Consider the following 144,179-nt stretch of genomic DNA (forward strand, 5'->3'; position numbering starts at 1 on the left):
CTTTATTGTAGCAAGTTTCCATTAAGGCAAGACACACTTGGAATCAGATGGTCAATAATTGCAACAACTAAGAGAAGTTGAATGTCTTTACTCAGAAATTCCATCATTTATTTAAGAGGGGTAATAACTTTACTGAAATTGTCTTCTTACCCCTTCAGAATAGATTTGAACTCTTTTAGAAACAACTACAAAAGACTGACAGGAAGAGCTTTTATCATTTCACTGGTAGTATACTAATAGGGTAGGTTTCCTCAATTAACAAAATCTCTCATTTATCCATTCATTCATTCACTTATTATTCAACAAATATTTACTGAGCTACTAGCATGTTCTGGGCACTGTGCTAAGGACTAAGACACATTTTCTTCCTGCTTCAATGATCTGATGTATAGCTGGAGAGGGGAAATGTGGGTCAAGATAGAAACATATAATCAAAATCCAATGTGTAAAAACTGTTACAGAGTTATGTACAAGCAACATGTAACACAAAAGAGAAGCTGATTGTTATTGATTCAAGAAAGTAAGAAATTGAAGACTAGCTGAGAGGCTCATCTCCTCCTGATACTGCAGAATACCTTTGGGGAAGGCCCAGTATGTCTTTGGATTTCATTGATCTCCTGTGCACAGTGAAGGTATGAATTGGATAACAGGAACAATAGCCAAATTTATGTAGGACTTCCTAAGTGGCAGGCACTGTTATACATATTTTACTTGTAGTATCTGATCAGTTTTTTCAATCATTCTATGAGATAGGTACCGTTAATATGGCAATTTTATTTGTGATGAAGCTGAGTCCCAGAGAAGTTAAATAATTTTGGCAAAGTCACTCAGTTAATAAGTGGTATAGACAAGATAATACTACTGACATTTTTCTTCTATTAGTCCTAAGTGAACATGCTTGCAATGGAAATTTCCAAATTCATTTACAGATAAAGTAGCCAGAGAAAATTGACCAAGCTTAATATAAAATAAAAGAGTTTTCTTACAGAAAATGTATTGTTTATGTATTTTTAAAATGCTCCTTTAAACATGGTTGTATTTAGTTTCCATAGAATCCATGAACTTGTGGAGAACACCGTGTACTTTTTGAAGTCAGATGCTTAATTCTTTCAAACATCAGACATAGGAGTTAAAACAAGAGACAGGATGACTAAATTGAGAGTGGGTGACAAAGGCAGAGTGGATACTCCATGGTGAAAGTTTATGGCCTTAAAATATTTTTAAATGTTCTTCTTGAGTTATTGGGTATTATTGTTTCTAAAGCTCCAAGTTCACCACACTGAGTTGCTTTTAAATTTGTCCACCATCCTAACATTTTCTCTCCACTCCCAGTTTATCTCCTGGAAGCACCTACACTTAAAGTTACACAACTAAATTCAATACTGATGGGCAATATGTTTCAAAGTTGTTTCCTTCCCGTACTCTCTTGTCTACACTAGTGCTTACTTCCTATTTCTGAAAATTGGGTATCTCCCCCATGATACCTCATTCTACTATCAAAAATAAAAATAAGACTTTGCAAATCCTATTCAAATGTAATGGCACAATTTAATTTTCCTAACACTTCATTTTGAGGGGCAAGCTCTGTGAATGAGAAAGTATCCAAAGTTAGATGACAATCTTGACAGAACTGCGCTTAATAAATTTTAAAATCAAGTACATTTTGATATTTTTGGTATAAATGAATCTAGTTAAAATGTTGTTAGTAAATCATAAATGAAATATTTGTAACTATATTAATGAATGTCAACATTCTTAAGGAAACCTCTATAAATTTCTGAAGAAAGACACCCTCTCACTATGTAAGCTTCTAATTTGTAATGTAACTCAGATGAATGAAAAAAATTAACAAGGACCAAATATTTTAATGCCACCATCATCTTTGCTCTGCAGTAAATATGAAAGCCAGTTGCTTGATGATACTATTCTTTATCTGTCTACTATGAAAACAATAAGGACATGTGATTCTATTAATATACTCATGATTAAAATAAGAGAAAATCTTCAGAATACCAGTAAGCATACTTAAACTTTTTAATACTTGAATTTTAATGTGTACTCAGGACTTTGTGACTACTAGAATAATTATTTGGGTAATAAAATATATTTTAAATCTAACATGACTCCTTTCAATGGGATATTTTAAAGCAAATATTACTCTGTCAATATAAATAAAGACAGCATTACATAGTGGGTTTGGGTGGGGTTAATTGGCAACTCTGATACTTAACATTTCAAAGCCTATAACTAACTTAAATTTAATAATACCTTATATTTATAATGCACTTTTGTGCTTCATAATTTATCTTTTACTTGAATGGTCTTTTTGTTCCTTAAAAAAATCCATGTAAGAGCAGTAAGACATGAATCCTTACTTTCATTTTAAAAAGGAACCATGTAATGTTGGATATGTGATGCTCCATGCTCATTCTCACGGATAGGAAGTGGTACAGCCAGGAACTAGAAACTAGGCTTTCATATTCTAAAATTCCTCTTTGTTGCATTAGCGTCCACTCATTCCCCTAAAGGTAAGTGAAATAATTATTTATCAAATGAAGACCCTAAGAATATTTTTCTTGACTTGTTTTGTTATTAAAAGCTAGAATACTTTTTTTATTTTACTTTTCTCTCTGAGTCCTTTAGATCCATTCTTTATTTTATTTTATACTCTGAACTCTCCCCATGATAAAGCAAATTGCTTGAAGGTAAAATTTTTGAGTCTAGAAGAACATTTGGATGGTTTAATTCAGTCAGCTCAGTCTCTTAGAACCAAGTATGGATGTGTAAAAACATAGCATCTGAGTTCACTAGGACCCTGACAAATTGTGACAAATAGATTATCAGTGAAACTGGCAAGTTTTTAAACTTCTCTGGTTTGAAGTTAACTATAAAACGGGGATTATAATGATACTTACCTCAGGTAACTGTATGAGAATTAAATAAACCAATATCTATAAAGCTCTTATTAGTGGCACTTAGTAAGCACTATCATTGTCAGCCATTATTAACTATTATCAATAAATATGTTAAATTATAATGTGTTTTAACTGCTGCTTTATTTAGTACAAGGTTTTTTTGTAATCCCATACATTTCAATAAACTTTCATTTTTTTCTTTCAAGGGTCTTCACATTATCATTTTAAAGGCTGAGATTCCAAACAGCTAAGGTAATTCTAACTAAGATTAAATAACCACTAGGATTAGAGTTTAGAAAAGAGAATCAGTGCTACAAATTCTGAATGTTTTGAACTTACATATTTTCAGGCATTTTGACCCAGGAGCATCTTGGCAGTTTCAGAGTAAGCACACAGTGCTCTATTGCTTCAATAACTGGCACTTAGAGATAATAATTACATCAATCATGCTGTCAAGAAACACACAGTATTTAGACTTAATGAGAAAACAACCTATTAAGAAAGAAAATTCTGTTAATAATGTTAATCTTCTATATTAAGCCTCTGAGCATGTATTAACACAAATGGGTAATCACACTGGAGAAACTAAAACTTCTCCTCTATCCATGACTGTTCACTGCATGCCCATAGGAGAGATGCCATTCTTCAGGCAACTGACAATTTATTATTGGTTATCCATTTTTGAAATAATTCCTCTCTTTTAAAGGGTATTCAGTTGAGAAAGAAAATACATGGATCAATGACTAATTTTAAAGGGATGAAGGAAGGAAATAAAGAAGGGAGGGGGGGTGAATGAAGTTAGAACTCTTTTAGTTACAAGTAACAAGTAAAGAAAAGCTAATTTAAGAAAATTGAGGAATTTATTCTATGAATGTTCAAGTGTCTCACACAAGTGAATAATGTAAATGCATTTGGGTCTTGAAAACAATTAGGACAAATGTAGAAATACCATCAAGAATTATTTTCCATATCTTTTTGGGAAATAAGGCTGTCAACAATTCTTGCATTTTATATTAGAGAATCAGTCATCCCAAGAAGATTGATTTGATCCCCTTCTTTATCAAAGGCCACAATTCCCAAGGAAGGGACTCACTGTCCTTGTTCAATCAGATTGGAATCTCAGTCCCACTCATCCTTACTGGGGTGGGAAAGGAAAGGAGTGGGACACTATGATCAGCCTAGTTTTGGTGAGTTACCTGCTCCTGAACCAGTCAGCTATGGTCAAAGGCCTGGGTTACCACTAACTTGTTTGCTCTTATTCCAACTATGTGAAGGTGAAAGAGAAAAGTTGCTAGAAGAAGGGTACCAGACAGATAGCTTTATAGCATTACACTGAAATTCATTTGTTTATTAATATTCATGTAAGTAATATTTACTGAGCAACGTCTATGTGCCAGACAGTGTTCTAGATTCTTGGGATACAGCAATGAACAAAATAAACACATAGAACCTACAGAAATCTAGCATTACTATTATTAAAAAAAAGTTTTGAGAACTTTATGGTAACTACTCCCACTTACTTTCCCACCAGCAGAGAATTTAAAATACCCATTTATTTATTTATTTATTTATTTATTTTTATCTTTTTTTCCTTTATAACAAATTTAATCAGTTATACATATACATATGTTCCCATATCCCCTCCCTTTTGCGTCTCCCTCCCACCCTCCCTATCCCACCCCTCCAGGCGGTCACAAAGCACCGAGCTGATCTCCCTGTGCTATGTGGATGCTTCCCACTAGCTATCTACCTTACGTTTGGTAGTGTATATATGTCCATGCCACTCTTTCGCTTTGTCACAGCTTACCCTTCCCACTCCCCATATCCTCAAGTCCATTCTCTAGTAGGTCTGGGTCTTTATTCCTGTCTTACCCCTATGTTCTTCATGACATTTTTTTTCTTAAATTCCATATATATGTGTCAGCATGCAGTATTTGTCTTTCTCTTTCTGACTTACTTCACTCTGTATGACAGACTCTAGGTCCATCCACCTCATTACAAATAGATCAATTTCATTTCTTTTTATGGCTGAGTAATATTCCATTGTATATATGTGCCACATCTTCTTTATCCATTCATCCGATGATGGACACTTAGGTTGTTTCCATCTCTGGGCTATTGTAAACAGGGGTGCTATGAACATTTTGGTACATGACTCTTTTTGAATTACGGTTTTCTCAGGGTATATGCCCAGTAGTGGGATTGCTGGGTCATATGGTAGTTCTATTTGTAGTTTGTTAAGGAACCTCCATACTGTTCTCCATAGTGGCTGTACCAATTCACATTCCCACCAGCAGTGCAAGAGTGTTCCCTTTTTTCCACACCCTCTCCAGCATTTATTGTTTCTAGATTTTTTGATGATGGCCATTCTGACTGGTGTGAGATGATATCTCATTGTAGTTTTGATTTGCATTTCTCTAATGAGTAAAGATGCTGAGCATCCTTTCATGTGTTTGTTGGCAGTCTGTATATCTTCTGTGGAGAAATGTCTATTTAGGTCTTCTGCCCATTTTTGGATTGGGTTGTTTGGTTTTTTGTTATTGAGCTGCATGAGCTGCTTATAAATTTTGGAGATTAATCCTTTGTCAGTTGCTTCATTTGCAAATATTTTCTCCCATTCTCAGGGTTGTCTTTTGGTCTTGTTCATGGTTTCCTTTGCTGTGCAAAAGCTTTTAAGTTTCATTAGGTCCCATGTGTTTATTTTTGTCTTTATTTCCATTTCTCTAGGAAGTGGGTCAAAAAGGATCTTGCTGTGATTTATGTCATAGAGTGTTCTGCCTATGTTTTCCTCTACGAGTTTGATAGTGTCTGGCCTTACATTTAGGTCTTTAATCTATTTTGAGCTTATTTTTGTGTATGGTGTTAGGGAATCATCTAATCTCATAGCTTTACATGTCCCTGTCCAGTTTTCCCAGAACCACTTATTGAAGAGACTGTACTTTCTCCACTGTACATTCCTGCCTCCTTTATCAAAGATAAGGTGACCATATGTGCGTGGGTTTATCTCTGAGTTTTCTATCCTGTTCCATTGATCTATCTTTCTGTTTTTGTGCCAGGACCATACTGTCTTGATTACTGCAGCTTTGTAGTATAGTCTGAAGCCAGGGAGCCTGATTCCTCCAGCTCCATTTTTCGTTCCCAAGATTTCTTTGGCTATTCAGGGTCTTTTGTGTTTCCATCCAAATTGTGAAATCTTTTGTTCTAGTTCTGTGAAAAATGCCAGTGGTAGCTTGATAGGAATTGCATTGAATCTGTAGATTGCTTTGGGTAGTAGAGTCATTTTCACAATGTTGATTCTTCCAATCCAAGAACATGGTACATCTCGCCATCTATTTGTATCATCTTTAATTTCTTTCATCAGTGTCTTATAATTTTCTGCATACAGGTCTTTTGTCTCCTTAGGTAGGTTTATTCCTAGATATTTTATTCTTTTTGTTGCAATGGTAAATGGGAGTGTTTCCTTGAATTCACTTTCAGATTTTTCATCATTAGTATATAGGAATGCCAGAGATTTCTGTGCATTAATTTTGTATCCTGCTACTTTACCAAATTCATTGATTAGCTCTAGTAGTTTTCTGGTAGCATCTTTAGGATTCTCTATGTATAGTATCATATCATCTGCAAACAGTGACAGCTTTACTTCTAGTTTTCCGATTTGGATTCCTTTTATTTCCTTTTCTTCTCTGATTGCTGTGGCTGAAACTTCCAAAACTATGTTGAATAAGAGTGGTGAGAGTGGGCAACCTTGTCTTGTTCCTGATCTTAGTGGAAATGGTTTCAGTTTTTCACCATTGAGGACGATGCTGGCTGTGGGTTTGTCATATATGGCCTTTATTATGTTGAGGAAAGTTCCCTCTATGCCTCCTTTCTGCAGGGTTTTTATCATAAATAGGTGTTGAATTTTGTCGAAAGTTTTCTCCGCATCTATTGAGATGATCATATGGTTTTTCTCCTTCAATTTGTTAATATGGTGTATCAAGTTGATTGATTTGCATATATTGAAGAATCCTTGCATTCCTGGAATAAACCCCACTTGATCATGGTGTATGATCCTTTTAATGTGCTGTTGGATTCTGTTTGCTAGTATTTTGTTGAGGATTTTTGCATCTATGTTTATCAGTGATATTGGCCTGTAGTTTTCTTTCTTTGTGACATCCTTGTCTGGTTTTGGTGTCAAGGTGATGGTGGTCTCGTAGAATGAGTTTGGGAGTGTTCCTCCCTCTGCTATATTTTGGAAGAGTTTGAGAAGATAGGTGTTAGTTCTTCTCTAAATGTTTGATAGAATTCGGCTGTGAAGCCATCTGGTCCTGGGCTTTTGTTTGTTGGAAGATTTTTTATCACAGTTTCAATTTCAGTGCTTGTGATTGGTCTATTCATATTTTCTATTTCTTCCTGATTCAGTCTTGGCAGGTTGTGCATTTCTAAGAATTTGTCCATTTCTTCCAGGTTGTCCATTTTATTGGCATAGAGTTGCTTGTAGTAATCTCTCATGATCTTTGTATTTCTGCAGTGTCAGTTGTTACTTCTCCTTTTTCATTTCTAATTCTATTGATTTGAGCCTTCTCCCTTTTTTTCTTGATGAGTCTGGCTAATGGTTTATCAATTTTGTTTATCTTCTCAAAGAACCAGCTTTTAGTTTGGTTGATCTATGTTATCGTTTCCTTCATTTCTTCTCCATTTATTTCTGATCTGATTTTTATGATTTCTTTCCTTCTGCTAACTTTGGGATGTTTTTGTTCTTCTTTCTCTAATTGCTTTAGGTGCAAGGTTAGGTTGTTTATTCGAGATGTTTCCTGTTTCTTAAGGTAGGATTGTATTGCTATAAACTTCCCTCTTAGAACTGCTTTTGCTGCATCCCATAGGTTTTGTGTCGTCGTGTCTCCATTGTCATTTGTTTCTAGGTATTTTTTAATTTCCTCTTTGATTTCTTCAGTGATCACTTCGTTATTAAGTAGTGTATTGTTTAGCCTCCATGTGTTTGTATTTTTTACAGATCTTTTCCTGTAATTGGTATCTAGTCTCATAGCATTGTGGTCGGAAAAGATACTTGATACAATTTCAATTTTCTTAAATTTACCAAGGCTTGTTTTGTGACCCAAGATATGATCTATCCTGGAGAATGTTCCATGAGCACTTGAGAAAAATGTGTATTCTGTTGTTTTTGGATGGAATGTCCTATAAATATCAATTAAGTCCATCTTGTTTAATGTATCATTTAAAGCTTGTGTTTCCTTATTTATTTTCATTTTGCATGATCTGTCCATTGGTGAAACTGGGGTGTTAAAGTCCCCTACTATGATTGTGTTACTGTTGATTTCTCCTTTTATGGCTGTTAGTATTTTCCTTATGTATTGAGGTGCTCCTATGTTTGGTGCATAAGTATTTACAATTGTTATATCTTCTTCTTGGATCGATCCCTTGATCATTATGTAGTGTCGTTCTTTGTCTCTTCTAGTAGTCTTTATTCTAACGTCCATTTTGTCTGATATGAGAATTGCTACTCCAGGTTTCTTTTGGTTTCCATTTGCATGGAATATCTTTTTCCATCCCCTTACTTTCAGTCTGTATGTGTCTCTAGGTCTGAAGTGGGTCTCTTGTAGACAGAATATATATGGGTCTTGTTTTTGTACCCATTCAGCCAATCTGTGTCTTTTGGTGGGAGCATTTAGTCCATTTACATTTAAGGTAATTATTGATATGTATGTTCCTGTTCCCATTTTCTTAATTGTTTTGGGTTCGTTATTGTAGGTCTTTTCCTTCTGCTGTGTTTCTTGCTTAGAGAAGTTCCTTTAGCATTTGTTGTAAAGCTGGTTTGGTGGTGCTGAACTCTCTCAGCTTTTGCTTGTATGTAAAGGTTTTAATTTCTCCATCAAATCTGAATGAGATCCTTGCTGGGTAGAGTAATCTTGGTTGCAGGTTTTTCTCCTTCATCAATTTTATTATGTCCTGCCACTGCCTTCTGGCTTTTAGAGTTTCTGCTGAGAGATCAGCTGTAATCCTGGTGGGGATTCCCTTGTGTTTTATTTGTTGTTTTTCCCTTGCTGTTTTTAATATGATTTCTTTGTGTTTAATTTTTGACAGTTTGATTAATATGTGTCTTGGTGTATTTCTCTTTGGATTTATTCTGTATGGGACTCTCTGTGCCTCCTGGACTTGACTAACTATTTCCTTTCCCTTATTAGGGAAGTTTTCAACTATAATCGCTTCAAATATTTTCTCAGTCCCTTTCTTTTTCTCTTCTTCTTCTGGAACACCTATAATTCGAATGTTGGTGTGTTTAATGTTGTCCCAGAGGTCTCTGCCACTGTCCTCTGTTCTTTTCCTTCTTTTTTCTTTATTTTGCTCTGCAGCAGTTATTTCCACTATTTTATCTTCCCCCTCACTTATCCGTTCTTCTGCCTCAGTTATTCTCCTATTGATCCCATCTAGAGTATTTTTCATTTCATTTATTGTGTTTCTAATCGATGCTTGATTCATCTTTAGTTCTTCTAGGTCCTTGTTAACTGTTTCTTGCATTTTGTCTATTCTATTTCCAAGATTTTGGATCTTGGAAATAGAATCTTGGATAATCTTTACTATCATTATTCTGAATTCTTTTTCAGATAGACTGCCTAGTACCTCTTCATTTGTTAGGTCTGGTGGGTTTTGATCTTGCTCCTTCTCCTGCTGTGTGTTTTTCTGTCTTCTCATTTTGCTTATGTTACTGTGTTTGGGGTCTCCTTTTTGCAGGCTGCAGGTTCGTAGTTCCCGTTGTTTTTGGTGTCTGTCCCCAGTGGCTAAGGTTGGTTTAGTGGATTGTGTAGGCTTCCTGGTGGAGGGGACTAGTGCCTGTGTTCTGGTGGATGAGGCTGGATCTTGTCTTTCTGGTGGACAGGTCCACGTCTGGTGGTGTGTTTTGGGGTGTCTGCGGACTTTTTATGATTTTAGGCAGCCTCTCTGCTAATGGGTGCGGTTGTGTTCCTGTCTTGCTAGTTGTTTGGCATAGGGTGTCCAGCACTGTAGCTTGCTGGTCGTTGAGTGAAGCTGGGTGTTTGTGTTGAGATGGAGATCTCTGGAAGGTTTTCGCCGTTTGATATTATGTGGAGCTGGGAGTTCTCTTGTGGACCAGTGTCCTGAAGTTGGCTCTCCCACCTCAGAGGCACAGCACTGACTCCTGGCTCCTCAATTTGGGATGATTTGTTGTCTATTCATGTATTCCACAGATGCAGGGTACATCAAGTTGATTGTGGAGCTTTAATCCGCTGCTGCTGAGGCTGCTGGGAGAGGTTTCCCTTTCTCTTCTTTGTCCTCACAGCTCCCGGGTCTCAGCTTTGGATTTGGCCCCGCCTCTGCGTGTAGGTCGCCGGCGGGCGTCTGTTCTTCACTCAGACAGGACAGGGTTAATGGAGCAGCCGCTTCGGGTACTCTGGCTCACTCAGGCCGGCGCGAAGGGAGGGGCACGGAGTGCGGGGTGAGCCTGCAGCGGCAGAGGCCGGCGTGACGTTGCACCAGCCCGAAGCACGCCATGCGTTCTCCCAGGGAAGCCTTCCCTGGATCCCGGGACCCCGGCAATGACGGGCTGCACAGGCTCCCGGAAGGGCGGCGTGGACAGTGACCTGCGCTCGCACACAGGCCTCTTGGCGGCGGCGGCAGCAGCCCCAGCGTCCCACACCCGTCTCTGGGGTCCGCGCTTTTAGCCCGGCTCACGCCCGTCTCTGGAGCTCCTTTAAGCAGCGCTCTTAATCCCCTCTCCTCACGCACCAGGAAACCAAGAGGGAAGAAAAAGTCTCTTGCCTCTTCGGTGCTCCAGAGTTTTCCCGGACTGCCTCCCGGCTAGCTGTGGCGCATTAGCCCCCTTCAGGCTGAGTTCTCGCCTCCAGCCCCGGTCCTCTCCCTGCGCTCTGACTGAAGCCCGAGCCTCAGCTTCCAGCGCCGCCCGCCCCAGCAGGCGAGCAGACAAGCCTCTTGTGCTGGTGAGTGCTGGTCGGCACCGATCCTCTGTGCAGGAATCTCTCCGCTCTGCCCTACCCAGGTACGTGGGGAGTTTCTTGCCTTTTGCGAGGTCTGAGGTCTTCTGCCAGCGTTCAGTAGGTGTTCTGTAGGAGTTGTTTCACGTGTAGCTGTATTTCTGGTGTATCTGTGGTGAGGAAGGTGATCTCCGCGTCTTAGTCTTCCGCCATCTTCCCTGGAAGTCTATTTTTTTATTTTTTTAATTTGGATTAAAAATTACTTATACTAGCGGACTTCCCTGGAGGTCCAGTGATTAAGACTCCACACTTTCACTGCAGGGGGCGTGGATTCTATCCCTGATTGGGGAGCTAAGATCCCACATGACACACAACCACTAAATAAATAAATAAATTTAAAAAAAATGAATAAAGTAAAAAAAAATTAAAACCCTTCTTAAAAAATTAAAATAAAAATAAATTAAATTACTTATACCATTCAGTCTGAGCACAGTAATAGATTTGGTTTTGGATGACATACTGCTATTCTTGGTTGGTCAAAGGCTGAAGTATGCCATGTATTACCATATTTCAACTTTAGTCCTTTTTACAAATTTTCCCTTTATTTTTATTTTTTTTCCTCTATATATCTCTAGTTGTTTCTCAAAGGAGCAATCTATTTCTAATTTGGTAAAGAATAGCCTTAGAGCCTAATTTGGTAAGATGCTATGAAATTGTATAAGACTGGCCTTGCCTCCTGGGAGGCCTAGCATGCCAGGGACTCTGAGGAGTTCATGACTGTTTATTAGGGATTTTAGCTAAGGTTCTTGGAAGTGCAAAGTGAACTAAGGCACAGTCAATGGTTGGTAGAGTGGAATATCACTCATAGAGGGTGTACATATCATTTTAATTCCTGGGTGAAAAAAATCTAAAACCACTATCACTGGGTAAGAAGAGAATGGCAGTCTTGCCAGTCTGTGATGAGCATAACTAAATGCCAGGCACTGTGCTATGTCCTAGGACATAAAGGCATTAGTAACAGAGCGGGAACACTTTGAAAATAATGCTCAGTCAGTAAAAAGAAATGAGATGAGGTCCCAGTTCAGCCAGGAGAAACCAGAGGGGATAATCAACTGTCCAGAGATTTCATTTGATTTCTTACTTAGGGCAAATGGGCATCCAGTGCCTAAATTGTCACCTATAAAAAGACTGAAGACCTGTTGAAAGGAAGAATAAAGAATACCATTTGCTAACCCCCCTGTTATTAATGATTTAACATTAAGAGCAAAATTTTATTTGACAGAACTTTAAAAAAATGTACTAAGGGAGCTACTGCTAATCTTGTTAAATTAGTGATTTTTGAAGTGCCTGAGATTAACGTAAAATTGAAAGTAATTTCTAAATCAAATATATGACATGGTGAAAATACAAAACAATATTAAAGAGACAAATATTGCCACTGATCAGTTTGAAATAGCCTCTCCTTCGTATTGAATACTAATAAATATGTTTAAATGAATTATGTCATGTTTTGGTGGCTCAAGATGGAACTAGGACACTCATCAGGTTTTAAAAAGGAGGCAAAAAAAATACAACACTGGAGTACAGAATTTTAAAAAATATTAAATAGTAAATTAGTAAGAAAACTTTAAAGAAATGTTTTTTAATGAATGGCAATATTTCTATCTGTATATACAATGTACTTCAAACGATGTATTATTATGCTTAAGGAGAGAGAAATTAAAACTTATAAATTGCATACTACTTTGCATATGGAAAATACTCAATTAATTTATTTAAATGAATTGCACTGAATTGTACAAAGAGAATTTGTACACACTAGGGATTTTTTCTACACAAATATGCTTGAAAGTGAAAGCATTTTGCATGTTGGTCAGTACTTCTATATTCTGAATATAGTCAAAAGATGGATTGTCTACTCAAAATCATTAGCATCAGACTCATGAAGTATGTGTTTCTCTATATAGTATTTCTATGTTTTTCTATAAGCAAAACACTGTAAAGTAACCACAGCTCTCATTGCATTAGAGATGAGGTTGTCACAATCATTCTAGTTCATATCCAGTTGATATTAAAAATAGGGTTTTTCACAAGGTAAGCAACAGGGAAATTACATTTCCTAGATCCAGGTCCCCTGCACAATTTCCAAGTGATGTAGCATCAACATCAGGCAGGAAGTTTCATTTTATGACAGTGTGTTTACAAATATATTAAGGGTGGAATTCTTAGCACCTTGAATGGGATTTGAGATGCATTTCTTGCTTCTCATAACAGTGGACTCTTGTCTATAATTGTGTCTCTTGGCAATATGATAAAAATGAATCCAGTGTTTATTTCTGTTCCTCTGTGGTTTAAACTACCCATACCTCCCACACACAAAAACCTATTTAGGTGATATTTTAAGTGCCAAAAGGACACATTAATTAAATGTTAGAGAATGGATGCTCCAGAAATGATGTCATTCATACAAAAAGCCCCAATAAAAAGTCAATTTTGACTACTAAGAAGCACCGAATGAAATACAATATAAATCCCAGTGGCTCATCAATACCAACACATACCTCACAAACCATTCAACAATTCTCCCTCTCATAGTCTGAAATTAAAATCCGTGTGTTTTTCTCTAAGGTCTAGTCCCAGTTGTCCTATATTTTTGATGGGTAAACATTAGAGAAATATTACTTTATGTAACATACTATTCTTGTGTTTTATATAATTCTTTTTTTTTTTGTAAAGTATTTGCACTTGGCAATGTATAATATAGAGTAATTAGTTCAAGGACTACAGTTTTCTAAAAAGGTAAAAATTAAGGTCAAGGACATGGTTATCTGTTATAGGAAAATTTCCTGAAGTATTTTTTGATTAAAAAAAATAGAGGCAGGTTTAAGGACATTTGCTGAAGATTATGGTGATTCTGAAGTCTGTCTATAGCTCTAGTGTAGACAGTTTTCTTGTGCCAATGCATATTTTAGAGAGACTAATAATTATTTTCTTGTTTTTACTTCATCTTAGATTATCCATTACTATTTGTGCCTTTCTCCTTCAAATAGTCTTTTTTCTTTACATTGTGGTGGGTCTATATCAGTAATTAGAAAAAGAGAAAGTAAAATGTGTTTTTCTACCTTAAAAGTAACCTATAGTTTTTTCTTTCATCTCACTTAATTTTGCTAGTTTTGCTGAAAGAAATTTGAAACACTACCAGAGAAATGTGTCAGCCAAAGGCAGGACCTGTCCAATCCAGATTTACAACTTTGATTTGAAGCTCTGGCAGTTTATTTTGAGAAATTATCATGTGTTTGGGAGCAACTTGTAGAGCTGAGTGAGAGAGAGAAGAAAGTTAAATGATTTTGAAAGAGCTGCAAGACATCTGAAAAGAGTGAAGGTGGGAACTGATCCATAAACAGAGAGAAAAGACAAAAACTAAATAAGAAAAAGGAGAGTGACAAAAAGCTCCTGTGTCTTGAAAGATAGTGATTTGGGGAGTACTCTTTATTCTACTTGGTTTCCATAGCCCTGAATTAGGGCTTTTCTTACTCTGTAGCAGGGAGCAAAATAATTAACATTGCTTTTTTGTTGCTTTTGTTGTTACTTTTCTTTTGAACCAGAGAGACTTGGGTTTAGATCTTAGTACAGAGATCTTTGTACTCACTGTGTAATTTTGGGCAAGTGAGCAAATCTCCACAAGCCTCACATTTGTCTCATGTAAGTAGAAGCTAAGAGCTCTCACCTTGTAGTCACATTAGAAGGAAGAGAAGTAAGAGGCAGTTAATGCTGGGCATACCTAGAAGTCTAAAAGGGAACTATGTGGCTGGTACAGCTGCTATGGAGGATGGAGACCAGAGGGAAGCTTGAGACCAGCCTGAAGGTGTACTCCTCCAATGCTCAGTCTAATCAAAAAGAGCTGATCATTGGTGAGATCCTGGTCCTAGTTGAGGAAATAGACTGATAGAGGGCACTGATCTAGGGTCAAGGGTTATTTCCAATGGCATCACTAACCTATGTCCGGAGAGTCAGTGAGAGATCTTAGAGGCCTAAGAAACATGAGTGATAGCCTAGGGCACAGCCAGCCAAGGAGAAAGTCTAGCCTTAAAGCAGGTTGAATACATGTCACCATGGAATTCAATGGCTGATGGTGTACACAAACTGATGAGGGTCAACAAAAGCAGCACACTGCAAATTAGCAGTAAGCTTTTCCCTACTAGAAAACAAAAACAAAACAAAAACAAGCTTTTATAAAGAAATAAAGCATATCTAATATGGCCTGATAGGACTTCTATTATCTAGCTTCAGCCTACCTTAATAATTCTCATCTTGAGCCATTACCATCTTTCTCTCTGAGCTCCAATCACATAGGCTTTCTTTAAGTAAATTTAAGCATGGCTTCTACTTAAGCCTTCATGTTTATGCAGCACTTTTAAATACCTATATACCTTCAGACCTAAATTTAAGGCTACTCTTTTAGAGAATTCTTATCTGCCAAAACCCCAAGCCCTGCCGAAATAGTGTCTTCTAACCTTGTACTTCTTCTTATCAGTAATAGTAACTTAGTTAATGACTGTCTAATTAGTAATTTAAAGTTTCTTCACTTACCTTTTTTCTTTTTTTTTTTTAGGAGAGAGATGATCTTATACAGCCAGTGGCTTATATTATGAGTGCTTAGCATGGCAGCTTGCTTAAGATGAGAAATTAATAAGTAGTTGTTAAATGATTGAATGAATAATAATCAGATAGACAGACTTAAGAGCCTTAAGTATAAGACTAAGAACTTTAGCAGTTGAATTGTCTTGCCAAAACAAACAAACAAAAAAAGAACCTTAGAAGCAACAAGACAATCAGAAAACTCCATTACCTGGGTGGGACAGGAGAGAAAGGAAAAAATAGAGCCTAAATGGAAGATTAAACAGAACCTCTACACAAGTCTACCTAATGCTAGGAGTCATCATTCTATTAGGGAAATACTCTGAAGTTTAAAAATCCTGCACTAAAGTTAGGCCTGTAATAAATTAGATGAAGAGAACCTTACATAGTCTGTCCTTATGTTGTCCTGCTCCTTTTCAACTAATATACCTTGGTGATTTCTAAAATTGATTCAAATACACCTTAGTTATAATAAAAACAGGCATCTGAACTATGTACAGCCACCTCATTAGCCATACCTTTTTAAATAATGATGCTTAATATTAATGTCAGGTATTGAGTAATTTCATTTATTTTCTCACTTAATCCTATTAACCCTCTGAGGCAAGCATTATTTGAATTTTGCAGATGAGGACACTGAAGTTCAAAGAGGTTAAGTAATTTGTCCGAAGTTATACAGATGTGAAGGAGCAGAGCTGAAATTTGAACCCAGCTGTAGGTTTCTGTAAAGCTCATGCTTTTAACCTCATGCTATACTAGACATAGTATAACCGGTGTGGGACTGTGCTTGTTGCTTTATCAGTTTAGTCAAGATCTTATAAAATGGTACACTAATGGGAATTTTTTTGATGTGTCAGAAAGCCAGAATTTTACATATTCACTTCAAGAATTTATTCAACAGGTCAAGATTTTATCTATGCCACTTCCCTTTCTTTTATTTTCTTTTTTTAAGTAAATAAAATGTGAGAAAGTATACCAGAAGTTTGAACTAGCCAAAAGAGCCTGACAGAAAATAGACTGTGTATCAGTAGATTTGGAACCAAATTGAAGAATATCAAAAGATGTTAAGAGTTTACACTAAAGCTTGATACACCAGAGAGCAAATCTATGAAAAAAAAACAAAACAAAAACAGAAAAATCTAAGGCAAATCTATAACATGTTAGTTATATTTCAATTTATTTCATTTTTCTGTCTTCTTGTCTCTCTGAATTGTCTGGTTTTTTTCAAGTTAATTATATTTTATCTGCTTCTATTCTTTCTCTTTAATTTAATGCAAATCATTTTCAAGCTGATATCTTCCTGTGTCTACTTCTAGAATAATGGTTTGCCAGGTCAAGCTTCCATGTTTACAGACTTGGCCTCTCTCCAAGGCCCTGCCTATACATTGCTATAAATTTACATAGTCTGCCTCTTCCTGCCAAATTCTGAATCTAGATTATGCTAATAATAATTCTTGCTCAAGATTACATAACTTCCAAGGAGACTGCATTTATTTCTTGCTCATGATCAACTATCAAATAAATAGAACACTTAATACTGCAGTAAAGAGTTAGACAAAAGTCAAATGAGTAGATTTCTGGAATATTTAACTCTTTTGTACCCATCAATTAAAAAAATTCTTTTAGGGCAAAAGTTGACACAAAGTAAAATGCACAAATCTTAAGCAAACTTTAAGAAGAGTTTTGAAAAATGTATATACCCAAGTAACCCACACTCCTACCGAGATATATCCATCACCCTCAAAAAGTTCCTCCATGCTCCTTCTCCATCAATCTTCCCCAAACTGCAAAGGCAGAAACTTTGCTGATTTTCTTCGCTATAGTTTTCTCTTTATAGAATTTAAATAGATACAATCCCACAGTTAGTGCTTTTCTGGGTCTAGCTTGCTTCATCCAGCATAATATTGGTAAAATGCATTCATGTTGTTGCTTATGGCAAGAGTTCATTACATTTTATTGCTGAACAACATTCCATTACATGCTATCACACTTTGTTTTCCATCCTCCTGGTATTGGGATTTGGGTTGTTTCCAATTTGGGGTGATTAAGAAAAACCTTATATGAACATTTAACAATTTTACAAAAGATACCTTTTTCATGTATCTTGGGTAGGTGCTTAGGCGTGGAAATGTTGGGTCTCAGGGTACGTGTCCATACACCTTTATAAGAAACTACTAAGTGTTTTAGATTCTTAGTAGCAGTGTATGCATAAGTGTTTTGGTTGTTACACATCCTTGATAGCACTTTGTGTTGTCAGTCTTTTAATTTTATTTTAGTATTCAGTGGTATTTCAATGTAGTTTTAATTTGCATTTCCCTGGTGACAGATGTTGCTGAGGCTTTTCTGTGTGCTTATTAGCCAGTTGCATATCTTCCTATCAAAGTGTCTGTTCTGTCCTCTGTCCTTTTTTTTTTTCCCTCTAATTGTGTTTTCTTTTTATTATGGAAGGAGTTTTTATATATTCTAGATACAAGTCCTTTGTCAGATATGTGTTTTTTGAAACTATTTTCTCCCAGCCTGTCACTTATTTATTCATTGTCTTAGTACATTTTGATGAGGAGAAATTTTTAATTTTAAAAAAGCCTATTTTTTATGATTATTGATTTCTGTGTAGTGTCTACGAAATGTTTGCCTACTCCAAGACTGTAAAGATACTTCCTTTAAGCTATATTCTCAAAGCTTTTTAATTTTATCTTTTCCTACTTTTTTCCTAAATAAAATGCAATGAGTTCTATGGATACCTAATGGATACTATTTTCGTGTCAATTTTTATCAATGAACCACAGTAACCTTAAATTTTTTGCAAGTATTTGGTTCTATTTTTTTCTCCCATCTTCTTACTCTAGAGGAAAATATTTAGATAAATACTATGTAAGAGTTAGAATCTAGTCAGAGAGGAGAAATCACCTTTATTATTTCAGATGGAAATAATTTAATTCAGGGCCTCCCTGGTGGCGCAGTGGTTGAGAGTCCGCCTGCCAATGCAGGGGATACGGGTTCATGCCCCGGTCCAGGAGGATCCCATATGCCGCGGAGCGGCTGGGCCAGTGAGCCATGGCCGCTGAGCCTGTGCGTCCGGAGCCTGTGCTCCGCAACGAGAGAGGCCACAACAGTGAGAGGCCTGCGTACCACAAAAAAAAAAAAAAAAAAAAAGAAAGAAAGAAAGAAAGAAAGAATTTAATTCAGAATTGGTTATGAGGAAGTTGGAAGGGCTGGAGGAAAAAAAGTTTACCTGAAGATTAGTGATGTGGAAATGGGAGTTGGAGATTCAAAAGGGAAGAAGAAATTTCCCAGCACCTGAGATGTCTGTGGAACTCTTACCCTTAGAACCAAAGAACTAGGAACACCTTTCAAGGCCTCTGTTACTCATCTGCAGTCATTCCTCTTGTTCCTGATCTACTGCTGCTGCTGATGCCACTGAAAACAGAAAAAGATGAAGGATGTCATCCCTCCTTCCTCCTTTCTTCTGATATTCCATCAGAGCCTCTCACTGGCAGCACCTAAACAAAAACTAGTGTTAAGGGTGTCTGGGATATATTATCTGTGGATTTCCAACTATGAAAATACAGAACAGAGCACATAAAGACAGAATTTAACTAAAAGCACAGAAAAAATTTGACCTGGATATAAGGCATCAAGTCCTATCTCATTAAATAGCTTTTTGGTTTGCAGGAGTTTAAGTCCATAGTCGACACATTGATGCCAATGACCAAAGGACAATATATATTTGTTTGAGTCTTTCCCATGACCCTCCTAAGATTCTATGCAGTCTGTTTAGGTCATGAAAAAAACTAAAACCTCAGTAAAATACTATTTTTACCCTTATTCCTCCTCCTCCCACAAAATATAAATCAGGACATAAAGTGAGAACTATCTGCTGAGGAAGTCCTGTGCAAGCAGGTTCCCAAGGTCCACCCTCATCTATATTCACAGCTCCAGAGCTTCTCTGGGGGTTGAGGTCATTGGGTTGCTGACAGGAGCAGTCTCAAAGCCTGATGTGGTCAGAACATTTGTGGAAGACAAAAATTATATGATAAAAAGTCCTTTCCATATAATTGCACTATATAAGATGAACAACAAGAGTGAACCTATTAAAAACATCCTGGGGAGGAGAAGCATTCAAAAAATGGTGGCATGAGGAGCTCTACAAATTCTTCCCCAGAAAAACAACTATAACATATAAAAATTAAAAACAAACACACAAAATGGAGTCTCTGAAAATTGTCTTATGCAAATGGAGATTTATTTACTACAAAATATCTACTAAACCTTGGTAGGAATAGTGAGAGTCTATGGAAGTCAAGCCATGGCCAGCTTCCTTCTTTCATCCAGCTCAGCATGATGGAAGTCTTACTCAGGGCAGGTACAGACCAGAGAATGGGGTACTGTAAGAGGTCTGACTTATTTGGAACAAAGTGTGGGAAATTCAGCCTAAAGACACTGTCCAAACAATGATGTTTTTAGTTAAGAGGAACCCTCCTGAGATCTAAGCAAGCCTCAAAGACTGGTGTTAAATACTACTTCTAAAAAGAAGTCAGACATTAATTTGATCAGATTGTGGAATGATTTATGCTCTAGGGCATTGTTGTAGATGATAAGAGAACAATCAGCTAGGAGTTAGTGATGACTAACATCAGGGTGTGATACCAATATAGAGAGACCAGCCAGAAACTTACAAAGAGATAACGGAGGTCAGGAAAAGACTTAGTCAGAGGGCTCAGGTAAAACCATTGTTCTTCTTGGGGTGGAGGGAGGGAGTTAAGGTGACTGTGTATGTCCAAGTCTTCACTTTCTGAGGAGTAACATTACAGGCTATACACCACAGGAGAAAGAGATTTCAATCAAAAGAGCCCTAAAATACAAGAAGAAATAACTGACAGAATTGAAGGAAGAAACAGAGAATTCAAATACAATACTAGAAGTCTTTAATACCTCTCTTTCAATAATGAACAGAACAAGTAGGCTTAATAGACACCTCTAGAACATTATACACAATAACGGCAGAAAATACATTTGTCTCAAACACATGTGGAACATTCTCTAGGATCAACCATATACTAGGCCATAAAACAAGCTTCAGAAAATTAAAAAATATTGAAATCATATAAAATATATTCTCTGTAAAAATTAAATTAGGAAAAAATAACAGGAGGAAATTTAAGAAAATTACAAATATGTGAAGTTAAACAATACAACTTATAAATAACCAAAGGGTCAAAGAATAAACTACAAGAGATATTAGAAAATATTTTGAGATGAAAATGAAGAAACTACTAAAACAGTCATTAAAGTTACAATTTATAACTATAGAAGCCTTTAATAAAAAATAGAAAAGATCTCAAGTCAATAATCTAATCTTCCACCTTAAGAAATTATTAAAAAAAACAAAGTAAACCTGAAGTAAGCACTGTAAAGGAACTAATAAATGTCATATCAGGAATTAATGAAATATTTAGAATACAGAATACAAAAGAAAAAACTCAATGACTTGCTTTCTGTTGAAAAATCAACAAAATTGACAAAACTTTAGGAATAATGGCCAAGAAAAAAGAGAGAAATCTTGAAATACTGTAATCAAGAATGAAATATGGGAGGCGCCTTCAAGATGGTGGAGGAATAAGATGTAGAGATCACCTATCTATCTCCCCACAAATACATCAAAACTACATCTACATGTGGAACAACTCCTATAGAACACCTACTGAATGCTGGCAGAAGACCTCAGACTTCCAAAAAGGCAAGAAACTCCCCACATACCTGGGTAGGGCAAAAGAGAAAAGGAAAAACAGAGACAAAAAAATAGGGATGGGATCTGCACCTCTGGGAGGGAACTGTGAAGGAGGAAAAGTTTCCACATGCTAGGAAGTCCCTTCACTGGCGGAGACAGAGGGTGGGGGGGGTGGGAATCTGTGGAGCCATGGAGAAATGCGTAGCAACAAGGGTGCAGAGGGCAAAGTGGAGATATTCCTGCACAGAGGATCTGTACCAACCAGTAGTCACCAGCCTGAGAGGCTTGTCTGCTCACACACTGGGGTGGGTGGAGGCTGGGGGCTGAGGCTCCAGCTTCGGATGTCAGATCCCAGGGAGAAGACTGGGGTTGGCTGCGTGAACACAGCCTGAAGGGGGCTAGTGCACCACAGCTAGCAGGGAGGGAGTACATGAAAAAGTCTAGACCTGCCTAAGAGGCAAGAGACCATTGTTTCAGCGTGTGTGAAGAGAGAGGATACAGAGCACCATGTAAATGAGCTCCAGAGATGGGAGCAAGCCATGGCCAGGAGTGCCATACCCTAGAGACAGACATGAAATGCTAAGGCTGCTGTTGCAGCCACCAAGAAGCCTGTGTGCAAGCACAGGTCACTCTCCACACCTCCCCTACTGGAAGCCTGTGCAGCCTGCCACTGCCAGGATCCCGTGATCCAGGGACAATTTCCCCGGGACAACACATGGCATGCCTCAGGCTGGTGCAATGTCAGGCCAGCCTCTGCCATCACAGGCTCACCCCGCATTACATGCCCCTCCCTCCCACCGCTGTGAGTGAGCCAGAGCCCCCAAATCAGCTGCTCCTATAACCCCGTCCTGTGTGAGCGAAGAAAAGATACCCTCAGGCTACGTACACACAGAGACGAGACCAAATCCAAAGCTGAACCCCAGAAACTGTGCGAACAAAGAAGAGAAAGGGAAATTTTCCCCAGCAGCCTCAGGAGCAGTGGATTAAATCTCCACAATCAAATTAAGGTACCCTGCATCTCTGGTATACCTGAATAGAAAACAAATCATACCAAAATTGAAGCAGTGGATTTTGGTAGCAACAATATATATATATTTTTCCTTTTTCTCTTTTTGTGAGTGTGTATGTGTATGCTTTGTATGATTTTGTCTGTATAGTTTTGCTTTTATCATTTGTCCTAGGGTTCTGTCTGTCCAATTTTTTTTTTTCATTTAGTATAGATTTTAGGGCGTGTTATCATTGGTGGATTTGTTTTTTGGTTTGGTTGCTCTCTTCTTTCCTTCTTTCTTCATTTTAAATTACTTCTTAAATTTTTAATAATTATTTTTTATTTTAATAACTATTTCTTTCTTTCTTCCTTTCTTTCTTTCTTTCTTTCTTTCTTTCTTTCTTTCTTTCTTTCTTTCTTTCCTTTTTCTCCCTTTTCTTCTAAGCTGTGTTGCTGAAAGGGTCTTGGAGATCTGGCCGGGTGTTAGACCTGTGCCTCTAATGTGTGAGAGACGAGTTCAGGACATTAGTCCACCAGAGACCTCCTGGCTACACGTAACATCAAGCAGCAACAGCTCTTCCAGAAATCTACATCTCAATGCTAAACCCAGCTCCACTCAACCACCAGCAAGCTACAGTGATGGACACCCTATGCCAAAAAAATTAACAATATAGGAACACAGACCCACCCATCAGCAGAGGGGCTATCTAAAATCATAATAAGTTGACAGACACCACAAAACACACCAATGAATGTGGTCCTGCGCACCAGAAAGACAATATCCATGCTCAACCACCAGAAACAGGCACCAGTCCCTTCCATCAGGAAGCCTACACAACCAAATGAACCAACCTTACCAACTGGGAGCAAACACCAAAAACAATGGGAACTATGACATGCAGCCTGCAGAAAGGAGACCTCAAATACAGTAAGTTAAGCAAAATTAGAAGACAGAGAAATACATAGCAGATGAAGGAGCAAGGTAAAAACCCATCAGACCAAACAAATGAAGAGCAATTAGGCAGTCTAACTGAAAAAAAAATTCAGAATAATGATAGTAGAGATGGTCCAAAATCGTGGAAATAGAATGGATAAAATACAAGAAATGTTTAAGAAGGACCTAGAAAAACTAAAGAGCAAACAAACAATGATGAACAACACAATAAATGAAATTAAAAATTCTCTAGAAGGAAGCAATAGCAGAATAACTGAGGCAGAAGAATGGATAATTGACCTGGTAGATAAAATAGTGGAAAAAACTACCACAGAGCAGAATAAAGAAAAAAGAATGAAAAGAATACAGGACAGTCTCAGAGATGTCTGGGACAACATTAAATGCACAAACATTCGAATTATAGGGGTCTCAGAAGAAGAAGAGAAAAAAAATGAGACTGAGAAGATATTTGAAGAGATTATAATTGAAAACTTCCCTAATATGGGTAAGAAAATTGTCAATCAAGTCCAGGAAGCAAAGAGAGTCCATACAGGAAAAATCCAAGGAGAAACAGACCAAGAAACATTAATCAAACTATCAAAAATTAAATACAAAGAAAAAAATTAAAAGCAGTAAGGGAAGAGCAACAATTAATATACAAGGGAATCCACATGAGGTTAACAGCTGATCTTTCAGCAGAAACTCTGCAAGTCAGAAGGGAGTGGCAGGACATATTTAAAGTGATGAAAGGGAAAAACCTACAACCAAGATTACTCTAACCAGCAAGGATCTCATTCAGATTCAATGGTGAAATTAAAAAGTTTACAGATAAGCAAAAGCTAAGAGAATTCAGCACAACCAAACCAGCTATACAACAAATGGTAAAGGAACTTCCCTAGGCAGGAAACACAAGAGGAGGAAAAGACTTACAATAACAAATGCAAAAAAATTAAGAAAATCATAATAGGAAAATACATATCAATAACTACGTTAAATATAAATGGATTAAATACTCCAACCAAAAGGCGGAGACTGGCTGAATGGATACAAAACAAGGCCCAAATATATGCTGTCTACAAGAGCTGCACTTTAGACCTAGGGACACATACAGACTGAAAGTGAAGAGATGGAAATAGATATTCCATGCCAATGGAAATCAAAAGAAAGTTGGCATAGCAATTCTCATATCTGACAAAATAGACTTTAAAATAAAGACTATTATAAGAGACAAAGAAGGACACTACATAATGATCAAGGGATCAATCCAAGGAGAGGATATAACAAATGTAAATATTTATGCACCCAACATAGGAGCTCCTCAATACATAAGGGAAATACTAACAACCATAAAGGGGAAATTGACAGTAACACAATAATAGTAGGGGACTTTGACACCCCACTGTCACCAATGGACAGATCATCTAAATGAAAATAAATAAGAAAGAGAAGCTTTAATTGATATATTAAACAAGATGGACTTAATTGTTATTAATAGGACATTCCATCCAAAAACAGCAGATTACACTTTCTGCTCAAGTGCTCATGGAACATTCTCAAGGATAAATCATATCTTGGGTCACAAATCAAGCCTTGGTATATTTAAGAAAACTGAAATTGTATCAAGTGTCATTTCTAACCACAACACTGTGAAACTAGATATCAATTACAGGAAAAAAACTAAAAAAGCAAACACATGGAGGCTGAACAATACACTACTAAATAACCAAGAGATCACTGAAGAAATAAAAAAGGAAATCAAAAAATACATAGAAACAAATGACAATGAAAATACTATGACCCAAAACCTATGGGATACATCAAAAACAAAAGTTCCAAGAGGGAAGTTTATAGCAATATAGTCCTACTCAAGAAACAAGGAACATCTCAAATAAACAACCTAATGTTACACCTAAAGCAATCAGAGAATGAAGAACAAAAAAAAAATCCCCAAACGTAGCAGAAGGAAAGAAATCATAAAGATCAGATGAGAAATAAATGAAAAAGAAATGAAGGAAACTTACCAAAGATCAATAAAACTAAAAGATGGTTCTCTGAGAAGATAAATAAAATTAGTAAACCATTAGACTCATCAAGAAAAAAAAAGGGAGAAGACTCAAATGAATAGAACTAGAAATGAAAAAGGAGAAGTAACAAATAACACTGCATAAATACAAAGGATCATGAGAGATTACTACAAGCAACTCTATGCCAATAAAATGGACAACCTGGAAGAAAAGGACAAATTCTTAGAAAAGCACAACCTTCTGAGACTGAACCAGGAAGAAATAGAAAATATAAACAGACCAAGCACAGGCACTGAAATTGAAACTGTGATTTAAAATCTTCCAACAAACAAAAGCCCAGAACCAGATGGCTTCACATGTGAATTCTGTAAAACATTTAGAGAAGAGCTAACACCTATCCTTCTCCTACTCTTCCAAAATATAGCAGAGGGAGGAACACTCCCAAACTCATACTACAAGGCCACCATCACCCTGATACCAAAACCAGACAAAGATGTCACAAAGATAGAATACTACAGGTCAATAATACTGATGAACACACAGATGTAAAAATACTCAACAAAATACTAGCAAACAGAATCCAACAGCACATTAAAAGGATCATACACCATGATCAAGTGGGGTTTATCCCAGCAATGCAAGGATTCTTCACTATACACAAATCAATCAATGTGATAAACCATATTAACAAATTGAAGGAGAAAAAACATATGATCATCTCAATAGTTGCAGAAAAAGCTTTTGACAAAACTCAACACCCATTTATGATAAAAAAAAAACCTCCAAAAAGTAGGCAAAGAGGGAACTTGGAAGAATCGGTATTGTGAAAATGACCATACTACCCAAAGCAATCTACAGATTCAATGCAATCCCTATCAAACTACCAATGGCATTTTTTACAGAACTAGAACAAAAAATTTCATGATTTGTATGGAAACACAAAAGACCCCGAATAGCCAAAGCAATCTTGAGAAAATGAAATGGAGCTGCAGGAATCAGGCTCCCTGACTTCAGATTCTACTACAAAGCTACAGTAATCAAGACGTATGGAACTGGCACAAAAACAGACATATAGATCAATGGAAGAGGATAGAAAGCCCAGAGATAAACCCACGCACATATGGTCACCTTATGTTTGTCAAAGGATTCAAGAATATACAATGGAGAAAAGACAGCCTCTTCAATAAGTGGTGCTGGGAAAACTCAACAGGTACATGTAAAGAACGAAATTAGAACACTCCCTAACACCATACACAAAAATAAAATCAAAATGGATTAAAGACCTAAATGTAAGGCCAGACACTATAAAACTCTTAGAGGAAAACATAGGCAGAACACTCTATGACATACATCACAGCATGATCCTTTTTCACCCACCTCCTAGAGAAATGGAGATTAAAACAAAAATAAGCAAATGGGACCTAATGAAATGTAGAAGCTTTTGCACAGCAAAGGAAACCATAAACAAGATGAAAAGGCAACCCTCAGAATGTGAGAAAATATTTGCCAGTGAAGCAACTGACAAAGGACTAATCTCCAAAATATACAAGCAGCTCATGCAGCTCAATATCAAAAAACAAACAACCCAATCCAAAAACGGGCAGAAGACCTAAATAGACATTTCTCCAAAGAAGATATACAGATTGACAACAAACCCATGAAAGAACGCTCAACGTCACTAACCATTAGAGAAATACAAATCAAAATTACAATGAGGTATCACCTCACACTGGTCAGAATGGCCATCCAAAAAATCTACAAACAATAAATGCTGGAGAGAGTGTGGAGAAAATGGAACCCCTTTCCACTGTTAGTGGGAATGTAAATTGATACAGCCACTATGGAGAATAGTATGGAGGTTCCTTAAAAAACTAAAAATAGAACTACCATACAACACAACAATCCCACTACTGGGCGTCTACCCTGAGAAAATTATAATTCAAAAATAGTCATATACCAGAATGCTCATTGCAGCTCTATTTACAATATCCAGGACTTGGAAGCAGCTTAAGTGTCCATTGACAGATGAATGGATAAAGATGTGGCACATATATACAATGGAATATTACTCAGCCATAAAAAGAAATGAAATTGAGGTATTTGTAGTGAGGTGGGTGGACCTAGAGACTGTCATAGAATGAAGTAAGTCAGAAAGAGAAAAACAAATACTGTATGGTAACACATATATATGGAATCTGAAGAAAAAAAAAGTTTGTAGAGTACCTAGTGGCAGGACAGGAATAAAGACACAGACATAGAGAATGGACTTGAGTACAAGGGGAGCGGGAAGGGTGAGCTTGGATGAAGTGAGAGAGTGACATGGATATATATACACTACCAAATGTAAAATAGGTAGCTAGAGGGAAGCAGCCGCATAGCACAGGGAGATCAGCTCTGTGTTTTATGTCCACCTAGAGGGATGGGATAGGGAGGGTGGATGGAGTCACAAGAGGGAAGAGATATGGGGATACATGTATATGTTTAGCTGATTCACTTTGTTATACAGCAGAAACTAACACACCATTGGAAAGCAATTACACTCCAATAAAGTTGTTAAAAAAAAAAAGAATGACATATGGGACCTCATTATCAGCATTTTAGACATTAAGGATTACAAAGAAATAAAATCAAAAAATATATGCCAAAAACTAGATACCTGAGATCAGTGCTCTCCAACCTTTTTGGCACCAGGGACCAAGTTCGTGAAAGACAATTTTTCCACAGATGGGTGGAGGGGGTGATGGTTCACGTAGTAATGTGAGTGATGGGGAGCGATGAGGAACAGCAGATGAAGCTTTGCTCACTCACCACCATTCACCTCCTGCTGTGTGGTCTGGTTGCTGGGGACCCCTGCCTTAGATGACACAGATAAATTCCTAGAGAGATATATAAAATCAAATCTGACTGAAAAAGAAATAGAAAATTTGAATAGACCTATGATATAAAAAAGAGGTTGAATAGATAGATTTAAAACATCCCATTTATAAAAAAGCCCATGCCTAGATACTTCACTGGTGAATTATAATGAATACTTTAAAAATTAGTATCAATTCTTCACAAACACTTCCAAAAAATTGGCTAAGAGATGCACTTCCAATTCATCATATGAAGCCAATATTACTCTAGTATAAAAACCAGACAATGAAATTACAGGAAAGAAAACTGGAGACCAATATTACAAGTAAATATAAATTTAAAAATCTTCAACAATATACTACCAAACTCAATCCAGTAGGATGTAAAAGACTGTACATAATAAACAAGTGTGATTTATCACAAGAATGTAAGGTTGTTTTAACAACTAAAATCTATTATTGTGTTATGCCATGTTAATAGAATAAAGAATAAAAACCACATGATAACCCCAGTATATTCAGAATAAGTATTTGTCAAAATCCAGCACCTTTTCATGGTAAAACATTCCAAAAACTAGGAATAAAAGGGAAATTCCTCAACTTCATGAAGGATATCTACAAAAATCGCATAGATAACAGCATGCTTAAGGATGAGAGATCACCATTTTCACTCTAAGATCAGGAATAAGATAAGAATGGATGTTCTTGTCACTTCTATTCTTCATTGTACCGAAAATACTAACCAGACCAATTAGAGAAGAAGAAAGAAATAACTACATCCAGATAGGAAAGAAAGAAGTAAAACTATTTCTGTTCATGTATGACATAATCTTTTATACAGTAAATTCTAAAGAAATCACTAAAAAACTATTAGAACCAATAACCAAGTTCAGCGGGATAATATAAGATCAATACACAAAATCAATTACCTGCTATACACTAGCAATAAACAATTTGAAAATGAAATTAAAGAAACAATTCCATTCACAATAGTATCAGAAATCATTTTAAAATTTAGTAATTAACAAAGGAAGTGCAGAACCTGTACTCTGAAAACTACTAAACTTTGTTGAAAGAAATTGAAGTTCTAAATAAACAAAAGATATTTCATGTTCATGAATCAAAAGATTAAAATTGTTAAAATGGCAAGATTCCCCAAATTGTTCTATTGAGTCAATGAATTCTCTATCAAAATCTCAGGTACATTTTTTGAAATTGATAAGCAGTTCCTCAGAATATTAAACGTAAACTTGCCATGTGATCCTCAGCAATTCCACTTTTATGTATATACACAAGAAAAATGAAAGCATATATCCACACAAAATCTTGTACATGAATATTCTTAAAAGCATTATTTATAACTGCTAAAATGTAGAAATATCCCAAATGTTCATTAACTGATGAATGGATAAAGAGATTGTGATATATCCATATAATAGAATATTATTCAGCAATATGAAAGAAGTACTGATACATGCTACAGCATGAATGAAACTTGATAGCATTATGTTGAGAAGGAAACCAGTCACAAAGGGCATATTGTACTATTATCTTCATTTGAAATGTCCACCATAGATACATGCATAGAGACAGAAAATATATTAGGGGATGGAGAGTTTTGGGGAGTGATGAAAAATTTCTACAATAATATAGTGGTTAACAGTTGCAAAAGCCAATGAATACCTTAAAAACTATTGACTTGTACACTTTATTGAATTTTAAGGTATTTTATTTATATGTCAGTAAAGCTTTAATAGCAAAAAGCAAAAAAAAACAATGAACACCTAGAAAACCTCCATTTTGTTCTCAAATATTGCAATGTTTTTCTTTGCTTTTCTCATTTACATAAAAGCCTTTAAGAGCTATCAGGATGATAAGCACTTTATTATTTTTTTAACTTAATTTCATTTAATAACTACAGCAATTCTATGAAGTTAATATATTATTATCCCTGCTTTGCAGATAATATAACTAAAACTGAGAAAAGTTAGTCACTTGTCAAATTCACATCATGGTCTCACTGCCAAATTCCTGTTCTTACCTGTAATGCTGTACTACTCTCCACCCTCTCAAGTAGGGCACCTAAATACTTCTGACAATAAAGGGTCAACACCATTTGGTATTATACACAATTTCTATCCTCCATGGGGAAATTTCAAAATTCCAGACTATATAGTATCAAGAGTATCACAAAGGGGATTTTTGCTGGAAAATAGTAATTTTGCAATATTAAACCACCCACAGATTGCTTATTAGCTCTAACTTTGGGGCATGAAGGAAGGTGTAATAATTGTCACATATAGTTAGGATAATTCACAGTGCTCTGTGTTCTATCTCTTTTTTCAATATGACAACTCATCAAATGGTACTCCTTTCTAAAATGTCTTTATGGATTCTCCTCTGTTACTTGTGCAATGTGTGCATGGTATAGGTTATAAATATACAGATCATAGTATTGAACTCAAGTAAAAAAGAACTGTAGCAATACCAGCTAATGGCAATCAACAAGACAAGGACTGATGAAAAGTGAATCAACAGATCACATTATATACTCTTGCAAGTTGGTAGCCAACTGGGTTTAAGTTTGCCTTTATGTGGGATTACTCATTCATATCCCCCAAAGTTTTATATATAGGGATTCAAAGGGATACCCAAATATTACCCAGATCAATTAAGTCTTGACAGATTAAAAAAAAAAAAGGTGATGGTTCAAAAGTTATGTTTTATCCAAAGTCACAGAACTAAGCAGAGATAGAACTCAAACTAGAATCCAAGTCTCCAGGTTTCCAGCCTGGTTACAAGGCTGCTGTCTCCCACTTAATCCCAATGGACTCAGAAGACTCATTTGATGTGGGTACACAGTCTTTATTTATACTTGACACAGTAGAAGAAACATCGTTATCAAATGTGGAGTAAAAGGAATGTTGGTTACTAAACATTTTATGAAGCTTTATTAATTTTGCCCCACTTGTTCTTATAGTTGTTTAATCATTGTTTCCTCCTTATTTTCTCTAGAGAACAATCTGTCCCTGGCTCCCTATCTGTAGCCCCAAGGCATAGAAGTTTACTTTAACGATAGTATGTAATTAAAGATGACAGTTAAAGATTAGGGGAAATGACACTTTAAGAGATCACTGGGGCAATTAAGCATATACGATGATAAAACCTTAAAAAATAATATTCTTGCATATATAGAGTAAAAGCTTCACTTAAGAATAAACTTGGGGGGATTCCCTGGTGGCGCAGTGGTTGAGAGTCTGCCTGCCAATGCAGGGGACACAGGTTCATGCCCCGGTCCGGGAAGATACCACATGCCGTGGAGCGGCTGGGCCCGTGAGCCATGGCCGCTGAGCCTGCGCGTCTGAAGCCTGTGCTCTGCAACGGGAAGGCCACATCAGTGAGAGACCCGCGTACCGAAAAAAAAAAAAAAAAAAGAATAAACTTGGAAATTTAAACACAGTCCACTGCATTTTCCAGTAATAATACTGAAATTTTAATAATCTCATCATTAAATTTGACAGGGAAACAATTACTCCTGTAATCTGACAAGTTTTTGAAACAGAGAGAATATTATCACAAGAACCTATTTATGTTACATGTTAGGCTTTTTTTGGCACTAATTCTGGTTGGCTTTGGCATGAGTCCCGATTTATAGAACCAACTAGGATATGACATCAAAAACTATTTTCCAGAATTTTTAAACTTTATAACATTCCTTTGGTTGCTACTTTTTATTTGTTGACATACTGTTTTGATTTTGAATGCTTTGTCTCCCTAAATATGCCTCTGATATAACTGATAGACACTTACTTATATTAGTGGCAATGGATTCTAATCTTAGAATCTGATGGCAACTATGTTGTCTTGAGTCCAATCCAATGAGAACAGCTAAATAAAAAAAAACTTCAGTAAAAAAAGGACATTTTAACAAGATATTACCATTCTGTATTTGAGATTCCCAGTTCCTTTCCCAAAAGGAAGAATCATAAAACATCATTCATTCATTCACACATTCATCATTCTTATTGTCCTTTATCCAAACCATTAAGGTTCACATGGTCTCATGTCTCTTGAGCTGTTTCTCACCTTCACCTACATTAATGTGGAAATCAACTAGAATATGAGCAGAAGACATGAATGATGAATGTTTTCCTTGGACTCCCAAGACAGATTTAAAAAATAAAATTATATCTATAAATATATATAAATATATATATATACACACACAAACATATAGCATATATCTGGTTTATATATGTAATATAATCTTTTTCCAAAAAGTTATAAATATTCATTATAGAAAATTCTGGAAAATATAGAATATCATTTTTAATTATCTATACTTTTATCACGTAGAATTAACTAATGTTAATACTTTTGTTTTCCTCTAGCCTAAATAAATAAATATCTGAAATAAAGTTTATATGTTTACTCTCCATGCTCATCATAACCAACTGGAATTGTACTACTTGCCACAGAGTCAGAATAATATAAAGTTAATTTTCTAGCAGAGCAGCCAATTAACATGATGAGAAGTCTAAGGGTAGAGTAAAGTGTGATCTTTATGAATTTGAGGTGGCATGTTCAGTTTAGACACATTAATTAAAACAATCAGGTACATGTTGTTATCATATTCGATTCACATCTTCCAAAATTGAGGTTATATTAGGTTTATAAAATGAGGAATTAATCCAGAGAAGTGCTAATTAAATGTAAATAAAGGCCATTATGAACTTCTCAATGGAACTCAATTGGCATTATTAGATTAAAGTATTGTCAATGCCCAGGTGCATGGCTTCTCTTAATTTTCAGCTTTAGGTTTTTCAAAGAACCATTATAACTAGGTAAATTTAATGAAATTTTCATAAAAAGGTTTGCTGACCATATTCTTGGATGGTGTGAAATATGCTGCAACATAACTATTCATTCCCTCAAAACAAAGATTTGTTTTATCCACAAAATGACTCTAGATTATCATTTACAACAAGTTGTTTGGTTCACCCAGAAAAATCCTGGAGTATAATTTCAACTGTGGATCTTTTCCAGGAAAGTCATCCAAGCATATTTCACAGTTTGCAAATGTATAGTATGAAATATGCTCATACTTCCCTTTCTCATTCAATTTGGTTTGAACATATCTAAGTGTCTATAGGTATTAAAAATAAAATTTCTATTTTGATTTAATAAATATGTGATGCTAAATTCCATGAAAAGGAAAAAAAATAGTAGGATTCATCTTGAAAATGAGTGCTTTTGAAAAATATTTTTGAAATATTATGATTAATAATTAATCATTAGCTGAGCCTGAAGAGTGTTATAATTTATTTGTCATTCTTCAGAAAAGTGGAAAATTCCAGTTACAATTGTGCTCTGACTTTAACTACAGTGTATTCCTTCCACTAAGCATATGGTTGATTAAAATATCGAATGAATTTGAGAAGCTTAAGTTACCAGTCCACATATTTAGGAGATAAACTCTTAAATGCTTTATGACTTCTCACCAAAACTATGACCATACTTAGTTGTTGGTGTCAGTCATGTTAGAGTGCTTTGTTTTATTTAATTAGTTGAGTTGCTTCCACACTTCCTTACATTAAAAATTTAACTCCTAAATCATAATGCTTTAAACATATGCATCCAATAATACTACTAGCTAGTAATATTGTATATTCTCAGCAAATGTTCATTATTTTGAATGGAACTTGAAGGTACAGATTAACCTGTCTACTCTCAAGGAGTTTAATTTTAGATAATGAGACCAAAAAAAAGTAAAGAAAGAGTAAACAAAGAACAATCAGAAAGATTATTAGAAAACTGAAGGCATTACATAACTCTATATATGAAGAAGGAATCTTATCTTTGTAGTATGTTTCCCTCCTTCTGAAAGTAGAATTAATTTTCTCTATGTGCTTTCTGCATTAGTTTTTGGAACTGAAATAATAACACCTTGTCTTGTTTTTGGAGCAATATATCAAAAGACAAGCAAATACAAAGGTATCTGTGGAATGATACGTTCAAGTTGAAATTTGTGTCAAACAATAGGTTAAATTAACTTATAGTATAATGCATAATGATATTTTTGCCTTTAATATTATTTGACTAGTGTGTGTTTACCATACTAACTATGCCAACAAAGAAATTCTGAAATATTCTTCCTGTTACATACTTTCTGTTACATACTGAAGGATTTTTCTTAGTGAGATACACAAGTGGGTCTAATTTCTTTCAAGGCTGTAGGACATTTTTCAATTAGATTTGAAGCCAAATGAAACTATCAATAGAATGTATCTAAATGCAGGGCTGGAGATTTTGGCCCACTCTTTAGACAAGAAAAAGAAGGTCAGGTATATTGTTCCCTCTAGGCCTTCTATCTTTCCTAAGTCCACTAATGAGCACTTCACCAGATGAGGAAATTCATCACTCAGTGGTAGTTCTAAAATCAGAGAATTTTCAAATGTGGTGGTAATGCTTTATCAAAGATTGTAGACATGTATTTATGCTAGAAAGCAAATTATTATTGGATCAACTAAATCTAGGTACAAACCTTGTTTCTACTACTTACTAGATGGGTGACATCAGGTAATTTGTTTAACCTCCTCTGAAATATAAGGATAATAATACTTACTATTTAAGATTATTGTAAGGATAACATGTAACTGACAAAGATGGTGCCTGGCATACAAAGGATGATCAATGAATGGTATCTACATTCTTATTTGATCTTATATGATAGTCATTTAATGTCTTCAGTAGGTCATAGTTACATGCATACATTATTTAAAAAAAAAAACTTCCCCAAATATACTGTTATATCAAGAAGATATAACATTAGTTAATATTTATGTACTAACATAGAGCAAATAAATATGTAAAGCAACTATTACAGGTCTGAAGGTAGAAATAGCAACACAATAATAGTAGGAGACTTTAATACCCCACTTTCAACAATGGATAGATTATCCTGACAGAAAATCTGTAAGGACACATTGGATTAAATTATATCTTAGGTCAAATGAACCTAACAAGCATTTATAGAACATTCCATCCAACAGCTGCAGAGTACACATTCTTCTCAAACATGCATGAAACATTCTCCAAGATAGATCATATGTTAGGTCACAAAACAAGTCAATAAATATAAGAAAATTGGATTCATATCAAGCATGTTTTCTGACCACAATAGTAGTAAACTAGAAATAAATTACAAGAAGAAAACTGAAAAATTTACAAATATGTGGAGATTAAATAACATTTCCTGAACAACTAAAGGATCAAAGAAGAAATCAAAACAGAACTCAATATATATGTTGAGGTAATCTAAAATGGAAACACAATATACCAAAATTTAAGGGATACAGGAAAGCAGTTCTAAAAGAGAAGTTTATAGCAATAAATATTACATTTTAAAAAGTTTCAAATAAACAACCTGATTTTATACCTCAAGGAACTTTAAAAAGAACAAACTAAGCCCAAAGTTAGTAGAAGGAAGGACATGACAAAGATCAGAGTGAGAAATAAATGAAACAGAGACTAAAAAGACAATAGAAAACATCTATAAAACTAAGATCTGGTTTATTGAAAAGATTAAAAAATAAATAGGCAAAACTTTACCTAGACTTACCAAGAAAAAAAAAAGACACAAATAAATAAAATTAGAAATGAAAGAGGAGACATTACAACAATAACACAGAAATACAAAAGATCCTAAAAGACTACTATGAACAATGATAAGGAAACAACAGTTTGGATCACCTAGAAGAAATGGATAAATTCCTAGAAATAGTCAACCTACCAAGACTGAATCATAAAGAAATAGAAAATTTGAACAGACCAATCCTAGTAAGGAGATTGAATGTGTAATCAAAAACTTCTCAACAAAGAAAAGTCCAGGAACAGATGGCTTCACTGGTGAATTCTATCGAACATTTAAAGAAGAATACCAATCTTTCTCAAACTCTTTCAAAAAATCAAAGAAGGGGAACACTCCCAAATGCATGTTATGAGGCCAGTATTATTCTAAACCAAAGTCAGATAAGAGCATTACAAGAAAAGAAATGGGCTAATATCCCTGATAAATAGAAATACAAAAATCCTCAACAAAATATTAGCAAACTGAATTTTAAGAAATACATTTAAAGGATCATATACCATGATCAAGTATGATTTACCCCTGGGATGCAAGAATGGTTCAACATATGCAAATCAATAAATGTGACATGCCACATTAATAGAATGAAAGATAAAAATCATATGATCATCTCAATAGATGCAGGAAAACATTTAGCAAGATTCAACATCCTTTTGTGATAAAAACTTTCAGTAATTGGGTATAGAATGAATGTACCTCAATATAATAAAAAAGCCATATATGACAAGCCCACTGCTAACATCACACTCAATGGTACAAGCTGAAAACATTTCTGCTAAGATCAAGAATAAGACAAGAATGCCCACTTTTACCACTTTTATTCAACATGGTATTGAAATTCCTAGCCGGAGCAATTCTGAAATAAAAATAAATAAAATGCATCCACATTAGAAAGGAAGAAGGAAAATTACCTCTGTTTGCAGATGACATAATATTATATGTGGAAAAACCTATAGATTCCACCAAAAAATGTTAAAACTAAGAAACAAATTCAGTAAAATTGTAGGATTCAAAATCAATGTACAGAATCAGGTGTATTTCTATACACTAATGACCTATCAGAAAGAAAAATTAAGCAAACAGTTCCATTTACTATAGCATCAATAAAATAAGATATTTAATAATAACTTTAACCAAGGAGGTGAAAGATCTATACACTGAAAACTATAAGGCATTGATGAAAAAATACTGACGAAGACACAAATAAATGGGAAGATACTCCATGCTCATGGATTGGAAGAATTTATATTGTTAAAATGTCTATTCTAAAATAAAAAGAGATCTACAGACTCAATGCAGTCTCTGTCAAAATTCCATGGCATTTTTCACAGAAATAGAACAAATAATCCTAAAAATTTGTATGGAACTACAAAGACCCTAAATAGCCAACATGATATTGAGAAAGAAGAACTTAGGTGGAGGCATCACACGTCCCAGTTTCAAACTATATTACAAAGCTATAGCAACCAAAACAGTATGATAAAATGGCATAAAAACAGATACATAGATCAATGGAACAGAATAAGAGCCCAGAAATAAACCCATAAGGATATCAATGGAGGAAAGATAGTCTCTTCAATAAGTGGTGCTGGGATAACTGAGTAGCCACCTTCAAAAGAGTAAAACTAGACCTCTGTCTTACATCATACAAAGAAAAATTAAAAATGGACTAAAGGGGAATTCCCTTGTCATCCAGTGGTTAGAATGCCATGCTTTCACTGCTGAGGGCCCAGGTTCCATTCCTGATCAGGGAACTAAGATCCCAAAAGCTGCATGTTGTAGCCCCACCCCCCCAAAAAAATGACTAAATATCTGAATATGAGACCTGAAACCATAAAACTCCTAGAAGAAAAGATAGTGAGTATCTTGAGTATCTTGACATTGGTCTTGACAAAGATTTTTTGAATTTGACACCAAAAGCACAAGCAACAAAAGCAAAAATAAACAAATGGGATTACATCAAACCAAAAAACTTCTGCATGGGAAACCATCAACAAAATGAAAAGGCAAGCTGCTGAATGGAAGAAAATATTGGCAAATCATATACTGATAAGGGGTTAATATCTAAAATACATTTAAAAACACATACAGCTCAATAAGAAAACGAATCTGATTGAGGAATGGGTAGAGGCACAGCATAATGAATATGGATAATAATGTTGTACCATAATAATGTTATGTGATAAATGTTACATCGATTATAATATATAAATGTATCAAAGTAACATGCTACACACCTTCTGTAAAAGTTCTGGTAAGATGTGGAGAAAAAAGAACACTTGAACCCTGTTTGTGGGACTGTAAATTAGTACAACCACTATGGAAAACAATGTAAGAGCTCCTCAAAAAATTAAAAATAAAACAATCATATGACCCAGTAATCTCACTTCTGGATATATATCCAATAAAATAATAGCAGGATCTCAAAGATACACCTGCATTCCCATTTCATTGCAGCATTAGCCACTATAGCCAAATATGAAAACAACGTAAGTGTCCATCAACAGATGAATGGACAATAAAAAAAACATTTTTCAGACACGAGAAAGGAGGATATCCTGCTGCTTGCAAAACCATGGATGGAACTTGAGGGCATTATGATAAGTGAAATGTGTGAGACTGAGAAAGACAAATACTGTATTAACTCACTTATGTGTGGAAAAAAAGCTGAACTCATAGAAACAGAGACTAAAATAACTATTACCAGGGACTGCGGGGTGGGAGAAAGGGGGAGATATTGTTCAAAAAAGCACAAACTTCTAGTTATAAGTCCTAGGGATGTAATGTACAGCATAATGATTTTAGTTAATATTACTGTATTATATACTTGAAAGTTGCTAAGAGAGTAGATCTTAAATATTCTTACCACTGAAAAAAATGGAAATCATATAATGTGATCTAGGTATTAGCTACTCCTAGAGTGGTAATCATTTTGCAATGTATCAGTGTATCAAATCAACACTTTGTACGTTTTAAACTTACATAATGTTATGTGTCAATTATATGACAATAAAGCTGGAAAAAAAAAGAGAAAACAGAAGCAAAACAAGCAGAAAGTAACCTAGTTTCTGCACAGGGCCAAAGGCAGAGGCAACTCAGCTTACAGAAGCCAAATTAGGGCCAGGATACTCATGACCAAGGGAACACTTTATGCAAGTGGCTAGGAGATTGAGAGTGAACTTTGGAACATTTACTCACCAGAGACTACAAGAAGGTCCAAGGAAGCAATCATAAGCTTTTTCATTAGTAAATGCAGTTTGCATATTTTTATTCTTCATGAGGCTATCATACTGTTAGATTATAGACATTACTTATGCTTTATTATTATTTGATTAATTAGAAAAAAAGTGGACCTGCCTACATGTTTGAGAATGCTCTTAGGCAAGTGTCACAAAGAAGAGTAGACAGTGAAGAGAAGTTCTGGTAAATGATGTGATTCTAGTTCTTGGGATAAAATGCCAAATGAAATTTATAACACCATTTAAAACCTAACTCTAGGGCTTCCCTGGTGGTGCAGTGGTTGAGAGTCTGCTTGCCAATGCAGAGGACACGGGTTCTTGCCCCGGCCTGGGAAGATCCTACATGCCATGGAGCGGCTAGGCCCATGAGCCACGGCCACTGATCCTGTGCGTCCGGAGCCTGTGCTCCGCAACGGGAGAGGCCACAGCAGTGAGAGACCTGCATACTGCAAAAAAACAAAACAAAACAAAACAAAACAAAAAACCTAACTCTAATAGGAACAAACTTGCTCACATCACCTTGAATATTTTCCCCTTATGAATCTTCTCAGTGCATTTGAGCAGCACGATATCTCCCCAGCCCCAAATATATATATTTTTAATCTCTGTCATTCAGTCAGACCCATCTCATTCACATAATATACTGTTCTGAACTAGCCCCTTTGACTGGCTGTGATGGATTCTTTGACAGAGTGAGTTAATACAGATATGGAAGTGAATATTTGGAAAGTGAGAAGTAACAGAGACTTACCACTCAACTCACTCTATTCTGAATGTTTGATTTTTCAAATCACATTAATTGAAAGGTATTTTTAAAAATCCTGGTTTGTAGCATACAAAAATGAGAAAATAAGACCATGATAAAACCTGTCTCTCAAAAAACATATTCTAAATATAAGAGAGATGAGAAATATTTTTATTGATTGTGATTGTGGGGTTTTATTTTGGGAGTAAGTAGATAGGAATGGAAAGGTACTCCACCTTTAAATTATTTCAAAAAAACCACAATTTTATATTAAAAATTTAATGCCAATATAAATTGGCATTTTCTGATGCTAAATTAAGAAGTACTTTTTAGTAATTTGTAACATTTTTATATTAATGACTATTGAAACTTAAAATATGGAGCTTCATCATGCAAATTCCCATACACGAGAACAAGGTGTTTTTCCCTTTGTGAAATATTTCTTCAGTAATTCCATCTTTTCTATTTTTGCTTTTTCTGAGGTTTTAGCAGTTCCTTTCCTCTTTTTCCTGTACTTCAACAATTCCTACATGAAAACAAAACACCAAAGAAATATATATCTATTTTGATTGCTATCAATTAAGATAAAAACATGCTAAAGTGCTTCTTTGAATTTTGGAACAGACTTTGGAATAACTTATAAAACTGTTATGTTTTTATCAATGATGTGGTTAACACTTTGAAAAATTATCATATTCAAGGGGTAAGTTATGCTGAAATGTAAAGCAAAATTTTTTTTAGTCCAAGTATAAAGAAGAGATTTACTAAAATAATCATATTAAGTGAAACAATATAAATATTTTAAACAAATACAGTTATTAATCTTAAAGAATTATTTTTAAAATTTAAATAGACTCTTTGGTGATACAGTGCAATGGTAAACAAAATGTGTTTGAGGAGTCAGGTTAACTGGATCAGCTCTCTATCCCTTTATCCTTCAGCTTACTGATACCAAAGAATTTACCTCATTAACTTATCTGTAAAATTGAAATAATCGAATTATTGTACCTACATCAAAGGACTACTTTGAAGGTTAAATGGAAAGCATTTCACATACGAGTTACTTAATGCACATGAGGTATTGTTTATCTCTAAGATTATGTAACTATTTACAAAAGGAATTTAGAAAGTTAATAAGTGTTTTTGAAATATAGTTATATTGAAATTCCTGTTTGTGTAGAAAAATATACACAGTCTCAGGGGGAAAAATACTTCAAGAATTTTCAGGGAAAAAGATTCTAAAGTGTCTCTCAATATTTTTTTCCCAGTGGTAAAATCCGATTGTACTTTCTAAGTAAGGAAACTTCTATTATGGTACTACCTTGTTTAACTGAGATGGAAACTACCTGAAAATGATCTTTTATCAGATAAATCTGCACATACTGGCATTTAGTGGTTGGATGCTGGGAAATTGGTGAGATTTTGTTTTGTGAAATCTCAGACCTCACTCTTTTTTAGTATCTGCTCTTAGATTTTTCAATGCTATCATCTTTAAAAAAAGTCAGTTCATGTTAAGGAGATAATGCAAAAAAAAAGTATTTTTTATTCCTTCATAATGATAGTCATGAAATAATTTTAGTTTAAAAGAAGATCACCTATTTCAATTCTAGTTCTGCTACTTACTAAATATTTGGTTTTGTCCAAGTTACTTAACCTGTTGGCTTCCATTTTTGTTTCATCTAAAAATTGAGGACCATTCTTAACTTGTGAGGTGTCTTGAGAACTAAATGACCATTATATGGGGGGGAGAGGAAAGGGAAGGGAAGAGAGACAAAGACAGGGAGAAAAGGAAGGAGGGAAGGAAGGAAAGAAGGTAGGAAGGAAGAAAAGAAAGAAGAAAGGAAGAAGAAACTAGCTGAAAAGGCAATTCTCAACAAAAAAGAATAATGACAGTTTTAGATTTTCACGCTTTACCAAGAAGCTAAGAGTACAGAATGCCTTGTTGCATATTCTAGTTATATGTAAGAAGGGCTCTATCTTTATATTTCTATTTTCCCCCTTCCTCTGCCTACTGCTTAACTAAGGTGACTTTAATTGATTTCTACAACAATGGAAGATACAGGAGAGAAAATGAAGAAAATTCTCCCTATGCAGTGAGGAGACTTTTAAAGGTGATGGTTCCAAGGGGAATGGAGTGAGAGATACTGTTGGAACACCATTCTCAGCAAGCTGAGGTCTACAGTATATAAATATCTCAAAATTATCTCACTGTGTGACATTATTTATTCCCTCTTATCTCACACAATTTTACAGTCTTCTTTAAGGATTAGGGTATGTTTTTGTTGGGATGTTTACCTTTATTTTTTCATTTAAGATGTAATCTTAGTGTTCAAAGAAATGATGCTGAGTACTGGGGAGTACACACATTCTTAGGAGAAGTATAACTAGGGGCAGATATAGGAATTGATTTTACCTGAGGACTTTCAAATGAATGTTGACACAAGTGTCCCCACAGAGAACTGAGACCCTTGGATGAGATACCACGAAGAAAAAAAAATCTCTGGATGGTGATAGGAAGCTGGAGTGTGGGATTGACTGGAAATAATGTTTATAATATGGAATGGTGTTTTTATTGTTTAAAATTTGAGAAAACTTATTCGATTTTCAAAATATGTCTCAATGAACATGGTGAAGGCACTAACCAGTCAGGACAGAAACTTGAACCATTAGGTCAGACACTCAACCAATCAGAACAGGTGCTGGCCACACCCACTCCTATTGGGCAGATATCAACCCTGCACCAAGGAAGAAAGCTTTCAAACTCATTTAATCTGCCCCATGATGTTGGAGGCATCCTGAGACCAGTCAGATTAAGCCAGCCTGGCTCATCTTTCACCTGCACTGCGTTTACCCTGTAATCCCAGAAAAAAAACAGGACTATAGTATCTTTCACGTGATTTATGCCATTAAGAATCTAATGATGGTTATTAACTTGTTCTTCAGAAAGGTGCACACCACATAATATTATCTACACTATTAGAGATTTCAAAAATGCTAGACTCAGAAAGCCCTGGGTTCATAACTCAATGTTACTTCTTTTTTAACTTTGCAGACTTGAGCAAGTCACTATGCTCTCTCAATTACTGTTTCCTCAACCGTAAAAAAAGAAAAGATATTATTTCCTAACATTTAAAGTTGTTCAGAAGATAACACGAGGTAGTTCCTTACCATTTCCAAACTCTCACATATAAATGATAAAATGTCTGTATTAAAAAAAAATCCATGAATTTATTTATATTTGTCTAAAGAAAAATTTGTAATGCTTTTCCTCAATATACATTTTTTACATGAAATTCCTTTGAAATTTCTTTCCTTTATATATTATTTTTCCTATTATATAATAGGAAATAGGAAATAATACAATTATTATTTCTAAATAGGAAATAATACAATTGTATTGCTATTTTGATGGGAGTGGAAGAAAAATGTGAGGGCTGTATATATTGCAACTTGTGGTTAGCTAAAAGTATGGAAATAATTGGTTATGCAAATTATAATGTAGCTCTTCATGAATACAGCTCTCATTTACCTTTTCCTTTAGAATCTAAGAAATGCATCTTCTGACTGAACATCTACTAAATGACTAAGCAATTAATGAGATGAGGTCATGTGGCCACTCAATATTGACCTTGAAAATAATGAGCCAAGTAACTGAGGAAATTTATTGGGAGTATTTCTTGTAATTTTGGTAGTTTCTGAAACTAACAAAACACTTTCATTATTCTTGTAACTCATAGCTCTCAGCTCATAGAGAAGACACATGTCTCATCTTCCCTAGAACCTCACCTTGAATTTTGATTTCCTGCTGGGTTACAACTGCTATTTTCTCACAGTCTACTTGACATACCCTTTTGTTGCTGCAAGAAACACACACACAGCCCTTGTTGGCAGACTTTGTTTTCACATATTTTAGTAACATGCACAACAAAGTCAGCATCGTAACTAAAATTATGTGTTTATTATGGTTTACTTGAAAATCTTTTGTGTTGACATCAGAAGTTTACTATATAGCTGGTTTGTTATCCTTGTAATATGTAAATTCCTTTTTCATGTTGTTCCACACTCACAAAAACAGGCTTACTTCATTTTAAAATTATGTTAACTTATGACTCTTTGAATTTCTCACCTTGATTCAAATATGTAAATAGCAATAATTCCAATTTCATATGCTTCAGTGGTTTCTTAGTAGACAGTCAAAGGAGTTGGTAGGTTTAATCAGCTATTTTGGATACCAGTATAGAATATTAAAGTCTTCATAAGCCCAGTTAGTTACAGCAGACTTTCCTCTTCAGGGCTTGTATACTTTGAAAAGGAATAATATTAGGGTGCAGCTTCACCTGAAAAGAAAGGTAGTTGACCCTGAGGGCACAAAGTCCAAAGATTTCACTTCTGTTTTCCAAAGGATTCCATGTCATTAAACAGTTTCTCTTTGCCTAAAAGATAAAGTCAATTCTTCCTAACATATAATACTAGAGTTTTCATAAAATGGCACCAGAGCAACTTTCCTTCCTCTGATTCTGCCTTTGATACATCAGTCCCGTGAAAATACCTGGGAATACAGTATAGAACAAAACAGACAAAATCCATGTCTTCGTGGAGCTTATATTCTTGTGATGGGAAATGGACAATACATGATAAGTAAGTGTATAGAATGACCCGTGATGATAGTAAGTGCTGTGGAGAAAACTAGAGCAGGATGAAAAGGAGAAATATGGCTATCTGTAAGAAGAGTGTTCCAGGCAGAGGAAACTGCAGATGCATAGGTCCTGAGGAGAAAGGCTGCTTGGAATGTTTGAAAAAGAGCAAGGCAACCAGTAGAATGGTCTGAAGCAGAGTGGTTCAAAGATATGTGGTCAGAATGTTAGTAAAGTTAGGGATTGCAGATTTGTAAGGCCGGGATGGGGGTGGGGGCGAGGGGAGGACATTTTCAGGACTGATTTTATTCTGGGATATTACTTTTTTATTTGATTATTATTATTTGATTTTGTTCTGCAATATTATTCTAACATACTTATTCTTTAATTGTATTATATGAGTCATGGAAGAGTATGAGCATTTTAGTGACATGATCCGATTTAAATTTTTCAAGGATCTCTTTGTCTACCGTGTTCAGAACAGACTTTAGGTGACAAGGACAAAAACTGGGAAAATAATTATTATATTGCAAGGATCTGGGGGATAGTGTTAGTGGACCAATACCCTAGGTAGGTAGAAGACTAGGTATTTATTTTGCATTTTTGCCTGAAATGTTGTATTTAAGCAATGGATATCTCCTTCCCCTAAACCTTGACAAAAGTGCATTCATCCTTCATGTGGTTACCCCTGACATTCTATCTCAGTGCTACAAGTCCTGCTACACTTACTTAGTACTTTATGTGTGCTCTGTTGTACAGTATTTACAACATTGCCTTATACTTATTTGCTAATGTGTTCATCTTCCTAGTTAGATTGTCAGCTCCAAAAAGTCATTGTGTTTTTAAATAAATTTAAATTCTTTATAACTAGTACAAAATATAGATATACATTGAGTACTCCATATGTGTAAAATGAGTAACTACCTCAAAGTGTAAAGTAGAAAATATTTGAAATAAATTTCTTATCCATAAACAAAAATCACATCCTTTTAGGCAAGGGTTATCTAACTTCATTCTCAGAAATTTATAAGAACACACCAAAGTCAGAATGAGGTATCTGTCACTTGACCAGAATATAGACTATGTTCCAGTGTCCCTCTTCATGGGTCACAATAAAAATATAATTCTGAAGGTAAGGGATGTGTCATTTTCTGAAAATTCACAGGGAGTCTCTGCTTGAGCTCATCTTTCTTTCCATAGAATAAAGAGAATGTCTTCATTTTTCCTCTACTGAGCCCAGACAAAGGAGATGAGTAGGATGGTGAGTAGCATGCACTGAACCTTCTCATAAGGCATTTCTCCAGGTTTCTAGATGAGGGATTTATGGTACAGGTACTGTCAGCATATGATTATTTTTGTTTTTGTGATTTGTTTGTTTTAATAGTAGGGTTACTATTTGTAAGTAAGAGGAATGCTACAGCCATAAGTATTTAACTAGAGTTCCCATGACATCTCTGAGTATAACTGAGTTAGATGTTAAAATACTCAGAAAACTTATAATTGGTGAATGATCATACTCAAAAAGTATTATTTAAAGGATTGATATCAACCACTAAGTCTATAACCTTCAACATTCTAGGTATTTCAAAGACATCAGTGATAACAAACTTCTCACAATAAGTAGATGGTAAAAAGCTGGGAGGGTTAACTAATAAGAATCTGAAACAAAATATAGCCAGGATGGAACAAAGGGCTGAATTTAATGGGTTGGAAATTATTCGGGATAAATGCACCCTATTTTTTAGGTTCTAAAACCCGGCTGCAAAAGTGCAAGATGGGAAAAAACATAAGAGCAAAATGTATGAAAGATATTTAGGATCATCTTGACTATAAGCTTGTCAAGTAGTCAAGATTCTGATTCAGCTGCCAGGAATGCAAATTTCATCTTAGGCTACATAATGGAAATATAACTGTCCAAGAAAATAAGTAACATTTCCCCTTTACCATGTGCTGAAAGGGACTACATTTGGAGTATTAAGTTCTATTAGGCATTACATTTTAGGAGAAAAATAGTCAAAGTGGAACACACTCAAAGGAGGGCAGTTAGAATGAAGGAGAAAGTTGAAACAAGGTTATCTGAGAATTAGTAAAAGGAGCTAGAAATGTTTAGCCTGGAGGAAAAATAAAATCCCTTATGGGTGTAAGGTAGACCATCGGACACCATATAGAGGAGGAATTAGAGGATTTTAAGAGGATCATTAAGGCAGAAGCTGAAACAATGGGTTAAAAAATAAGAGTAATTTCAGATAAATAAAAGAAGTAACTTGAAAATATGTGAAAATATTTCTACTTTAATGGGCTTCTTTATAAAGGTGTGATTATATCTTCATAGGAGATCAAAAGTAGTTTTTTTTTTGTGGTTTTATTTTATTTTATTTTTTTGGTTGTTGTTGTTTTTAACCAAAGCAGAGAAGTGAAAAAGAAAAACATTTCTTGTGTTCGGAGTTTGGGATGATTTTCTCTTGGGTTCCTTCTGATGCTAATGTTTCATGATTTTGTTGCTGCTGTTTTATAATGAAATCCATTTCTTACAGATAATTGGGTAACATTTTTAGGTTATGTAGAAAATATTAACATTAATAATAGCACTATTGATAAGACTATTTATCACTACTAGTTTCCAGAGCCTGTACTTTATTTACATTGGTTATATCTCACAGCAACCTTATGAAATAAGCCAGATGAGACCCCAAGATCCAGCCCTTACTATGTAACCAATGGCTTTACCCCCAAGCCATGTAGGTTTGTTTTTCTTTTCATGGGTTTGTGGAATCAAACAAATGAAAAACGACCCTTAAACAAGATCAATAATAGCTAACACTCACTTGGTACTTACAGTGTGTTACATGCTCTTCTAAATGCTTTACACCTAGGGCTACACAACAACTTCATTTTATGGATAAAGAAATGAAGACACAGAGAGTAACTTGGCTATGATCATACAGTTAAAATTCAGCTCATGGAAGTCCGGCTCTACTGCTCACATGATTACCCTCCCCTCTACACAACTTCTATAACCAAGAGAAGTCTTCCTACAAATTTGGTAATAATATACCAAGCAACATAGATGGGTCAAAGTGTCTAGAGACTCCCAATATGATAGTGATTTAACTTATATATCCTCTTCTAACTAATGAGCATCAATAACAGCCTAGCATCTGTCCTCCAGACTGAGTATTGAATAGTGAACTCAGAAGTTTGTACTGTAAGACTGAGTTGACTGTTTTATAATGCCTGACTCTGGTGATTCCAACTGTCTCTGCACTTGAGTTAGGTTTATAGCTTCTACAGAAATATTAGGTTGCCACTCCAAGTGGTACCTGGCCATTTTTGCACTGATAAGTTCCCACATGTGATCAATTCTAAGCAAGCAAAGAGAAAGCACCGCAGTAAGCAAATGGCAAAAGTTCATACAACAGGGAAAGTTTGAGATTAACCATTTTCATTGCCACAGATTTAAAATGTTGAGGTTAATTTGATGAGCATGATTCATATAAACTTCTTCAGGGACTAAGTGCCTGGACTGCCTCCAAGCATTATGCAAGCAGTGTCCAGGCAGTTCTGGCAGTGAATCATGATGTTGACCTGCAATCCTTTGCTGTTAGCAGCCATGTCTTCCACAAGCAAATGTTGCCAAGCTAATTGCACCATACCAAAATGTATGAATTGCATAAATGCCCACAGGCTCCACATTGAACTTTATTTAGTAATGCAAGGGCCTTTGAAAACTTCTATTGGCAAACCAGCTTTCTCTCTTTCTTCCTCATAACTGAAACCCGAAGAGGCTCTTCACAATTGCAGGCATATTTGAAAAAGTGCTTTAGTGTGCTCAGATGTACCTGCTTCCACTGACTGCTGAGTTCAGCCTCATCTCGTGAGTATCCTAGAGCTGTTTCTCTTGTCCATGAACTTGATTTGGAAATGATTAACAGAGAGGCTGGAGACCACAGTGTCTCTAGTGGAGTTAAAAAGTTCAGTTCTTAGAATAAAGATTTCATTAAGACCATAGAGTTTGGATATAGACCTGTCACTTTAAAATATGCTTGCTTGACTCCTACTCTGATGTGTCTTTGAAAGACTTCTGGTCCAGAGCAAGAAAGAAGCAGAGCACCACAAGAATGTTTTAAAGTGAAAAGTCTGAATATTTAGTGTGAATGGATACACTGTAACCTAAACCCCAAAGTAAATGTGGGAGCAGAGATGAGGTGTTCTGTCAGTCTGAGCTTTCAAATAAAATCTGTCACAAGGAATTGCCTGAGATAGCCAAACTTAATTGCTGAAGAGGCTATAGAAAGACTGGGGAAGTATGAAGTAAGGCATTTATAATCCATTAACCATTGGCCAACAGAGTCAATCTATAAAATACTGAAGGTGCAAAGTTAAATTGCTCATGTTTGGTTTACCATAGCAATAGTGTCCTATTTGTTTTATTTGATTCATATATATATATATATATATATATATATGGCTTATTTGCTCTACTGAATTTTGCAAAAATTTAACACATAGAAGAAATATAAAATCTCTGTATAGGTTACATGTAGATTTAATGAAAGTTGTAACTTATGCCCCATAGCTGAAAGAATAACCTAAGACATAATTGATATTGTGTAAGGTTTCCTTTCAAGTGTATGTATTTTGGTGAAGGAAGCATCATGGGGCCTTTTCTATGTAGCTACGCTCCAAGCTATACTTTCCTTAAGATTCTCATGCATGAATGGGTCTAGGTTTTGCTAAAATCTAGGCAATATTTGTGTCTCTATAACAAAAAGGGAATGGAAATGTGGAAAACTATAAGTTTGGAAATTGTTGCTGTATAGGCAAAAAAAAAAAAAAAATTGACATAAAAAAAGAAAATAGGGCTTCCCTGGTGGCGCAGTGGTTGAGAGTCCACCTGCCGATGCAGGGGACACGGGTTCGTGCCCCGGTCGGGGAAGATCCCACATACCGGGGAGTGTCTGGGCCCATGAGCCATGGCCACTGAGCCTGCACGTCTGGAGCCTGTGCTCCGCAATGGGAGAGGCCACAACAGTGAGAGGCCAGCGTACCGCAAAAAAAAAAAAAGGACAGTTTTAGGAATTATGGGGAAGTTAGGAAGGGCATGAGAATGAATGGAGAAATAGAAACAACTTTCATTTCCTTTTGGGAAGGATTTTCTACTTCTTCAATCACTGAGAATAGAAATATTACTTGTTGAGAAACCCCTTTCATATTGGTGAATTCTCAGGCTTCGATCCTTTGTTCTATCTTTAGCTTCTCCTCATCTTAGACAATCTCATCTAAATCTGTTGTTTTAACTCCAGTTATTGGAAAACACCCAAAACATATATCCAAAATATATATCTCTAGTCTTGGACTCTCTGCTGAACTCCAGACTTAATATACACTGCTTACCATACAACTTTAATTAGAAGTCACAAAGAAACCTACAGCTCAGTATGTTTAAAACTAAGTTCATCCTTCTTCCCTCAAACATCTTCCCTATTCTGTATTTTATTCATCCAATCAGAAACTGCACTCTTGAACTCCTTTATATTCTTTTTCTTCCACACCATATTATTTCTCAAGTGTACACATTCTACCTTGTAAATATTTCTTAAATGTATAAACTTTTCTCCAACCCAGTTTCTATTTCCTTAGTTCAGACACTCTTTATTTCTTGTCCAAAATGCTATAGAACTTTCTACTTGTTCATCCTACAGTAAGCCTAATTTCTGATATCTATCTGCCATTGTGATGATTAATTTTATGTGTCAACTTGACTGGGCTAAGGAATGCCCAGATAACTGGTAAACTATTATTTCTGGGTGTGTCTGTGATGATGTTTCTGGAAGAGTTAAGCGTTTGAATCAGTAGACTGAGTAAAGAAAATTCACCCTCACCAATATGGGTAGACATTGTCCAGTACTTTAAGGGCCCAAATAGAACAAAAACACAGAAGAAGGAGAAATTCTATCTTGAGCTAGGATGTCCATATTTTTCTGCCCTCCTTCCTGGTTCTCTGACCTCCAGGACTTACACTAGCAGCCTCCCCGCTTTGAATCTCAGGCCTTCAGACTTGGACTGAATCACACTACCAGGCTTCCTGGGTCTCCAGCTTGCAGATGGCAGACTGTGGGACTTCTCAACCCCCATAACCACATGAGCCATTTCCTCAAAGAAGTCTCCTCTTATGCATATGTATCCTATTGGTTCCTTTTCTCTAGAGAACCCTGACTAATACAGCCATCCTGTAGACTATGATATTTTAAAACTGAAGTTCCATAGTTACTATAATTTTAAGGATAAACTCTTTCAGTAAATGTAAGCTCTACCTCCATTTCAGTCTCATTTCCTCCATTTTCATTCATGTATGTATGTTACTTCAAACATATAAATCAACTATTCCAAGTTTTTGAATTTTCACACATGGGTGTTACTGTGACCTAAAATACCATGTGTGCATTAAACACCTGATAACTCTTTGAAAAGAGTCCAAATCAACTTCATTAAATATGGTTTACTCAAACCCCCAGTCTGATAAGGGTTATGGTAAATCACTCTATATATACCACACATTGTTCAAAGTTCTTGCATAGCTCTTTCGGCACCATACTATAATCATATTTTCAGTAATTTTCTTATCTACCCAATAGACTGGCGTTACTTTTCATTTTTATTTATTTATTTATTCGGTATGTGGGCCTCTCACTGTTGTGGCCTATCCCATTGCGGAGCACAGACTCCGGACGTGCAGGCTCAGCGGCCATGGCTCACGGGCCCAGCTGCTCCGCGGCACGTGGGATCCTCCCGGACTGGGGCACGAACCTGCATCCCCTGAATTGGCATGCAGACTCTCAACCACTGAGCCACCAGGGAAGCCCAACGTTTCATTTTAAAATACAGATTTTTCCACTTGGTCAACTTATCTGGAAAATGAATCAACTCAACCAAAAAGTAATCAATTGATTATTCCCTAAAGTAAATTCTAAACTACACTATTAGAAGCTGAACTAATTAAACATTTTTATACCCTCTCTTTTTTCCTTACCTTCTTTGAACCTGCAAGAAATAAGCAACTCTCAGTCCTTGGACAGCTTTTCTTTTCTGTCACACTACCTCATTCAGTGATTTGATCAATTCTCATGGCTTTAAATATAATCTGTGCACTAATAATTCGGATCCATGTACTGTACTACCTAACTGACATTCTACCTGGGTGTGTTATAGGCATTTTAATCTCTACACATCACAAATTTATCAAATGATATTTCCCCTAAAACAGCTTGTCCTGCAGCCTTTCCCATGACGTCATTATTCCAGTTGCTCAATTCCAAAACCTTGTTTGAAGTCTCCTTGACTTCTCTCTTTGTCTCACGTGCCACATCTGGACCATCAGGAAATCTTATTGGTTCCGTCTTCAAAATATATTTAAAAATTCAACTGCTTCACAATACTTCATTAATATTATCCTGGTTCAAGTTTTTGTTGTTCTTATATTGGTTGGTTCACTTGTCTCCTAAGTTATCTTTCTGCTTCTATACTTGGTCCCTTGCAGACTGCTGTTGTCTCAGCAGCCCAAGTAATCCTTTAAAAACGTAGTTAGATTATCTCACTCCTCTCCTAATACTCTTCAATAGTTTTTTGGGTTTTTTTTGTTTTTGTTTTTTTTTGCCTCAAAATGAAAGCACAAACCATACAAGAGCCTGCAAAGCACTGTGCCATCCGGCACCCTTGGCTTTGTCTGCTAGTACTCTCCCTCTACCTCATTCACCTTTGGCCACGCTGGCCTCTTTGTTCTTCCTCCAACAATACAATCAGGCCTCTGACTCAGAACCTTTGCCCTTGCTGTACCCTGTGACCAGATATTCTCCAGATATCCAGATGGTTGTCTCCCTACTTCCTTCAGATCTTTACTCAAAGATGACTTTCTCAGTGACATCAGTTCTAGAGTCCCCAATTAAAGTTTCAACGACCTCATTCTCAACATTTTCTATGCCGTTTTAATCACCAAAATGTAAGCTCCTTGAAGTAGGAACTTTAGTCTGTTTCATTCATTGTGGTCTTCTGAGTGCCTGGAACATAGTAGACATTAAATAAAAATGTGTGAAATGAAAGAGATTTACTAAGAAAGGGAACTTTACTGCCTACTCTCCAAACTGGACAATAAAGAATTCTCTCAAATAAGCTAATAGCTGACTGATCTCCTTGTACTTTTTTTTTTTTTTTTAATGAACATTCTTTTTCTGCAGTGTGGGCAGAGCTCCTTAGTGGAATTATGAGATGGAGTTCTTTGCTTCACAATGTATTTTTATCAAAGGTAAAGATAGATCACCAACAATGACTCTTTAAATAGACTATACAATGTGCATTACAGTGAAGCTTTCAGTCTTGACAAGAAAGTTTTAAATTATATATATATATATATATATATATATATATATATATATATATATATTTTTTTTTTTTTTTAATTTTTGAGGTATGCGGGCCTCTCACTGTTGTGGCCTCTCCCGTTGCGGAGCACAGGCTCCAGACACGCAGGCTCAGCAGACACGGCTCATGGGCCCAGTTGCTCCGCGGCATGTGGGATCTTCCCAGACTGGGGCACAAACTCATGTCCCCTGCACCGGCAGGTGGACTCTCAACCACTGCGCCACCAGGGAAGCCCTTAAATTCTATATTCTAAGGAGACCATATATCTTCCTATTTTTAGGTATCTTCAACCGAGTCAATGGTTCTTAGACTCTCTTAGCTCCAAGCTGCATTTTTTCTGAAAATTTTGCTTTACCTCTTTCTGGTTCTGGAGCACAAAACATAATTTTGCTAGTTTTTAAAAAAACTAAAATGTTCTGCTTTTGTCCCTATCCATCTTGAAATTAATATTCATACTATTTGAATGTTTCTTTCAATTTCTGAGCCATTTTATTACAATAAGCATGTGAATGATTCTGGAGTTAGATATAAAATTGTGCTTTCCCTAAAACAAAATACTATTTTTAAAATAGGCATTTTAAAATCATGAAACTTGAAAATGTCCTGAGAAGGCAAAAACATCTCTACTTTAATTTATGTATCTGCCTCAGTAAAACTCTGAAGTATTAAAGTGCTAAAAATCTTCTCTGCAAATATTTTATTAATTACTATTTTAGAATTCAGTTATAAGTTATGATGACAATGGTTTCCACCAGAACAAAGTAGCATACACAGACCACATGTTATAGATAGAGCCTACTCTGTATTTTGAAATTTATGGTGAAACTTCCCAAAACTTCAGCAATAATAGGCATTAATAAATGGTATTCATACTATTTAGTAAAACAGCTTTTCTCTTTATGAAAATGAGGGTAGGGAAGATGTGACATTTGAATAAAGTTTTACATTTTTAACAAGTAATAAAAATAAAAGGTTACATTTCTAGAGTCATGATTGATAACAATTGCTCAGTTTAACTGCATTTTATAGGTTAGGTAAGCAATTTAAATTAAAAAGTGACCTACACAAATATGCAGTCTTGAAATGAAATGAAAGTTAATAGCTTTTCTTTGCAACTCGAAGAAACCTGATGGGATTTTGAATTTCTAGAGATTTGAGAAATTAGAAGGATATATTTTGCAGAGGCTTCATATGAAACATGTTTGAAGATTCATTTTTCTTGGAGTAATGTTTCTGTTATGACTACTAAAGCATTCCCTTGGATGTTGCAACATATTTGAAATATAGTTTATTACAATCAATTATATCGTAAGACATGGAAGATGGTCTCTAAGGATGAGTTTATAAAATACACCCTTCTGTCTATAGATCCTCCACAATTAACAGTTTCTCCAGGGAATCACCTGGTTACCTCAATTAAGAGAGCTAGTGATGGTTCTGTAACTTGGAGACAACTAAATGCAGTGCTATATTTTGTAACGTTAATTTTCAGTGGTCTGCTGTGGAGTTGCAGATAATCCAAGATCTAGTGTATTATTTCCATTATGCTTTGCTTACACTAGTATTAAACTGAACTTGCATTCCTAATCGAGCAGCCTGTAGTTTTAAGGAGAGGCATCCGGAGTGAGTTAAGTGACAGTGCATATCTCTCTATAAATATATATTTAAAATATGTGAAAGAGGTATTTAATTTTTTTAAAGAATCTTTTAAAATATCATTTGGCCTCAAAATGTTTTACTTTTTCCTCAATACTCATACAATCTTATTCCCCAATTACCAATACCCATTTCTCAAATCACTGTTTTATTTCTGTCTTAGCTTTATTTGTAAGCTCAGTGAACACAGTTGTACACTTTGGTAGAATTGGCTTTCCTTAAAAGAAAATGACTTTCTCCAAAGTTCTTTCCCTACCAAGTGAATGAACCAACTGAGAATGCTACAGAGATATTATAATAAAACCATTTTTGTTTGTAAAAGCAAGAAAGTTTCCAAATAAATTACCTAAAATTTTCTCTAGTTCCTAATCAATATGTGTATGAAAATGAATTCTCCTTAGACTTTCTCCTTTAATCACACATTTTAGGAAATACACACACATGCACATACACATATTAAACAAAAAGGTAAGACAAACTGTATTAAATTGCTCTTTAAGCCATTAAATGATTTAATTTGATTTGCATGATCTTTTAGGTTGCATATTGGACAGTACTTGTCTTTATAACTAATTAAAACACAGTTTACCACAAATTTCCATATGTGTTTAAAATGAAAGTGGATATACTTATATATTAAATTAATATAGAATTGACTAATTTGTGGGTAACAAATTTCCCTCCTTTAAAATAAATGTTCTAGACATGCATTTAATACAGCCAAGTATGTAAACCAAGACTTTGTAAAGTAAATCTTATTTTAAATATACTGTAGCAATTCAAAATTTAAAGTCATCTTATGACGAGCATACTTGTATGATACTAAATCCTCTTGTGTCTTGAATAAGTCATACTGTGAATGATTTCTTTTATACTGTTGGCATTTTATGCCTAGCACACTCTTAAAGTGAAGCATTTCTGTGGGGAAAAAATGGTAAAAATAATTTAATTTAGTAAAAGTGCTACTTGATTTTTAAAATATTCAGATTTACTCTAAGAATTTTTCCAAAGGAAATTTAATTTACTGATCTTCCTGAAAGGCTGACATGTGGGGAAAAAAAGAGGTAAGGTAAAACTTTAGAAAACATATTTTCCTTTTGTTTTTAACGTGACAAGGAAGTTTTAGTATTGTTTAAAATATGAAATGTTTGTAGTTTTAAAGAATGAGGAAGTGAATATATGTCTGAAAGTTTGCAAGTTGTAGTTAAAAATTTTATGTTAAGTATTAATCTACTTTTGAGAAACTCCCCAAAATAGGAGCAATTCCTAAACTCCACAGTCTTCCTTACCCTGTTTACATACTTTTCTTTTCATAAAGTAATCTCCTGTAATTGACTCTGTATATAGCATAAGTTAGATATGGAAAATTAGAAATTTATCTAGGTTAGTTTAATTCTCTAATAATCAATTAAATAATTTAAGGGTATATTCTTACCTAGTGTGAATTAATCAGTGGAACTTGCCTTAGTTCTGCTGATATAGCCATTCTTCTTTACATATGCTTTCAAAGGTTCTTAAGCTTGAGTTTACATGGTAAATAAGAATGGCTCCACTATGTCAAGTAAACAATTTGTGGAAGTCCCTAAATAAATATTTATATAGAATTATATTTTGTATATTCTCAAATTTACAAATATATGATAATGCTAATTTTATAAGTCCCCAGACAAATATTTACAGATATTAAATGGAAATGATTATGAAATAGCATAAACAGTATTTGAGATAAATTAATATTCTAATATGGTGTGGGCTTGTGATAATCATTTTCAATTTTTAAAAATCTTTATAAAAGTATCAGAGACATGAATCAATTTTAATAAAAGGTAAATATTACATGGGAGAAATAGACTAGGCAAAATTCTTGCATAAAGTAGTTCCTTTAGCATATTATACACACTCTCCTAACACATATTTTCATATATATTTTACTTTGGAGAACACTTCATATTAATACGTAAAGAATTTATTTTTTCATGGCTGCATAATACTTTATTGTATTATTTTTTAAATTTACTACTGATGGATATTTGGGCTGTGTATAACCTTTGCTGATACAGAAAATAAATGCTACACTAAATATCCTTGTGCATATGCATCTTGCATGAGTACTTTACATTATTTTTTATTTAATCCTCTCAACAGTCAGTAAATAGGTATATATTATTGTCTTCCTCTCTATATAAGGAAATTGGCACTCAAGTATCTGTTCCATATGTAAGTATATATAAAAGAAATATAGTATATGAGCTCAAGGCTATCTTATTCAAAAAAGGAAAGCTCTCTTTTTCTTACCTGAAAACAAAACAAAACAAAAACAGAGGGGAAGATAAAGGTTATACAGCTACTAAAATGCTATACAATATTACCAGTTTATATTTTTACAATATCTGGATTGTTTGACTAACACTCATGTACTCTAACATGTTTGCACTATATGTATGACTGATAGAGACCTAACAGTGTGGACACTTAATAAATATTAGATAATGGAGGAAGATATTGGGGAATATATAAGATTAGAAATAAGAAAAAAAATAACTCTTGCTTTTCAGGACATTACTATTCATATTAAAAATATTCAGGCTGGAGAAATAGTTGCCAGAAATTCCGTTATTTAGAAGTATGCTAATTTCATTTAATGCTCATGTATTTTCTCCTGGGATTATGCTTCTCGATTATATTTCTAGTATTTAAGTTTTCAAATAGTTTTCTTTTTTTTTTTTTTTTTTTTTTTTTTTTTTACATTTCTTTTTTTTTTTTTTTTTTTTTTTATTTTTTTTATTTTTTTATTTTTTTTTTTTTATTTTTTGCTTTATCACAAATTTAATCAGTTATATGTATACATATGTTCCCATATCCCCTCCCTTTTGCGTCTCCCTCCCACCCTCCCTATCCCACCCCTCCAGGCGGTCACAAAGCACCGAGCTGATCTCCCTGTGCTATGCGGCTGCTTCCCACTAGCTATCTACCTTACGTTTGGTAGTGTATATATGTCCATGCCGCTCTTTCACTTTGTCACAGCTTACCCTTCCCCCTCCCCATATCCTCAAGTCCATTCTCTAGTAGGTCTGTGTCTTTATTCCTGTCTTACCCCTATGTTCTTCATGACCTTTTTTTTCCTTAAATTCCATATATATGTGTCAGCATACAGTATTTGTCTTTCTCTTTCTGACTTACTTCACTCTGTATGACAGACTCTAGGTCCATCCACCTCATTACAAATAGTTCAATTTCATTTCTTTTTATGGCTGAGTAATATTCCATTGTATGTATGTGCCACATCTTCTTTACCCATTCATCCGATGATGGACACTTAGGTTGTTTCCATCTCCGGGCTATTGTAAATAGGGCTGCTATGAACATTTTGGTACATGTCTCTTTTTGAATTATGGTTTTCTCAGGGTATATGCCCAGTAGTGGGATTGCAGGGTCATATGGTAGTTCTATTTGTAGTTTTTTAAGGAACCTCCATACCGTTCTCCATAGTGGCTGTACCAATTCACATTCCCACCAGCAGTGCAAGAGTGTTCCCTTTTTTCCACACCCTCTCCAGCATTTATTGTTTCTAGATTTTTTGATGATGGCCATTCTGACTGGCGTGAGATGATATCTCATTGTAGTTTTGATTTGCATTTCTCTAATTAGTAAAGATGTTGAGCATCCTTTCATGTGTTTGTTGGCAGTCTGTATATCTTCTGTGGAGAAATGTCTATTTAGGTCTTCTGCCCATTTTTGGATTGGGTTGTTTGTTTTTTTGTTATTGAGCTGCATGAGCTGCTTATAAATTTTGGAGATTAATCCTTTGTCAGTTGCTTCATTTGCAAATATTTTCTCCCATTCTGAGGGTTGTCTTTTGGTCTTGTTTATGGTTTCCTTTGCTGTGCAAAAGCTTTTAAGTTTCATTAGGTCCCATGTGTTTATTTTTGTCTTTATTTCCATTTCTCTAGGAGGTGGGTCAAAAAGGATCTTGCTGTGATTTATGTCATAGAGTGTTCTGCCTATGTTTTCCTCTAAGAGTTTGATAGTGTCTGGCCTTACATTTAGGTCTTTAATCCATTTTGAGCTTATTTTTGTGTATGGTGTTAGGGAGTGATCGAATCTCATACTTTTACATGTCCCTGTCCAGTTTTCCCAACACCACTTATTGAAGAGACTGTCCTTTCTCCACTGTACATTCCTGCCTCCTTTATCAAAGATAAGGTGACCATATGTCCGTGGGTTTATCTCTGAGCTTTCTATCCTGTTCCATTGATCTATCTTTCTGTTTCTGTGCCAGTACCATACTGTCTTGATTACTGCAGCTTTGTAGTATAGTCTGAAGTCAGGGAGCCTGATTCCTCCAGCTCCATTTTTCGTTCTCAAGATTGCTTTGGCTATTCGGGGTCTTTTGTGTTTCCATACAAATTGTGAAATTTTTTGTTCTAGTTCTGTGAAAAATGCCAGTGGTATTTTGATAGGGATTGCATTGAATCTGTAGATTGCTTTGGGTAGTAGAGTCATTTTCACAATGTTGATTCTTCCAATCCAAGAACATGGTACATCTCTCCATCTATTTGTATCATCTTTAATTTCTTTCATCAGTGTCTTATAATTTTCTGCATACAGGTCTTTTGTCTCCTTAGGTAGGTTTATTCCTAGATATTTTATTCTTTTTGTTGCAATGGTAAATGGGAGTGTTTCCTTGATTTCACTTTCAGATTTTTCATCATTAGTATATAGGAATGCCAGAGATTTCTGTGCATTAATTTTGTATCCTGCAACTTTACCAAATTCATTGATGAGCTCTAGTAGTTTTCTGGTAGCATCTTTAGGATTCTCTATGTATAGTATCATGTCATCTGCAAACAGTGACAGCTTTACTTCTTCTTTTCCAATTTGGATTCCTTTTATTTGCTTTTCTTCTCTGATTGCTGTGGCTAAAACTTCCAAAACTATGTTGAATAAGAGTGGTGAGAGTGGGCAACCTTGTCTTGTTCCTGATCTTAGTGGAAATGGTTTCAGTTTTTCACCATTGAGGACGATGCTGGCTGTGGGTTTGTCATATATGGCCTTTATTATGTTGAGGAAAGTTCCCTCTATGCCTACTTTCTGCAGGGTTTTTATCATGAATGGGTGTTGAATTTTGTCGAAAGCTTTCTCTGCATCTATTGAGATGATCATATGGTTTTTCTCCTTCAATTTGTTAATATGGTGTATCACGTTGATTGATTTGCGTATATTGAAGAATCCTTGCATTCCTGGGATAAACCCCACTTGATCATGGTGTATGATCCTTTTAATGTGCTGTTGGATTCTGTTTGCTAGTATTTTGTTGAGGATTTTTGCATCTATGTTCATCAGTGATATTGGCCTGTAGTTTTCTTTCTTTGTGACATCCTTGTCTGGTTTTGGTATCAAGGTGATGGTGGCCTCGTAGAATGAGTTTGGGAGTGTTCCTCCCTCTGCTATATTTTGGAAGAGTTTGAGAAGGATAGGCGTTAGCTCTTCTCTAAATGCTTGATAGAATTCGCCTGTGAAGCCATCTGGTCCTGGGCTTTTGTTTGTTGGAAGATTTTTTATCACAGTTTCAATTTCAGTGCTTGTGATTGGTCTGTTCATATGTTCTATTTCTTCCTGATTCAGTCTTGGCAGGTTGTGCATTTCTAAGAATTTGTCCATTTCTTCCAGGTTGTCCATTTTATTGGCATAGAGTTGCTTATAGTAATCTCTCACGATCTTTCGTATTTCTGCAGTGTCAGTTGTTACTTCTCCTTTTTCATTTCTAATTCTATTGATTTGAGTCTTCTCCCTTTTTTTCTTGATGAGTCTGGCTAATGGTTTATCAATTTTGTTTATCTTCTCAAAGAACCAGCTTTTAGTTTTATTGATCTTTGCTATCGTTTCCTTCATTTCTTTTTCATTTATTTCTGATCTGATTTTTATGATTTCTTTCCTTCTGCTAACTTTGGGATGTTTTTGTTCTTCTTTCTCTAATTGCTTTAGGTGCAAGGTTAGGTTGTTTAGTCGAGATATTTCCTGTTTCTTAAGGTGGGATTGTATTGCTATAAACTTCCCTCTTAGAACTGCTTTTGCTGCATCCCATAGGTTTTGGGTCGTCGTGTCTCCATTGTCATTTGTTTCTAGGTATTTTTTTATTTCCTCTTTGATTTCTTCAGTGATCACTTCGTTATTAAGTAATGTATTGTTTAGCCTCCATGTGTTTGTATTTTTTATAGCTCTTTTCCTGTAATTGATATCTAGTCTCATAGCATTGTGGTCAGAAAAGATACTTGATACAATTTCAATTTTCTTAAATTTACCAAGGCTTGATTTGTGACCCAAGATATGATCTATCCTGGAGAATGTTCCATGAGCACTTGAGAAAAATGTGTATTCTGTTGTTTTTGGATGGAATGTCCTATAAATATCAATTAAGTCCATCTTGTTTAATGTATCATTTAAAGCTTGTGTTTCCTTATTTATTTTCATTTTGGATGATCTGTCCATTGGTGAAAGTGGGGTGTTAAAGTCCCCTACTATGATTGTGTTACTGTCGATTTCTCCTTTTATGGCTGTTAGTGTTTGCCTTATGTATTGAGGTGCTCCTATGTTGGGTGCATAAATATTTACAATTGTTATATCTTCTTCTTGGATCGATCCCTTGATCATTATGTAGTGTCCTTCTTTGTCTCTTCTAGTAGTCTTTATTTTAAAGTCTATTTTGTCTGATATGAGAATTGCTACTCCAGCTTTCTTTTGGTTTCCATTTGCATGGAATATCTTTTTCCATCCCCTTACTTTCAGTCTGTATGTGTCTCTAGGTCTGAAGTGGGTCTCTTGTAGACAGCATATATATGGGTCTTGTTTTTGTATCCATTCAGCCAATCTGTGTCTTTTGGTGGGAGCGTTTAGTCCATTTACATTTAAGGTAATTATCGATATGTATGTTCCTATTCCCATTTTCTTAATTGTTTTGGGTTCGTTATTGTAGGTCTTTTCCTTCTGTTGTGTTTCTTGCCTAGAGAAGTTCCTTTAGCATTTGTTGTAAAGCTGGTTTGGTGGTGCTGAACTCTCTCAGCTTTTGCTTGTCTGTAAACGTTTTAATTTCTCCATCAAATCTGAATGAGATCCTTGCTGGGTAGAGTAATCTTGGTTGCAGGTTTCTCTCCTTCATCACTTTAATTATGTCCTGCCACTCCCTTCTGGCTTGTAGAGTTTCTGCTGAGAGATCAGCTGTTATCCTGATGGGGATTCCCTTGTGTGTTATTTGTTGTTTTTGCCTTGCTGCTTTTAATATGATTTCTTTGTGTTTAATTTTTGACAGTTTGATTAATATGTGTCTTGGCGTATTTCTCCTTGGATTTATTCTGTATGGGACTCTCTGTGCTTCTTGGACTTGATTAACTATTTCCTTTCCCATATTAGGGAAGTTTTCAACTATAATCTCTTCAAATATTTTCTCAGTCCCTTTCTTTTTCTCTTCTTCTTCTGGAACCCCTATAATTCGAATGTTGGTGCGTTTAATGTTGTCCCAGAGGTCTCTGAGACTGTCCTCTGTTCTTTTCATTCTTTTCTCTTTATTTTGCTCTGCATTAGTTATTTCCACTATTTTATCTTCCACCTCACTTATCCGTTCTTCTGCCTCAGTTATTCTGCTATTGATCCCATCTAGAGTATTTTTCATTTCATTTATTGTGTTTTTAATCGATGCTTGATTCATCTTTAGTTCTACTAGGTCCTTGTTAACTGTTTCTTGCATTTTGTCTATTCTATTTCCAAGATTTTGGATCATCTTTACTATCATTATTCTGAATTCTTTTTCAGATAGACTGCCTATTACCTCTTCATTTGTTAGGTCTGGTGGGTTTTTATCTTGCTCCTTCTCCTGCTGTGTGTTTTTCTGTCTTCTCATTTTGCTTATGTTACTGTGTTTGGGGTCTCCTTTTTGCCGGCTGCAGGTTCGTAGTTCCTGTTGTTTTTGGTGTCTGTCCCCAGTGGCTAAGGTTGGTTTAGTGGGTTGTGTAGGTTTCCTGGTCGAGGGGACTAGTGCCTGTGTTCTGGTGGATGAGGCTGGATCTTGTCTTTCTGGTGGGCAGGTCCACGTCTGGTGGTGTGTTTTGGGGTGTCTGCAGACTTTTTATGATTTTAGGCCACCTCTCTGCTAATGGGTGGCGTTGTGTTCCTGTCTTGCTAGTTGTTTGGCATAGGGTGTCCAGCACTGTAGCTTGCTGGTCGTTGAGTGAAGCTGGGTGCTGGTGTTGAGATGGAGATCTCTGGAAGATTTTCGCCGTTTGATATTATGTGGAGCTGGGAGGTCTCTTGTGGACCAGTGTCCTGAAGTTGGCTCTCCCACCTCAGAGGCACAGTACTGACTCCTGGCTCCTCAATTTGGGATGATTTGTTGTCTATTCATGTATTCCACAGATGCAGGGTACATCAAGTTGATTGTGGAGCTTTAATCCGCTGCTTCTGAGGCTGCTGGGAGAGGTTTCCCTTTCTCTTCTTTGTTCTCACAGCTCCCGGGTCTCAGCTTTGGATTTGGCCCCGCCTCTGCGTGTAGGTCGCCGGAGGGCGTCTGTTCTTCGCTCAGACAGGAAAGGGTTAAAGGAGCAGCCTCTTCGGGAACTCTGGCTCACTCAGGCCGGGCGGGAGGGAGGGGCACGGAGTGCGGGGCGAGCCTGCAGCGGCAGAGGTCGGCGTGACGTTGCACCAGCCCGAGGCGCGCCGTGCGTTCTCCCAGGGAAGCCGCCCCTGGATCCCGGGACCCCGGCAGTGGCGGGCTGCTCAGGCTCCCGGAAGGGCGGTGTGGACAGTGACCTGCGCTCGCACACGGGCTTCTTGGCGGCGGCAGCAGCAGCCCCAGCGTCCCACGCCCGTCACTGGGCTCCGCGCTTTCAGTCGCGACTCGCGCCCGTCTGTGGAGCCCCTTTAAGCAGCGCTCTTAATCCCCTCTCCTCGCGCAGCAGGAAACCAAGAGGGAAGAACAAGTCTCTTGCCTCTTCGGCAGCTCCAGAGTTTTCCCGGACTCCCTCCCGGCTAGCTGTGGCACATTAGCCCCCTTCAGGCTGAGTTCTCGCCGCCAGCCCCAGTCCTCTCCCTGCGCTCTGACCGAAGCCCAAGCCTCAGCTTCCAGCGCCGCCCGCCCCGGCGGGCGAGCAGACAAGCCTCTCGGGCTGGTGAGTGCCGCTCGGCACCGATCCTCTGTGCGGGAATCTCTCCGCTTTGCCCTACCCAGGTATGTGGGGAGTTTCTTGCCTTTTGGGAGGTCTGGGGTCTTCTGCCAGCGTTCAGTAGGTGTTCTGTAGGAGTTGTTCCACGTGTAGCTGTATTTCTGGTGTATCCGTGAGGAGGAAGGTGATCTCCGCGTCTTACTCTTCCGCCATCTTACCCGGAAGTCCCAAATAGTTTTCTTAATGTATTTCTGAATAGTATACCTGTTGCTGTTTAAACCTAATCTCTACAAGTAATTTAATTGTATTAATTTACTTCTCTGAAATACAGAAAAATAATGTGATTAATTTACTCTTCATTAAGTAGAAGCTTTCATTTCACTGGAAGAACATCAGTTACATTTGGAAACATATATGGCTTTTTACTTTGACAACTGCCAAAGCTACCACATTCAAAGGCTTGATGTTTTACTACTGAAAGTGAAAGGGAATACCACAAAAAATTTACAAGCACACTACAGAAAGATGTCAAAATTTCCCAAAAGAGGTAGATGTGACTGAATAGTTTAAATGCACTGTCATGAAATTCGAGATACATCAAACTTAATGCAAGCGAATAAACTCATGAATTGGAATGAAGTAACACTTCTTTAAAGATGCAAATTAAAAAGGAAACATCAAAATAATGAAATCTGCCACTTTTTCTCCACTGAGAAAATTCTTTACCAGATCTCAGAAACAGGCCGGGCTCTTTGGAAAACAATGATAGAAAAGAGGTATTTGATGTAGAAATGGGTATTGAGAATTCTCCCAAGACACTCTAGTTAGTATTTTAATAACCTTATAGGAAAACTACTGTAATTAGTTGTATTCATTACACATAGTTAAATATTCATTAGACCAGAGCATATTGTAGAAGAAAAATGAATTTATTTTCAAAAACATTGTAGAAATCAATGTCACTGTTTATCTCCATAGATTGGAATAATTTCTCTGTCTGAATATATGTGTGACAGTGAAACTTTCCATCAAGTATGCTGCTCTGATGTTTTAGGATTGTACATTTCAAATAGAGAAATTGTCAAATTTAAGTTTAGCAATTAAAAAAATATTTTAAATCAAAGGGAATATGTGTGTATTACTGAGAATCTGGAAATCATAGAAAGTTACAAAGAAGGAAATAAAAAACCCCATAATGCCATCACTCATGAGTAACCATCCTTAATAAGTTGATGTATTTTCTTCCTGTACTTTTACTGCATATGAAGTATAGTGTCAAATTGTATTAGAATACTATGTAGGATTGTTATGATATAAAAAGAGTGTAATATATCACATTACAATCACAATACAATTTTTATGTAAACAATTTTTCCATTAATCTGTTTTTATTTCCCTAGGGTAGCTATTTGGAATCAATTTCAGGGGAGAAAGGTTGAAATTACATGTATGGTGAGCAGGGTATAAGTGGGTAGCGTAGCCTTCTGATATCTTCACAGTCCTTATCAACTATACTCTTTGTCATCCTGAAGCAATGACCGTGTCTTGTTTTTTCTTTAATTAGCAGTAATGTGTACCATGCTCATATTTTCTAGGGCATGGTTCATCTGACCACTTGCATCAGAATCTCTCAGAATAATTCTTCAAATGCAGATTTGAAGGTCCATCGAACATTCACTATGAGCATGGAATAGGTCTATTAATATGCATTTTTAACAAGCTCCTGGATGTTCTTATATGATTTAAAATTTGAGAACCACTGTTGATGTATTTATAACTATTCTTAATTAATGGGAGGAATCTGGAGCTTGAGTCTTTTTTTTTTTTCTCATTTGACTCAGGAAACATGAAATAACTCATTTAGATTTGCTTTGAATCTCAGATCCACCACTAGCTATGTGATCTCGGGCAAGCTCGTCTGAATTCTCATCTGTCCAAACAAAAATGTTAATATGGGCAATATATACTTGAGTGATTTTTTTTAAGAATCGAAGATAATGTATTTGAAATTTCGTGGTACAAAACCTGATATATAGTAGGCACTCAAAAAACTTCAAGTGAGAGGGAAATTTAAAGATCATCCAGACTTTTTTTTTTTTTTTTTTTTTCTGTACGCGGGCCTCTCACTGTTGTGGCCTCTCCCATTGCGGAGCACAGGCTCCGAACACGCAGGCTCAACGGCCATGGCTCACGGGCCCAGCCGCTCCGTGGCATGTGGGATCTTCCCAGACCGGGGCACGAAACCATGTCCCCTTCATCGGCAGGTGGACTCTCAACCACTGCGCCACCAGCGAAGCCCCAGACTTATCTTTAGTTTTATACATGGAGGAACTAAGGCTCAAGAGAAAATTTGGTTTCTGAAAGCATCAGCAGAATAATGTAGCATTCTGGTTGAGTTAAACTATGTTGAGTAAAAATAAAGTAAAAATATGTGTTTGGAAGAAGGGCCCTGCACAAAAGATGTATTATGTTTAAAGGACTACACACAGTGGCAGGTATTGTGCACATATGCTAGTCAGTTGCAGGTACAAAGAATATTTGTAAATTACATGTATGGTAACTTGAATTATATTTATTTTACTAAGTGTGTGTACCTCTATGAACCACCTGTGACATACATGAGACTACACCTTGCAGACAGGCCCCAGAGGCTGCACTTAGAAATCTACTGCCCCATTTGCTCTAAGGCCATGCTTCTTTCAAGGTGCTCACGGTCAGTGACAGCACGTCACAGGGATGCTAAAGCAGGCTCACTCCTGCGAGAAATGGGGCAACTTTGTCCTCTGACTTTGGCTTGAAGAGCCTCTTACTAGCCTTGCTGAACCTTCCTTATACTGTAAGGCAATCTAGGATGCTTCTTCTCAACCTTCCTTCTCTTGTTCTTTCATTTGGAGTTTAACCTACATCCCAGTCTGACAGTAATCCCAGCTCCTTTGTGGCTCTTCCTCATTTTCTTCCATGGACATTTCCCCAAACAAAATCCTTGAATAATTAATCCCATCTTGGAACTTGCCTTTTGAAAGATCCAAATTAATATATCTCCCCAAACTCCCACCTCACCTCACGCAAACTGAAATATAACTTTCTCAATGCCAACAATCATAACTAATTAAATTTTGTATTTCCTGTATAGGATGAAGTATATTGGAGACCCGTGCATTCATTCATTCATTCAACATTTATTGAATACCACTATAGTATGTGGCTAATAGTGAATAGATGAAAAAATAAACTATAAATCCACTGTGATCATAAAATCCATATTTAATGTTCATTAACTATTGTTAGAACAAATGGAGTATATATGTATATACAACATGCAGGTAAAAACTAGTGGAAAAATATAGTCCAGTTACTAACAAACTATGGGGTCAGTAATATAACCGTGAATGGTTTTAGGTGGGAGAAGAGCGAGATGCAGATAGCAAGGAGTATAGCTGTGGGGAGATAGAGCAAGGTGGTGATGGTTCACAGTTTTCCACCCAGTCAATAAATCTACATGTGCCCTAGGCATGCCCATAGACTAAATACACAATTATATATGTCTCAAAGAGCGCTTCATCTGTGTCTGATGATGTTATAGTTGATGGTGATCTTAATTAATGGCAGGGTATTTTGTCAATATGCATTGCCTAAATTAATAGATTCTTAAATCAAGTATTATTATATGGGAAAAATAACCCTTTTGACATTAAAAAGGGATTCTCTTCAAAAAGTTGAAACACATTGGGAAATACTATGAGTACATTAGAAATATAAAGAAATGAGAAATCATGTGTATAACAGGATGACTTCCAGGAGAAAAAGGGATTTGAGTTGGGCCCTTAGAAATGACTACGTTTTGTCTGGGAACAGAAAAGATAAAGGCGCATCATAGACAGAAGTAACATTTATAAATTTTGAGTCTGTAAGTGCTTTGTGATATTCTAGATATTTTATATGATAAGTATATATATTCATTATAACATCATTAGGACTTTGGTAGCAATATATCTATTCTAAAGAGAAAGAGAATGAAGCTCAGAGAGATGAATTAGCATATTCAAAATAATATAAGTATTAAACAATGGAATGAGATGTGACTGAGGCCAGTAACAGCACATATGTCTCTCATCTACTCCAGGCATTCTCAGGTATTTAGGGCTATATAATTTATTACTAGTTTGGTCTGGTGGAGAACATTTGTTTTCCCAGGATCCAGTTTCCTTTATTATCCTCATTCTTTTCATTCCTTAAAAAAAAAAAATAGTTCATGGCTCTGTATACGGAGATAAATCATACATAGCTTAAGATTGTGGGTGCTTTATAATATCACTTAATTCAAGACACAAGTGCCCAGCCATGGTGGCCTGTTTACCATGTGAGAAAGATACCAGCACACATGCAGAATATAGGACAATAAGTTCAGTCTATATATATATATATATATTCCTATGAGATCAGAGAGGGAAAGTGACTTCTGATGGGGAAGAAGCAGGAAAGAATTTACAGAGAAAGTGGCAGCAGGTTTAAAAACCTAGTGATAATCCAGAACTAACATTTACCAGTAGTACTGCAGGCAGAGTGAATGGGGCAGAGTTTCTTCCTTGCAAAGTTCACAGAAACTTTTTATGAGGAAGGGAAACAAACTTTTAAGAATAGAATATGATAATAAGGATGTGTTGATGTAATAAACCAAAACAATTAAAAAAAATCTTTTGGAACCTAAAGGATTTCTCACATTGAAATTATAAAATACTCCAGTATAACAACTCCTTAAATAACTTTTATTTAAATGGCCTTTTATTACATTGTTTCATTTAAGCAAGAACTTTTCAGATTGCTCAGATTGAGTCAACAGTATCTTCATTCAGGACAATCCTTTAATCCATTACTAAGTCAGTCAACAGCATTTCCTAAGTGACCCACATGTGGATAGCAAGATCCAAAAGAATATTGTAAAAGGATCAAGAAGCCCAGTGCTTGTTTTGAGGAGCTTTATGGCCCCATGAAGACACAAGGTAGACCTATAAAATTATAAACCTGAGTGACAGAAACATCTGCCAGATGGAAGCCCACAGCTGTAAAGAGACATTTAGTAAGTGTTCAGTATTCAGTGAAATTGAAAGGAAGAAGTTTAGGGTGACTGAAACTAAAAGAAGCCAAGTGGGGTTAGTTTGGAGAAGCTTCATGAAGGGATGGATTTTTTCGCTGTATTATGGAAAACATTATCTGGCTGTATAAAGCTCTTTTATTTCTTTGTTGTACTCTCCAGATGAACTCTCTATTAAATTGGTATGATTATGATTGTCTTTATTTCCCTTCTTCCCCCATTTCCTTTAGAGAACAGCCTGCTCAAGACTATATGGACTGACTACCCCATCTCAATAAGAGAACTGGATGAGAGAGATATCCTCTATTCTAAGACTAGAATTCCTAAAATTTTAATATTCTCTCTCTGTGTGTCTTACACTTGAGCCTGCTCTCATCACAATACCAAGGCATGTGGTCAAGTTTCTCAACTTTCTAGCTTCAACTCCTAGCAATAAAAGTCATGCAATTGTCTCTTCTACACTTAGAGACCTACAGAAAGGATTTATTTTAAATAATAAGGATCAGTACTCTACTGGATTTGTACTGTGTCAATTTGACTAAGCTGGAACTACACTTCTCAGAATTCCCTTCCCTGGGTACCTGTGGGTATGCATGGGATTTGGAAAGCAGAATGGGAAGCAGCATCTATATTCATTTTACATTTGTAAGACTGGTTGCAGGGTAAGAAACTGTGTTACATCTCAAAACACATTCTTACAGGTTTCCTGGCTTACCTTGTTGAAGTGGGGTAGCAGCTGTGTGGTGGATCCTCCAGCTCTCTCCTGATCATCCTTCAGTTTCTCTGGATCCTGGGCCAGGTGTGTGCTTTGCTCTGTGAGAAAGTAGGCCAAGTTCTTCTGCAGGACTGCAAAATCATCAAAGGTGGGGTCTGGACGAAGTGAGAAGAACAGGAATTCCAGTCTAAAGGCATAGGTCTTAGCTCATTTTTGTGGGTTGCAATTTATTGATGCAAACTGAAAAACAACAGCTTCTTGTAGACTGTTGCAAGATGCAAAAACAACAGCTTCTTGTAGACTGTTCAGTGAGCTACCACAATTGCAGAAGGATAAATGTTTTTAATAAATCCATATCCATGTGTATATATAAGGATATGTAGGCACACATAATATAGGTTTATGTGTGTATATATATGTATACACACACATATATATATAGGTGTATGTATTTTTGTAAGTAGGTATGTGCAGATATGTCTATGTAAATATATATTTACTTTGGTACAAGTTCCTTCAGCTTGTTTTCTACTTGCCAACATATAATCTTTTTAATAAAAAGCTTACTGAACTCTCCTTGCCTGGATAACTCCTTTCCCTTCGTTCCGCCTGAGCTCATTGTTCCTTTTCCTAGAGAAGGCTTTCTCAACCACTTTACAATTTTGTTTTTTCAAATGACACTGTGTTCTCCTATTTCATAGAAGTTTTCACTACTTATTTCATGCTTTAATATAAATTGAATTTGTTTAATGTCAGTTTTCTTCAATAGATGGTTGTCACAAAAGCAGAGAAACCACATCTGTTTTGTTTGTTGCCATTTCTCAGAGCCTAATTTGATGCCTGGAGTATATTAGGTGTCCAGTATATGTTTATTAAATGAATGAATACCTATTTCATACCCTTTCCTTTCTTCATTACCCTTTCTCCACCCATTACATTTGGTCCAGTAAATGCATCCATTAATGCGCATAGAGATGTGTGTATGTATGCTCCTTCTCTACCAGTACCCACATTAAGTATAGCACCTGGAACCAATTGTTTTCCAGAGCAGCTTCTCCTCTACCCTCCTATAAAAGCTACTTCCTTTGACGTCATGCTCCTCAGCTGTAAGTCCTCTATCTCTCCTCATCCTATTCATCTCCTGACAATATGTCTGTTCCTGCAATATCACTTTCCAGGCCTAGACCCTCATCATATTTCCATATGTTCATTTACACATGCATAGATTCAATAGATATTTGTTGAGTACTTACGATGTGCCCGATCCTGTGACTGAGTAATGAGGGTCTGGATTTCCCTATTCTCCAAGATCTGGGAGGAAATCTTAAGCTGTTTCCTTTTAATGAAAGCAAGGAATTGTGCTGGGAGCTTTCCCTTCTATACCCACTGCCCTATCTGGCCACACAAAGTCCCTCTCATTGATTCTTGAAGTTTACAGTTTTCAGGAGCTTTTGAAGTGAGTGAGGGGAAATGGAAGTATTTGGATGAGCTGAGAAAGTCTTGAAACACAGATGCCTGTGAAATCCTAGAAACATGATATGCAGTTAGCTGTTGCTGAGTGCCTTCGCCAGAGAACCACGGGATCCTACCCTATCTCCTGGGCACTAGGTAAAGCTATTCTCACACTGTGCTCTCTTGTGACTGTGTAGCCCATCTCTTCATCTGCTTTCTTCCTAATCTGCTAATCATTTTTAATAATATGACAAGCTCTTACTGAATTATGCTTTTTCACTTACAGAATTATGCTTTTTCACTTACAGAATGGTTTTAGTGGTTGTCTCCTTACTAGAAGTCCTGCCTTTTATAAACCATGTCTTCACTTCCACAACTGTATTTTTTTTTTTTATGAAATGAGCTTCAAAATCCTAATTTTAAGGTAAAAGGCTAAATATTGATTCTATTTTTTTTCTCTTTGCAAAACATGTATCACAGCACTCATGGGTGTCTTGGTTCCTTAGGGAGAAATTTATGGCAAAGGAACTCTAAGAGAGAAAGCACATTAATACATTTTGACATACACTGTCACCACTTTATGCTTGGTGAGCTGTGCCATGAGTCCAGCTAAGGCTGAAGAACATGAAGTTGTTCTAACAAAAATCTTCATGGTTGTGGGAACTCTTCTTGCAGAATTCAACCTCCAACGTGAGACAGCGGAGTTCAGGATTAATTGGGATTCATTTTTTTCTAGGTAATTGGCCTAAAGATAAGTACTGTGAGTGAGAGAGTAATTTATATGATAATCAATGCAGTTCAAGATGAATAGAGAAGTAGAAGAGGCCAAGACCAAACAGAGCAACTGGCAGTGAATGAAGCAATCAATAGAGTGACTGTTTCCATGCATCTAAAAATATGTTAGTGGGCATGACAGAATGAGAAAGGTGAATGAATATCAAAGATTTAGAAAATGATGGTCAAAAGATCTGACAAGAACAATTTCAGGATCTAAGGGTATGGGAAATGGTCATTGTAGCTTGAGGAGAAAAAGAAAGTATTAAATTAATATGCATGGTTAGTATTGCCTACTTAATTTTCTTCCTATTAAGATCTGACTTCTGTGAAGAGAGGTATCATGCCAGTCTTGCAGAATATTCCTAATTCCCAGCACAATGTTTGATGCATGGTTGACAATAAAAAATTGTTGGAAACATAATAAATAAATGTTTTTTAACACAGGCAGTGAAGGCACCTAATATCCACTATTTTAGCAATATCTAGGTCTGACATATAAAAACACTTTCTCTTGCCAGTTGGACCTTGCAAACCTTCATCTTCTGATTGGAAAAAAATCTGTTCAAATCTCATCTTCTTAGATTATATTAATCATTTGGGTCTCAGCTTAGTCATCAGTTCTTACAGTGAGTCTTTCCTGTTCCACCATGTTTTAGTCAGATGTATTTGTATTTTCATAACATTCTGGACTTCCTCTATTCTTGGATTTGCTTTAATGCAATTTCTTATTTAATTATCTGCCTCTTTCAATAGACTGAAATCCCAGGCAGATTAAGGACAATGTCTTATTCATCATCACTTTCTTCACTCACTATAAATGAAACAAATTAAAAGAAGTTACCATTTTCTTCTCTCCTAGTGGCAAAACAAACTTAGTTTTTATATTGCCCAGTCTTGATGAGGAATCATATAAATTAATTCTCAAACACTGTAGATGTGAGGGTAAATTTGTGTAATATCTGTGGAGGATAAATTGGGATTATCAATCAAAATTTAAAATAGAAATATTGTTTAACTATAAATTCCACTGGAAAAAATGTATCCTTCAAACATATTTACATAAGTAAATTAGGATTGATATAAAGGACTTTTCAATCATTTTTAGATATCAAAAACAATGGGAACGATTTAAATGACCATTGCCAAATAACTGGGCATATGATTATGATGTATTCATCTAATGGTTTTCCATGTAAACATTAAATAGAATGTAGGAGATATTGATATATTTCTATGGAAAGTCTTGGAGGTGTTGAAAGTGTGTATATTATGATCCTGTTTTGTGTCATTTTCAATAGTATATGTGTATTAATTATGCAGGCAAAATATAATTTAATGAAATGAGACTCAGGAAATTATTTACTTGTTACCTTTTGAGATAAGAGACTAAAGCTGTGTAAGGAGACATTATATATATATATATATATATATATATATATATATATATATATATATATATATATATATATGATTGGTGAGTTGTGCCATGAGTAATTTTTATCATTATTTTACTTTATACTACTCTTTACTCTTTGATTCTTTTAAACCTTGCAATACTTTGTTCACTTTAATTACCTCAGATTCACAACAGATTTATCTACATCCGTACTCATTTTCTTCAATTCTTCTTTGGCTTTTAGAGCTCTCACTCAAATATTTGCAGCGAATATTTCTATTTCATCACTCTTTAAGGCCAAGCCCCAACCTCCTCATCAACTGTTGATTTGGTCTCCTAGTTCATCAAGAACACAGAGAAAATCAGTGTCCAAATGGGTTTACCTCAAATATTACTCCCACCTCCTACTAGAAAAGCACCCATCTTTTTCTCTAGTCTTAGAAGACAAAGGACCCTACCCCTGCTCATAGCCAATGCTTTGGATCTGATCTACATCTTAAATCACTTCGTTTCTCTCTCTCCCCACTAGATCTTTGCCCTCACACAATAACATGTTCCAGTGTCTTCCTTCTTAAAAAAACATATATACAAGATTAACAAATAATGTCTTCTGATCTTGAGTCAGTACCTCTTTACTGAGCCAAAAGTAGATGATACATACCAACTCCATTGTCCTGATTAATGATTTATCAGTTTACTGACATACTGTTTTAGTTATCAGTACTCCACTGAAACTTTTCTCTAAAAATTACTAAAGCACACATTTCAAAATTGAGTGGAATAAATCCCGTCCTTATTCTTTCTTTTCCTATCATACTGAAGATTGTTTACCACTCAACCCTACCTGAAAAACTCTACTCTCTTACCATCTATTATTCTTGGACTTCTGACCATTCTTTCTCAATCTGTTATTAGGTCCCTTCTCTTTGATCAATGCTTCAAACAAGAAGTGCTACATAGTAGTCACTGTTATGTTTCTTTAGGCCTACATAAATGTTTTTAAAAACTTGAAATCATTACCAATATTTTAAAATTGTTAGATTTCACATTAAATTTTGGAATTTATAATTTCTCTTGAGAAATGACACTATATGGTATTAGCACTGTGTCCACATACCTCCAAGCCAAAAATTGGCAGAACTGTGTAAACACTGCCTTTTCACACAAGTCATGCATATCCGCTTATTCATTTTGACTTGCCACCAGCCTACTTCACACATTTATGTTATTTGCCTTAATCCTGTAAGCCAGGTAACTCTAAACATTTCATTTATGCAACACTACACTAAAAACGTTTCAGCATTCCCCTCATATGATACATTTTAAAATTTAAATTATATTCTAATACTAATTTTCAGTTTCTAGAAGTTCTCTGTTATTCTTTGATACATCTTTATTTTTTCATTGTGTCATATATTTCATTTGTTTCTATTTCTTTTTTAATGAACTTTTATGACTATAATTTTGTTTTTTTATGATTTCTTATGGATTGTCACATTATCTGAAGTTCTTGGGTGGTCTAAACCTTCTGCTTATCTTGTCTGCTGACTTTTTGTCATGACTATTTTTAATGTGTTGTATGACTTTCATTTTTGGGCACATCTCCAGTGAAACTTTTTCTGCAGAATCCTGTAAAACTTATGTGGAGGGCATGTCTCTCCAAAGCATGGCTTTTGCTTCTGCCAAAGTTCCAAGAATATAAATGTCCTGAGACAACTTTTCATGCTTGGGGCAAAAATTTGTACTGAGACAACTTTTTATTTCTTGCCTTGGGGCATTCCAGGATTATCACATAGGAAAAAAATCAGTACAAAGATAACAGACCTCTGTATTAGTAGGCCCGTGGTTAGAAATTCTCAAGGATAACATTTTTTTTTCTTCCTTTACACAATTTCTATGCTGAAACACACAAGGTTCCTTACTGTCTTCTTTGGAAGTCTTTGTCTTAGCTTACTTTTCAAAGAGTCTGACTTTTATAGACGGTGGCCTCAGTTTCCGTTCCTACTCAGGTGTCAAATCACAAGCTCTGAGCTTACGAAGATCTAGCACAGCAACTCCTTACTTGTTCTCCACCATGCTCTTCTCCTTTTTTACTTCAAGTGTTTTCCTTATTTTCTGGGGAATATAGTTATATATTTAAAAGGATGTTTATTATATGACATTTACCTCTTCTAGGCATCCTGTAGAAAAAGTATTTTCAGTTTGTTTAGTCCACCATATTTGCAGAAACAGAAATCCACATTTAAAATTTATGTGAAAATAGTACTGGTCTAATATATCATATATCTTAAAAACCAAACACAAAATGAGAATTTAGAAAAGAATTCAATAATTCTTTTGTTTATTATTGATGTCAAAAATATTTTTAATCTCTCTAAAATTTTTTTTTAGTTTTTAGCAATGTAGTTGATATACTTAATTATTTTTAAAACCTTAATTTAAATCTTCTGAAAAAATTATTTGAAGGTCTACTTAGAAATCCAATTTGTTTTAATACTTCCTTTAAATAGCTGTCACAGCTGGAAAAAATACTTCTAAAGATCTATAGATTGATGGGAAAAAAACCTTTATTAAAACATTTTCATTTCCTCTGAAAAAAATTATTCTAAAATTTATTTTTAAAATTTTATTGTTAATGTCTATCCTCTCTGATGGGAAACAGCATATTTTTTTGGTTTGCTTTCTTTTTTCTTTTTTCTTTTCTGCAAAGGATTAAATAATACCCAATAACACCTTACATTTGGAAGGTTTTCTAAAAACTGTTTAAAAATTCTGTTTCCAACTTTTTATAGCATTAACATATGAGAATTTTAATGAAAGACAAACACCATTTTCATTTACAAAATCATATAATGATGAAAACACTTCCAAACTTTCTCAATACTCTCTCTATAACACAAGTTGCTTTTGAAAAAACAGGTTCTGACTCATTAAAATATTATCTTTACCTTGAATGGAAGAGGTGTATTTTGTTTTTCAAAAATATTTGCTAGGATAAATGTTCTTGATAACCACTTATCATTAGAATAAAAATCATTAATTTGGAACACTTGCCTTTTTGAAAATTAAAAACATTCAACAGCTCTATTTAAAATTTTTATATTGTGGAAAATAAACTTTCAGAAAAGAAGAAATAGTATTAAAAACACTTGTGTGTCAACCACCTAACTCCAACAATTTTTGTTTTGTCTATAACTGCTTTTATTTGGAGTCAAGTATTTTAAAGTAGACCCCACATATCATGTCATTTATCTATAAATACTTAAGGATGTATGTCTAATAGGTAAATAATTTTTAAGATCACTACAATATTCATCATACCTAACAAAATTAACAATTTCTTTTTTTTAATTACCTTTATTAGGTATAACACATATAATTAAAATCACCAATTTTAAATATGCAGTTTGACAAGATTTTTTTAAAAAGGTTATTTTGAATTAATTTTAGACTTAAAAATAATTTCAAGATCATACAGAAATTTCTCTTATAGTCTTCATTCAGTTTGCTCTAATGTTAACATCTCATAACCATGGTGCATTTATCAAAACTAAGAGTTTAACACTGGTATGATGTTATTAGCTAAGCTATATTCTTTATTCAGATCTTACTAGTTCTTCCACTATTCTGTTCCAAGATTTAATCCAAGATCCCACATTACATTTAGTGACTATGTCTCTTTTGTCTCCTCTACTCTATGACATTTCCTCAGTCTTTCTTTGTCTTTCATGACCTTGACACTTTTTTTTTTTTTTTTTTTTTTTTTTTTTGCGGTATGCGGGCCTCTCACTGTTGTGGCCTCTCCCATTGTGGAGCACAGGCTCTGGACTCACAGGCTCAGCGGCCATGGCTCATGGGCCCAGCCGCTCCATGGCATGTGGGATCTTCCTGGACTGGGGCATGAACCCGTGTCCCCTGCATCGGCAGGTGGACTCTCAACCACTGTGCTACCAGGGAAGCCCTACAGCTTTTTTTAAGTAATATGCCATGAGGTAACCAGGAAATCTTTTTTTAGTACAGTAGAGCTTCAAGTTTCCATCTCATTAGAAGGCATTATAATTCTACTATTTAACATAGTAGAATTTGGGAATCCACTTAACAAAGAATTACTTTAGAGTATGTGGTAAGCCAAGGAATAAGGCCCAGTTCCACTGTCAACCCTTCCTCATGGTGGCACTCTCACCCTTCCCTCAAGTATTTGGTATGGCATACCTGACAGCTGATCTAGGGACTGGGTGAGGGTGGGAGGAGCAATCTTCTTATATATTAGTGAGGCTTAACCTAATCATACCGCTTCCTGCTCAGAACTCTTCTGTGGCTCACAACTCTTATTGAACTTGGTTGCTCAGCATGCCATATGAGGCTATCTAAAATTGGCCTTTTACTCCCTTCTAAGTCTCATCTTCCACTGTTTCCAGGCTTAGCATCTCCTAGTCCTCTGAGAGCATCATGTCAGTCAACAAAAATTTATTTTTCTTAGGTTATTTCCTCTCTCTAGAATACCCTTCCATTGTTGTTTCACCTTAAGGACACTTTCTTATACTACAACCCTCAGTCCAACCATCATTGCCTCTGGTAAATTCACAGATTATTAAATTACAAAGACATTTTTGTTGTTGTCTTGCTCCTACACCAGACCATAAGATCTTAGAGGGCCAAGCTTGTGTTTTATTCATGGTTTCAAATCCAGATCATAGCATAATCCTAGTGCATAAATAGTAGGTATTTAGTAAATGTTTGTTGAATAGAATTAAATCAAACTTGACACTTAGTAAAAGTCTGTGGATTTGATTTTGTTAGATATGACAGTTTTATAAACCCCCAATAGACTGGGAAGAAAATGCACCTCAAATAAGGAATATTTCTGGCATTCTTTTTTACTAACATTTGTCTTTAATTGATGAATTCAAAGTCTTCCTTTGGTTAGTTATTTGCTCCAGAAAAGGCAAGTCCCTTGAAAGCCAAATTCCTTTTAATTTCATTTTCTGAGTCTGAGGGGAAAAAAAAGCTCCTTATTTATGAACCTTACAAAACATTCTTATAACATCTGATGCACAAATATTGATCCAGGAAGGTGTTACCTCCTGTGGTTACCCTGTGGGTTTCCTCTTTGAATTGCCAAGGAACTCACTCTAAAATAGAAAAGTAATGTCATAAGTCCTTTTTTAAATCCTTAACCCTGAAAGCCATATATTTTTAAGCTAACAATAACATCTGCAGACATCTAATGTCAGAAAAATAAAAGGAAAGAGTATAGTTTAAGAAAACTCTTGCCTTTTTTGAAAACAGTTGTTTTTAAGTTGGTACAGAAGAAGATTAATTAGTTAGCTAATTAATCCATGAATAATTGATGATGGAAATTTAAATTGGAAAATGGTTATATATGTTAATAAAGAATTGTTTTAATGGTTGAATGACACATCATTTCCTCCCTGCAAAATAATGTTTTGTTCTTATAATCTATGCATTTCGCTAAAAAAAAGTATAATATTTATGTTCAGAGACAAGAACAGAAATAGCAAGAGATTTCATTTGTTATGTACTGCCAATATCCATTTGACAACTACTTGGCTTTTGGCCAGTAACAGTTGAATCCCTTCATCAAGAATATCAAATTACTTTAAATTTATTTCTAGATAAAATTTTTGTTTGGATTTTTTTTGTGACATTGAAATAAAATTTAAAAAAACATTGCAATCATATCTACTGTAAATTTAGATATAGTAGCTTCATGCTAAAATGAGTCTCTTCAAAGAAGTAATTTTAGACAATAAAATGCAGAAATCTACATGATATAAAAACTCTAATTTCATAAATGAATGGAATGAAGGAAAGTGGCCCAGCAGTTAACAGTAGCCAACAACATAATACACTTGTCCAAAAAAAGTTTCATCTGATTGTTATGAGTTAATTTATTCAGTAAATTCTTCCCTCCCCCAAATGATAATGCCTGAATCAGTGGTTTAAAACTATAAGAAAGAGATTTTGACCCAGTGTATGAAAATACTGATTACTATGACTAGAAAAAGGTAGGTTTGTTTTGAGAAAAGATGAGGTCCACTCATTAGAAGAAAAATACAGCTTGGTGTATGTATGATACTCAGAATCTACCAGACAGGCAAGGAATTTTACTAGAATAACAACTCTCAAATTTTTTCATCTCAGAACCATATTTCATAAATATGGACCATGAATAAGTCTTAAATATTACTAAAGACCCAAAGAATTTTTGTGTATGTGGGTTATAGCAATGGATACTTACTACATTACAAAATAAAATGAAGAATATTTTAACTAAATTATTTATTCACTTATTTGAACATAACAATTATAAATATAAATAGTAATTTTGAAATAGTATCTATAGTTTTAAAAATTAGTGAGAATGACATTGCTTTACAGTTTTGGTAATCTCTTTAATATCACTTAATAGAAGACAGTTGGATTCTCATAACTGTTTCTGTATTCAATCTATTGCACTATCACATGTACATAATCTCCGGAAAACTCCACTGCACACTTGTAAGGTAATGAGAGTGAGAAAAGCAAATAAGGTCCTTGTATTATTATTTATTTATTTATTTATTTATTTATTTTTTTTTTTTTTTTGCGGTACGCGGGCCTGAGCTGTTGTAGCCTCTCCCGCTGTGGAGCACAGGCTCCAGACGTGAAGGCTCAGCGGCCATGGCTCACGGGCCCAGCCGCGGAATGGGATCTTCCCGGACCGGGGCACGAACCCGTGTCCCCTGAACCAGTAGGTGGACTATCAACCACTGCACCACCAGGGAAGCCTGGTCCTGGTATTATTATTAAAATAGTTTTGAGACCAAGATCTACCACCAACAGTCCCTCCCATCAGGAAACTTGCAGAAGCCGCTTAGATAGCCTCATTCACCAGAGGGCAGACAGCAGAAGCAAGAAGAACTACAATCCTTCAGCCTGTGGACCAAAACACACATTCACAGAAAGATAAACAAGATGAAAAGGCAGAGGGCTATGTACCATATAAAGGAACAAGACAAAAACCCAGAAAAACAACTAAATAAAGTGGAGATAGGCAACATTCCAGAAAAAGAATTCAGAATAATGATAGTCAAGACAATCCAGAGACTCAGAAAAAGAGTGGAGGCAAAGATGTAGAAGATGCAAGATATGTTTAACAAAAACCTAGAAGAATTAAAGAATACATACCTAGAAGAATTAAAGAACAAACAAATAGAGATGAACAATACAATAACCAAAACGAAAAATACACTGGAAAGAATCAATAGCAGTAACTGATGCAGAAGAACGGATAAGTGACCTGGAAGACTGAATGGTGGAATTCACTGCCATGGAACAGAATAAAAAAAAAAAGAAAAGAAAGGAAGACAGCCTAAGAGACCTCTGGGGCAACATTAAATGCAACAACATTCGTATTATAGGAGTCCCAGAAGGAGAAAAGAGAGGGAAAGGACCCGAAAAAATATTTGAAGAGATTATAGTCAAAATCTTCTGTAACATGGGAAAGGAAATAGCCACTTAAGTCCAGGATGAACAGAGAGTCCCAGGCAGGATAAACCCAAGAGGAACATGACAAGGCACATAGAAAAGAAATTGACAAAAAATATAGACAAAGAAAAAGTATTGAAAGCAACAAAGGAAAAACGACAAATAACATATAAAGGAACTCCCACAAGGATAAAGCTGATTTCTCAGCAGGAACTTTACAAGCCAGAAGGGAGTGGCATGATATATTTAAAGGGAGGAAAGGGAAGAAACTACAACCAAGATTACTCTTCCCAACAAGGACCCCATTCAGATTTGACAGAGAAATCAAAAGCTTTACAGACAAGCAAAAGCTAAGGGAATTCAGCACCACCATAACAGCTCTACAACAAATGCTAAAGGAACTTCTCTGAGTGGGAAACACACGAGAAGAAAAGGACCTACAAAAACAAACTCATAACAGTTAATAAAGTCGTAATAGGGACATAAAAAAATAGTTTTGACTTTATAGACTCCCTGAGATTATGAATGCAGCCCTAAGTGTTCTGAGAAACACTGCACTTGAAGATCTCAAAGTTCTTTCCAGGCATCTGATTCTATTACTAACAAGTTATCCTCCTACTATGAGTTCTTGAACCAAAATCATATATGATTATATTATTATTGTTTTAAAAAAGAGAATTAAATATAAGGATGGGTAACTTTGGATTTTTTTTACCCTCTCTGTTTTTATAATCTGTAGATAAAAATGTATATAGACATAGGCATGCATATAGTCATTCAAAGACAGAGGCATGCATATAATCATTCAAAGTCAGTGGAGTTGATTATGTCTCAAAGGAAAAAAATGAGTTACATTTCTGTCTTCACAATTGGTTAGGGATATGACCTTAGAAAAGTCAGTTAATCACAATGACTACACAGCTCATATAGTTGTTGAGAGAATAAAAAATATAGTAATGATGATGGATAATTTTATTGATCCATGCTGTTTCTGTGTCTCTTCTAAAATGCAACAATCATTTCGTAATTACTTTAGCTAGGTTTTTTCTTTGCATTTTTGTGTCTTACTAATTTTGTGGTGTTTTCCAACTGACCAGTGAACCAGTGAATATTTAGGCAGTGTGTCTGGCACAGGTCTTATATATATATATATATATATATATATATATATATATATATATATATATATAATATACTTTTATTACATATATTACACACATTTTTTCAAAACTTTACTTCTTGTAAGAACTGTCAATAAAGTTCAAAATATATTTTTTGTATCAACTGTGAGGCCCTTGAAGACAGGGACTTTGTCTATTTTGTATACCATGTTTGTCCCAGGAGTAAAATAACGTCTGGCACAAAATGAGTAAATAAATGGCAAATTAGTTTAAAAAATCATTTCTCAACTCTTTATACCTAGTTACTTCTCAAATTTTGCAATGAAATTTTCTATATGCAAATGCTATGGCCAATTTCAAAATAGTACATCCTAATAGTATATATTAGTATAATAAAGCACTTTAAAGGATATCCATTTTCTCAGTTCAAAAATTCTCTCTATATCCTGACAAATGTTCATCCATTTTCCTGTTGGAAACTAAATAATAGGGAACTCACTCCTCATAAAGCAGCTCATGCCACTTGATAAAATGGTCTCTCTTAAGCTGAAAACATGTTCTCTTCCGTTTTCTTATGCCTACATTTTAAGTCCCTGTATTTTCAGCTCTCTGCAATTTCTGAGCAGATAAACCACTACGAACATAACTTCCAAGCACAAACTGAGTATCCTGAATCCATGAAAATAATTTCTGCCTTGTTATTTCTTGTCTGTCTGTATTGTCTTTCAGCAACCAAAACAGAGGCATAGTAAGCTATTTATGTAATTGAGCTGAGAAAGCTTCCTGCACCATCACACACTTGACATAATTTCCTCTATTTTTCCATTCATTGCAACTATCGTTCAGTTGGATAAACTGTATGCACGTAAATTTGGAGAAGAATGTAAAGAAACTGAAGACAAACTAGGCAAATTTTTAGTTCTGCCTGTGGCTGAGATAGGCAAAGTCATGTTTTTTGCTCTGAGTTTCTATTTAGTGGAGGAGACAGTCATGAACAAAATATACCATTGTATCAGTCAAGGCAGACTTTGAGAAACATTGCAAGATAAAAACAAAATGAGTGCCAAAGACAAGAGCTTAATTTTGAATGGAAGGATGGGGAAGAAAAAAGTTTATTGATTCTAGGAACTGTTGCAATTAAAGACGAATGTCAAGGGAGTAGTAACATTGATTAAAATAGGTATTTTTTTCAGACTATCTAGTTAATAAAGTCAATAAATTTCTATCGATTTGCATTCCAGTGAAACTTCTTGCATGATTTAACATGTTGGCTTTTCCTTCCTTTCTATAGCTTGAAATACTTCTTCTATTTTGACCCTCCATCACTTCATTCTTAAAACCCTCTTCCTCACTTCCATAATAGCACCAATCTCCAACTCCCTCAATCCTTTCAGCAAAGGAATTGTCTTCCCTAAGTGGCCTCAATAACCAGATCACCACTCCTTCAAACTCTACTGTATTTTAGTAATATCAGTACTATCTTTCTAGAGTATTTTTCTTTTCCTGAGTTTTCAGACAAAGAGTTGCTACATACATATTGAATGACATCAGTTACACCATGAGCAACAAATAGTTACTAATGAACTCAAATACCACTGTTTCTAAATAATTTTTTAAATAATTAACAAATTGTGACAAACACATGTTTATCCCTGCAATACTCTCACTTACTCATACTCTAATATGCTTTAATGTATGGGACACAATTGGCATGCTGGGGATAACATAGAACACTTCAGCCTGCCTCATCTTGTATTGTAGAATTTGCTTTATTTTCCTGAATATTTGAGGGAGAATATTCAGCAACACCCTTCGGGATGCTGTACACATGTGTTTGGCATTTTTCATGGGAACACAGCATGATGGCATCAATATTTGCTATCCTCTCAAAATGAGTATAAGTTAGAGCCTCTAATATTTTCCATGGCTTGCTCAAAACAGTCTTAGTCAATCATACATGATGAGGATGATATAAATGATTTAAGACCAAGTTAATTTCATTTTAGGGAGCAGATAAGCCTAAGACATAGCCTAAGCCTATCATTTATATATTTAGCCATCTCTTCTTTTGGGCATTCAATTTTACTAAATATATTCCCTAATCCTTCCTAATTCAATTAAATTAGTTACCTGCCACCTAATTAGTCAGTCAGAGTAAAACAGTCTGTTTGGGGTCTTTTGCTCCTTAATAGGGCTCACATCTACCCAACTGACTAACAAAGCTATATCTATAATGGACACTTTGAGATTAAAAATCATACAAGAAATGAAAAAAAAATATTCTGGAAAAAAATATATTTTTCAAGCATAGAATTAACAAATTGGGGTTCAGTTCATTGATAGCAAGACATTAAGTCACTCGGCACTGTCCATGATCAGTTGTATACATGTGATATATAAATTGAGATTGAGAAATTAATATAAATTCAGGAAAACGACTCTATATATTTTTCTGCATCCCTCTCTTGCCTTATAGGCAAAATAACTGACTTTCTTAGACATTGTGAAATTTAATATTTCTTAATAAAAATATAAAATTATGTGATCCTTGGAAAGTTTTAAAAACAGTAATAATTTCTTTTTCATGTCAAGCATAAACTTTTTTTTTTTACAACTTTATTGGAGTATAATTGCTTCACAATGGTGTGTTAGTTTCTGCTTTATAACAAAGTGAATCAGTTATACATATACATCTGCTCCCATATCCCTTCCCTCTTGCATCTCCCTGGCTCCCACCCTCCCTATCCCACCCCTCCAGGCTGTCACAAAGCACCGATCTGATCTCCCTGTGCTATGCGGCTGCTTCCCACTAGCTATCTACCTTACATTTGGTAGTGTATATATGTCCATGCCTCTCTCTCGCTTTGTCACAGCTTACCCTTCCCCCTCCTCATATCCTCAAGTTCATTTTCAACTAGGTCTGTGTCTTAAAAACAGTAATAACTTAATGTAGGTTATGTTTTTAAAAGTCAAGTTCCTGAAATATTTAAATCATTATTTTAGCAGCAAAAATAATTTGCTTTTTAAACAAACAAAAAAATAACTTATTTTAAATAAAAAGATGGAAATTATGTTTAATGTTTTTAGATTTGAAATACTTTTTCTCTTATGATCAAACAGGTGATAGAGAAAACACTAATTTTTATTTTACTATTGATAATTTCACATAGCAAAATCTCTCTCTCTCTAGATACCCTGGAGCTGTTTTATTATAACTGTTTTATAATGAACTAATCAATGAATTAGGTATAATAGAGTATAATTTTCAGCATAACAAAACTGTTTTAATATCCTTCATAAATTTTCCTTTTTTGTACATTTTATTTATTTATTTTTAACAATTTTTAATTGAAATATAGTTAATTTACAATGTTATGTTAGTTTTGGGTGTACAGCAAAGTGATTCAGTTTTATAAATATATATATATATATATAAAATATATTTTTTAAGATTCTTTTCCATTACACGTTATTGCATGACATTGAATATAGTTCCCTGTGCTATACAGTAGGTCCTTATTGTTGATTTTATATGTAGTAGTGTGTATATGTTAATCCCAAACTCCTAATTTATGTTCCCCACCCCCTGCTATTCCCTTTGGTAACCATAAATTTGTTTTCTATGTCTGTGAGTCTATTTCTTTTTTGTAAATTAGTTCATTTGTATCATTTTTTTTTAGATTCCACATATAAGTGATATGATATTTGTCTTTCTCTGTCTGACTTTATTTAGTATCATAATCTCAAGCCCATCCATGTTGCTACAAATGGCAATATTTCATTCTTTTTTATAGCTGAGAATATTCCCCTATATGTATACACCACATCTTCTTTATCCATTCATCTGTCAATGGACATTTAGGTTGCTTCCATGTCTTGGCTATTGTAAATAGTGCTGTTATAAACATTGGGGTGCATGTATCTTTTTGAATTAGAGTTTTCTCTAGATATATCTCAGGAGTGGGACTGCAGGACATTTGGTAACTCTATTAGCTTTTTAAGAAACGTCCATACTGTTCTCCAAAGTGGCTGCACCAATTTATATTCCCACCAACAGTGTAGGAGGATTCCCTTTTCTCCACACCCTCTCCAGCATTTATTATTTGTAGACTTGTTAATGATGGCTATTCTGACTGGTATGATGTGATACCTTACTATAGTTTTGATTTGCATTTTTCAATTACATTAACAATATTAAGCACCTTTTCATGTGCCTATTAGCCATGTGTATGTCTTCTTTGGAGAAATGTCTACTTAGGTCTTCTGCCCATTTTTTAATTGGGTTGCTTGTTTTTTTGATATTAAGCCATATGAGCTGTTTGTATATTTTGGAAATTAACCTCTTGACAGTTGTATCATTTGCAAATATTTTCTTCCATTCAATAGTTGTCTTTCTGTTTTGTTTATGGTTTCCTTTGCTGTGCAAATCTCTTAAGTTTAATTAAGTCCCATTTGTTTATTTTTGTTTTTATTTCCACTCACTACTCCAGGAGATGAATCCAAAAATATATTGCTGCAATTTATGTCAAAGAGTGTTATAACTATGTTTTCCTCTAGGAGTTTTATAATATCTGCTCTTACGTTTAGGTCTTTAATCCATTTTGACTTTATTTTTGTATATTGTGCTAGAGAATGTTCTAATCTCATTGTTTTACATGTAGCTATCCATTTTTCCTAGCACAGTTACTGAAGAGACGGCCTTTTCTCCATCTTATATTCTTGCCTCTGTTGTGGATTGGTTGACCATATGTGGGTGGGTTTATTTCTGGGCTTTCTATCCTGTTCCATTGATCTATATTTCGGTTTTTGCACCAGTACCACACTGTTTTGATTATTCTAGCTTTGTAGTATAGTCTGAAGTCAGGGAGCCTAATTCCTCCAGCTCCTTTCTTCTTTCTCAAGATAGCTTTGGCTATTCTTTTTGTGTGTGTGTGTATTTCCATACAAATTAAAAAAAAAAGTTTGTTCTAGTTCTCTGAAAAATGCCTTTGGTAATTTAATTGGGATTGCATTGAATCTGTAGATTGCTTTGGGTAGAAGGCTTATTTTAACAATACTGATTCTTCCAATCCAAGAACAAAGTATACCTTTCCATCTGTTTGTGTCATCTTCAATTTCTTTCATCAACGTCTTATAGTTTTTGGAGTACAGGTCTTTTGCCTCCTTAGGTAAGTTTATTCCTAGGTATTTTATTCTTTTTGATGTGATGGTAAATGGTATTGTTTTCTTAATATCTCTTTCTGATATTTTGTTGTTAGTGTGTAGAAATGTAACAAATTTCTGTATATTAATTTTTTATCCAGCAACATTACCAAATTCACTGATGAGCTATAGTAGTTTTCTGGTGTGTGTCCTTAAGATTTTCTATGTATAGTATCATGTCATCTGCAAACAGTGACTGTTTTATTTCTTTTCCAATTTGGATTCCTTTAATTTCTTTTTGTTCTCAGATTGCTTTGGCTAGGAATTCCAAAACTATGTTGAATAAAAGTGGCAAGAGTGGGACTGTTTGTCTTGTTTCTGATCTTAGCGGAAATGCTTTCAGCTTTTCACTGTTGAGTATGATGTTAGCTGTGGGTTTGTCATATATGGCCTTTATTATGTTGAGGTATGTTCCTTCTATGCTCACGTTCTGGAGAGTTTTTATCATAAATGAGTGTTGAATTTTTTTTTTTTTATTGGTAACGATATCATGATCTCTTTCAAAAACTTTTTTTTTATTTTTTATTAGTTTCTGCTTTATAACAAAGTGAATCAGTCATACATACACATCTGTTCCCACATCCCTTCCCTATTGCGCCTCCCTCCCTCCCACCCTCCCTATCCCACCCCTCCAGGCGGTCACAAAGCACCGAGCTGATCTCCCTGTGCTCTGCGGCTGCTTCCCACTATCTATCTACCTTACGTTTGGTAGTGTATATATGTCCATGCCTCTCTTTCGCTTTGTCACAGCTTACCCTTCACCCTCCCCATATCCTCAAGTCCATTCTCAAGTAGGTCTGTGTCTTTATTCCCCTTTTACCCCTAGGTTCTTCATGACATTTTTTTTTTTTAATTCCATATATATGTGTTAGCATACGGTATTTGTCTTTCTCTTTCTGACTTACTTCACTCTGTATGACAGACTCTAGGTCTATCCACCTCATTACAAATAGCTCAGTTTCGTTCCTTTTTATGGCTGAGTAATATTCTATTGTATATATGTGCCACATCTTCTTTATCCATTCATCCGATGATGGACACTTAGGTTGTTTCCAGCTCCGGGCTATTGTGAATAGAGCTGCAATGAACATTTTGGTACATGTCTCTTTTTGAATTATGGTTTTCTCAGGGTATATGCCTAGTAGTGGGATTGCTGGGTCATATGGTAGTTCTATTTTTAGTTTTTTAAGGAACCTCCATACTAGTGTTGAATTTTATCAAAAGCTTTTTGTATATCTATTGAGTTGACCATATGGTTTTTATTCTTCAACTTGTTAATGTGGTGTATCACATTGATTGATTAGCAGATATTGAAAAATCCTTTCATCCCTGGAATTAATCCCACATGATCATGGTGTATGATCCTTTTAATGTATTGTTGGAATTGGTTTACTAGCATTTTGTTGAGGATTTTTGCATCAATGTTCATCAGTGATATTGGCCTGTAATTTTATTTTCTTGTGATATTTTTGTCTGCTTTTGGTATCAGGGTGATGGTGTCCTCATAGAATGAATTCAGAAATGTTCTTTTCTCTGCAATTTATTTGTGTTCTGTGGAGCTGCCCATTGTGACCTTATCTTGTCAATAGAAGTGATGTTTTTATTTCTTTTTAAGGTGTAAGAATAGACTTCAGCCAAGGGAAGAAAATGGCGGAAGCAATGAAGTCAGAGGAATCTGTACAAAATATCCTTTAAATGGCTAATGTGACTGAAACATATTGGGAGGATGTTTGTTCTGGGATATCAGCCTGGATGATGATGGGGATGAATGTTTTTCAGTGACACAGGAAGCTCTTTAATGCTGTTCTCAGGCTCCAGAGATTTTAAATAGTGGCATTCGGCAGTTTCTTTGTTGATCAGCTACATTTTTTGGCAGTGGGCTCAAGTGCTCACGATTGTGCAGAGCAAGGAGCATGCTGAGCAGTGATATTCCAGTTTAAAAAAAACAGAGCTGCAAACAAAACTTCATCAAGAACATTCATAATTGGGATAACAGCCAAGATGACAGAGCATAAGGACCCTAAGCTCACATCCTCTCAGGAGCACACCAAAATCACAACTAACTGCAGAACAACTGTTTATGAAAAAAGATTGGAACCTACAGAAAAAATCTTCTATTACTAAAGATATAAAGAAAGAAACACAAAGAGGTGGGTAGAAGGGATGGACTTGTGATATAATCAAATCCCAGAACACCCTAGATGGGTGACCCACAAACTGGATAATAATTGTATTACAGAGTTTCTCCCAAAGAAGTGAGAGTTCTGAGCCGTATGTCATGGCACCCAGCCTGGGTGTCCATCAGTGGGAAGAGGAGCCCTTAGAGCATTTGGATTTGAAGGTAAATGGGGTTTGATAGCAGATGCCCCACAGGATTGAGGGAAATAGAAACTTCACCCTTAGGGGTTGCACACAAAATCTCACATGCACCAAGGACAAAAGCATAGTTTGATAGGAGCCTGAGGCAGACCTACCTGCTTGTCTTGGAGAGTCTCCTGTGGAGGAGGGGGTGGCTGTGGCTCACCCTGGGGACATAGACCCTGGTGATGGACATACTGGGTAGTATTCTTCTTTGTGATCTCTCCTGGAGGCTGACATCTTGGCACCAACACCTAGCCCTACCCAAAAGCTTGTAGACTCCAGGGCTGGGATGCCTCAGGCCAAACTACAAACTGGATGGAGACACAGCCCCATCCATGAGCAGACAGGTTCCCTAAAGACTTCCTGAGCCCATTGTCACCTCTGGACATGCCCTTTGACACAGCCCTGCTCACCAGAGGGCCAAGACCCAGCTCCACCCATCAATGGGTATACCTGGGAACAGCTGGCTCCTGGTCCTTGGGTGATGAGAGGGGAATACACTGCTGGGATTTATAGGACATCTCCCTAAAGAGGACTATTTCTCCAAGTTCAAGAAACATAACTAACCTACCACATACATAAAAATACAAATAGCAATTTAGACAAAAATGAGGTGACAGAGGAATATGTTTCAGATGAAGAAACAAGATAAAACCCCAGAAGAAGAACTAAGTGATGTGGAGATGGGCAATCTACCCAAGAAAGACATCAGAGTAATGATCGTAGAAATGATAAAAAAAACTCAGGAAAAGAATGGATGCACAGAGTGAGAAATTAGAAGTTTCTAAAAAAGAATTAGAAAATATAAAGAACAACCAAACAGAATTTAAAAATTACAATAACAAACTAAAAATATACTAGAAGTAATCAATAGGAGAATAAATGAAGCAGAAGAATGGATCAGTGAGCTGGAAGACAGAGTAGTAGAAATCACTGCCACTAAACAGAAAAAAGAAAAAAGAATGAAAAGAAATGAGGACTGTTTAAGAGACCTATGGGACAACATCAAGAGTCCTAATATTTGCATTATAGGCATCACAGAAGAAGAAGAAGAGAAAAAAATGGCCTGAAAAAATATCTGAAGTGATAATAGCTGAAAACTTCCCTAACCTGGGAAAAAGCAGTCACTCAAGTCTGGGAAGCACAGAAAGTCCCATACAAGATTAACCCACAGAGGAATACAGCACGGCACATTGTAATCAGAATGACAACAATTAAAGATAGAGAGAGAATATTAAAAGCAACAAGGGAGAAGCTTCAAATAACATTCAAGGGAACTCCCATAAGACTATCAGCTGATTTTTGAGAAGAAACTCTGCAGGCCAGGAGGGAGTGACATGATACACTTAAAGTGATGAAAGAGAAAAACTTACAGCCAAGAATACTCTACCCAGCAAGGCTCTCATTCAGATTTGATGGAGAAATCAAAAGCTTTATAGACAAGTAAAATCTAAGAGAATTCAGCACCACAAAACCAGCTTTACAGCAAATGCTAAAGGAACTTTTCTAGGTAAAAAACAAAGGGTCACAACTAGTAGGGAGATTAAAAGACAAAAGTAATAAAATCATCTGTATCCACAATAAGCAGTTAAGAGATACAAAAAACAATTAGATGTAAAATATAATATCAAAAACAGTAATCATGAGGGGCTAAGAGTACAAATACAGGGTATGTAAAATGCATTTGAAATAAATAAATCAGCAATTTAAAACAAGCATATATATGTGTGTGTGTGTATATATATATATATATATATATATATATATATATATATATATATAGAGAGAGAGAGAGAGAGAGAGAGACTGCTGTATAAAACCTCATGGTAAGCACAAACAAAAAATCTATAATAGCTATATACACAAAAAGAAAAAGGAATCCAACCATTACACTAAACATAGTCATCAAATCACAAGAGAAAAGAGCGAAAATGAAGGGGAAAAATGACCTACAAAAATAAATCCAAAATGATTAACAAAATGGCAATAGGAACATGCATATCAATATTTACCTTAAATGTAAATGGACTAAATGCTCTGACCAAAAGACATAGACTGAATGGATACAAAAAACAGTACCCATATATTTGTGGCCTACAAGAGAGTCATTTCAGATCTAGAGACACATGCAGACTGAAAGTGAGGAGATGGAAAAAGTTATTCCATGCAAATGGAAATCAAAAGAAAGCCAGAGTAACAATACTTATATCAGACAAAATAGACTTTAAAATAAGACTGTTACAAGAGACAAGGAAGGACACTAAATAATGATCAAAGGGTCAATCTAAGAAGAAGATATAACAATTGTAAATATATATGCACCCAACATAGGAGCACCTCAATATATAAGGCAAATGTTAACAGACATAAAAGGAGAAATCAACAGTAACACAATAATAAGGGGAGTTTTAACACTCCACTTACATCAATGGGCAGATCATCCAAACAGAAAATAAATAAGGAAACATAGGCTTTAAATGACAGATTAGATCAGATGGCCTTACTTGATATCTATAGAGCATTCCATTTGAAAGCAGCAGAATACATATTATTTTCAAATGTACATGGAACATTCTCCAGGATAGATCACATGCTAGGCTACAAAGCAAGTCTCAGTAAATTTAAGAGAACTGAAATCATATCAAGCATTTTTATGACCATAACACTATGAAGTTAGAAATCAACTACAAGAGGGACTTCCATGGTGGCACAGTGGTTAAGAATCCATCTGCCAATGCAGGGGTCACGGGTTTGATCCCTGGTCCAGGAAGATCCCACATGCCGGGGAGCAACTAAGCCCATGTGCCACAACTACTGAGTCTGCATGCCACAACTACTGAAGCCCACATGCCTAGAGCCTGTGCTCCACAACAGGAGAAGCCACTGCAATGAGAAGCCCGCATACTGCAATGAAGAGTAGCCCCCACTTGCCACAACTAGAGAAAGTCCACACACAGCAATGAAGACCCAACGCAGCCAAAAATAAAAATAAATAAATAAATGTATTAAAAAAAAACCAAATACAAGAAAAAGCATGCTACTAAACAACCAGTGGATTACTGAAGAAATCAAAGAGGAAATCAAAAATTACCTAGAGACAAATGAAAATGAAAACAAAATAATCCAAAACCTATGGGACACAGCAAAAGCAGTTCTAATAAGGAATTTTATAGTGATACAAGCTTACCTCAGGAAACAAGAAAAATCTCAAGTAAACAACCTAACCTTATGCTTAAAGCAACTAGAGAAAGAAGAACAAACAAAACCCAAAGTTAGTAGAATGAAAGAAATCATAAAGATCAGAGCAGAAATAAATGAAATGGAGACTAAAAAAATTAGAAAAGATCAATGAAACTAAAAGCTGATGTTTTGAAAAGGTAAACAAAATTGATAAACCTTTAACCAGACTCATCAAGAAAAAAAGGGAGAAGGTCCAAATCAATAAAATCAGAAATGGAAAAGAAGTTACAACCGACACCACAACAATACAAAGGTCATGAGAGGCTACTATGAGCAGCTATACACCAACAAAATGGACAACCTAGAAGAAATGGACAAATTTTTAGAAATCTCCCAAGACAGAACCTAGAAGAAATGGAAAATATGAACAGACCAATTCCCAGTACTGAAAATTGAATCAGTAATTTAAAAACTCCCAACAAACAAAAGTCCAGGACCGGATGGATTCACAGGTGAATTATACCAAACATTTAAAAAAGAGTTAACACCTATCCTTCTGAAACTATTCCATAGATTTTCTTAAACCATGAAAAGTAGCATAACTCCAATACAATGAGGTGGAATTTATGGCCAGAGAGTTGCTAAAGCTGGATGTATTGTTTCTGGAAATTATTACTCTGGAGCCAAATATAGTTGGATTTGTATATGTCTACCTATTACAACATGAACTGAATATTTAGCCAATATATGGTTTGAGCTAGACAACTAATAAAGAAAATGTAGGTTCTTTTGTGTTCCATTTAGGTTGACTGTCTCCACTGATCCCATTATTGGAAAACTGCCAAATCTCTACTTCATCTGAGGCTGTAGAGACAGCCCTAAGAAAAATGTATGGGAGTTATTTTGTTGTGAGTTTTTAATCTTTTAAGTTTTCCACTGAAACTTGTTTCATTAAAATGGGAGAAACCTGTCAGAGAGCTGCCTCTGTAGTTTGTATTATTTCTTTAGATTTGGTGATCTGCTTTATGTATAGAATTCCCCCTGTGACGGTTTATTGCACTTTCTAAGCCATAGCGTTTCTGGCCATGTTTTGAATTTGAAGTGACATTGTTTTGGTTTAATTTGACATCTAATGCATGTTTTAGATTAGTTTGATTCTCACTTAATGTAATATTTAATAATAGCCTGAGAATTTGAAAGACTTTCCACCAGTCTTCTATAGAATAGTTACTAGTGTTGTTAATTTATACCATAAAAAAGTTATTTAGTCCTTCAGTATTTGCTAATTTTTTCTTTAAAAAAATGAATATTTAGTCTGGAGGCAGAATCTGTCCTTTTCCTTAGTAAAAAGCTATTTTCAAATTTTACCTTTGATCAAATTCAAAAATACTTTAAAAAATGGATCAGTTTTTGTACAATAATATTATTCTCAGGAATATAAATGTGATGCTTCACTTCATGACATTTTCTTTGGGAGTAGAATACTATAGCATGACAAATGGAACTTTCTGGGCTTTTTGACTTTTTATACTCATCTGTTTTCTATTGATCAAGATTTGAGTTAAAACTAAATTGTCTTTTTTGATTTTTTTTCCCTAGGCATGAATTCTGGGTCTATCAGATGCTAGGATCAGACGAGTAATGCCCAGGTTGTGGTTAAAGGCATTATTTAATTATAAAAAGTTTAAAAATTAATAATAACTTAGATAATTCTCAGCTTTGAACTTCTTAACTCCTCATGGGAAAGTAAACTAGAATGTAAAAACTAATATCAGATGATTAATTCAAGGTCACACATGGAAGCAAAAATGGGAATTGTGTGTTCTTCATAGTCTACTAATCTTAATGAGACTTCTCAATATCTATGATTGATAGATTATACTTATTAAACACTTAATATCTATAGTAAATTATTTCAGAACTTGGAATTTAGAATGAAATACAATGAACTTTAAGCATGGCCTCTATTTTTAATAAAATTATAAGTTGATGGGTAGAGGAAGATGCACACAGATGTTATTCCATTTAAGAACCATAAAGTTCTTCATTAATTAATAAGATTCTAGACACTGTGTTGAAGATTAGGGATGCAAAGATGAGTGACTTTGTATCTTTTATTCTTCTATGACTTTTACCTTCAAAGAGAGAAAAGTGTAGTCAAAGACATAGCCATGTAACATGATTACGTTAGAGGAACAAGATAAGTGACATGAGAAGGTAAGCGAAAAGTAGGTTGAAAAGTGAAAGATCTATCTGTGTAAATAAATATTTTTCTGTATTTCCTCAAAATTATATTTTATCTGGATGGTAAATTTATTGAAGGTGGGGCCTACACCTCACACTGTTTTTGCATCCTCCATAGGACCTATATTAGTGCTATGCTATGCTACATACAGCCACCCTTGATATTTGCAATGAATGACTCCAAATAACTTCAACAACTCCAAATTTGAAAATATTCTCCTGAAAATATGTTTGCCACTAGAAGCAAGTGACAACAATGCCACACATTTTCTAGCGAGTGACTCACTCCCATGTGTTGATCACCCAGATCAAATAATGCACATATCAGAAAAATTTCAGATTCTATACAATAAAGATCTTTTTGCTCATTTTTACATAACCAAAATTTGAATGTTGTATTATTGAATGTCCAGACAGTAGTCAGTGAACATTTGATAATTAAACTGATGTACTCTACTAAACTCCATATGTTCAGGGATTATTTCTATAATAAATTATAAGAAAAGAATAATTGGAAGTATGAAGCACAGAATAATATATTTTTACTGAATTAGAATTTCTGAATAAAGACATTTTTATCCTTCTCCAATTTATTTCACATTTAAATTTTCTGAAACTCTAGACACTTATTGTCTAAAAGTATTACAAACACTTTCTGCCTTCTCTCTCACAGTAGTAGAAACCCTGCTGTTCCTAGGCCTGGTGAAAAAAGATATAGCTTTAGTGCCTTAACCTGAGCTCAAACTCAACTTTGCCACTAATTGTATCATCTTAAACTTTTAAAACTTAACTTCGTTAACTTCAACTCCTCATCTGTAAAATGTGGAAAGTAACACTGACCTTATGAGGTTATTTTAAAGATTAGATGAGATATCACAGGAAAAGCAAACAGCAGAGTGCCTGCCCACAGTCTGTGTTAATTCCCTCCTGATGCTCAAGTTACAATATTAAATGAATGTACTCAAATTAAGAGGTCAGGTATGCCATCCAATTTAAGCAATATTTCACAATGTTCAAAAGATAGTGTTGCTGTTTTACTTTGTCTGACACAAAATAGGTACTCAATAAATGCTTTGAATGAATAAATGAATAAGTGGGTATGGACAACTAAAGAAAAATCTTTAATAAAGTGATATTTTGTGTTCTATATTTACTAGCAAATTAACTTCAAAGTACAAAAATAACAAATGATATTGTATAGAGCTTTTTTTGGCATTTATTTAACTTTCAAATAAATTAGATGTAAGTTAGCTTACCCTCCAGAGATGCAATAACCAAATTCCGAATTTTGGGTGATTTTATATCCAATCAAATTGTGGACTAATGAAGGGAAATATTCTTCTTCAGAAAAACAAATGCTGTTTAATATGGCAACACAAAAATTCCGATTGTTTTGACTTTTCTTTGACACTCTCAATTATCCACTTAATCTTCTTAGACTTATAAGGCCAGTAATGAAAAAGAAATTAAGAGTTTTCCTTTTAAATATTTACCAGAGGCCAGCATGGTTCTAACCATGTTGTAAGATTATCTTGTTAAAACACATCGTCTAAACCCAACATCAATCCAACAAACCTTAGGTCTAGGAACCACAATCCCAAATTAACCAATAGAAAGAAAAGATTCAGAGAGGTTAATGGATGCTACTTTAAGAGGCAGAACTGAAAATGAAATCCAAGTTTGCCTAATTCCATAGCCCATGTACTTTGCACCATATTCTGCTGTACTTTATGAGCAAGACAAACAAACTGGTGAATTTCTGGTTTCTGAGAAATTTTGTTTTCGAAGGCAAGCCTCTGTGTGACAGTACTGCAAATGTGGCAGCTCATTATAATTGCCTAAGATTCTTGCTATCAACTTTACAATTTAGTGCTCTTATAATGATAATGACTGTATTATCCATGATGTGGTGCTTGTTTAACTAGTTTTGTTAAACTGAAAGACCTGGGCGATAACTTCATGCCATCTATTGCTGAGACAACTGTGAGACAGAAGAGAAAATCTGTTTTTCTAATACTAACCGAAATGAATGGAGAGACTAAATTACCCTCAAACATATTTACCACTCCATGTTGCATGAGGTTATTCCTAGAAAACTTTTGGAAAAAAAATGAAAAAGATTTAACACCTAACTTCAGATAAGATATTTCTCTTTCATGTTTTTAGAGCATGCTTAGGAAAGGGGGAAAAAATCCATAAACCCTCAAGTGACAAAGTAGAGGTTAGTGTTTTTGATCATTAATAGCTTTTGGAAACATACAAAATCACAATGCAGCACAACTCATGTTGTGCAAACTTCAGCATCGTAACTAAAATACACTAAACTAGAATATAAAATGTTCCATGCTTCCAGACTAAGTAATCATGTGTCTTATCTCAAAACCCAGTTATACGTAGCTTTCCGCTGGACTGATTGGAGAGAAAAACAAAGCTGAAGGAATTTCCTGAATAAGAAAGAACAAATGGCAACTGTGTTATGATACCAAGAGTAAAAAAATAATTAACTTAATAGAAGCTTTGATATTGTAGAAGATGAAAAGGTATCAGGCTTGCTTTGAGCATTTTGGTAAAAATTTATGTGAGCTAGTAATTTCCTGTAACTCTGAATTTGTATATAGGACATTTTAAGTGTCAAGACAGTGCTTCCCACAATGCCTTAAACATAGAGAGCCCTCAAGAAATAATCATTAAATAAATGAAATAATGAAAAACAATTCAGTGAATCTTTCTTATTTTCTATGAAAAATGCATTTCAGTCTATATTCTTTGGTCCTGATGAGTTCTTTTTTCTATGGGACATGTTTTGAATGTTTTTCTTTCTTTTGTGGCAGGAGAGGCCCATTTTGTTTTGTTTTGTTTTGTTTTGTTTCTGAAGTTTGCACATGTTGAACATCTGGATGTTGTAGCATCAAAGTTGACACAGCAAGCCAATAGACAGTATTTTTGCTTGTAACCAAATGAGATGAACGCTTGTCTTTTATCAAGCTTCTTCTTAACTCTGTGAGTAGAATCAGTCTCTCTGATTAATAAATAACAAATCATCTGCTTCATAAATCAGACCTGTCAAAGCAAAGCAACGCGTCGTGCTGAGGACGCTCTTCTGTGTTTTCTTGGGCCTGGTGGCATCTGGTTAATAAAACGGTCTTCTCATACATTTGACAGTTGTTTGGATATTCTGTTTCAGCACTGTTCAAGTTTACTGTCTCTTTAGACTTACTATTTCTCCTCCCCCTTTCTTCCTTCCCCTGAACTGAGATTCTCAGCTCATGTGCATAAAAAGAACTGGAGTGGAGAGAAAGGAAAGTGCATGAATGGGCCTTGGATTGCTCATTTGATTTTTTTTTTAGGTTAATCTTTGCTAAACTCACTGTATTTCTTCTAGCTACCTGCAGTTTCCATTGTATGATCATGAATTTACTGAAGTTCGTGAAATTAATGATCATGAATCAAAATGGTAATAACTTATAAACCCATCTCGTAATTTTCTTTCATATTTATTCTTCTGTAAGTTTTAATAGTAATATTAACAGCTAACATTTATTAATACCCTTCTTGCTATCACTGTTCTTGATTCTCAATATTAAGTTGGCCTCTTTTAAATCTTATGTAAATCTTTTGAAAGAGTTGCTATTATTATCTTTATTTGAAAGACAAGAAACAAGTTAAATTACTTGCTCAAGTTCATGTATGTAGTGTTAGAACCAAATAAGTCAACTTCTAGAGCCCACACTTTATATCATCATCACTCAAATTTACTCTTTCTATCTTGTTTCTCATCCTTTTAAACTTAAATTCAGTATTTCCTCCAATGACCGTGTTATTTCCTTTAAGAAACAGTTTCATTCATTCTAGTTGTGTCCAATACCTGCAGGCTTTATGGGTACGATATATACCAAACTACATTATACTCACTCTTGAATTGTTCCCTACTTTATTTATGCAAAAATTCTGACATACTATGCCGTAAGCTTTTTTTTTTGAACAAAAACTACATTTATTAACTCCTTCAGTAACCTCGAAGCATCTAGTAGAGAGTAATTCATTGAGCGTGTGATTAATACAGGTTTACGTGAAGTTAGTATTTCCTATTACTGCTCTGAAAGATCCTGAATATTATGAATAGTTTGGTTTGTTTAGACCGTGTGATTTCTGAAATAGTGTTTTTTACTCCAAATACCAGGCTTTCTAGCATTTTAAATCAGAACTACTATTTAATGAGTTATTAAATGGAATGTTTTAACAACATTAATTCAGTGGTTAAGAATGGAGTCTAATAAAGCCCTCTACCCACATCGCTAAATTTCCATTATTATGACTGTTTGATATTATTACCATGACAGAAGATGGTAAATAAGGTTTACCTATTTTTCTCCTTCTTTGAAGTCCTTACATTCATTTTTCAGTCTTATATTCAAACATTTTAGGGATGACAGTTGGGTATCTTGCTTCCCAGACTTACTATTCTGGACTACAAATAAAACTCTTGCAAAAGTTCCAGAAGGGAGGGAGAATCATTTCATTTTTCTCCATGATATTTATCTTTTGTTTTTCTTCTCTCCAGTACATCTCTCCCCATTTCCCATTTTATTTCCTTCCAAAACCCTTCCTTATAGTACTTCCTCTCAGAGTTCAACTGTAAGCATCAGGTTTCTTATTTAGAAGATATATAGTAGTGGTTAAGATCATGGATTTGGATAAACTGCCTGTTCAGCTGTGTGACTTTGAGCAAGTTACACATTTCACCTCAGTTTCCCCTCTTTAAGGTGAAAATTATAATACCCACCTAATAGGGTTGTAATAAGAATTAGGCAAGCCACTTTTCTAGAACTTTTACACCAGAACCTGGCACATTGTAAAGGCTGTAAAAGTATTCGCTAAATGAATAAGTAATGTTACCTTTGCGTTGAGAATTTATTCAAAGCCTTCTATGCACTTATAAACTAAGCTCCATAATGCCACTCAGAGTGACTGTATTGCTTTATATTTATTTCACAGTAGGTGAAAAAGCATAAATCTAAGAGGAGACGTAGAAAAGATTTCTGATTTTCTCACTGTCATTCTCGCACTCCAGCACTTTTACTGCACAATTAAAGAGTTGTTTTCTGGAGATATGGGGCAAATCATCTTTCATTGACAGTTTTATCCAGTCTTTTATATCAAACCAAGCAGTTAAGGTCAATATACCTGTGTTTCTATACTTGAGGGTGTCTGTTGCCTATGAATCTCAATTGCCCCAATGTCCTTTTTGAGAGCAGAGCTCGGAAAGACTTTGGGATTAAAACACTGTGTATTCTATGAACTCTGACAGGGAGCTAATTGTACCTGGCACATGCCTCTTGTCTTGTTAGCTTTCTGGTTTGGCACCGTTAGTATTGCCTGTCCTTTTTCTGTTGAATTTAAACCATCTTTAGAGACAACACAGCACAACTATTTCCTACAACTCATTGTATTCTTTGAACTCAATTTACTTCTTATTAAATTTGGATTCTGTTTTTCATTCACTCCATTCATTGATTCTCCAAGTAATAAGACACTTTAAGCAACATAGTATGCACTATCCTTAGATAATCAAAATTGATAGTTTCCCTTTCTAATTCATAGACGATATATATATATATATATATATATATATATATATATGTGTGTGTGTGTGTGTATATATATATATATATATATATATATAAAATTTAAAAACTTCAGAGTTAAAGCTGATCTCAAATGGCATTCATAGAGCTGTCTCACACAAATGACTCATGGCAAGTGCATAAATATACATTCTCTTCATCCACTTCCATGTGCCAGAGCCCATTTTTCTTATCACTTACAGTGATGCTTTTCTACTGAGCCAATTTGTTCAGTATATCTTCATTTAGTCAGAGGCTGAAATATCTTCCCAATTGTCTGGGCTAATGTATTTCAAAGGTGAATCCTTTCTTATCAACCTCAAATATATTATATATTTTTAATCTACACTTGAACTCTTTAAAACAACACATTAATCCCTATTAGCTGTAAAAGGGCTTGTTATTACCACATTCCAGTTGTTGGAGGCCTGGTACATTTGATATTTATAAAACCAGATTTTGTCCATTTAAAAACAAATGTACGGACGTCTAGAATTCAGTAAAGGTGCTAGAGTTTGGATCACATTCTGAAAGAAAAATATAATAAAACTGAGAAATTTGGATTAGAACTAGAGATCAAAGCAAGAAAGTATAAAGATTCCTAAATTTAGTATTTTAAGCTTTATTTTTTGAAAGGGAGCAGTATTTGGTCTTAAAAATTGCAACCTCCTTTCTTGGTATTTTAGAATTCCTTGTATATCCTTAATACTGCTTTTCTCCTCACCTCAAAGGCTCAAAGTTCACCTGAGTTCTTTTTTATTTTTATTATAGAAAACTTCAAAACACCAAAAAGTTTAAAGAATATTTTAATAAATGCTGGTATCCCAATACTAAGATTTGTAAAATTTTAATATTTGTCATATTTTCTCCAGAACTTCTTTTTAAGAGATAAAACATTCCAGATGTATTTGGAAATTCTATTGATACATGTATCTCTTTGTAATCCCATTTTGCCCTTCTTCCTTACTTTGACACACCCATCAACTTGAGCTTTGTATATACCATCCCCATGTGTGTTGCTACATTTACTGTGTATTTGTATAGCCATAATGTATATTATCGATTTATAGGTTCTCAGATTTAGATGAAGTGAATCATACTAAATACATTATTTTCTAGATTAATTTGAGTTTTCATTCAATTTTGTTATTTGTGAAATTTATCCATGTGGATATGCACAGTTCTAATTTTTTCAGTTTAATGGCTTTGTGATATTCAATCACAAGCATTCACCACAGTTTACCTATTCATTTTCCTATTGAAGGGTAGTTGTTCCCAGTTTTGACCTTTGCATACAAAGTTGCAACGAATTGTCTTGTTTGTATTTCCTTGTAGAAATGTTGCAATGAACATTTTTAGGAGTGGAGTTACTAGAATGAAGTGTATACTCTGGTTTTCCTGCATATTATCAAATTTCTTACTAATATGACTATTTACCTATTTTCTGGGATATAAATCTACGTTTTTTCACATTCTCCCCATATGATCTTTGTTTTTTTCCAAGTTGCTGAGTATAACACTGTACTTTTAAATTCACATTTCTCTAATTTCAAGGGAAGACAACTTTATCTGTAATATGTTCTTTAAATCCTTTGCCTCTTATTTGATTGTATTGTCTTTTGCTTTTGACTTACAGAAATGCTTTATATATTCTGAATATGATTCCTCTGTTAACCATATGATGTGCAAATATCTTCTCCCAGGCTATATATATGTTCATGGTGCATTAACATCACTTTACTTATTGTTACTATTATTTTTTTAATATAGCCATATATATCAATATTTTCCTTCACGACTGTGGTTTCTGAGTCTTGTTTCAAAATCCGTGTATATTACCAGTTGAAAAAGATATTCTCCTAGGTTATTCTAGAAATTTAAAATTTTGCTATTCACTTTTACAAATAAAATCCATTTTTCCTGTATAGTATGTGGTGCAGATAATCATTGATACAGAACTATTTATTGAATAACTGGTGTTTTCTCCTCTGCCATCTCCATCATATATCTAGATTATATAAGTGAAAAATCTAGGCTCTTTTTAAAGTTCTACTGGTCTGTTCATCTATCTCAGATTAAATAGCATAATGTCTTGAGTTTTAAGGCCTTAAAATGTTTTAGCTACTAGTGAAGAAGTCCCTTCACCCTATTATTATTAAAACTCTTCCTTGTTGTTCTTTTTTTGCTCTTTGGTATATGAATTTCTGGATTGGCTTATAAAATTTCATGAAATTGCTATAGAGATTTTGATTGGTGTTGCATTACACTTATGGACTAACTTGAAAAAAATTGATATCTCTAGAAAATTTTACCTTTCCATCCATAGACTTGACATATCTCTTCATATATTTAGATTTTCTTTAATTTCTCTTTATAATCTTTTATTTTATCACGGAAAATATATTTTTAGAATTATTCCTAGATATGTTTCATTGCTGTTGTGAATATTATTTTTTTCTCTCATAGTTCATATATATTTATTGACAGTATATGGAAGATATTGATTTGTTTTTCCTATTTATGCCAAATTTATTTGCTAGATTTACTTATTTATCTATTGATTCTCTTAGATTTTCTTGGTAAAAATCATAGCAACTAAAAGAGGGTGTATTTTTTAATTCAATTAGCACACTCTTTCTTTTTTTCTCATTTATTATTGCATAAACTAGGACCTCAGTACCATTTTACCAAAAGTGGTGAAAGTGAAGCTACACATCTCACTCAGAATTTTAATAGGGTTACATTTACATTTCCTACTTAAAGAGACTTTTGGAGATACTGGCCATTAGAAGAAGCTGGATAATCATTTCTGATAATAGCCTTCTCATGATTGTTCTCCTGCAGCCTGTATTGTGACACCTTTTGTGTAGGGTGACTGGACATGATGATCTTGCCAAGGGCAGTTGGAAATATGTGTGATTATTATTAATTATAGTAGGAGTGTGGCATTGTGTTAAGCTGTTAAGCCTCTAAAAACATAGAGTAGTTGATATTATAAAATTTTGCATGTGTAATAATGGTTGCTTACAAGGTTAAATGACTTGGCTGTGGACACATAAGTGCTATATGATGAACTTGGACCTCAGATTCTGTTTACAACATAGGACAACCATCCTTTGCAACACAAATGTGTCGGCTACATAAATGACTTTTGTTTTGCTTTAGGAAGGGTGATCCTTGTCTCCCAAAACTGGGCAATTACTTTTCTTTCATGTTCTTTCCTCCAGTCTTTTCTTCAGATCACTAGTGGATAAGTCCTCCTCTCTCAGAAGATCAACGGATGGCAGTGATTTATGATATTAAAGACCCACAATTTCTTGGTACTCTTGCCTTTTCCTGTCTTCTTAATCTAAGGGATTTAGAGATTAAAAGAAAATGGATGCCTGCAGCTCTTGCTTTGCATCTAGGTTATTCTTGTAACTTCCTGAACTAAGGAATATATTCCTTTCTCTAGGCATCTAGTCTTTCCACCCTGTGGTTTTTAAACCATTTTTCCATACTTCATTCTGTAATGAGTACCTTCCTCATATTCAACATATCTGCTGAATCAGACTACTCACCTTCTGTAAGCAATCGAAAATCTTGCCATTCTACTCCCCCCACCCTTATGAAATATTTTTACCTTCCTTCTTTGATTAATATTTATCAGTGTTACAAGAATATTACAAGATCCAGGGAAGCATGATTCCCTCAATAAAAATATCTGGTTGCACATTTTCCCCATTAACATTTTATTTATATTTCCCTTAAGGATCCTATCCAATGTTTGTCCCTAGTGGTCCAGTGGTAGAGATTCAGGCTTACAAGGCAGGGGATGCAGGTTCGATCCCTGGTCAGGGAACTAAGATCCCACATGCGGGGCAACTAAGCCTGTGCACCACAACTACTGGGCTCACGCACTTCAACTAGAGGGACTGCGTGCCACAAACTACAGAGCCCACGTGCCCTGGAACCTGCACACCACAACTAGAGAGAGAAAACCCACACACCACAACTGGAAAGAAGCCCCTGCACTGCAACTAAAGATCCTGCATGCCTCAAGGAAGATCCAGCATGCCATAACTAAGACCCTATGATGCCAAAAATAAATTAACTAAATAAACAATAAATCTTAAAAAAAATACCATACCATTAAATTTACCCATTTAAAGTGTACAATTCAATGGCTTTTTAAAAAACATATTCCTAGAGTTGTGCAATCATTATGACAATCTAATTTTAGAACATGTTATCACCCACAAAAGAAACTTCATACTTATTAGCAGTCATACCCCTTCTCCCCAATTGCCCAGCTCCAGGCAACTATTAACCTACTTTCTGTCTCTATGAATTTGTTCATTCTAAACATTTTCTATAAATAGAATCATACAATATGTGACTGTCTTCTTTCACTTACACTTTGTATAATATCTTCAAGGTTCATCCATGTCATTCAATCTTTCATTTTTATATTGCCAATGAATAGTCCATTGTATGGATATTCCACAATTTGTTTATCCATTCACTGTTGTTGAAAATTTGTTTCTACCTTTTGCTATTGTGAATTGTCACTATGAACATTCATTTACTAGCTTTTGGATAGATACATGCTTTCATTTCATTTGAATATATACTTAGAATGGAATTCTCAGGTCACATGGTAGCTTTATCTTTAACAGTTTGAGGAATTGTTGGACTACTTTCCAAAGTGACTGCACAACTTTACAACCCCACTAGCAATGTATTAGAGTTCTAATTTCTTCATATCCTTGCCAACATTTGTTATTGTCTTTTTTTTTTTTTTTTTGGTATTTTTTTGTTTTTTGTAGTCTTCCTAGTGGGTGTGAAATGGTTTGTCATTGTTTTACAAGTATTTCTCTCATTCTATGGGTTATTTTTTAACTTCTTTTTGTGACCTTTAAAACACAGAATTATTTAATTCTTCTGAAGTCCAATTTTTCTGTTCTTGTTTTCTCATTTGGGCTTTTAGGGTCATATCTAAGAAACCATTAGTTACTCCAAGGTCATAAATATTTACTTCTACATTTTACTATAAGGTTTTCTAAAATATTTTTATCCCTTACATATATGTCTATGATCCATTTTTAGTTCATTGTTATATATGATGTAAGGTAGGAGTCCAATTTCTTTTTTTGCCTGTGGATATTCAATAGTTCCAACACCATTTGTTGAAAAGACTATTCTTTTTACATTAAAATGTCTTGCAGTAATTGTTAAAACTCAATTCATCATAAATGGAAAAGTTTATTTCTGGACTCTAAATTCTATTCCATTGATCTGTTTATCTTTAGGTCAGTACCACATTGTTTTAATTACTGCAGCTTTGTAGTAAGTTTTAAAAGTAGAATGTGTGAGTCCAGGAACTTGGTTCTTTTTCAAGAATGTTTGTCTGGGTTCTTTCAATTTCCATGTGAATTTTAAGATCAGCTTATCAATTTCTTTTTTTAAAAAGGCAGCTGGAATTTTGATAGGAATTATGTTGAATCTGTAGATTGATTTGGGAAATAATTTCATCTTAATGATATTAAATCTTTTATCCATAAATGTGGCATGATCTTTCATTTATTTATATCTTTAATTTTTTAAACTTTTTTGTAGTTTTTAGTGTACAAGTCTTAAACTTCTTTTATTGAATGGATTGCTAAATATTTTATTTTTTGATACTATTATAAATAGAATTGACTTAGTTTTATTTTTAAATTGTTCATTGTTAGTGTGTAGATATAAAATTGATTTTTGTACAATGATTTTGTACCTTGCAATTTTGCTGAGCTTGTTTATTAGTTCTAATAGTTTTTTTAGCACATTTTTTTAGGATTTTCTATATACAAATTGTGTCACCTGAAAATAAAGATGGCTTTACCTCTTTATTTTTCTTATCTAATTCCTATGATTAAAACCTGTAGTATATATTAAATAGAAGTGATGAGAGCAGATGTCTTTATCTTGTTCATGAACTAAGGAAGGAAGCATTCAGTCTTTCACTATTAGGTATGATGTTAGCTATATGTTTGTTTGCTTTTTTAAAAATAGATCTTTATTGGAGTATAATTGCTTCACAATACTGTGTTACTTTCTGTTGTACAACAAAGTGAATCAGCCATAGGCATACATATATCCCCATATCTGCTTCCTCTTGAGTCTCTCTCTCACCTTCCATATCCCACCCCTCTAGGTCATTGCAAAGCACGGAGCTGAACTCCCTGTGCTATGCAGCTGCTTCCCACTAGCTAACTATTGTACATTTGGTAGTGTGTATATGTTGATATTTTTATGATGCTTTTTATCAGGTTGAAGGAGTTCCCTTCTCTTCCTTGATTACAGAGTGTTTTTTCTATAAAACGATGTGGCATACTCTCAAACACTTTTTTTGTGTGTCTATTGAAACCACCGTATGGGGTTTATTCTTTATTATATTAATATGGTGTATTATTTTCATAAGATTGCTATAACAACATACCATAAACTTTTTGGCTTGATATAAAGATCTTTTTTGCCAAATAATATTACATTCACATGTTCTGAGATATGGACATATTTTTTGGAGGGGTCACCATTGCACCCACCACATATGGTTCAATGTATTGATTGATTTTTTTTTTTTGGAAGTTGAAACAACCTTGAATTATTGCATTCCTGGGATAATTCCCTTTTGGACTTGGTGGATAATGTTTTTAATATGTGGCTAGATTTTGTTTGCTAGTATTCTGTGAGGAATTTTGTCGCTATTCATAAGAAATATTTTATCTGTCTAGTGTTCATTTCTTGTGATGTATTTGCCTGATTTTGGTATCAAACTAATAATGAGTTGAGAAGTACTCAGTCCTCCTCTCCCCACCTTCTCCTCCTCTTCTTCTTCTTTGGAATTGTATTTGAAAGTATGGTATTCATTATTCTTTAAATGTTTGATAGAACTCATCAGTGATGTGCTCTGGGCCTTGGCTCTTCCTGTGGGAAATGTTCAAATTTCTCGTTCAATCTCCTTACTTGGTTTAAGTCTATTCAGATTTTTGCTTTCTTCTTGAGTCAATTTTGTTTTTTTGTATGTTTTTTGGAATTTTTCCATTTCATCTAAGTTATTTTATTTGTTGGCATATGGCTGTTCAAAGTATTTCTTTCAAAAAAAATTTTTAAAGAAAAGCAGTGAGGTCCCCTCTTTTAATATTGATTTTATTAATTTGAATCTTTCTTTTTCTTAGTCTAGTTAAAAGTTGATCAGCTTATTGATGCTACAAAGAACAACTTTTTGGACTTATTGATTTTATCTATTGTTTTTCTATTCTGTATATTGTACATTCTTGCTCCAATATCTCCTTTATTCTGATTTCTTTATATTTAGTTTGCTTCCCTCCCACCCCAATTTTTAAGATGGTTTTTTAGTTTGTTGATTAATATCTTTTTTCTTTTTAATTATAGGCATTTACTGTTCTACTTTTCCTTTTAAGCACTGGTTTTGTAGCACCTTATATGTTTTGATATGTTGTATTTTTGTTTTTGTTCATGTCAAAGTATTTTCAAATTTCTCTTGTGATTTCTTCTTTGGTTATTTTAGAGCATATTGTTTAATTTCCATATACATGTGAACTTCCAAAATTTTCTTCTATTATCAATTTTTAGTTAAATTCCATGTGTTCAGAGAATATGCTTTGCATGTTTCTAATACTTTTAAAGTTATTGAGGCTTGTTTCATGGCCTAGCATATAATCAGTCCTAGAGAACGCTCTATGTGCATTTAAGAAGAATGCATGTTCTGCTTTTGTTGGGTGGAGTCTTCTATAGCTCTCTGTTGGTCTAGATATTTTATAATATTCTTACTGATTTTAAGCCTTGTTGTGCTATCTATTATTAAAAGTGGATCAATTCAGTCTCGGTTATTGTTGAATTTTCTATTTCTATTCAATTCTGTCAATTTTTACTTTGACTATTTCTTTTTCTAATCTTTTCTTCTTGTTTTTTTTGATGATTTTTTTGAAAAAAAGTTAATTTACAATATTGTGTTATTTTCAAGTGTACAGCAAAATGATTCAGTTATTTTTTCAGATTATATTCCATCATAGGTTATTACAAGATATTGAATATAATTCCTTATGTTATATGGTAAATCCTTGTTGTTTATCTATTTTATGTATGGTAGTCTCTATCTGTTAAACCCATACTCTTAATTTCTCCCTTTCTCTCTCCTTCTTCTCTTTGGTAACCATAAGTTTGTTTTCTATGTCTGTGAATCTATTTTAATTTGCAATCATTTTATTGTTATTTGTATCTAAAGTATGGTTGTTATATATGTACAAGTTGGATCATGAATTCTTGTCCTTTCTGCCAATCTCTGTGTTTTAATTGGAATGTCTAATGACTTTACATTTAATACAATTACTGATAAATAAGGCTTCACATCTGTCATTTTGCTAAGTGTTTTCCACAGTTTACATTCTCTATCTATCCCTCATCACAGCCTTAGTTTTTGTTTAATAGATATTTTCTAGTGTACCATGTAATATTCTTTTTGTTACATTTACAATATTTTTAGTTGTTTTCTTAGTGGTTGCCAGAAGATGAAGTTAGCAACCTAATTTAAAACAAGCTACATTAAATTAATACTGACAATTTCAACAGCATACAGAAACTCTACTCCAATAAAGCTCTGATCTCACCCCGTTCTTCACATCCTTCACCCCCTTCATCATTCCCTTAAACTGTATAAAACATTTTAAGCCCATCAACAAAATTTTATAAATATTGATTTGCTCCACTTGAGTTTTAAATAAGAGAAGAAAGGAGTTATAAACAAAATATACATTTATACTGTAACTCATGTTTACCAATATGGTTAACACTACTGGGTTCTTTTTCGCTTTGTGCAGATTTGAGTTACAATCTAGTGCCCTTACAATTTATCCTAAAGGCCTCCCCTTAGTGTTTCTCATAAGACAGGTTTGCTAGTGACACAGTCTCTGTTTATGTCTATCATTGTGAAGTATAGTTTTTCTGGATACAGAATTCATGGTTGACAGTCTTTTTATTTCAACATTTTGAATGCCACCCTACTGTCTCTAGTCTCCATGTTTTCTGATGAAAAGTCAGTGCAAGGTCTTATTAAAGATCTTCTGTACCTGGTGTGTTATTTTTTCTTGCTATTTTCAAGATGCTCCATCTTTGGTTATGACAGCTTGACTATAATGTGCCATGGTGTTGTCCTAGTGTTTAATGTATTTGTGGTTTGTTGAGCTTCTTGGCTATGTAGAATAATTATTTTTCTTTTTATGATCAAATTTGGGAAATTTTCAGTCAGTATTTCCTCAAATTTTTTTTCTTCTCCTTTTTTTTTTTAACCCTTTTCTTCTCATACTCCTGTTATGCATAGGTTAGTACAATTGCTGGTATGCCAAAAAGATTTGAGACTCTAATTTTTATCCTTCTTTTTTCTTGCTGTTCCTCAAACTAGATAATTTCAATTGACCTGACTTCAAGTTAATTGATTCTTTCTTCTGCCAGCCCAAATCTTCTGTTGAATTCCTCTAATGACTTTTTCATTTTATTTATTGTACTTTTCAACCCTAGGATTAATTTCTATCTATTGATATATAACATTAGTGAGACATTGTGGTTATAATTCATTTTAATTCTTTAGACGTGGCTTATTTATTTCTTCATATTTAAAATGAGTGATTTAAAGTCTTTGTTTATGAAGATCAACATCTAGACGCCTTCTGGGACAGTTTCTGTATACTGCTTTTTTCCCAATGTATGGGCCATACTTTCCTGTTTATGAATTTCATATCTTTTTAGTCAAAAGCTGGACATTTTAGACCTTTGAGATATTGTAATGTGGCACCTCTGGAAATCAAACCCTGCCCCCATGGTTTGATTGATGCTGTGGTTATTTTGTTGTTGTTTTTGTTGCTAATACTATGGCTCATGTTTAGTTAGTTAATAATTTTCTTGAGCTAATTCTGTAAAGTTTGCATTTCCTGTAGCATGTAGTCACTAAAATTTCTCCTTAGTTAACTTAGTGATCAATTAATGATCAGTCAGAGATTTCCTTAATTTCCTTGAACCATCACTCTTTACTGAGAAGCTCTATTTGTTGGGACTTACAATCAACACTCAGGAATTTTATAACCTCACATATTCTTTACTTCCTACTTGGGCAAGACCTCAAAATCTGTTAGTGGTGAGAGATTGAGACCTTCTCAGTCTTCTCCTGGACATGCACCCAGCCCTGCATATGTGTATGAACTTTTAGAACTCCATAAATATGTCAGAGGTTTTCAAAACCCCTGTGGACATCTTGTTCCCCAGATCTTCCTTTTAAATTTTTAGCCAAGTTCTTATTTAATCTAAACTGATACTGCAGCCTTAGGCAGCTCCCATGTTAAACAATTTTTGCTGAAAAATTTCCACAAACACTTTGGGGATAGGTATTTTCTTTATTTAGGGAAATTACTAACCAGGTAAAATAAAGACAACATGATATAAATGGGGTTTTTCCAGGGAGCTGTCAAATAGATCAAATAGTGACAATGCTCTAAGGATAGACCTTTTGAGGTCCAAACCTGGTTTTCCCCTTCCAATACTTACATAGCTTTTGGTTTTCACAGTTACTATAGTTTCAAAGCTGCTGATTTTCAAGTTTTGCAAGGCTGAGGAGAGCGTGATGGGAAGAGGTAAAGTTATAATGCCACAAACCCTGTTGCTCTTACCAAAAGTCAGCGGTTTTTCTTGAATAAACACTCCTCATATTTTTCAAGTCTTTGGCTAACTTCCAGAGTTTGAAAAAGTTGATTTTGCCAGTTTTTACCAATTTTCTGTTGCTTTTAGTGAGAAGTAGATTTATGGAGGCCTCACTCCACCATTCCATATGAAGTGTTATCTCCAACTCTAGTGTTTTAATAGTATTCATGAAGTGATGAAATTATAGAATTTTATAATTCAAGAGTTTTTAAGAGATCACATAATCTAATTTACTCATTTCGTGTGTGAGGAACTACTGCCTGAAGAGCTTAAGAGACATTCTGAAGATGACACAGTGCATGACATTTGCAGGATAAAACCCAGTCCTTCTCTTCTTATAATCTTAAATACATCCTGATAATATGCTTGTTTTCCAAAATAATAGTATTTATCCATTTGTTCATTCTTACTGAAATTGAAAAAAGCTCAAAGCTGAAGTATTTAAATAATAGAGGTTCTTTTTTTTTAATTTAAGAGGTCTGGAATTTGGAAATGTTGGGAAGTTCTTAACATAATTGTGGTTAAAGAAGTTTTCAAATACATGGTTAAGAACAAAGGTAGGCTGCATGATCATGACACTGCTGATTACTTGAAAGATCAATATAATGCCCATACAAAATTTGACCATTATTATATAGTAGAAAGAATAATGATCCATGAATTAATTCCAAGAACCTGTGAATATGTTACTTTACATGGCAAAAGGGACTTGCATATATGACTAAAGTTGAGAAGTTTGAGATGGGGAGATTATCCTGGATTATCCAAGTGGGCCCAATCTAATCACACAAATTCTTAAAAGCAAGAACCTTCCTTGACTTCAGAGAAAAAGAAATATGGCAGCATGAGAAGAACTTGACCTTATGTTGCTAGCTTTGAAGATCTAAAAGGGGGCCACAAACCAAGTAATGCAGACCTCTAGAAGCTGGCAAAAGCAAGGAAACAGATTTTGTCCTAGAGTCTCCAGAAAGGAATACAGCTCTGCTGATACCTGTATCTTAGGTCAGTAAGAACTACATCAGAAGTCTGACCTAAAGAACTATAAGATAATGCATTTGTGTTGTGTCAAGTCATATGTTCATGGTGATTTGTCACAGCAGCAATAGAAAGCAAATACATACCAAAAATCCCTATTTAATCAATATGACAAGCACACAGATTCATTACACTTATTCCAGATTTAATTATCTTTATCAAATGAGGAACATTTATTTGAAACCTAATTTCAAAAAAAATGCAGAAATGAAAAAATAGTGTGATTATTATTTCTACAGTGGTAATTAACCAATCTGTTAATTTAAATAGGACCAAAAAAAAAAAAAAAGTAAAAGCTTTCATACAGTTTGATGTCAGAATAGAATTAATACTATAATAAAAAGCACTTAAATAAAAGAATATGAGTATTTATGTTCCTATTCTACTCTGGGTTTTTACAGAAAGTTATAAGCTAGGACCCAAAGCTGTGAAAATTTGCCAAAGCAATACTTGGTCTGCAGTGGAGACCTTGGCATACCGTTGATCCAATTCTCTATAGATAACTTAAGTCAAGACAGGTATGCATGTCTTACTCTGAACTCTTGATTCGGAGAATATTCTATAGGTGAGCAAGATCATAACAACGTTCTTAGCCTTTAAGAGGTAGCATTTACAAATGTTTGGGTATAAGGATCATTTTGTTTAAAGGAATAATTTGTGCATTTGAAATTAGAATGTTCATATTTTAATAAAAAACACATTTGTCCATAAAGATTTACAAAGAGAAGTTATAAAAGATATAAATGTTCTGAAATCTAACTTAAGGTTTATCTCTCCTTTCTTGTTTAACAAGGGGAATGAACAATGCACAACTATATTGACTTATGCCCTAAGTGGATAGCTGTGTGGCATTTTATGCCAAGTTATCGACTTCCTTTAGTCTCTTTTGATCTATTTTTCCACCTTTCTTGTAACCTTGATGAAGAGTTGAATGATGTGTAGAAATTGAGTTCTCCCAGAATCAATGCCACTGAGTATGCTATGTGATCTCTCAAATATCATATAAAAAGGGGAAATCTAAGAACATCATTACCACTGAAGCTCTACATATTCTATTTAAGAGTATTTAGATTGGATCTCATTTTTATTGCAAATTTGAATGAAGCTAAAATTATGGGTTAGCCTATCAACCTGTCAATTATTACAGAAATGGGACATTTGCATTGTTTTTTTCCAATATCTACAATATACTTCATATATCTATATATTTTTTTTTTTACTAAAGGGTCTCAGAGCTCTTTATAAACATCTACTCCCATAACTCACTCCATGTCCAGTGTCAACGTATGTAAACAGGTGGTGAAATTGAGGTGCTCCTTTAATATTAAGATTTAATAGTGAGTTGGTGACTGGGTTAAAATATGAAATGACTCAATGCTTAAATCTAAAGCAATTCATATATTGAATACAAATTTATAAAGATACTTTGTCACAAAAAATGATTTTTAAAGGTGTGGTTGCTTATTTTTAAGTTGTTTTTCTGTTTTATTCTTCTGCAGGTTAGAGAGATCCAACGGGCACTAAAACATTTACCTACCTAAAACAGCTGGGCAAGAGCAGCATGGCTGACATTCTAACTAGAATAAGGGGGAGGGAGGTGGGCAGTAACGAGTAGTGGGAGCTGGTAAGCAATTTGAAAAAGTCATGCTTTGCATTTTAAAAGTTAAAGCTATCACCTTCTTTCCTCTCTCTCTCAAGGATTCTTCATACCTTCAATGTTTCAAGGTCTGAAACTGCGTACAAGATAATCCAATCACAGCATGTATAGTCATCGACAATGGTTATGTTCTCTTTATTTACCATTCTCCTTTCAGAGACATTGGCAGTTTGGGTCCATTCAATCACCACAAAGTGCCCAATTAGATATATACCTGTTTTCAAACTGCTATTGAATTCTATTCATCAAGTGGAATATGCATTTGAACACTTTCATAGAAAGCTTGAAATGACCATGAGGCATTGACTAGGTTTTTCTGGAAACTTGCTTACCACTCAAATTCAGATTCGTATATTTGGGTGTATTCTTTCTTATTTTTTGTTTTTTGTTTTGGCTCACTCAGAAGAGGGGACCCATCAATCTCTGGAGCAAAAGATGGTGGTAGAAGTAGAAAACCACTATGATTTTTGCTTGCTAATTCTAGTTTTATTGTTTGTTTGTTTTGGTTTGGTTTGGTTTAGTTTGGTTTGGTTATAAATAGATTCCTCCCTTTACTTCACTGGTTTCAGTTTAGTTTGGTAATATGGCCATAATTAGCAGACTAATTTGAATTTTAAATAGAAATCCTTCAATTCTATATTTGTAGTTTTTCATCTTGTTCAAGGATAATTCTTTTTTTCCTTATCCAAATTTGGTATCTAAGAGAAGCTGTACCTTAAAAAGTTGGTTTAACATGCATTGATTTTCTGTTTATACACTTTAATGGAGAACCTTTTATTTCTTAGGCATTGAAGATTAATGGAACACTGTTTTAGTTCTTTGGCTGCTAATGGCAATCACCTGTTGATTACTAAAAGATAAGATAAGGAAGTGAAATAAGCAGAATTTTCTCCAAATTTATTTCTTAAAATAAATTAGTAAACCAGAATCCAGTGTTTTTTTTTTTTTTTTTTCTTGCATGTATGGGCAATTTCCCTCTCAAAGAGAGTGAAGAAGGTATATAAAGAACAAAGAATATTTCATACTTGTTAAAACCAGACAAATCTGAAATTCCTATATGTCACAGAATATTATAGAAGGGGTGCTAGGACATTTTTTAATGGTTTAGTCACCACACATTGGTGTTTTATTGGTCTCCTTACTGCACACAACACAAGTTAATATTTTATGAGGTTCAAGCAAACTAATGGACAAGATTTCAAGGAATGGTGCAAGTGTGAATACCTAAATACTTTCATTACCAACATTGGAATAGTTATTGAGAGTGAAGACTTATAAAGCAATGGAGTCAAAGTAATCCAAATCCTGTTAGAAATTGATCTAAGGAGAATTCCAACTAGTAAAATGAGTAATCAAATTATTGTGCTTATGCTTACTATCTTGTGTTAAATTGTGAAACCACACCCCGGGAAATAGAATGATCATATTTACCAGAATTTCTATCATCATTAATTATGATGATTTCACCATAAGTATGTTTTCACTTATACCTGGTTAAATGTCACTGGGCTAACGTCTGTAGCAAAACTGTTAGCTTCTAGTTTCATGTCACAATATACTTTGGAAATGTAGCATGAAATCCAGAATTTTTTCTTCCTCAAATCCCTTTTAAAATACAGAAGTGAATAAATAACTACACAGAGGAGGCTTTTCCAGATGCTGTTGTTAGCCATTAAATGTGCAAATAATGCTTATGTTTTGAGAAGGTGGATAGCATTCACATGATTCCAATCAAAAGAATTCTCAATGATGTGGAAGTCTCAGGTAAAGGAAAATATGTTTAGTCTAAATTATCTATGCAATTATTTCAATTCTTGATTTCACTTGAGGGTATCAACCTGACTCTTGTGACTGAAAATATTATTATTAAAATAGAAAATGAGAACATAGGACAGTGTTATGATTGCTGTGGTAGTTTTCATTTCAGGTTTCTAGGAGTGGATTACTAAGTTCAATATTTTACTTATAAAAGACTTTGAGCTAAAATTTCAAAAATGGTGTTTTACTTTTTGACTGAATATTCAAGCCTGCTCCAGTGATATTATATATATTTATACATATGCTCAGAATTTCCTCCTAATCTTACAAATGTGCTACTGAGATTTCTTTAATATTTCTACATTTGACTATCTGTCAGTGAATTTAAATGTGTCCTTGTATGTTTAGGGTGACATATTTCTAATACCAAAAATAAATCTTGGCTTTGTCCACAATTAACATTGCAATATTTTTGTTTTTATTACTCCTCAGGCTAGTCTTCTTCATTTTCCTGATTTGCTGTGGAAACTTGTGATAGAGAAGAAAGTCTAGTCTGGAAGATTTCCCTCAATGTCTAATCATGGTTTAACTATTTTCATAAATCTTTGAAAGTGGATTACACTCCAATATTTATGTTCTTAGCATCCTGGAAGAAGTCAATGCATTCTTAATGCCACCATCCAACTCATAAATGCAGTCTTTAAGCCTGTAGCACTCTTAATCAAGCTTACAAGAACCATCTGTTACAGAACATTAAACAGACACCATATACCATATTACTGGTAATCTGTTTGTTTTCAATTTTATTTTAAAATTTCAATTTGGCCAAAAAATTTCAACTTTTGGTCTGCTTGACTTTTCCTCTTGTGATCAAGAAACTGTCTTTAAGTTTCCTTCTGTATTTGCTAAAATATTAACTGTAGGCTTATATCATGATTTCCATTTCTCTGAAACTTTAGCTATTTAAGATAGATTTATACGTTGTCGGGAAAAATGCTTTAGCAGAGGTGTAGATGTGGATTCATTTCTTCAGATGGGAATTTCTCATAATCTACAAAGTGCAGAGCTGAGTACAGGCTGCACTCAGACAGATGTCAGTCGCAGTAAGCAAATCACCCTTTACCCTTCCAAACTGATACTTCATAATATTTGCTCACTACTAATTTACAAAAGTGGCTGAATTCTGTGTATGGGATAAGTGATGTAGGAGGACTAATGGTGGAATCTTTTACCTTGTACTGCATAATTTAACCATAGTCCCACATTTGCTCACCCATTTTTGAAAGCACTGAAAATGGTTTATTGTATTTCTTCCAAAACATACAGTGCTATCCTTGACATGAGCTCTGTGAAATAGAGTTTTAGCCATCTCACTATGTTCCCAATGTTATCTTAGCATGAAATTAGTATTTGAAACCCATATATATTGGCCCATAGAGGCAGGTGGACAAATCTCATCTCTTAATTATCCTGTGGTAGTATAACAAAGTAGAGAGAGCCTGTGGTTGGGAATCAGACTCTGGTTGAAAAGCATGTTCTGCCATGTACCAGATGACTAATCTTAGAAAATTTCCAAACTTTCGTAGCCTAATATCGACCTTTGTAGGGAAATTCATACTAAGGCTTTTATGGAGAGATGACTCAATTTGACAATTGATGACAAAAATAAGAAGAGTTATGGAACAACTTGTCTTTGTATAGGAAACTAAGTATTTATAGATTAAAGGAGATAAAAGCAAGATGTAGAAACACGAGCCACTAAAAAAAAAAAAAAATCCAGGCATTAAAATAATGGTTTGATTACAAACCAAATCATGGAATATTTAGTCTTGGTATAAATATAATTTGTGAAGTCCTACTTTCTCAAGCTGGGAAATGGGTAATGATATCTTAAATAATGTAGAAAGGAAGAGAACACAGCATAAGCGAATAAGTAAAAGGATTTTTTTTTGTGTGTGTGGTACATGGGCCTCTCACTGTTGTGACCCCTTCCGCTGCGGAGCACAGGCTCCGGACGCACAGGCTCAGTGGCCAAGGCTAACGGGCCCAGCCGCTCTACAGCATGTGGAATCCTCCCGGACCAGGGCACAAACCCACGTCCCCTGCACTGGCAGGCGGACTATCAACCACTGCGCCACCAGAGAAGCCCCTAAAAGGAATTTTTGATTAACCAAAGTTATGACAAAAGAAGGTTGCTGGTGAAACAAAATCTGTATTAAAATTGGTCAAACACTGGGCAAACAGATTTAGTGTAAAATGCAATAGCTTTTGATCTAACTTAAATAGTTAGGCCTCATATATGATTATTTTCCCCAAATAGCTAAACAAATGATTCTCAAAATCAGATTTAAATGAGTCACAGTCAAGAAAATCAATATTTTTATCAAGTTGGTTAAAATGAATCCTGTTATATTTTTCCCCAAATCCCAAAATGTTTTAATGTCCATTCCTTAGGGAAAAGAATTTGCTTTTGAACCCACAGAACCCATGAGGCAGTTGAATATGGACTTGGAGCTCAAGACAAGGTCCTGAGACTCATGAGCTTGTATATTTGTGGTCAGGCATGTAGAGAATTGACCAAGTTTATAAGACAATGTACAAATGCTGAGTCTCTGGAAATGTTTCTTCTCACAACCAGTTTTTGACTGATGGTAAATGAAGTCATAGATCATCTAGTATAGAGGAATGTTGGGAAAGGATTATCAAAGTTCAATATTTTTTAGAGAATGGACTGAGGAAGAGGTCATAAATGAAATGGAAGGAGAAGTTGTAGAAAGATACCTCAGTATTTTAGGAAAACATTTAACTCTATAAATAACATGAAACATGATAAAACAAGTAATATTTAAAAGTTTTAAACATTGAAAAATGAAATATTCTTAACACTACCACATAGAATTAAGCCACTATTAAAATTTTGGGTATCCATATCTTTTTCATTCAAAAAACAAGTACTGTAGGGTCATGGGTAAATTAACTTAAAAAACACATTTAGAGATATAAAATTGCACCTTCATGTGGAGATTCAATGAGGTGGTGTATGTAAAATGCAGTCATTGGTGCTTAACATTCAATAAACCTTAGTTATTACAATCCCCATAATTCTCCAACATGCTACAAATCCAGCAACCCAATTTTCAAGTTGGGATAGCATTACAGTACATTAGTAACTTTGTTTTTAATGTTTACATTTCCTTACTATTGTTCAAAAGACAAATGTGCCTGCATACCCATATGTGATTAGGCATGAATAAAGTGTTTGAAATTTCAACCTGCACCCATGTTCCCCTATCCCCCTTTCCCTGCTCTAATTTTTTTCTGTAGTACTTGCAACTGTTGAACATGTTAAATATATGTCATTCTCCCCCTGCTAGAACATACATTTCATAAGTGTTGAGATCAATGCTTTATTCACAAGTGTACCTTAGAATGGGGTCCGTCACTTAGTATTATACAGTACATATTTGTTTAATGTCAAATGAACAATGATGATAAAATACTTTTTAAAACACATTTAAAAACAAACCAATTATAATGGGCAAAAGACGTGTAAAGACATTCCACTGCAGAGAATATACAGATGGATAAAAGCATATGGAAAGATCTCCTACAAAATTAAAGCCACAATGAGAAACTACACACTTATCACAATGGCTAAATTAAAAAAACAAAAAAAGCAGTCAGAACAATATTCAATTCTTGCTGGAAAGAATGTGGAAAAACTGGATCACTCATTCATTGCTGATGGGAATTTCAAACACTAAAGCCATTCTGGAAACCATTTTGGCAGCATATAAGAAAATTAAATATGAAACTACAATATGACAGAACATTTACCCCAAAGAAATGAAAACTTGTGTTCACACAAAAATCTGTACAAAACTGTTTAAGGAGGGCTTCCCTGGTGGTGCAGTGGTTGAGAGACCACCGGCCAATGCAGGGGACACGGGTTTGTGTCCCGGTATGGGAAGATCCCACATGCTGCAGAGTGGCTGGGACAGTGAGCCATGGCCACTGAGCCTGTGCATCCAGAGCCTGTGCTCTGCAACAGGAGAAACCACAACAGTGAGAGGCCCACGTACCACAAAAAAAAAGAAAAAAAATGTTTAAGGAAGCTTAATTCATAATCACCAAACACTGGAAATAACCCAGATATTCTTTAGGGAACAGTGAATTGTTAAATAGGCTGTAGAATATCCATACCATGGGACCCTACTCAACAATAAGGATTAATGAACTATTAATACTAACAACAATCTGTAGGTATCTGCAGAGAATTATGCTGAGTAAAAAAAAAAAAAGTCAATCTCAAAATGTTACATACAGTATGATTTCATTAATAAACATTCTTAAAAAGACTGCCTAAAGTAATGGAGAACAGATTGGTGGTAGTCAGGGTTTAAGGAGGGTCATAAAATTGGTATAGTTTGAAAAGGGCAACAGGAAGGATCCTTGCAGTGATGAAAATATTCTGTATATTGATAATATCAACATTAATATCCTGGTTGTGATATTATACTATAGTTGTGCAAGCTGTTGCCATTGCAAGAAATTGGGTAAATATTACAGGAGATTTCTCTGTTTATTTCTTAAAACTACATATGCATCTACAATTATCTCAAAATTAAAAGATTAGACATGGAGAGATTGCTTCAAGGTGGCAGAATAGAACGATGTGCTCTCACTCCCTCTTGCGAGAGCACTAGAGTCACAACTAACTGCTGAACAATCATTGACAGGAAGACACTGGAACTCACCAAAAAAGATACTCCACATCCAAAGACAAAGAAGCCACAATGAGATGGTAGGAGGGGCACAATTACAATAAAATCAAATCACATAATAGTTGGGTGGGTGATCCACAAACTGGAGAACATTTATACCACAGAAGTCCACCCACTGGAGGGAAGGTTCTGAGCCCCATGTCAGTCTTCCCAACCTGGGGGTCTGGAAATGGGAGGAAGAATTCCTAGAGAATCAGATTTTGAAGGCTAGCAGGATTTGATTGCAGGACTTCAACGAGACTGGGGGAAAAGGATACTCCACCCTTGGAGGGCACACACAAAGTAGTGTGTGCATCAGGACCCAGGGGAAGGAGCAGTGTCCCCATAAGAGACTGAACCAGCCCTACCGGCTGGTGTTGCAGGGTCTCCTGCAGAGGTGGAGAGTGGATGTGGCTCACTGTTAGGATAAGAACACTGGCAGCAGAAGTTCTGGGATGTAACCTTGGCGTGAGCCCTCCCAAAGTCCACCGTTAGCACAAAAAAAGAGCCCAGGCAGGCTCCAGTGTTGGGTCACCTCAGGCCAAACAACCAACAGGGAAAGGACTCAGCCCCACCCATGTGCAGACAAGCAGATTAAAGTTTTACTGAGCTCTTCCCACCAGAGCAACAGCCAACTCTACTCACCACCAGTCCATCCCATCAAGAAACTTCCACAAGCCTCTTACATAGCCTCATCCAACAGAGGGCAAAAAGCAGAAGCAAGAAGAACTACAATCCTGCAGCCTGTGGAACAAAAACCACATCCACAGAAAGATAGACAAGATGAAAAGGCAGAGGACTATGTCCCAGATGAAGGAACAAGATAAAACCTCAGAAAAACAACTAAATGAAGTGGAGATAGGAAAACTTCCAGAAAAATAATTCAGAATAATGTTAGTGAAGATGATCCAGGACCTCAGAAAAAGAATGGAGGCAAAGATCGTGAAGATGCAAGAAATGTTTAACAAAGACCCAGAGGAACTAAAGAACAAACACCTGGAATAATTAAAGGACAAACAAACAGAGATGAACAATACAATACACTAGAAGGAATCAATAGCAGAATAACTGAGGCAGAAGAACAGATAAGTGACCTGGAAGACAGAATGGTGGAATTCACTGCCATGGAAAAGAATAAAGAAAAAAAAATTAAAAGAAATTAAGACAGCTTAAGAGACCTCTGAGACAACATTAAACACAACAACATTAGCATTATAGGGGTCCTTAAAGGAGAAGAGAGAGAGAAAGGACTTGAGAAAATATTTGAAGAGATTATAGTTGAAAACTTCCCTAACATGGGAAAGGAAATAGCCACCCAAGTCCAGGAAGCGCAGAGAGTCCTAGGCAGGATAAGCCCAAGGAGAAACACACCAAGACACATAGTAATCAAATTGAAAAAATTAAAGAAAAATAAAAATTATTAAAAGCAACAAGGGAATAATGACCAATAACATACAAGGGAATTCCCATAAGGTTAACAGCTGATTTCTCAGCAGAAACTCTACAAGCCACAAGGGAGTGGCATGACATATTTAAGTGATGAAAGGGAATAATCAAGATTACTCTACCTGGCAAAGATCTCATTCCAATTCAATGGAGAAATCAAAAGCTTTACAGACAAGCAAAACCTAAGAGAATTAAGCACCACCAAACCAGCTCTACAACAAATGGTAAAGGAACTTCTCTAAGTGGGAAACACAAGAGAAGAAAAGGAACTACAAAATCAAACCCATTACAATTAAGAAAAAGGTAATAGGAAAATACATGTTGATAATTACCTTAAATGTGAATGGATTAATTATCCAATCAAAAGACACAGGTTCACAGAATGGATACAAAAACAAGACCCATATATATGCTATCTACAAGAGACCCACTTCAGACCAAGGGACACATACAGACTGAAAGTGTGGGGATGGAAAAAGATATTCCATGCAAATGGAAATCAAAAGAAAGCTGGAGTAGCAATACTTATATCAGATAAAATAGACTTTAAAATAAAAAAGTTACAAGAGACAAGGAAGGACACTACATACGATCAAGGGATTAATCCGAGAAGAAGGTGTAACAATTATAAATATATATGCAGCCAACATAGGAGCACCTTAATGCATAAGGCAACTGCTCACAGCTATAAAATAGGAAATTGACAGTAACACAAAAATGGTGGGGGATTTTAACACCTCACTTACACCAATGGACAGATCATCCAAACAGAAAATTAATAAGGAAACACAAGCTTTAAATGACACAATAAACCAGATAGATATAATTGATATTTATAAGATATTCCATCCAAAGACAGCAGATTACACTTTCTTCCAAAGTGTGTACAGAACATTCTCCAGGATAGATCGCATCTTGGGTCACAAATCAAGGCTCAGTAAGTTTAAGAAAATTAAAATGATATCAAGCATCTTTTCTGATGAAAATATTATGAGATTAGAAATCAATTACATGAAAAAGTGTAAAAAACACAAACATAAGGAGGCGAAACAATACATTACTAAATAACCAAGAAAACACTGAAGAAATAAAAAAAAATACCTAGAGACAAATGGCAATGAAAACAAGATGATCCACATCCTATGGGATGCAGCAAAAGCAGTTCTAAGAGGGATGTTTATAAAAATACAAGCCTACCTCAAGAAACAAGAAAAATCTCAAATAAACAATCTAACCTTACACCTAAAGGAACTAGAGAAAGAAGGACAAACAAAACCCAAAGTTAGCAGAAGGAAAGATATCATAAAGATCAGAACAGAAATGAATGAAATAGAAACAAAGAAAACAAGAGCAAAGATCAATAAAACTAAAAGCTGGTTCTTTGAGAAGATAAACAAAATTGATAAACCATTAGCCAGACTCATCAAGAAAAAGAGGGAGAGGACTCAAATCAATAAATTTACAAATGAAAAAGGAGATGTTACAACAGACACCGTAGAAATACAAAGCATCCTAAGATACTACTACAAGCAACTCTATGCCAATAAATTGGACAACCTGGAGGAAACGGACAAATTCTTAGAGAGGTATAACCTCCCAAGACTGAACCAGGAAGAAATAAAAAATATGAACAGACCAATCACAAGTAATGAAATTGAAACTGTGATTAAAAATCTTTCAAAAAACAAAAGTCTAGGACCATAGGTGAATTCTATCAAACAATTAGAGAAGAACTAACACTCATCCTTCTCAAACTCTTCCAAAATTTGAAGAGGAAGGAACACTCCCAAACTGATTCTGTGAGGCCACCATTACCCTGATACCAAAACCAGACAAAGATGCCTCAAGAAAAGAACATTACAGACCAATATCATTGATGAATATAGATGCAAAACCTCTCAACAAAGTACTAACAAACAGAATCCAACAGCACATTAAAAGGATCATACACCATGATCAAGTGGGATTTATCCCAGGGATGCAAGGATTCTTCAATATATGCAAATCAATCAATGTGATACACCATATTAAAAAATTGAAGAGTAAAAAGTATATGATCATCTCAATAGATGCAGAAAAAGATTTTGACAAAATTCAACACCCATTTATGATAAAAAACCCTCCAGAAAGTGGGCACAGATGGAACTACCTCAACATAATAATGGCCATATACAACAAACAAACAGCAAACATCATTTTCAATGGTGAAAAAGGGAAAACATTTCCTCTAAGATCAGGAACAAGACAAGGACGTCCACTCTCACTACTAGTACTCAACATAGATTTGGAGGTCCTAGCCATGGCAATCAGAGAAGAAGAAATAAAAGGAATCAGATTGGAAAAGAAGCAAAAGTGTCACTGCTTGCATATGACATGATTCTATACATAGAGAATCCTAAAGATGCTACCAGAAAACTACTAGAGCTAATCAATGAATTTGGTAAAGTTGCAGTATACAAAATCAATGCACAGAAATCCCTTACATTCCTATACACTAATGATGAAAAATCTGAAAGAGAAATTAAGGAAACACTCCCATTTACCACTGCAACGAAATTAATAAAATACCTAGGCATAAACCTACCTAGGGAAACAAAAACCTGTATGCAGAAAACTATAAGACACTGATGAAAGAAATTAAAGATGATAAAAACAGATAGAGAGATATACCATGTTCTTGGTTTGGAAGAATCAATATTGTGAAAATGACTATACTACCCAAAGCAATCTACAGGTTCAATGTAATCCCTATCAAATTACCAATGGCATTTTTCACAGAACTACAACAAAATATCTTAAAATTTGTATGGAGACACAAAAGACCCTGAAGAGCCAAAGCAGTCTTGAGGGAAAAAATCCAGAGCTGTAGGAATCAGACTCGCTGGCTTCAGACTACACTACAAAGCTCCAGTAATCAAGACTGTATGGTACTGGCACAAAAACAGAAGTATAGATGAATGGAACAAGACAGAAAACACAGAGATAAACCCATGCACCTATGGTCAACTAATCTATGACAAAGGAGGCAAATATATACAATGGAGAAGCGACAATCTCTTCCATAAGTGGTGCTAGGAAAACTGGACAGCTACACGTAAAAGAATGAAATTAGTACACTCCCTAACACCATACACAACAATAAACTCAAAATGGATTAGAGACCTAAATGTAAGAATGGACACTATAAAACTCTTAGAGGAAAACATAGGAAGAACACTCTTTGACATAAATCACAGCAAGATCTATTTTGATTCACCTCCTAGAGTAATTGAAATAAAGATAAACAAGTGGGACCTAATGAAACTTAAAATGTTTTGCAAAACAAAGGAAACTACAAACAAGACAAAAAGACAACCCTTAGAACAGGAGAAAATATTTGCAAAGTCATTCAACGGACAAAGGATTAACCTCCAAAATATATAAACAGCTCATTCAGCTCAATATTAAAAAAAAAAACCCAATCAAAAAATGGGGAGAATACCTAAATAGTCATTTCTCCAAAGAAGATGTACAGATGGTCAAGAAGTACATGAAAAGCTGCTCAACAGCACTAATTATTAGAGTAATGTAAATCAAAACTACAATGAGGTATCACCTCACACCAGTTAGAATGGGCATCATCAGAAAATCTACAAACAACAAATGCTGGAGAGGATGTGTAGAAAAGTGAACAGTCTTGCACTGTTGGTGAGAATGTAAATTGATACAGCCACTATGGAGAACACTATGGAGGTTCCTTATAAAACTAAAAATAGAATTACCATATGACCCAGCAATCCCACTACTGGGCATATACTCAGAGAAAACCATAATTCAGAAAGACACATGCACCCCAGTATTCATTGCAGCACTATTTACAATAGCCAGGTCATGGAAGCAACCTAAATGCCTTCGACAGATGAATGGATAAAGAAGATGTGGTACCTATATACAGTGGAATATTACTCAGCTGTAAAAAGGAATGCAGTTGGGTCATTTGTAGAGACATGGGTGGACCTAGAGACTGTCATACAGAGTGAAGTAAGTCAGAAAGAGAAAAACAAATATTGTATATTAACACATATATGTGGAACCTAGAAAAATGGTACAGATGAACCAGTTTGCAGGGCAGGAATTGAGACATAGATGTAGAGAACAAACGTATGGATAGCAAGGGGGGAAAGTGACAGGGGTTGTGGTGTGATGAATTGGGAGATTGGGATTGACATAGATACACTAATATGTATAAAATGGACAACTAGTAAGAATCTGCTGTATAAAAAATAAAGTAAAATTAAAAATTAAAAATATAAAAGTTAGTATAAATTAAAATAAAAAGTTTGGACATGGAATGGAGAATATTTTCTTTAAAGGTAGTATTTACACAGCGCCTTCCATGCGATAGGCAATATTTTAAGCACATTACATCAATTAACTCAATTCATCCTCAAAACAATGCTGTGAGGCAGCTATCTCATTTTCTTTCTTATATAAATGATGAACTAAGTATTACATAACCAAAGTACTTATATGATGAAACAAGTTTCATTTTGTTTTGTTTTTCTTTAATTTCAAAGAAGTTAAAAAAATAGCATAATAATATGAACTTATCATCTAGTTTCCATAATTATCAATTCATAAATAGTCTTGTTTTACACAAATCCCTCCCTTCTCACCATCCTCTGGTTTATTTTGAAGCAAATTCCCATATCATATATTTTAATTATAAATATTTTAGAATATTGCTCTAAGAGATAAGGACCCTTTAAAAATGCATAACCCCGATACATTTACCACACTTACAAAAAGCATTGCCTTACACAAAAACAAGGTTATGTCACTTTGTTGATGATGTAGGGTATAGTGATGAATTAAAATCAAATTCTCCTCTGATCTTTGATTCCCATGTTGCCCCATCTACAATTATTTTTTCCTAGTTAGATTCATTCAATAATTATTTCTTTCTAAATGATCTCTTTCAGGTCTGTTTTTTGTCTATCTTTTGGACTTCCATGCTGCTCCCTAGTTATTGACCCTGAAGCATGTCACACCAGTATCTTTCTTTCCTCTCAGAGTTAGACCACTGCTAGGCCTCCTAATCTTTACGTGCTTATTAAAATAGGTAAGTGTCTGGTGTACTTGTGCATGATACAACAGACTGGCATTTTGAGAATTCATGCCCTCAAACTTTGATTTATATTCAAATTTACACATTTAGAAATAGTATTTTATTTTGAAAGATCAACATGAAAAATAGGAAACCCTTATACTTACATAGTGTTTTAAGATGATATAGTATTAGGAAAGTAAAAAAGACAAGGACAAGGGTTTTTAGCCACATTTCACAGCAGCCACAGAAACTGTGGTTAAGATTGTCAGAAATACTGACTATCTTTCTAGGAAATAGAGTCCAAGGGTTTTGAGACTAAGTGAACTATTTTAAAGGGTGTTCTTAAAAAAACAAACAAATTTTTAAAGGTGACAAAGAAAGAAAACATCAAAATACAATTCAAAAAAAAGAGAAATTGGTAGCTAAGATTTACATGTGATTTAACTGAGTTATCCAGAATATGCCCTAGAGTCCAATAATATTAATATCCAAGTTCTACTAAAGTCAACCAATGAGTTGTATTTAGAGTGCCCTCTCTAGTTAGCTTTTGTAAAATGAAACTTCAGGTATCTACATATCCTTGTCCAAAGGTGTGACTTGTGTAACATGTATGTTCTTGAAAATCAATTTATATCATTTGTAATCTATACATTTAGATAAAGAAGAGTTTGAATACCATTTGTATTTATGTACTAAACAAGGTAGTTGGTTACTAGATTATGATCCAGCTAGGCAAATGAATACCATCTTGGGTTCAGCAATTTCAACTAAGATTTCTTTTTCTAGGGAGCTCACGAGACATAATCCATTGTTAAATGCTTTGATTATGGATTATCTAAGCTCTAATTCCCCATGACCTTTTCCAAGTCAATTTTCAATTTAATGAGCCAAACTAGTAAAGTTTACACTGTACTCTTGATAAGGGTTTCTGGGATGTCCTTATGAACTAAAATATTTTTTGTTCAAACTATGTTCCTTCATACTAAACGAGGTTAAAGAGTTGACACTTTTACCTTAAATTTTGCCATTTATTTGCATAATTATGCCTTGAAACATGTTTATGTCTCTGGGCCTTTAAAAGTTTCAATACCAAGGGTTTTTGTTGTTGTTGTTGTTGTTCTCTCTTTATTAATTAATTTTCTATTGCATTTCACTGCTTATATTATACAAATACTAATTTAAGTAATAACCAGGAGTAACTAAATGAAATTTATCTCCATGTCTAAAAAAACTGAATAAAACCCATAATATATGAAACAACAGGACTCAAGTCATCAGTGTCAGGAATAAGGGAAAATGATTCCTGAGAAATTTTGAAAAAACAAGGTGAGACCTATGATTGCTCCCACTTGCTGCCTGGAGAAAATTTTCAGACTCTGGTGCAAGGAGGGGGAAGCCCTGTAGTCTTCCTGAATTAAGGAGGTAGAGCTGGGAGTCGAGAAAAGACAAAGCAGTGAAGTCACAGGACAGGGTGCCAGACACAAGAGAGATACATGGAGAAAGAACTCTGCTGACCTGCAGAGAGTTCTTCTGGAGGATTCAGTTGAGAACTGATTAGCACACTTGTGTGAGAAAACTACTCTAGGACGGAAAAGAACCACTCAAAAGGATTAAGAGACCTCTGTACACAGAGTTCACACAGGACAAAGAATATTGTCTGTTTCCAACAATCAGCATGGAAAACTTCATAATTCAGGGGGTATTGATAAGAATATTAAGAAAGGTCTTGTCTTCTTAGTATGGAAGCTAGGTATTAACCCTAGATTAAACCCAGGTCTTGTCCCACCTGAAAACAAGACCTGAAAGGATCGCACTGATTCCAGGTAAATCAACTATATTCCAAACAAAGCTCAAGAATATTTATAGGAATAGAAACAATGTAAAATTCACAATGGCTGGTAACCAATCAAATATTATAAGAAATGCAGAGAAGCAGAAAAGCATTATTCATAATAAAAAGAATAATCAAACAAAACCAACCAAAGGAGACACTGATGTGAGAACTAGCAGAAAATACTAAACAGATATTATAACTGTATTCTATAAGTTCAAGAAGTTAAATAAAGTTATAAAAATATTAACAACAACAGCAAACAAGTCAAACTTTTAGAGGTAAAAACACTAATGTCTGAGATGAAAAACACACTGTATGGGATTAAAGGCAGATTGCTGAGAAAAGATGTGACTTGAAGACATAGTAAAATAAATTATCCAAAATGAAACACAGAGAAAGAATTTTAAAAAAATAATAGAGCATCAGTGAAATGTGGGATAACTACAAGTGGTCAACTATATGTATTAGAGTCCCCAGAGGGAGTGGAGGCAAAACATATTTAAAGAATTAATGGCTAAATATTTCCAAATTGGAGGAAAATTATAAACTCACAGATCTGAGAAGCTCAACAAAGTTCAAGCACAAAAATATGTAGGGAAAAAAGACCCACATTAAGACACATCATAAACACATTTCTTAAAATCTGTGATAAAAAGAAAATCTTAAAAGAAGATAGAAAAAAAAGTTACAGAGATTTAAAGATAAGGATAACAGCAGATTTCTTGTCAGAAACAATGCAAGCTAAATGCCAGTGGAGCAACAACTTTAAAGTATTGAATTAAATTTTCTTTTTGTTAAATGTCAACTTAGAATTCTTTATTTAGCAAAAGTATTTTTCAAAAAATGAAGATAAAGGAATTTTTAGACATATAAAAGCTGAAAATTTTCATCACCAGCAGATCTGTGCTATAATACTATACATATGAATATGTAACTGAATAAATTTAATTAACTTTGGTGATGTAACAGGAAAAATACAAATGTCAGAATTTCAGGGTTGGCAGTTAAGATGTGACCAAAGAATGGATAAGGCCTTAATACTGTATTTGTCAATGTACAAAGAAAAAAATATTATGTATAATTTAGAAAAAAGAAATAAACATGGGGCTATATTATTCATAGATGCAAAGAAAATTAATTTTAGCTGTACTAAAAATGGTTGCATAACTATATTGGGAGAAGGAAGGAGGGCAAGAGTGAACAGAAGCAAAATTTTCATCTATTATAGCAGGAAATGAAAAGATCTGAAATTGATAGTCTAAGAAAAGAGCTATGGAAATATTATTGGGCTGGCCATAAAGTTCATTTGGGTTCTTCCTAAGATGTTAGGGAAAACCCGAGCGAACATTTTGGCCAACCCAATATTTTCACTGTTGTTTCCCCAGTGGAGTAATAGTAGGGAAAAAGATATTGGTTGAGAATTAGGGATTGTAAGCTCTTTCGTTTATACAGGTAATTTTTGCTTTGCACAATAGTGTGGTATTCTAAAAATGAGCATGCAAGCTGAAATCACACAGAGCTATTTTAATAATAGGGAAAATTACAATTTTCCATGACCTTTAAAAATTTTATCAAACATTAGAAACTCTTACTGTCTGTCATCAGTGGATTGGGAGGTGAAAATATAGTAAAACTAATATTTACTTAGTATGCTGTAATTTAATTATTAATAAAGGTCAACAATTAAAATGTTTTACTTCTTTGTAAAAGTGTTATTAAAAGTTGTTGTACAGTGCTTGCCTTCATGTAACTTATAGAGCAAGCAACTTTTTAATGTCTTGACCAATTGTTACGTTCTTTTCTAAGTTTGGATTCTTTCCCAACATTTTATCCTATGTGCTTCCTTTTTGTTTTTTAAACATTTTTTTGATGAGGATCATTTTAAAAGTCTTTATTGAATTTGTTACGATATTGCTTCTGTTTTATGCTTTATTTTTTGGCTGTGAGGCATGTGGGATCTTAGCTTTCACACCCCCTGCTCCCCAAACTCACAGCCCCCACCAAGAAGTCTTAACCACTGGACCACCAGGGTAGTCCCCCTATGTGCTTTCAATGTCATGAAACATCTTTAAGAGTTTTTTAATATGAAGTTTTTTGCTCAAGTCACTTACTCTGGAACATCTTCTTCCTTTATATCAAAATCATTTTTCTCATTTATGTCAATAAATTCACCTTCTCTAAGTTCCCCTGGCATCGTATCTTGAGTTTTTGAAATGGCAGTGCTTTCAACATGATCAGCTATATCTTCTATAACCTGGTTTACATTCAATTTTAATTTTACTGTGGGCATTATCACTTTTTGGTTCTTCACTGCATGTTCATCTTTTTGCCCAATTCCTTCTTTCAAACTACCATATTTGTTTGTACTATGTCATGTGGGTTTATCACAGGGAGACAAGAAACAACACATCTAAAGGCTTTACTGTATATACGTGAACTGAATAAACAGATAAGCAGTGATCAATCACTGACTTTGAAAGAAGTAACATGAATTGTCACTGATCATGATGTGCATCTGTTGCTTGTGTAGCAATTTGTGGACTAAAGAGCCAGCAGCCCACTTTGTACTTTATGCAATTAGTCTTAGTTGGTATATTATGGTACCTGAAATTTGAATCATGCTGTTGAGGGGCTGGCTTTATTTACATAAATGTAGTTACTGAAATTTGTGTATTCTGGAACTGAGCAAAGTGAGAGCTGCCTTTTTTTTTTTCTGTTCCTATACAAGGTCATCAAAACATTATTGACTATGTTTCCTATGCTGCATATTACATCCCCATGACTTATTTATTTTATAACTGGTAGTTTGTACCTCTTATTCCCCTTCCCCTATTTCACCCATCCCCCCAGCCCCAGCCCTCTGGCATCAGTCTGTTCTTTGTATCTTTGTGTCTCTTTCTGTTTTATGTTTGCTTGCTTGTATATATATATGTCAATGGAAGAGAATATATATATATATATTCCACATATAAGTGAAATCATACAGTATTTGTCTTTCTCTGTCTGACTTATTTCACTTAGCATAATACCCTCTATGTCCATTCATGTTGTTACAAATGGCAATATTTTATTCTTTTTTAAGCCTGAGTAATATTGCATTATATATGTATACCACATGTTCTTTATCATTCATCTATTGATAGACTCTTGGGTTGTATCTATTTCATAGCTATTGTAAATAATGCTGCAATGAATATTGAGGTGCATATATTTTTTCAAATTAGTGTTTTCTTCAGGTAAATACCCAGAAGTGAAATTTCTGGATCATATGGTAGTTCTATATTTAATTTTTGAGAAACTCCATACTGTTTGCCATAAATTGGTGCCTGCACCATAAATTGGTGCCGGCACCAATTTACAAACAGTGTAGTAGGGTTCCCTTTTCTCCACAATCTCACCAACACTTGTTATTTCTTGTCTTTTTGGTAGTAGCCCTTCTAATGGGTGTGAGGTAATATCTAACTGTAATTTTGATTTGCCTTTCCCTGATGATTAGTGATGTTGAGTTTCTTTTCATGTACCTGTTGGCCATTTGCATGTCTTCTTTGGAAAAATGTCTATTCTGGTCTTCTACCCTTTTTTAATCAGATTGTTTATTTTTGGAGATTTGAGTTGTATGAGTTCTTTATATATTTTGGATATTAACCTCTTACAGGACATATCATATGCAAATATCTTCTCCCATTCAGTAGGTTGCCTTTTTGTTCTGCTGATGGTCTTCTTTACTGTGTAAAATATTTTTGCTTGATGTAGTCCCACTTGTTTATTTTTGCTTTTGTTTTCCTTACCTGAAGAGACAGACACAAAAATATATTGCTACAATTTATGTCAAAAGGGGTACTGGCCATGTAGGAGTTTTATGGTTTCAGGTCTTACATTTAAGTCTTTAATCCATCTTGATTTTATTTTTGTATATGGTGTAAAAAGGTGGTCTAGTTTTTTTTGCGTGCCCAGTTTTCCCAACATCATTTATTGAAGAGACTGTCTTTCTCCATTATAAATTCTTGCCTACTTTGTCATAGATTGACCATACAAGCATGCATTTATTTCTGGGCTCCCTTTTCTGTTCCATTGACCTATGCATCTGGTTTTGTGCCAGTACATTAATTATTATAGCTTGTAGTATAGTTTGAAATCAGGAAGTGTGATACTTCCAGCTTTGTTCTTCCTTTTCAAGATTGCTTTGGCTATCCAGGGTCTTTTTTGGTTCAGTACAAATTTTAAGATTATTTGTTCCTGTTCTGTGAAAAATGCCATGGGTATTTTGATAGGGATTGCATTGAATCGGTAGATTGCTTTGGGTTGTATAAACACTTTAACAATATTAATACTTCCAATCCAGGATCATGGTGTATCTTTACAATTATTTCTGTCATCTTCAATTTCTTTCATCAATGTTTTATAGTTTTCAGAGTACAGGTCTTTCACCTCTTTGGTTAAATTTATTCCTCGGTGTTCTATTCTTTTTGATGCAATTGTAAATGGGATTGTTTTCTTAATTTAATTTTTCTTAATTGTTTCTTTCTTATAGTGTGTTATTGGTATATAGCTGTACAACAAATTTTTGTATATTAATTTTGTGTCCTGTATCTTTACTGAATTTATTTATTAGTTCTAATAGTTTTTTTGTTGGAGTCTTTAGGTTTTCTATATATAGTATGTCATTTGCAAATAGTGACTTTTTTTTTTTACTTCTTTCTTTCTAATTAGGATACATATGGTTTCCTTTGATTACATGTGTATTAATTGTCTTTTTCTTTAGTTGTATATTTATTCATTTATTTCACCTCTTTATCTGTTTTATTGCAATATAATTAACATTCAGCACTATATAAGTTTAAAGGGTAGAGCATAACAACTTGACTTACATATATTGTGAAATGATTACCACAATAATTTTAGTTAACATCTATCATGATTTCTTTCTTTAATTTCTATGAGGGAAAGACTTTCACTGTTTTACCAATGTTTACCTAGAACATCAGAAACATATAGAACCTCAGTAAATAGCTGTGAATTAATAAAAAAATAAATAAATAAATTCTATGTTTTCAAGAGGAGAGTTACCTCTTGGCTTGTGTGAATCCATTTGGAGTCACTGTAATACATTGGTTAAGAGTGTGACTCTTACAGACAAATTAATAGAATTAAAATAAAATTCTGGATGAAAATCCCAGCTCTGCCATTTACTAGCCTTATAGTCTCTGGTAAATCTTTTAAATACATTGTGCCTCAGTTTCCTCATTTATAAATATGAATATTAAATAAGTTAATGTACACAAAACAATTTGACAATGCCAAATAATAATCACTGTACAAATGGTAGCTGTCATATTTGAGGAGACTAGGTTTTTGAAGCAACAGTACTATATATAAATACCAATAGATAGAGTCATTATCTATTTCCATGTGTAAAATGGCTACTGGAAAATGATGAAGATACTAAGAAAACTCAAGTTGGAGTATATATATATATATGTATATATATATACATATATATATGTGTATATATATATATATATGCAAAAATAACTAGATATATTTGTTGAATATGGTACATTTTAAATGCCTTCCTAGAAACTGGAATGGCAATGAACTTAAAAACTATCATGCTTGTATCTTTTTTATAAATATTTTCATGGGAAAGTTGTGGTTTATTTTATTCTTTGCTAACAGAAGTGTTTTTCTAGAGCTTCCTGTTGAATAACTAAGTAAGTAACGGTGAGTGTGTCTTATATTTCTTTTTCTCTTTTTCTTTCTTTCTTTATTTTTTTTTCCTAAAGGGAAAGAAATAAATGTCAGGCTTCAGTTTCAATTAAGCAATTAACAAAATGTAATATAGAAAAGACAAGAAAAAAAGTTCAATTGTGTAATTTAATTTTAGTTGAATGAAATAAGTTAGTGAAGACTAGATGCTGTTTCATGAGTCTTTTCATAGGGCAGAAAATGGATTTTGACAGCAGAGACAGGGGTAACACTGAGTCTAATTCCATTTAATTAACAATGTCCAAACTTCTCAACAGAAAAGCAATATTCTTATTAAATAATACCAAAAGTGCAATGGATTTTGGCCCAGAGTAATGCAGATGTGACCTCAACAAATAAACATTTCCCAAGAGTGGATTCTACATGCATCCAAAAGGGTATGTTCAAAATTTTTAAAAAGTAATCACATCACTTCCAGTTACTCCATTACAAGAGCAGCAACATAGAGTCCCCCACCACAGATAAAATAATACATTCTTTAACAAGATTAAACAGATTTTAACATTTAGCTATCCTATGGCCATAACCAGCTGTCTATTTATTATTTGTATTTGTAAGTAAACTTTTTGTTGAAATATAACTTACAGATTAGCAGTGTACAAATCACTGGATTTTTACAAAGTTAGCACACATAGTAAGGAGTGCCAAATTCAAGAAATAGAACAAAGTTACCCTGCCCAGTCAATATTGCTCCCTTCACAAGTGCATCTGCTATTCTGACTTCTTACACCCTAAATTGCTTCTATTGTTTTTAATTTATGTAAATTAGATCATACAGCATGTATTCTTTTGGGTCTACATACTTTTGCCCAAGATTTTGTTTAGGAGATTCCTCCATATTATTGCATGAATTCAAAATGATGTATTGCCATATTCTATTGTATTTATGTACCCATAATATATTTATTAATTTTAATATTGATGGACATTTTGATGATTTCCAGTTTTGTATACTGTTAGGAATAGTGTGGCTATGAAAATTCTTGTGCAAAACTCTTTTGTAAACTAATGGATTTCTGTTGGATATACACTTAGGAGTAGAACCACTAGTTATGCATATATGCAGCTTTCTTTGATACTTCTGGAGAGTTTTCCAATGTAGTTATAATAACTTACACTTCTACTAGCAGTGTATGTGAGTTCAGTTGTTTGACAGTCTAGTCAACACTTAGAATGGGTGTCTTTCATATTAGCCATTCTATTGGGTGTATAAATTATGGTTTTAATTTATATTTTTCTGATGACTAATGAAGGTGAGCAGATTTTCATGTTTACTGGCCATATGGATATTCTTTTTCAAAAAATTTCTGTTTTAAGTCTCTTAACTGTTTTTTATGAGGTTATCTTCTATTTTTTATTGATTTGCAGAAGTTCTTCATTCTAGAGTAAATAATTATGTGTACTCTTAAAAAAACAAAATATTTGTATATTCTAGGGCACAAAGATGCTCTCCTTTGTTTCTTCCTGACATCTTTATCATTTGACTTTTTATATTGGGGTCTATATACGTGAAATTGATTTTTGTACATAGTGTGACAGAAAGTAGGTAAACATTAATCTTCTTTTTCCCTATGGAAAGTCCATGGTAATCTCAGAAAATTCTAGTAAATTCTCTGATTCTAAAAGACAGAGCCACACCCTTTAGGGAATACTACTAAGAGTAGAATCCAAATAAACTAGGAAAGTAGACTTGGGAATAAGGGAGAAAGAAGTTTTAGATAACTGAGGGAAGGGGAACAGTTAGTGGTCCTGAGGAGAATTATCTCAGAAAGTATCTTAAGAAAAAAATTCAAGGTACAAGGGGGAAAGCACTGCTTTGTAGTGCAAGACCTATAGATCTAAGAACCACAGCATTGGAACTGGAGATCCTTCTTGACCCAAGTCTCACAAATGAGTTTACACATTGGTTATATATTTATTTTTATTGCTCTAAGACCATCTAACATGAGTCTACCCTCTTAAACTTTTAGGTGTACAATATGGTACTATTAACTATAACCATGATGTTGTAGAGCAGATCTCTAAAACTTATGCATCTTGTGTAACTGAAATTTCATATCTGTTGAATAGCAACTCCCCATTCCCCTTTTCCCCTAGACCCGGCAACCACCATTCTATTCTGTTTCCATGAGTATGACTATTTTAACTATTCGAGGTTATTTTTTGAAACCTTCATAGTAAGAAAAGAGGGTGCCATAAAGGTTGAAAAATTTTCTTGGCCTATTCCCTGGCCGATGCCTTCCAACTACCCAGAAATTTATTCTTATTAGTCCAGAAAACCCCTTCTTATTTAAGCATAGATGATGAGAGTAACAACGACAATGTTTACAATAAGGCTCAAAAATATTAGAATAAATTTTAAAATAGACTGAATAAGAGTCTTTCAGTTAATGATAACATACAAGGCAACAAATGAAAGTAAACCAAATATTTCAAAATAAGCTTTAAAAAAGGAAATATAATTTAAGGTTTGAAAGAACAACATAAACGAGAAATAGAAAAGTGGGCATGCCACTTAAACTTTCTGTTCTCAGCTTTTTCATCTAAATAATGAAAATAACAATTAGAACTATATTATGGGTTTATTGTGAAAATCGATGATAAGATAATACATCATCAATGTCTCCTTTTTTTCTCTTAAGTGGACCATTCCCATTACCATATAAACATGTTGTAATTTCTCCTCTCTCAAAAAAAAAAAAAAATTTACTCCATTTTCTGACCAGTTAAGGCTCCATTTCTTTCTTTCCCTTAGTTGCAAAACTCCCAGGTTAGTCTCCAGTTCCTTTCCTCCTATCTTAAATTTACATCAATTAGGGTTCAAATTTCAGCACTCTATCAAAGATGTGCTTATCAAAGTCACAAATAGAATCCACACTGCTGATCCCGTGAACAATTCTCACACTTTATCTTGATCTATTACAGCATTTGACAAAGTTGATATTTGTTCCCCTTTTTTTTACTTCAGGACATCAAACTCACCTGAATTCTTTCCTGTATCAGTATCACTCTTCAATTTCTTTTTTTTTTTTTGGTCCCTCCTCTTCTCCCCATTCTCTTAATATTGGAACACCTGAGGATCGAGTTTTTTTCTTTCTATCCTTTGCCTACACACTTTCCCTTGTAAATCTCATAGTTTCATGACTTGAGATACCATCAGTTTGCCAGTGACTCCCAGATGTATATCTACTGTTAATATCTACAGAACTGTCCTCCAAACTACAGACTCATATATCCAACTGCCTACTTACAGCTTTACCTGGATAGCCAACAGACATTCCAAATCCAACACATCCAAAACTGAACATCTGCTCTATTGACAGCAACTTTACCTCCAGTTTTCCCCATCATAATTACTGGAAACTCTTTCACTTGTTCAGGAAAAAAAAAAAAAATTCTTGTCTTCCTTTACTTCTATTTTTACTGACATCCTACAACCAATTTACTGAGAAGTCTAATGGCTCTACCTTCAAAATAAATCTAGCACATGACTAGGTCTCACTACATACACTCCTATCATCCCAAATGAGCCGCCAATATCTCCAGCCTGGAATAGTGTAAGAGCCCCCTAGGTGGTTTTCCTGTCTTTACCTTTACTACCTACAATCTCATCTCAACTCAGGAGCCACACTAATGCTTTTAAAATATGAGTCAGTTCTGTCACTTCTCAAGACCCCCAAATAGCTCCTCATTTCACTGAAAGCAAAAGCCACAGCTCTGGCTTGTCTGATTCCATCTCCTACCCTTCTTGCTTTCTCTAGTTCTGGAAGAGTATGGTTGTAAAATAAAGAAGAAAGCAATGTTAAAGTACACTATTATAATCATGCATGTATGATATTCACAAATAAAAACTCATACAATCTTGCATTTAAAAAAATCCCATTAGCTCTCATTTATATCAGGATAGTTTATTGAATAGGTAAACGTTTGAATAACAGCTTGCCTTTTTCTTTATCTCTTATGCTAATTGCATCATAATACCTTTGGCAATTTGGGGGTCAATTTTAGCCTTCAAATAATTAGAAAGAAACTCAAAGTTGAAGACTGTAAAATATATAAAGTCTAGGTAGTTTAGGTTTCTGGTTATAGCATATTTGAAGCATATCATTGATATAACAGAATGGGAAAACTCTTAAGGCAAAGGACTTATACTAGTTTTGTTATTTTTTCTTTCTCCCTTCTCTTCCTTGTAGCCCTTGCGAATTGGAATAAGAGTAAGGGGCTTTGAAAATTCTGCTACTGATATAGTTACAAAAGCCTCTTCTTCCAAGTTAGGTTTAACACTTAATATAAAATACTTCCTTGGAATTTTGAATGCTGTGTACCCATAAAAATTTACCAAAATTCTACCTCCCATTTTTTTTCCATAATTTATATTGTCCCAGAACCCTAAACACTATGCCCAACATACACAATCATCAGCAGGGTCTAAAAAGTATCCCCAAATCACTTTTAATAGACAAAGGGAACAAGTCAAATGATGGAAGGCAATTAGTGATGACATGTGAGTACAGAAGAAGAGATAGAAGGAAACAAAGTAATATTTTTCTAATATGTTGTGCAAGTATCACTCCTATACTCTACTTAACCCTTATGATTTCAACCTAGAAAGAGTACCAAGAACAAATTACATTACTAAGAATAACATTTCTTTTCTTCCCCTTTCTTGGCCTGACTCTGGCCAGGTTTATATCTAACAACTTATATTTACCAATTTTCCTCCATTGCTCCATATGTTTTAAAGTTAAAGATCTGGAGTAGCCAACTAAAATTAAAGCAGACATTTAAAATGACGATCTTTTGTTTTACAGAAATAAAAATCCCTTCCTTTACTGCTTTTGCTCAGCCAGGGATGAAATAAAATATCTCAAAAGCCAGTTCCAAGCTTCTTGGTTTTCAAACATGGAAAGAACATTGTCAGTTAATTTCCTTAAAATTGTCCACAGTTTATATACCACAGAAAGTCTTAATGTACCCCAAGGTTACATAGGTTTCAGTCTGAAAACCAATTATAGAGGAATTACAAATATCAATTGAACATATAATTCATTTTTTTCTGTGCAACTTTTAAATTGTCAATATTGTGTATTGCTTCTTCATTAACATATCAAATATGTTTCTATACTTTTAAGAGCTATTTACTAACATAATGTTAAAAATTGCATCTTTCATTTCATTAACATTAATAATTACAATAAGAATAGTTCACACTTATAGCACTAAATGTGCTAAGGACTGTTCTCATGCTAAATTTATTCTTTTTTCTTTTTTTAATGGTAAAACTCTTTACAACTGTAATCCCCCATTTTGCTACGTTTCCAGTTATCTGGATAGTATTTTTCTTCCCCTTTCCTTTCCCTTCTTCACATCCCTCTCCTCTTCCTCCTCCTTCTTCTTTGATTAAATTTTTGCCTTCAAGTTATATGTGCTGTGAGTAGAGGGGTGGTCACATATGCTACATTATCGGAAGTAAAATTTAATAAAATCATGTGTTTTACTATCTTGCACTGAATATCATGACCTCAAAATTGTTAGAAATGTAAATAATATAATTCAAAAATTTAAAGTTAGAGAGCATTATATAATTGATTTCCTAAATTTTAAAGAATGTGTTTAATAAAGAAAAAAACTGCTTTTTGAGTCAGCTTTTTTCAAAGGACTGTTTATTTTGTATAAAGTAGAATGGTTTAAAATTGAAGGATGAAACTAATTCTGCTGATATATTTTTATTTTATTATTATTTATTTTTCATCAACAGAACTATATTTATCCTTCAATCTTAAACCATTCCCTATTCAATTTTATATTAAAATTAGCACTGCTGATTTACTGTTTTATGTTTTATATCTGAAATATCTTCACCCATGTCCACTACCCTTTTGTTAAATATTGTAACTGAGTTTTGGGAGTAGGTCTCATATTGTAGCTTTAAAAAAATCTTTTAAGAAAATATATGAAAAATTAATGTATTCTATAATATGCCTTACCTAATCATTTTTAATAATTTAGGGTCTTCATGTCTTCTAGTTTTGTCTATTTTGTATGGTAATATGCATTGTATAAGTATTTCAATTGATATAGGCATTCTGAGATCTGTTATACCTATTGTCATAATACTCTCTAGTTTTATTTATTTGTTTGCTCCATACTTTATCATCACTTTCTATACTTCCTTTTTATATACATTACAGGTTTCATTTTGATATTTTATAGTTATTTGGTAGCAGATAACCAAAAGTAAGAACTAAAAATATTTTATACTTTTAATTTCTCTTTCTCCTTTCATGTCAACTTTTCATACTTTGTAAATGTACTCTGCAGTCATAGAGTAAGATTTTTATTCACAATAATTAATCACAAGAATTTTTATTTGCTTACATTTTGTTACCATATTTACAACAATATTTTATACTTAACTCTATTTCTTTAACTGAAAGCAATGCTGTCACACTTTACTTTTATAGAAAAAAAAAATTACCTGATCTTGAGTTTTTATTTTTATTCTTCTTCCCATTAGCTGATATATATCTTCAAAAAACTTTTTTTCAGTAAGGGGATAGAAGCAATGTGTTTTATGGATTCTCAGTTATTTGAGATTATCTTCCTGTTTCATTACTATAGGAACAACATCTTGATTGTATATTTGAGTTTATCCCTTGATTTTCTGTAGAAAATAATTGATTTATTTTAATATTCTTAATCTCCCAAGATAACTATAAAAGTAAGATTTTTGCTTCTGTATATATAACATTTGTCTTTTCCTTTTGCTTGGATATATTTAGAATACTTTTCTTTGTACTTTAAAGTCTAAATAGTTATCTGATAATATCTAAATAAGAGGTTGATTTACTTATTTTTACAACTGACACTAATTAATTTGAAATTTCAAAAAAGTTTTTTTTAACATCTTATTGGATTATAATTGCTTTACAATGGTGTGTCAGTTTCTGCTACATAACAAAGTGAATCAGCTATACATATACATATATCCCCATATCTCTTCCCTCTTGCATCTCCCTCCCTCCCACCCTCCATATCCCACCCCTCTAGATGGTCACAAAGCACCGAGCTGATCTCCCTGTGCTATGTGGCTGCTTCCCACTAGCTATTGGTTTTACATTTGGTAGTGTATAGATGTCCATGCCACTCTCTCACTTTGTCCCAGGTTACCCTTCCTCCTCCCCATGTCCTTAAGTCCATTCTCTAGTAGGTCTGCATTCAGAAAAGTTTTATCTCATGAAAGTTTTCTTTAATAATTTAATTGTTTCAGTATTGCTTCCCTTAGTTTATTCTGATTTCTTCTTCAGGAACATTAGTTTTCACAGACTGGAGTTATTTAGTCAATTTTTTCTTTTCTTATCTATTACATCTTTTTCTATTATGCTCATATTTTTCTTCTCCTTCCTATATATTGGGAGGTGTGAAATCACAATTTTGGTAAGATCATTTCCACACACCCAAATATGCAGTTGAATTTTTATTGGATTTCTGGATCCTTTCACTGGATTTTTTTTTCTTGTTGCTGTTGTCAGCTTAATTCAGTATAATTTTAAATAGTTTTTTTTTCTTTCTTTAAGCCTATAAAGACATTTCTTTCATTGAATTTGAAAAGTGAAGAATACAAAAGCTATTTTCTAAAAATTGTTATTTAAAACACATAGAAACATGAAAATTTCTTTACATATTCTGGATAATATTTGATTACTGTGTCCAACAGAAATATTTATAGAAGACTTTTTTTTTATTTATATATGAAGAAAATGAGATCTATCTAAATTCAGCATGTTTGTATAGAATATATTATGCTTTCATTATCACCGTTTTGCCCTTCTTCCTCTCATGTTTGCACTTTCCTCTGGCTCTCTTTGTCTCTCTCTTCCTAGAGTGGTTCAGTCAGACCTAAAGTCAAATTCCAACTTAATCACTCATTAGTTTTAGTTTCCTCAGTCCCCTCACCTGTACAATGAAGATACTATTCTTCCTATCTTTAGTGTAACTGTGACAATGACAATAGAATGAAAGTGGCTAGAACATTGCCTGAGATAGTTTACCCTCAAGAGTTAAAAAAAAAATTAAAACACACAGGAATCATAATTAATAATATTAACAATTATTATTATGATTAAAATACATAATACTATTAATAAGGTTATTATTACTACAATATATTTTCACTGTACTATGCTTGTTAATCTTAAAACAGATGAATAAAGAAAATGGTTAATGGATAAAGGGTAAAGATAGTTAACCTTGTTTGGGTCAGAGGTTTTCATCAGTGGGAATTTGGAGTGGAGAGTCAGTATCTCTGATCAGTGACACTTATGTCTCAGTGAAAAGAATAAAATATCTAGGAATAAACCTACCTAAGGCGACAAAAGACCTGTATGCAGAAAATTATAAGACAATGGTGAAAGAAATTAAAGATGATACAAATAGATGGAGAGATATACCATGCTCCTGGATTGGAAGAATCAATATTGTGAAAATGACTCTACTACCCAAAGCAATCTACAGATTCAATGCAATCCCTATCAAACTACCACTGGCATTTTTCACAGAACTAGAACAAAAAATTTCAAAATTTGTTTGGAAAAACAAAAGACCCCGAATAGCCAAAGCAATCTTGAGAACGAAAAATGGAGCTGGAGGAATCAGGCTCCCTAACTTCAGACTATACTACAAAGCTACAGTAATCAAGACAGTGTGGTACTGGCATAAAAACAGAAAGATAGATCAATGGAACAGGATAGAAAGCCCAGAGATAAACCCATGCACATATGGTCAACTTATCTTTGATAAAGGAGGCAGGAATGTACAGTGGAGAAAGGACAGCCTCTTCAATAAGTGGTGCTGGGAAAACTGGACAGGGACATGTAAAAGTATGAGATTAGATCATTCCCTAACACCATACAGAAAAATAAGCTCAAAATGGATTAAAGACCTAAATGTAAGGCCAGAAACTATCAAACTCTTAGAGGAAAACATAGGTAGAACACTCTATGACATAAATCACAGCAAGATCCTTTTGGACCCACCTCCTAGAGAAATGGAACTAAAAACAAAGATAAACACATGGGACCTAATGAAACTTCAAAGCTTTTGCACAGCAAAGGAAACCATAAACAAGACCAAAAGACAACCCTCAGAATGGGAGAAAATATTTGCAAGTGAAGCAACTGACAAGGGATTAATCTCCAAAATTTATAAACAGCTCATGCAGCTCAATAGCAAAAAAATAAACAACCCAATCCAAGAATGGGCAGAAGACCTAAATAGACTTTTCTCCAAAGAAGATATACAGACTGCCAACAAACACATGAAAGAATGCTCAACATCATTAATCATTAGAGAAATGCAAATCAAAACTACAATGAGATATCATCTCACACCAGTCAGAATGGCCATCATCAAGAAATCTAGAAACAATAAATGCTGGAGAGGGTGTGGAGAAAAGGGAACACTCTTGCACTGCTGGTGGGAATGTGAATTGGTACAGCCGCTATGGAGAACAGTATGGAGGTTCCTTAAAAAACTAAAAATAGAACTACCATATGACCCAGCAATCCCACTACTAGGCATATACCCTGAGAAAACCATAATTCAAAAAGAGACATGTACCAAAATGTTCATTGCAGCTCTATTCACAATAGCCCAGAGATGGAAACAACCTAAGTGTCCATCATCAGATGAATGGATAAAGAAGATGTGGCACATATATACAATGGAATATTACTCAGCCATAAAGGGAAATGGAACTGAGCTATTTGTAATGAGGTGGATAGACCTAGAGTCTGTCATACAGAGTGAAGTAAGTCAGAAAGAGAAAGACAAATACCGTATGCTAACACATATATATGGAATTAAAAAAAAATGTCATGAAGAACCTAGGGGTAAAACAGGAATAAAGACACAGACCTATTTGAGAATG

Source organism: Hyperoodon ampullatus (genome assembly GCF_949752795.1).
Source record: "Hyperoodon ampullatus genome assembly, chromosome: 2".
In the NCBI taxonomy this organism is placed as follows: Eukaryota; Metazoa; Chordata; class Mammalia; order Artiodactyla; family Ziphiidae; genus Hyperoodon; species Hyperoodon ampullatus.